This window comes from Pyrgilauda ruficollis, unplaced genomic scaffold (genome assembly GCF_017590135.1).
Source record: "Pyrgilauda ruficollis isolate IOZ18807 unplaced genomic scaffold, ASM1759013v1 scaffold135, whole genome shotgun sequence".
Lineage (NCBI taxonomy): Eukaryota > Metazoa > Chordata > Aves > Passeriformes > Passeridae > Pyrgilauda > Pyrgilauda ruficollis.
The window spans coordinates 1,101,411-1,219,341 of NW_024511988.1; the positions used below are offsets into that span (position 1 = coordinate 1,101,411).

General features: G+C 49.4%; 1 protein-coding gene across 3 annotated transcripts; it reads right to left on the reverse strand.

Annotated features, from left to right (window-relative positions):
* Nucleotides 1–380: 380 nt before the first annotated feature.
* DAAM1 (dishevelled associated activator of morphogenesis 1) lies at nucleotides 381–91,578 on the reverse strand. 3 transcript variants are annotated; one of them, XM_041459396.1, is made up of 27 exons: nucleotides 91,364–91,578; nucleotides 81,966–82,077; nucleotides 72,776–72,874; nucleotides 53,517–53,740; nucleotides 40,186–40,275; nucleotides 31,370–31,441; nucleotides 30,062–30,156; nucleotides 27,999–28,332; nucleotides 26,817–26,927; nucleotides 26,585–26,688; nucleotides 26,091–26,157; nucleotides 25,643–25,760; nucleotides 25,396–25,534; nucleotides 24,978–25,036; nucleotides 24,456–24,643; nucleotides 23,824–24,129; nucleotides 23,613–23,720; nucleotides 18,034–18,137; nucleotides 12,836–12,920; nucleotides 11,943–12,049; nucleotides 10,010–10,098; nucleotides 9,611–9,779; nucleotides 8,784–8,891; nucleotides 6,273–6,333; nucleotides 5,520–5,651; nucleotides 3,825–3,995; nucleotides 381–3,231 (listed from the first exon to the last, which is right to left on the reverse strand). In XM_041459396.1, exons 4-27 carry the CDS (start codon nucleotides 53,697–53,699, stop codon nucleotides 3,022–3,024), a joined length of 3,210 nt encoding a protein of 1,069 aa, XP_041315330.1. In that variant the 5' UTR covers nucleotides 53,700–53,740; nucleotides 72,776–72,874; nucleotides 81,966–82,077; nucleotides 91,364–91,578; the 3' UTR covers nucleotides 381–3,021. The 3 variants fall into 3 exon arrangements, with proteins under 3 accessions (XP_041315330.1, XP_041315329.1, XP_041315331.1); XM_041459395.1 differs by lacking the exon at nucleotides 81,966–82,077; XM_041459397.1 differs by lacking the exons at nucleotides 81,966–82,077; nucleotides 91,364–91,578 and adding an exon at nucleotides 73,055–73,135.
* Nucleotides 91,579–117,931: the final 26,353 nt, after the last annotated feature.

The window sequence follows — 117,931 nt, forward strand, 5'->3', positions numbered from 1 at the left end:
AAAAGCCCCAGTGGGCTTTTGGAAAAATTCCCACCAAGGTGGGAACAGGCATCAGCAACAACAAAACAAGGAGAACCGAACAGGTTCACCAACTGGGAGGCATCTCAGAACCCACATGTGGGTGACAATGAGGATGCTGCAATCCTGGAGGGTGGAAAAACCCAACTGCCTTAAACCCAGCAGGGTGGAAAAACCCCAGCCTCCTAAAACCCAGCACTCAGGGAAAGGGTGAAGGGGTTATCACCTGACCCCAGAAATGCCTGCAAACACACCCAAAAACCAGCAACCCTCAGAGAGCCTCTTTTTCAACACCTGCCTCAATTCCTAATTATCCGATTTTTTCCCCCTAAAAATAACTCACGCCTCTGCCATGTACACTCACTGAAATCGTTTTGCTTTATTGCATATTGCCATCTTAGAAAATGTACAGTCTCATAACATTACACAGCATTTCCCACTAGCTAGAACTACTAACATCCTTGCACCTAACAGACTACCTTAGTCACTACGAAGCTAATAAGGTCCAAGACATAAACTTTCTTTTACAAATTATTATGGATTTTTTTTGTTGTTTTGTTTTTGGCATTATTAAAAAAAAAAAAATCATCTTTAAAATACACACCCAAGAGAAAAGAGTGGCTACTTACACCAGCACCAATCTAAAAGTAGTTTTCAACAATGGCACATGGAATTACCTGCACACAGCCTTTGTATTTATTTATAGAGATATAATATTTTTTTCCTTTTTCTATTTTTTTTTGAAAGAAAACAAAGACATGGCAAAGTCAGCCTGATAATCAGGCTGTTGTAAAACAATTAAAAAAAAAAAAACCCAAGAGGTTTGGAAGGGCAAGAGGAAATCTGTCAGGAAAGGTCCTGATGTGGCACTGGGGTTGCAGAGGCAGGAGCCGGGGTGGGTGCTGGCACCCAGGGACCCCAGGAGGAGACTGCCCTTTCTGACCCCACCACCTGCCCAGTTAAACACGTGTGACCAACCATTCCTTAAACCATCAGAAGCCAAACTTTTTCTTTTTAACCTTTTTTTTTTTTTTCCTTCTTATTTTATATATTTTCAATTCCCCCCATAGTCCATTCCCTCAATTGTATCAGCCCCATTTTTATCAGCCATAAATAAAAAATATAAATAGAGGCACTTTAGTTAAGGAATAGTATTATCATTACCTTTTGTCTTTATTTCCCCCTCCTTCTTAAAGCAAAGTGCTTAACTCCACCTTTGAACATAATCTGCAGGTTTTGCAGCTGCTTGGCTATGAGGTGCTGGACCTTGTTTTTGCGCTTACCTGCTTTATTTATTACTGCTTTAAATGCTACTCAGAAAGTATTTTTTTTCTTTTTTTCTTTTTTTTTTTTTAAATCTACAGTGCGTTAAACGTCGCAATGAAGAAAAGAACAAAATGGTAAAACCACAGCTCTTGACAACTCTGCTTCGAGAGAGATTTCACAGCTTTCACTCAGCACACAGACCCCGTGGCCTTCAGGTGCTTAGAACCATATTTTTTTTATACAAATTAGTTTAAACAGCACTTTTGCTATACAGTACATATAGTTAACTGACATCCCATACCCACCAGTAATACCGATTATCTGACAAAAAAAAAAAAAGAACAACCAACCTTATTTCAAATAGTGTTAATATCTAGTGCAACAGGGACAAACTCATCTCTCCACAGGAAAAAGAACAAACAAACAAAAAAAAAAGATCACAAAAGTATTGGTGGTATAAAAAGGTTTTGTTTTGCTTTCTTATAAAACATACCACAAATAAATAAAAGTAAAAAGTAACAGTCCTCTATATACTCAGCATAATTTAAGAATAGAAATGTTAATATGTTAATGGTGGTTATTTTTTATTCTCCAATTCTTAATTTTCTAAACCCTTAAATTATTACTCCCTGAGAGCTCTGAATTACTTTTATTATTGGTTTTTTTTGTCTTTTCTTTTTTTTTGGACTGACATTTGACAGGTAGTTCTGCTTACAAATTTGCAATGACAATGAACAGCAAACCAGTCAAAAAAGGACCTGGCTAAGAGACGAGTGTTTCTTGGCATTGCTGCTTCTGTGTGTCCGAGAAAGAAAAAGGAAAAGAAGGCAGGTGAAAGCTGCTGGGTTTTACCCCAACCCCTTTGTATTTCAGAGACCTTTGGTCCTGACCCACCTTGACAGAGGATACAGTTTGTCCCATTGAACAGAAAGCAAGAACAAAAGTTACAACGCAAAAGTTTATGCTCTTCGTCTCCTCCGAGAACCGAACCTTTCCCACCGTCTTGGGCCAGAAAACGTTGCAAAAGTATAAATACATCAGTGTGGCGTTACAGCGAGAAGCACTTTGGGGTAAAGTTTGTCCTTTAGCAAGGTGGCAGCAGGAGGAAAAAGAGCATTTCCCAAGGATGACGGGAAGAGCATCGCCGGGAGCAGCCGCGGCGCCGAGCTCGGGAACCAGCGCGAACGCACAGATCTGCGAGTTTCTCAGAATAATCACAACAATGAGAAAAAACAAACAAACAAACAATGGATTAAAGTTCAGTCAACTTTGCTTTTTTTTTTTTTTCCTTTTCTTCTTTAAACCGCTCGGCTTGTGTGCAAGGTGTCCCCTGCAAATGGCCCTGGGGAGGGTTCTGAGCAGGAGAGCAGCAGGAGGCAGCTTCCCCGCTGTCTGTGGGACCATGGGGACAACCGGCGGCTTGGGGTTGAGTCCTCTCTTGCTCCACGGACGCGGCATTGTGCTTGTGCATGGGGAGAACTACTTTTTGGAGTGGGGAGGAGGCATTGCTGGCACTGAGCTGCCCACGCACCTCCCTCCACACCCCCAGACCCGACTATATACACAGTATCTACAAACACACACTCGCCCGCGGGGACAGAGAGCGTGCCACTGTTGCGCTTGGAATCGCAAGGCAGTGTCATGGAAACAAACAAAAAGAACCAAACAAAAAACCATAGCCACTTCAGAAAGACTGACCCACGTGTCTTTTGCTGGGCTTTGCTGTCAGTTTGTTTCTCAGAAGTTGAGCTTGGTGACGGGCCTCTCGCGGCCGCTCTCCGCCAGCTGGTTGGTGATGCGCTTGCGGTTGCGCTTCAGCTTGGTGAGGTCCTTGTCGAACACCTCGCCCGAGCGCAGGGCCGACACCAGGTCGTCGAACTCGCCGCTCTCCTCCCCCGTCTCCTTCGCCTTCCTCGCCTTGCGCTCCCGCTCCCGCTGCTCCTTCAGCTGCACGTCGTGGTGCCGGGGGAAAGAAGGCATCTCAGTCTCACACAGGTGGTTGTGCCCAACACATGCATGGTGATCCCCAAACTCATGGGACAGGGGTTGTTTCCCACCCCAGTGCTTAGCACATGAGAGCTGGTAAGGGTTATTGAAAGACCACAACCCTGGAAGTGCTCCAAGGCCAGGATGGACAGGGCTTGGAGCAACTTTGTCTAGGGGAAGGTGTCCAAGCCCACAGTGAGGGGGTTGGAACTAGAACTAGGTCACTTCCAGTCCAAACCATTCTATGATTCTGAGATTCTGGGATAAAACCCATAGGCTGAGGGTCACAGTCCTGTGGCTGCTGCTCGTTGGTCACAGCAGCCAACAGACAGCACCAGCTCTGCTGCACATTTCAGCTGCAAGACCTCCCCAAACCAAGGTCATTAACCAAGTAATCAAAAGTGAAAAGCCATTGGGTCTAAGACCACAGAAGTTCCCTTTCCAGTCTTCAGTGCTGCCCATGCCACCCTGACCACCACGGGGACACCACGACATGGCTGCCACTCCCAGATGCTCTGGAGGTGCTGCCAGACTTGTTGTTGGTGTGTGCTCACCTGTGCTTCCATGCGTGCCCGGCGCTCCTCCTCCTCCTTCCTCTTCCTCATGTTCTCGTTCTCCTGCTTGGCCTCAGTCACAGCTTGAAGGAATTGGTCAAAGATGCCAAAGAATTCGTCAGGCTGCATTTTGTCTGTGTCTTCTCCAAAGTGCTTCACGGCCTTGGAAAACTGGAAGAGAGAAGACAGAGGTGCATCAGTGTTGGATAAATCCACTGGACTGGTGAAACTTTCAACCTGATGGAGCAGAGTGAAACACTTCCAGGAACCATAGCACACAGCAGGGCTTTGCCTCATCAAGCCTTGATCTAAAGCTGAAATAAATCACCTGATGTGTTACCTGTTGCCCTGCAAGACCTGGATCACTATCAAGCCCCCTCTCCCCATCTTGCCTCTGGCTCTGCTGAGCCTCCCCTGCCCCAGCTCCACTTTATTAACTAAGCAGCAATAAAAACAAGGAAGCAAAATATTGTGGGACTGAAGACATAAAACTAATAGTAAACACGGCAGGGGAAGGGAAACTTGCACTTTTAAGTTTTTCTTTGAAGTATTTTTGGGGTATTATTTATCATTGCCACATGCTCTGCTATTGAAACCAAATGTGTTGGTGAAACTTCTAAAAGAGATTTCTGCCCAGGCTCAGGCACAGCCCTGGGCAGGGAAACAGGGAGTTTTCCTGCCTCTTGTGCTGTTTGCACACCATTAATGTGAGGGAGTCGAATGAGGCCGTAGCAGAGGTCAGGACAGGACATCCACAATCTGCCAACATGTCCCAGTCCCCAAGCAGCCCCCGAGCTGTCCTTGGGACTGACACTCTTTGTTCTCACTTCCAGTCTGAAGGAGACTCTTTGTGCAGAGCAAGTTTGTTAAAACTGCGAAGGCACATTCTGGAGATAAGCACGCTTAAAAGAAAAGAAAAACAAAATCAAAGCACCAACAGATTTATTAGTTGCTTTGATATTGCAGGGTAGACCAAGAGGAACATTTTTAAAGCCTGCCTGTATGATTTAGTTTTATTTGCAGGGGTGCCCCTGGCTCTTCAAAAGACATTTAGTGCATTTTTATTTCTTTGTTTACTTAAGAGACTTAACACTTCAAGATGCAGGGAGGAATCTGAGAAGTGCCACTATATAAGTCAATATAATTGAGGTTAATCTTGGTGATTTTAATCAAGATATTACAATTCTCTGCCATGTTACATGAGATTCGGGTGGGGGAGGGAAGGCTGAAAATGCTCTCCTCATGTGATATAAAGTCTATAAACCAGGGATGTTTCTGCTTTCCTAAGAGAAAACAAGAACAACAACTTCAATCTGGACATGCATTTAAAAAGCAAAGAGCTGGAGCACTCCACATAGCCCTTCCAACAACCATGGAAAATTGCTTCAGAGTGGACTTCCACAGATGCTGGGGACCACAACCAGACCTTCTCCTCCAGATCCAGCCAAGTCAGCAGAAGATGATGCAGTTTGCAGAGCATTTGTCACCAGTGCTAACTTACTGCAGAGAATATCTCTGCCAGGTTACCATCAGCAGGCCACAGGGGTGGCCTGGCTAGCCATGGCCTCAGGGAGGTCCATGATAATGCCCAAGCATGGGTCAGAAGGACAGTGCCAGCTGGACAATGGGTACAACCAGGAAGAAGGAGGTGAGGCTGAAAAGCTGCTCAGATCTCAGGGACATTGGTGGCCTTACCAGCTCTTTTGCTTCTGTCAGGAGATCTTCGACATCCGAGAAGCTGAAGCTGGCCAATGTGATGAACTGGCTGACCACAGACACAAACTTGTCACCAGCCTGCTGAACCTGAGACTTCTGGAAGTCCAATTCCTTTGGGGGGAAAAAAGGTAAATCTGGTCAGGCCCTGGCTGATGAGGGACACAAATACCATTGGCCTCTGGTAGTGTCATTGGGAGTGTGCCTGAATCAGTGCCAGGGGTTCTGCTGGCACCACCACTGCTGCTCCCCCTGCCATGCATGACATCCTGGACTACACTGCCTGGAGTAAGCTTTTGAGCCAAATCCTGCAGGAAAGTTTATGGAAGCAGGATAATTCAGCAAGACAGTGAGTCCTTTGGGATACCTCCACCATTTCATCACCACTCCAGCTGTGCTGCAGAAGTGCTCCCCAAGCCTCAGTGTTTTTACAGCCAAGGGGAGACTCCTCTGCACGTCACAGGTCCTCCTTGGGCATCATCACTAGGCTTACTCAGCCTCCTTTGATGTGTTAGACATAAACCATGAGTGTGCCTAATCACACATGGTAACTTCAGAGCCAAAACAGCCCTGAGAGGACAGGCACATGTGCAGGGCAGGAAGGAAAGACAAACAGATCTCCAGGATGTGAGATAAAAGCAGCTTCACTGGGAGCTCCCTGGCCTGCCTCCCCAAGGAGGGATGCAGTGCTGCTCAGAGCCAGGCTGGACCATTTTTGATTTAAATAATACTTACAGTCTCCACTGCTCTCAGGCCGCTTCTCAGAGTGTTGATTTCTTTTTCCAGCTCGGTCATGCTGTTGGAAATAGCAGGATGTTAATTTTCAGCTTTTCCCAGCAAAATCTACAGTTCTCTGACCAACTTGACCATGGTTTTCCCACTGAAAAGACCCCAACCCTGCCCACATTGCCTCCTTTTTGCAGATCAGCATGTCTCAAGCAGCCAATCAGGCTGACAGCCTCTTTGCTAGGACTATCTCAAAGTGGCTGCAGCTGCTTGTTTCAAAGCAAAGTGCTTTTCTGTATTTTTTCATCAAGGGGACTGTGCAGGTTTAGCAAGCTCAGCAGCCTCCACCCCTCTCCAAATGAAAGGATGGCTCAGGAGAGTGCCTTGCTGGGCATAGATTTCTCTTCAGGTCCAGGAGTAGATGGGATCATTGTCCCAGTGCACAGAGGAGAGTTATTCAGGGTACCACGGCTGGGTGAACACCAGGCAAAGCATCCTTCTGAGGAGCAGTGAGGCTTTCACAAAGGGAGACAGCCCAAATATAGAGAAATAAAAATAAATCACCACGTCTGGCGCTGCCTTTGTTTACACAAGGCTCAAGCCCCTGATGAGCTTCAAATTCAAGTGCTTATGGGTTTCTACCACTACTATGTCAGGGGAAGCTTTCTCACAAAGCCTCGGTGACCACAGGCTTGATGCCTTTCCAGGGGTGTCTGTGCGAGGGCTGGGGTCCCTGGAAATGCTGATGCTGGGTCATGGGGCAAGCATTCCTGGCAGGTTTAGTCTGGGAAAATGCAGTTTTGGGAGCCCTGTGCTCCGGCAGTTCATTACTAGTGGTGGGATTGACAGAGGCAGCAATTTCTGCTTCACAGCTGCAGGACTGGGGGGAATTCAGGGTTTTCCAGAGCTTTAGAAACTTTTTGGTTTCGCCCTAGATTGGACCAAACCCAAATGTTACATATGGTGTCCAGTTTAGAGCGAAATGATAAAAGTTTAGGGGGGTAAAGAAGCCCTCTGTGTAGGCGTTTTCTTTCCCATACGTGTGTCTGTGCAACAGCTGCAGGTCAGGAGCATGGGAAAGCCAGAGTCTGCACCAGCATGGAGCATGTCCTGCTCAGCCCTGCCCTCAGCTGATGTCTACAAACTGAGCACCACACACCCACAGAACCATGGAATATCCTGAGTAGGAAGGGACTGACAAGGATCTCCAACTCCTGGCCCTGCACAGGACAGCCCCAAGAATCCCACCCTGTGCCTGAGAGCATTGTCCAAATGCTTCTGGAGCTCTGTCAGGTTTGGTGCTGTGTCCACTGCCCTGGGGGAGCCTGTTCCAGTGCCCAACCACCCCCTGGCAGAAGAATACTCTTCCCTGCACCCCAAGATTTGTCCTGTCACTGTGCTCAACTTCAATGGCTAGTGATTATTTTACCTTTTATACATGAGGATCCTTGTTTTGTCCAGTACACATCTTCCCCCCACCACTGCTACAAGAGAGCTTTGAAGCTTGGAAGACCCTTAAGCCGCTGTAAACTCCACGTATACTTCACAGCATCATGGAATGGTTTAGGTTGGAAGGGACCTCAAAGCCCACCCAGTTCCAACCCTGCTGCCAGGAGACATATTCCACTATCCCAGGTTGCTCCAAGCCCCATCCAAGCTGGCCTGGAACACTTTCAGGGAGGGGGCATCCACAGCTTCTCTGGGTAACCTGTTCTAGCTGCATCCTCTCTAAAGGGGTGCAGTTTCTGCCTCTTTTCATGTCCACAGCTAACACAAATGGCTGCAGAAATTTGTGATCTTTGCTGCTCGCATCCCTGAAGCATCAAAGCCCATAAGCTCCAGCTGGAGTTTAAAACCAAAACAGAGCCTCACTGATTTCAGAGGTACTTCAGCACATACTTGAGGGCTTTGGAGGGCAACAGCAGATTCCTCCTGGACTTAAAGGTTCAGGTTTGTTTAAGGGCTTTGCTGAACTGGGGCAGCCTGTTCCCAACAGGTCACTGGGCAGGGTTAAAAAGCTGGCTGCAAACCCCAAAAACTCCATGTTGGTAGAACAAGAGGCAGCAAGGACCTGGATGCAGGTGAGTCCCTCCCACAGCTGCCTGGTCCTGCCTGTGCTGCAGGCAGAGCCTCCCTGGCACATGAAGATAAACAGCTGCCCTTTATCTGCAGCCACACCGCAACCGCTTCCTCCCGGATTACTTAATGTACCATTAGAAATTAATTAAATGCTTTTGCGGTGAGATAACAACAGGAAGCGGCTGCTCCAAGCAGCTCTCCTCCCCCAAGCTCAGAAGTTTAGAGCCTTCACTGCAAGGGCTTTGATTTAAAGCTGCCAGGTGATGTTTGCTTCTGAGTCCTGGGCTGCTCTGGGCCAGCGTGGCCATGGCATGGGATACAGCCCAGCAGCCAGGATCTGGCCAGGAGGGCGAGCTGGGGTGAGTGACATGGACAAGCAGGCTGAAATGAGGGGAGAGGCGCTCCCAGGGCTGCCTAAGTGCCACCTCAACCTCTGCTTACTTGACTTTGGCTGCCTGTGGGATGTCTCGCAGCTCCTCGTGCAGGCTGAGGACTTTGGGATATTTCTTTTCCACGACAGTGATGAGATAGTGCAGCAGGGTGATGTTCCTAGGAGAGAGGAGCAGAGAGGTCAGTGTGGCAGCATCTTGGTGGGGCTCATTGTTCAGTCAAAACCCTTGGTAAAACCACAGTAATGACCTATTTGAGGATTTCTGCAAGGATGCTGCTTGATGCCTCTCTGGGGACATGGGGTCTGTCCCATGCACTGCTACAGGGCAAGGAAGGGTTTTCCACAGGAGGAACCCAGGAGAGGTGACTTGAGCATCACTGCTCCTGTCCTCCACTGTCTTTACTGATGGATGAGACCAGGCAGGTTTGAGACCTGACCCAGCTCCTCTTGCTCTGTGAACAGAGCTCAGCAGGGCAGAGCAAACCAGGCAATGGCTGCATCAGCATGGGAAAGTGGCAGAGGGAGTTCTTGTGGAGAAAAGTCCCTGGAAATCTTTTCTGTGGCTCTTGGGATCTTCAAAGGGGTTAAAAAGCATTTGGAAGATGATCATCCTAATCAGCCTTGGCTGCAGTTTAGCCAGCCCAGGAAGGAAAAGCCCCATCAATCACTGTGCTGATCTGCAGCTTGGCTTCCCTTGAAAGCTGTCCTGCTCAAAAAAATGCACACTCACATCACTGGGTGTGCCAAATTGGGCAGCAGGAGGAGGGGACTGCTCCCACCTACCCATGTCCCAAAGGTAATGCTAATGACCCCTACATCCCCCCAACACCCCTGGGGCCTGCGGATGCTACCAAGGATAAGGGCAGGGGCTGCTCACTTGTCAATGCTGGACTTGGTGTCTGCAATCTTGTTGAGACTGGAGATCTTAAACCCAAAGGCGTTGCCTCTCTGGCCCTTGTTCATGTAGTTCCCAAAGGCCAGGACCACCTCCAGGAGCTGCTGGAGACTGCTGCTCTGCAGCACTGCCTTGGAGCCAGCACGGATGGCTGAAAGCAGAGAGGGGTAGGACATTACCCCCTGCCACAACAGCCCACCAGCAACCTCTTCAGTACCCCCAAAGAGTGACCACCAACCCCTTCCCTTCCCTTCCCTTCCCTTCCCTTCCCTTCCCTTCCCTTCCCTTCCCTTCCCAGGCTCATCCTGACACAAAGGATGCTCTTCCTGGGAGTGATCCCTGTGCTGGCACAAAGTCCCTTAAGCAGGTCTTGTCACTTGCCTTCCACTTTGGGTTTGACCTCTGCAACTCTCTCTGCAAACTTCTTCTTGAAGTAGAGGGACTGCAGCCTTTGCTGATAATGGTTTATCCTGGAAAACAAAGAGGAAGAGCAGGCTGAGCTTTGCTTGCTCCAGGCAGAGCTCTGTTGCTCCACTGCTCACAGCTGTGCTCACAAAGCACACTTGAGCCAGGTGATTAAAAAATAATGATCCCTTTTCTCCCTGAAACTGTGCTGGGATGGGAAAAAATGACAACTGAAGCTACAGCTGTCCTGGGGTGGATCCCCGTGGGTTCTTAAGCACATGCTTAAGCCTATCCCCTTAACTCAGCAGGTTCAACAAGTGGATCTTTACACCCCATTAATATGAACAAACAGTTCTTTCACAACCACTCCTAACTAAAGGTGCTGATGAGGTCTGGGCTCCCTATGGCTTTGTGATGAGCTGCAGTGGAGAGAGGCTCACCTATCACCAGAACTAATGAAACTGGATCATCAGATTGATGGACTGGGCTGGAAAGCCCCTTTCCTGGGCAAGTCAGTGATGGCTCTGCTCATGTCAGTTGTGCTTATGCTAACCAAGATCTCACTTGTATGCACATGGCAGTCTGATTTGAGTCACTAGGACCAATGACCCACGGGAGACATGCTCACACACAGAGCCATGAGCTACACTGTTGTACTAATCAGAGGTGACAAAGACATCACACTCAGTTACAGACCACAAGGCAAAATTAAAAAGCCGTGCTGGAAATCAAGGAAAACATTTGCATCAGCACATTGTCCTTTCCAAAGGATGAAGGCATGGGAGCAACACTTGGGTGAGAGTCTGTGAAGAAGAAAGGTGACCTGTGAAAGAAAAGCTAATTCTGAGCATCACTGAGCCCCGAGGGCTCAGGTCTGAGCTCCACAGCTCCATCCTGCCTGCCTCTGACACTCAGTGAGCACACAGCCCATCACTGTGGTGCTCATCAGTGCATTGCTCAGGGAGGACAGGAGCATTTCTATTTTTGATCTCCCAGTGCAATCTCCAATTTTAAAACTCGCTGACCTTGCCAACAAGTGACTGGCTTGAAGTTCAGCTAAGAAATTCAAAGAGCTCAATGCTCAGTGCAATTCAAATAAGGAGCTTCAAATAAGATTTTAACCCGGCAACTCAGGAGTATGTGCATACAATAGATAAGGTTATTCATCCCTGAAGACTCCTAAGTCTTAAATGATTGCTACCAGGAGCAGGAAGAAATTACATTTCCTTTCAGTCTCACATAGTCTCCTGAGCCCTGGAGATGAGTCAGTCCTGAGGTGAGAAGTGGGACTCATCTACACAGCAGGGCAAAATGTATATACACCAGGCTTGAATATTCATTAGGATGAAAGGAAAAGGAGCTTTGTGTTATCATTCTAACAGCACTTCCCACCTGGGCCATGAATGAATCCCACCAGCCACAGTGAATCATAGGATGGTTTGGGTTGGAAAGGACTGAAAGATCATTTAGTTGCAACCTCCCACCAGCCACAGTGAATCATAGGATGGTTTGGGTTGAAAGATCATTTATTTGCAACTCCTCTGCCCTGTAGGGACACTTTCCACCTGACCAGGTTAGATGACAACATCTCAGAATCATCAAGGTCAGCAGAGACCTTCAGGATTATCTAGTCTAACCATCAACCCAGAACCACCACAAAATCCATCTCTCCATCCCTCTCCCCTGCTCTGTCCAGTTGCTGCTTGTATGGGAGCACAACCCTGATTTTAGGACCAGAACATCACAAATTATCTTCATTATTTGGAGCACCTTGCTTGTCCTCCTGTCTGCTTGGCCCACTCATTTCTTGATGTGAAAAACAGTAAGAAGGGCTTATTTCCCAAGCAGGCTCCGTGGAACAGCCAGCCCATGCAGCCACTGGCCAAAATGTGTCCCCTGAGGCACCAACCTGCTCATTTCGAAGAGGAAGCGGTCAGCCTTGGCCATGCGGTCCAGCTCGTGCTTGTGCTCTTCCAGCAGGTCAATGTCTCCCTTTTCAGGAACAAACTTCAGGAGCTGAACAGGAAAAAGCACAGCAGTGGGCCTGAGATCCATGCACAGTTTTTCAGGAGCTAAAGAGTGATTTCCTGGAGTCTAACACGTTTTCACCACGTACAGACAGTGACCCCAAGGCATCTGTGAAATAAGTGTTATTGCTGTCCCTGTGACCTTCCTCACATTACTCCATCACGTCAGTGTCTCCTGCCTCTGCCCTGCCATCACTCAGCTTTTACAACAAATGAATTAAGTCTGCTCCAAGGAGGTTTCAACATCAGCTCTGCCAGAGGAGATGTCAGTCAGAGACTCCCATTTGCTGCAACTCTACTTATTAGCAGATGGAAATTTTGTGAAATGAATCCTCCCACATCTCTGCTCAAAGTGCAATTACCAGCTCAGCTTTAAGGACAGGTGAATAATATGTCTCCAAAGGGATTCAGAGGGGGTGAAAATGGGATTCCCCTTTTGAGGACTGCAAAAACACTGTCAAACCTTTCAAAAATAAACCACTTCTGAGCATAAACTTCAAGCTGCAGCCACAAAAAGGCAAAATGGCCCCACCTCGGGGTTTAGGGCAGACCCAGGTACAGGAATGGCACATGGGGACCATGCTGCTCCCAGCACTGATGCCACAACCAAGCTGCTTTCCTGCTGCTCCAGCCCACCTGGGTGGTTTTTCCACATGGGGCTGGTAAATAATTTGTGGCCCAGCACACTCAAAGCTGCACTTTTGGTCCCAAGCACTTTGCACAGCGTTGTCTCAGCATGAGGCAGCCACAAAGGAGCACGAGACACGTTGCCCACCTGTTCCAGCATGTCTTTTGGGAGGTCCTCCTGCTCGTCCATCGTCAAAATTGCTCGTTTGATCTCATCATTTGAGAGTTTCAGCCTGGGAGGTGGAGGGAAAGGAGAGTTATTCCCAACCCAGCAGTCAGGGAAGGCTCAGCAGAGTTTCCTTACACACCTGTGCAACATGAACAGCTGAACCCCCAGGCAGCAGCAGCATCACAAACAGCTCTATCCAGCATGTTATGAAGGAGGATGTGTGAGAAATGAGGTAGGACCGTGCTCTGCCAAGGCTCAGCACAGCACAGAGCAGCCCTGGCCCTGCTGCAAACAGGGGGTCAAATCCCCCCAAACCAATTCCCTCTCCCCACACTGCAGCTGCCATTCCCTATTTCCCTGTTTAACAGTACTTTATGTAAGGACTGGAAGCAGTACATTAGATATCCAACTTTCAGATGTAACTCTTGCCCATAGCAATGCTGCTCCTGCAGTTCCAGCAGCCCCAAAGGCCACAGGGCCAGTGAGGTTACATTCCCACTGGCAACAGAGCCCAACCCAGCCTCAGGAGTGCTGCTCAGCACTGCCCCTGAACCCACTGCCACAACCCTTAAGGAAGATCTGGCAAATTTCCACTGCTGTTCTTGGATTCAAACACTGTCTCTCCCACTTTTCCTGATCACCTTTGGCTGGAGTCTTCCTCTAGGAAAAAATTAGAAAGAAATCCAAAATTTGGATAAGTGGATGTTCAGCATCCCAGGAAACCCATCAGTTTGGTTTTCTTTGGAAGGGTGGGGATTCAATGCTCTTGGAAGTGTAAGATGCTGGAAACCAGCCTCTTCTCCACCTTCTTCTTCCTCTACTTCACTTAACAGGAATTGAAGATGCAGCCTCAAACTGGAGATTTGCAAAACCACAGACCACTGTGTCACAGTGAGCACCACCAGGCTGGGCTTTCCTGGCAGGGATCTTTCTGCCAGCAGCCCACACTGAGCTGAGGCAACAGAGAGATGGAAAGACGCCCTTGGCTCCTCCTGGGCTACAGCAGCCATTAATTACACTTTAATTTGACTGCAAGGAACCGCTCCCTGCAAGGACTTTGATTGCAAAACCACACGTATTTTTCTTATTCTTTGCATTGTGGTCTATAAAATAATCTAAATTACATAAAGGGAAAGCCCAGAAACTCCTGAAACTCCATTCACATCCTCTCTCTCTCCTGGCGTGAAGTCATGGTTAAAGCCATTGCAACAGATCCAGCTTAAAAAATGTAATTCCCTGTACTTGCATGCAGGGAAAAACCACAGAGTTGAAAAGACCTGTTTGAGGAACCCCATGGCCCCAGTATCAGTGATCAGTGCTGCCAAGTGATGCTGAAACACTGGATGTGGCTCAAAGGAATGAGCTGAAACCAGAAACACACCCTACAGCAGGATGTGAGACCTTGGAAGTCAACCTGATCAGCAGATCAAGAAGAAGATTGGGAGCTGACTTGATCACTCTTGAGTAATTAAACAAGGAGGGTGTTTTTCACCCCCACATCTCTTCAGGGAACAGACTGAGACTGTGGAGTTGGCTTTTGGAAGCTAAAGATGATACAGGAAGGCTTCTGGTCTCTGAGGCCAGGGTAGCGAGGGCTTGGTTTAGCTTGGAATATTTTGCTCAAGACTGGAAGTGAAGGATTAGCTTTATTGAGACAGCTGCATCTCACAGACCTGGTAAGTAAATCTTCATTCCTTATGAGCCCATGTTTCTCATCCTGCACTCTGTGACCTCCTCCCCTAGAGAGAGTCTGTTAATTAAGGAATGAATTAAAATCTACCTCAGCCAGGGGAGGAAGCTCAAAGATTGCACTGAGCAGAGGCCAAGACAATTGTTGGGGTCATCATACAAGGAAGAAATCCAGAATCCTTAGAAAATATCCCCTCTGCTGCTTCCAGTAACAAGCAGTCACATCCTGGGGTCACCCTACCTGTCCCTTACAATGGCAGTGGCCAGGATGGGACATGATCCGAGGTGGGATATGAGAACTCCTTTTACACCCAAGCAGGAACAAGAATGCTCAGACACCAACACCGGTCTCCAGCCTGATAAAAAGCAGACATTGGCTAGATATGGGTATTTGGGGATTCCTGGGAGGCAAAAATTGTTTCTGGGAGAAGAGGGTGAGGCAGGCAGCTACTCCTCATCCACAGCAAACACCTAAAGCACAGAAAAGTACCATGATCATCTCCAGGAGGGTGGGAGAAAATGAGGGTGACTTTTTTAAGCCCTTACTCATTGAAAGCACAGTCAACAATAAAAATGCATTTAAAAAGAAAGAGGTTGGGAAAAAAAAAAACCCCAATTTTTCTCAGGAATCATCACAAGCCAGCGCCAAGAACAAGAGCCTGCCCCTGCATCAGCAGAGAGCAAGCGCGGGGCGCCAGAAGAAAACAGCTTCTCAGACAATTTGATGGGAAAGGGGCCAGTGAAAGCTAGAAGCTTATCTATAACCACAATAATTATCATTGTTGGCAGCAGCTGTCGAACGCGAGCCGTCTGAGAGGAACGGGGTCACAGGACTTGCTGTCACAGGGATTTAGAGGCAGCAGCCCGGCGATGCGAGGTGACAGCTCGCCAGCCCGGGCTGCTCGGCGTGGCTTTTGTCACACCCCGTGGAGGATGGAATAAGTGTGAAGGGGAAAAACAAATTCCGCCGGGAAAGGGACGCGCCCTCCCTGAAAAGACACATTCATTTGAGGGGGAAAAAAATGCCTCATGTCGCCTTGCTGGGAGAGAGGAATCAAACGAGCCATTCACTGCCAGCACAGCCGGAAAACGATGGAGAGAGGGGTGGATTTGCATCTGGCAGAAAGCAGGACTAAAAATACACACCCATACACGGGGAACAAAAGCAAGGACGTGGTGGGTTCACAGAGGGAGACACGGTGAGGCACTGACATCAGCAAAGTGTTCTCCAAAATACAGAAGGAAAAAGCAAGTGTTAAAAATATTCTTGTGCTGCATTACAAGCTAGAGGAAAATCCAGTGATCTCACTGCGTAGTAATTTCTCCCAAAGCAAGGGAAACAGGCAAAAAAATAAATCTACAGAGAGAGATAAAGTATCTCACTGGCCGTAATCTTTCCACGCTGCGAGCCAGACAATGCCTGGTGAGCTCACAAATGTCTGGGCTAAATCAGGGGCCAAGCCTGCAGGTCCTTTCACATGTGAAAGTCTGCTCAGCCCCGTGGTGGCCATGCAAGCCAGGTGGGACAGCAGCAGCCCAGCTGCCAGACCAGTCCCTTTGGAACACTTGGGACCAGCGACCCACTGCTCTGGCCAGCTCTGAGATGGGCAGCACAAAAGGGTTTGCCCAGTGACACACGGAGTCTGCTGGAGATGCAGGAGCTGGACCTGAGAATACTAAAAGGATGCTTGGGCTTTATCCCTACCCCACCTCTGATACACCTGACATCAAATCACCCAAAGGGATTTTTGGGAGAGAAGCTCAATTGTGGTCTGGGGAGTACCATGGGATGAACTCCAAAGCACTTCCAAAGCAGCATCTGGGACAAGTCACTGCAGCTTCAAAGCCACTCATCCCTGCATGAGGATGGGCCTGGGAAAAGCCATACAGAGGCCTGAGGACCACCTTGCAGGGCAAGTCTGATCCTGCTTCTCCCTTAGGAACTGGCCCACAGGGAAAGGCAGGCAGGCAGCAACCTCCATCCTGCCTTTTTTGTGGGATTAGTTCCTGGCAATTCATTTCTAGCCATTGCTTTCTTGGAAGAGAAAGGTTTGCTGGTGAGATTAAATTGAGACCTTCACTCAGTAGGATGCGCAAGATGCCTTTGAAGTTGAGTGCTTGGGTCTCTCCCCTTCCCACTGAAGGACCTATTTGTGTGCTTAACTTCCAAATATACACTTAAACCTCTGGCTGAATCACACCTAAACCCACTCCACGCTCAGCCTACGTATGCCAGGAGCAGCTCAGCCAGTGCCCCAAATCCCATCGTTTTACTTGCTAATAGCTGCCTGCCACAGACATGCTCATTTGCCTGCTGCTTTAAACTCTGCTTTCATCATCACCCTTTTTTATTTGGACTGCTAGGAAGCACAAAAATCCCCAGAAGCAGCCTAGAGTAGAGCCAGCCAAAACCAGGGCAGTTTTACCCCCAAATGCTGTGGCACTCATCACTCTCACCGCCCACAGGCTGCCAGCCACCTCTGAGAAAAGCACCAGGGGCTGAGTTACCCACCCAGATGGGTTTTTTTTTTGCAGACATCAGCCTCTCCAAGCTTTCTAGGGAAGGAAATCAGCTGGGCTGCCCATTCCTACTTGGAAGAACCAGACAGAACCCACAGTCTGGGAAAATACCAAACTCTGCTGCAAACCCAACCTGCCAGCCATGCTGCTACATCCTGGCCAGTCCTGGGTGGCACAGAAGCTTCTGTGCCTCCAGAAGCAGAGTGAATATTTTTAAATTTTACTGATGGTGGATTTATTTTTTGCTGGGTGAGTCAGAAACAAGTGAGATTTTCTGCTGGTTTTTGGCTAGTTTTTTACAAGTAGCTACACTGATGGCTCATCCTTTCCTTGACCACCACAACCTGGTTTCCCTTTTCTCAGTGAATTCAGTCTTATTGGTGTCGTTTATCTTGCCAAAACAATTTTTATAATTTTGGCAGCTGTTTGGAGATCAGATTAAATTGCTGGTAGCAGTGCTGAGCCTGCCTGGTGAGGAGTATGAGGGAGGCTGTCAGACCAGCAGGGCAGCTGTAAGAGGGCAACATCCCCTTTCCAAAATTCAGATGTGGGCAGCAAGGTCCTGGCCGAATTACTGCTGCTCCCTGAACCCTGCTGACACCCAGCACTTCCCCAGCCCAGACAGACCCTCTTCAACCACCAGCAAAGAGCAAACAAAACCCAGGCTGAGAAAGATAAGAAGAGAAATCAACCCCCTTCCACCCCCTGTGAAAGCTCACTGGGTATCCCAGCCCCCTGAGGGCTTTCCAGGGACACCAAATTGCCACATACACACTTAATGGCACTGCCCCCCCTCCAGGTCACCCCACCATGAGGGTGTAAAGCTATAGCTGGGTTCAGGTGTCACTGGCTCTCCTGCTGCACTGGCTCCTGTCATCAACCCCCTGCTCCAGGGATGAGGAGCACACTCAGGGCAGGGTATTAAGCATCCCCCCACTCCCCAGAGGGCAACAAGGCATTAACCATACCTGGAGAGGAGGATGTTGCAATTCTGAGCTCTCCGGCCGTCTATGACAGAAAGCTCCTTGACTTTGTGCCGGGAGCTCAACGTGTCATCGATGGCATCTTCCTTCTACGAGAAAATAATAAGAAGAAAAGCCTGGAGAAGAGCCATGGAGCAGCAAGGACATTCAGTACTCTCAGCACAGAGCAGTGTGATACACAGTGGGCCCCCATTAATCAGGAGTGTCACCACAGGTTATGGGTGAAACCTCTCGCCTGTAACCGAAACACAGTAAGTCATTTCATAAACCAGAGCTGGCTTTGAAGCCTCTGGTTAGAAATGTAAATATTTTCTCAGACAGGGAAGATTTAAAAATCTGCAAACACACGGGCGCTGCTGAATAAATAAAGGCTGGCTTTCTCAGCATACATACTTGTGATACTTCATTAAACCCTCGCACAGAGGATTTCATTATGGGCTGCTGCACACACTCAGCATCACTCTTGTTCCTCACCCCTGCTCCAAACATCTGTGATCACCCTTCATGCATCAGTCCTCCCAAGCCAGCTAACCAACACATGCTATCAGACTTGCAAAAGCAACCAGCAGCTTTTTCAGTGAAACCCTCCCAAAAGAAGGGATTTGAAAGCAGGAATTGCATGGAATAAGCACCTGTATCTCCTAAGTGGCTTAAACACGTTACCTTCAGATGAGTAACAATATTGTGGTTTTGGGCAAATGGGCAGATCTACCTAACAGCAGCTTTGCAGGGCTGCCCGAGGAGTTCATGTTGCCCCAGGTTTTAATTTACCATATTGCATATTTTAGTAAGGTTAATCAATTAAAAGCTGGCTATTCAATCCTTCTGGAAGGAACACAATCTGGAGCTGCAAGGTCCTGAACATTACAGATCCACACTAAACATCCATGAGGTAGGAGACCTGGCACGTGGCCACTGCAAGGGCCGAGACTGAGCACTGAAATCACCATTTTTTTACTCATTTTCTTGTTTCAACAAAGAAAACATGCAGATATGAGAAGTGGGAAGAGAGGCAGGTGATGGAAAATGAGCCCCAAGTCACCCAGCACCAGCTGCCCCTCTCATGTGCCTTGCCAGCTCTGACCAAGCAGAGAGCTTCAACCCGTGGGTTTATTTCCATCTTTTGAAAACAAAAACTGCTCAGGGGTAGGAGCTTCTCTGTGTTCAGCTGGAGTTAAAAATCCAACCCCTGGACTCAGACATTGGCTTTCACCTCAGGCCAGACAGCAGAGAGGGTGGGTTCTGCCTTACCAACCTCCCCAGCATCAACTTTCAAGCTGCTCCTCCTGGTGATCTTTGTGCCTCTCTGATCCAACCCCGTCTGTCACACATTAACCCCCCTCAGAAGCAGCCCCGTGTCCCTGTCCCCAGCCCCACACTCACCCTGCCCACATCACACTCCTGCAGGTGCTCACTTACCTGTCTGGAGCTACCATTCACAAAGAAGTCCTACAGCCATAGCAGAAGCATGGAAAAAGGCAGTAAAAAACACATGCAGTTCAGTGACCACAGCAAAACCAGGGGGAACTGAGGCACAGAGAAGGGAAATGTGCAATATGGGGGGGTTTGGCAGCATGGGGAGGCACCTGGGAGTGGCAGTGCCAAAACAGGGAGGATGCAGGTGAAAATGTGGGTTGTGGGATGTGCAGAAGAGGAGAGCTGATGGAGAGGAGGCTCCATGAACGGGACACTGTGCACAGGGGTGAGGAGGGGACACGGGATGAGGTGGGAGGATGCTGGCCAAGCCCTGCTACTGGCCCAAAGGCACAGCACTGCTCAGCCTGCCATGCCTGGAGGAAAATTGCTGGTTCTTGCACATCTGAGGGACTGAAATGCCAATGTGACTGCCAGGAAAAACAGGGCTTGTAAGTGGAAATAACGAGAGGCGCATCCCACAGCAAATCTGGCCGCAGCAAAACTTCACCATTTGCCACAGCAACACGCTTCCCCTCGAGTTCTCATCCTCCTCCTCCTCCCTGCTTCTCCAGGGCTTGGCAGCCTGGCCAAGTGCCACCCCAATGCCCAGCAGCAGCATGCCCCTCCCCAGACCTGGCTGTCCTGCTGGGCTCTCCCCAGCAGAATGGAATCAGGTGCAGTAAAGCCAGCACCACACACATGTGCACACACACACACACACGGGTTTTCCTTCCCCATTCCCCTGGCTGAGCTCTGCTGATCAAGAGTCTTGTGGCTAAAAGTCTCTGGTTCAGTTAAGGCTAAGGATCAGTGTTTCACTGATCAATCTCTACCCAGCAGTCTACTTTGTGGGACAGGCACAAAGCACACCCACAACCTGCAATGGGTATCTTTATCTTCATTTAACTGGTCCCTAATTAGGAGCTTTTCCTTCCATTTCAACCCTCAGACCTGCCCCACGATGCTCAGACTTGCTCCAGGCTGCTGGAGAGGGAGGACATGGTGGCTTTCTTTGCAGTGCCCTGCTCCAGGAGAGGGAGGGCTCCTCATCCATTAAGGTAGAGAAAAGGTTCACTACAAAAACCCTTCTCTGCCTCAAACCAGCCTTGTCCCTGCCCCTCTCCCTCACAGGAACTGTGATCCAGCCACGGTGCAAGGAGAAGCAGCTTTAAATGGGCTGTCACCATCTCCACAAACAATTCCCAGCCCTGGCCCCTATGCAGGTCACTCTTCCTTGCATGGAGGAGCTGGAGGCTTTACTTCCTTCATCCTTTTTTGGGAGATGAATTCTTTCCCAGCTCACTGCTAAGCCCCTGGTTCAACAACACATATTTTTTCCACTTGGCCCTGACTCTTTTACATCACTCACCGCAGCAGGACCTGCCAGAACTGGCCTGGCTGTGTCACTGCTACTTATCAACATCACTCCCAGCCTCTACCCCCATGAAGACTCTCAAGACATCCTGACAGAGGCACAAACCCTTGTGTAGTTTAAGCCCTGATGGTCCTGGACTTGCCTTTCTCCATCACTACAGGCACACCCTCACACAGCTGCTGCCAGTTCTCATGCCACAGCCAAAATCTCCTGTTGGCTTTTCTGTAAATGCTGGTATTCTGTACAGCTGCAGGGCTGAGACCTTCTCTGGGGACAGGGACATCTGCAGAGCCTCAGCTGGGAGGCTACAGGCTCTCCTAAGAACTTCATGCCTTGTGAGGCAGGGATGCTCCCAGGCTGAGCCCCAGGAAGCCCAGAGGGTTCCTGTCCTCCCCACATGGAAAGGGCCCTTCCCAAAAGCTGCAGAGCTCACTTAATAGCCTGCATTTACATCCCAGCCTGTGATGTGGGAAAAACATTTAAAGAGATGTTTAAAATTAAGTACATGGTTAAGCCTCGGGTCTGTGCAGCACTTAGGGATTCCCAGGCGCTCTGGCAACAAAACCAGACAAATCCCAGCCAAGGCAGCCCCACAGCAGCCACCCTGGGGAGGGTCAGAGAGCTCTGTGCACTGCACACACCTCTGCCTGCTGTCCCCAAGTCCTGCTGGGGCACAGGCCACAGGGATGCACCCCCTGACCATGCTTTTTCAGAGCCCTGCTTTGTCTGGGGGCATGGGCAGACAGGCAGCCCCTGATGCCCCCATGTCCTGTGGATAATGTGACTCAGGACAAGTGAGAGGCATGACCACTGAGCAAGTGGCCCAGGACAGGGAACAGGGAGGGAGAACCCTGCTCCTCCCTTGCTTCTTCGTGACAGAAACCAAGTTTTGCTAGAGCTTGAAAATGCTGTGAGTTATGAAACCATTATTAGTTCATTGTGCCTCAGGGACAGGCTGTTCACTCCCCCAGCCCCCCACCATGTACACAGAGCCCCATGGTTTGCATGTGTTACAGAACCACAGAATGGCTTGGGCTGAAGGGACTTTAAAGATCCTCTAGACCAGCCCGCCTGCCATGGGCAGGGAACATTCCACTCAACCAGGCTGCTCAGAGCCCCATCCAGCCTGGAGCACTTCCACTTCTGGTCTCATGGAGCACATCTAACCCCACACACCGGTGCCTGCACTGCTGCTGGCTGCAGGGCCATGCACCCCCTCTCCATCCTGGGACTAATGCTGGGAGCACCCTGGGGACTTCCAGCTAGACAACCACATCCCTCAGGCCCTGGGAGATGTGTCCCATGGCTCCACTCACACAAAATGAACCGTAAGGGACTTGTGCATCATGTCCCCAAGGGCAGCTCCAGCCCCAGCAGCATCTCACAGGTGGGATTTTGCCTTGTCTTTCCCACCTGCCTTTCAGATGCTCTCACAGCATCTCCTGCCAGTCCCAGCTAGCCCCTGGCTCCTCCATTCAGCTCCCTTCTGGTCCTCATCCCATCTGGGGTGTAAGCTCATGTCACAGCTCTCCTTGCACCATCTCCCTGTTCCTCCTGGCCCCAAACCTAACCAGCCACTTCACCCAGCAGGACCTCAGCCAAGCCAAATTATTTTTAAATTCCTGCCTGGCAATAATCCGCATCACACCAGGTGACTCATGGGCTGGGGCAGGCAAGCCCGAGGGCAAACCGTCCTGCTGACACTCAGGTTTCTATTCTTGCTGCTCTTCTATTTCCATTTCTTGTCCTCAGACATGCCCTCCAGTAGGCATGAGTCAAGCTCAAAAAATGCCAGGAGAAAGAGACATTGCTGTGGTCACCTATTCCCAAAACACTGGGGCAGGCAGCACGTACTTCTGGTGAGTTGCTCTTGATATTTGCCCTGCTCTAATCCACCCTGGTCTTTCCCTCAATTAGCCTCTGGAACAGATTAAACTCTCACACTGCCTAATGAGCTTATGGGTCTGGTCCATTCCTTCCTGGCACCATCCTTCTGACTGAGCCTGGCACGAAGGAGACAAGCTGCTCTCTCCTCCCAGGAATACAGCCAGCTGTTCAGCAGGTGAACATCCTTTTTCAGCCTCTCTCCTTGCTTTTTCTCCTGCCTTCTTGCAACACTCATTGCTTTTGCCCATTTTCACCCTGCCTGAGGTAAAAGAAGTGTCTAATTTTCTTCTGTGCTTTGATGCCTTCCAAACTGGGGCTACAGTGCTTGAGCAGGAGATTAAAAAGCAGAGACTTTTGCCTGCAATGACATTATTTTGGTTTGGAATATTTGTTCAAAGCTCACATTTTGCTCTTGGCTCTCTACAAAAATAAAAGAAGTGACCCACCCATGGTAGATGTGGGCAAAACTTAGTCCTTCTTGGCCAGAGAGGGATAGAAATTTTCCACCCAATACAGACACATGGAGAAGTTGCTGTTAAGAGCAATCCAAAAATATTACCCAACTGTGGCCACATCTGGGGGTTATTTTCATAACATTCCCTGTTTCTTTTTTTTGTGTGTGTGTTTTTTTGGTGATCCATCTTCAGGGTGCAAGTGCTCAGGTGTGTGGGCAGGGCAGGTCAGGCACAGTGAGCCATGAACGGCTGCCTCATCACCAAGGCTCTGGCACATGGATGAGAGGACAAAGCAGATGAAGCTGATCTGGCAAACATGGCTTTAGTATGAAATAATGAGGGGAGATGTGTTTTGGGACCACAAGTGAAAGCAGGTGATCCCACCATGGTGGCACCTTGCCCAGGTGTGCCCACCCCGGGCCAGCTGTTACCTGCTGTCTTTGGTAGGCCGAGAATGTCCTTTCCAGGTCTTCGAGGTCCAGGATTTTAAACACTTTTGTGTCATCTATGTTGGTCCACACAGTGCCTGCCAGCTTGTTCTGCAAGACAGAGGGAGCATTGCAGGCTGGGGTCCCCACCCACTGCCCTTATATCACCATCCAGCACAGCCAGTCTCACTGCCCAAATTATTGCCCAGCTTACCTCTGGAAGCTTGGACCAGTTGAAAGACTTGAGGGCGTTCGTCGGCTGAGGGATGCTCTTCTTCTTGAAGGCCAAGCCCGGGGGTGGTCCAAGGGGAGGCATCAGCCCACCCAGGGGTGGGGGGCCAGGGGGAGGTGGGGGACCACCTGGAGGAGGTGGTGGGGGAGGCGGTGGGGGACATACCCCTGGGAGTGGTGGGGGTGGTGGAGGGGGAAGAAGAGAGCCGGGAGTTGGAGAAGGGGAAGGGCCACCAGGTGCTCCTGGTGGCATGGGAGGTCCTCCAGGACTGGCAGCACAGATCGCCCTCTGGGAGAGAAAGAGGAATGGGGACTGGTCATATGGAGCTGGGTGACACTGGGTGACCTAAGAAATACCCCCATGCTGACTTTTACTTAATTTGGTTAAATTTTAGGAAACTAAGGAAGCATTCAAAGTCTTCAACACTCTTGACTGAGGCTCAAGGCAGCTGAGAAGCAAAATCACCCAATTACTAGGGACAGACACCTTGGTGGCTCTTCCAACAAGCCTCTTTCTCAGTCCCCCCATGCAGCTCAGCCTCCTGAAATCACCCCAACAGCACATGCAGGGGGTTAGGGTCTGGGCCCACAGCAGGAGCAGGTTTGAGGTCTCACCCTGCTCATCTCGTGGAGCTGTGCTGTGAGATCTGCCACTTGCTGCTTGACCTGCTTGTGCTCGCTGGACTCCTTCTCCAGCTTCTCCTTCATCTTGTTCAGTGTCTGCATCATCTCCTCCTTCTCCTGGGCCTTGGCGTCACACTCCCGCTCCTTCTTCTCCAGCTTCTGCTGCAGCTCTGTGTGCTCTGGAACAGCCCCAGGAGACCACTTTTGGGTGACAAACTCTCCTTTTTGCCAGCAGCAGCACATGGGGGGGGGGGCTAAACCCCACTCTGCCCTGCAGAGAAGCTGCAGCTGACAAAAGGGAGCCTGTGCTGTGCCTCAATAACCCATCTGGAGCTTCTCCATGAAAAAATATTATTTGTTTTGCCCATTTCCCATGTCAGCCCCATGGCATGATACTATCTCAGCCCTTCAGTAAAGCCTGCAGATACATGTATAAATAAACACATAAATAAATGTGTATGTAACTGTTTAGCCAACGTTAGAGTTGACACTGTGTATTCCTCCATCACTCACCTTTTCTCATTTTCTCTGCTTGCTCTTTCCACTGCTTCACTTCATTTTCATTGACTAACCTAAAAGGAGAGGAGATGTAGCACATGAGACAATCCTACTACAGCAGGTAGGAGACCATCACCAGCAAGGAACATGACTGAGGAAGTGGGATTTAAGGCTCCCAAACTGGTACACCTAATAGCTTTGCTGTGTCCCCTCAGCAGGGTCATGTAAAATTTATCAGGGAACATGCAAAAACTCCTAAATCTCAAATATTACTTGCAAGTGCTGTCTAACAAAAAAGATGGGCTTCATTCTAAGGTGGGGTGAGTCCTGGGAAGCCAGCAGCTCCAGAGATGCTGGCTCATGTCCAGCTGAGGAGCAGGAACATCACTGTGTGACAGTGGCCAGTAAGGAACAGTGACCCTCGAGCACTCACATTCGTACAACATTTTTAATGTTGAAGTTTTCCAGGGGAGTGGCGTCGGGGTCCTGCCCTTTGTCACTCTGGATGACAATCTGCTGCACGATCCTGTCGAGCAGCAGCCAGTACTGGACAGTGTTGCCGCTTCTTTTATCTGCAGGGAAGGAAGGGGAGAGACTGACGTGAGCACAGGGGAGGTTGTGACGCTGCTGGGCAGGAGGGCTGGGCTGCCATGGGTTTCCTGGCCTCTGCTGGGACTCACAAGGCATCTGGAGACAGTGGTGCAGGATGGACATAAAGTGCGGGTACGCCTCGCTGTGCGTCAGCCTCTTCCTCGTCAGCTCGAACATCTGAGTTGCACTTTTGGTGTCAATGTGGACCTGTGGGCAGGAGCCAGGCAAGGTCAGGCCACAACAGCATCTCCTGTTTCCTGAGGCTCAGCTCCACACCCCATGAGCCACCCCCACCCCAAAACTGACAGACAAACCGGCCCCACTGTCCTGCGAGGGGCAAACAGAGTCGCTGGGCAGGCAAAGGACAAAAGGGTAAAGCAGGCTCTAGGACAGATGTTGCAAAAGAGAAGGGCAACAGGAAAGATTTCCAAGCTCCACATTTTATCCAGAAGACCACTCTTTGTTCCTTGGACCACTCTTTTAAAACTAACTGTGACACTGAGTGCCAGTGTCTGTATCAGCAACATTCATACTCACCAGCTCAAACCTTTTGGCAAACTCCAATTCATCTTCATTTCTAAGCATTTCGAAGAAATCTAAGTGCCTGAGGAAAGAAAGGAGAAAAAAAAACCAATCCAGAACAACCTGTTAAAAGCAGATACAAGTGTGACAATTAGTGAATTACAGGCAGCTGGCTTGTCAGTGGACCAGACACGGGGAGGGCTTGAAACACCAACTGGACCTTCAGCCCCAACTTCCTAGACACTACAGGATGCGCAAGGAGCCTTCTGGGATGAGAAGAAATGGATGAGGGCTGACAGCATCCCCTGAACCCCTGATGGCACATCCTTCCCAATCAACCCTACATTAGAATGCAGCAAAACCATGTTGGAATTTTTTTTCTCCCTCTCTGGAGACAGCAAGGAATTTCTGTAGGAAGTGTGACTCTAGAGCCATGTGATTTCCCCAAAGGCCAACACCCGAAGCAAGGGCAGCAGACAAAAATCACAAGTGTGGGGGTCACTGCTCACCGGTCAAGGGTTGAATTTTCATGTTGTCTTAGTTTGTCAATGACGGGCTGGATGCCAAGCATGAGGAATTCATACCTCAGATGGAGTCTGAAATCCAGGCTTTCCTGCAAGGGACAGTTGTGGGCTCAGCACAGCAAAGTGGACATCCTCAGAGAGTTCACTGAAACAAACACCCCAAGCACACCCCCAAGCACACCCCAAGGCCTCCCTGTCCCAGAGCCCTGGTGCTCACCACGCCTGCCCCCTGACTCAGGACGGCGTTGATGAAGGACATGATGGCTGTCTTGAGGCTCACTTCATCTCGGTACCGGCCCGTGCTCTTGTCCAAGTCGTTGATCAGCGTCTGCCAAACACATGGTGTCACTTCAGTGCCCTGTGACAGCCCCAGTGCTGCCCAAACAGCCAGGGAACACGGGCAGGAACAACTCCTCGTGATGCACCGCCAGCTGCTGGCCACCCCAGCACCCATTTGGGCCAGCACCAGCCCATCCAGGAATGCTGCAGAGTGCTGATCCCAGTGACCCTGCACAAGCAAGCCTTTTTTTTGGTGGCTGTCACCTTAAATAACTGTTTCCTCCCTCCTCGTTCAGCTGCAGATCACATCAGACACAGTTCTGGGGTAATTCTGGATTTTTTAATTTGAAAACAGCCATAACAAAACATTTGCAAGCTGCCACTTAGACATTCAGGAGGAGAAAGGGATAGGAATGCTGAATTTCAAGGGATGAGGGGTGAGTGGAGACCCACTGTTGGGGTTTGGAATGGAGGAAATCCAGGGAAGTGATGCTAAACTTTTCATTCCCAACGATGAGGATGATTTTAGAAATAAATAATGAAAATTTTTACCTTTAAACAACTAATCTTCAAAACAATACCCCATAAATCAACATAACCCATCAACAAACTGTAAGAAAACTTGTAGAAGAGAGGAGGGATTTCACGATAACAGGGTTCCCCAAATAGCTGTTATCAGTGAAGAAATCAGAAACCACAAAAGGACTTTTTTTTTCCCTTTCATTAAAAAAATCTGCATAACATGAACAAAAAAAACTTCTCTCCCTGAGTAATCTGAAAAAAGCCCTATTTTAGAAATAATAAACGAACTAGAAAATTTAGATTTGGTTTCTTTACATTATCAATAAGAAAAAGAAGTTTGTGAGGAAAAGTGCTCTGAAGAGTTTATTTTAATTTCTACTACCTTTTTCCTGTTAATTAATATTAATAATTTTATCTTTATACCCTTATAAACCCACTTTACCTTTCTCCTAATCCTATCTCACAACAAGAAGTAAATACACTAACAATTAACCAACACCAAACCCACCATACTCTTTAATACATTAACCACAAAAAAAATCTCAAAATGAGTAAAAAAATCTCAAATTACCAAACCAAAACCACCACACCCACCTACCTGAAAACGAGTCCTTTCACTGGCATATTTCTGGTAGTGCAGCATGGCCTCCAGTACCTTCTTGTGGCCCCCGGGAACCAGGCACACGGCGCCCATGATTTCCAGCACTGCCACCTTTGTCTTAATATTCTCCGTGCTCAGACTCTGAGCAATTACATTAATGCTCTCCAGGTGGGCCAGGACGTGGGCCCGGCCCAGGGAGTTGTTCATTAGTGCTTTTATACATCCAATGAGCGAGGTATGTATTCGAGACTCTGCTGTCTCATAGTCCATGCTTTTGAGGAAGTTGAGGATACATGATAAGCCATCCAGGTCGATGAACCGGGTCACAAACCTGCCAGAAAAGGGGGTTTTCACTTTAAAATAAAATGCTGAAAGTCTGCCTTTTACCCTCAGAGTCTGCTGATGTACACCTAGAACCTTCCTGTATACTTCTTCGTGGATACCAGAAAGCCTGAAGGACTCCTGTGGCCCAGACACAGGGAGGGGGTTGTAAAAATCCATTTAATTGGTGTCTGGTTGCCTGTGCTACCTGCACAAGGTTCTTCAGAGTGAGGATATTTCAAAGAGAACCAACTAACCCAGCCATCAACACAAGTCTTGGGATGGAGGTTGGAAGTTTGCAATCACACTGCAAAAAATACCAACCCGAGTCTTGAGACCAGTTTTGAGCTGGAAGAAGATCCCAAGCCCTGAAGTCACCTCCTCATCAGCTGCAGACACCTCGATGTCAGCCTTTCTGCCTTCTGCTACCTCTCCTGCCTCACCATCCACACCCTTCTCCTCCCTCAGGCACAGCTCCCCAATTTTAAGGGATTTCTGATTTTTACAGTGACTCACAACACCACTGAACAGAAAGCAGACAGCGAACACAGGGCAGTGCCCCAGGCAGGCTCACTATAGCAGGCAGACACAACACTGCACACTGCTGAGGCATTTTAGGGCCCCCATGCCCAGTGCCATCCAGGCTGGGTGTCCTCTGCTTTGGCAAAAGGCACGGGCTGGAAAGCAAACGAGCCAGGAACATCCCAGCACTGGGATGGTTTTAATTCCAAACAAGCCATGCTGATGGGCAGCAACAAAAGGGGTAATTGCAGGCTTGTGGAAAACTGCTTTCTCTGCTTCAAAGCTCGCTCTTCTTCCAGCCAAAGTCAATAGGAAAGTTGGTGTTCATTTCCCTGGGTGCAGAAGTAGGTCCAACAGGTAAAATTTTCAACAGAGCCTGCTGCATCCCTCAAAAAAACACTCAAACACCACTTTTAAGGATTTTATAAAGTTTCATGGCTGACCACCAGCCCTGCTCATTGCAGGGGCCAGCACCCACAAGGTCCAGGTGTCACAGAAATCAGCTGCTCACCCTGGACCCTGGGAATTTCTTACCACCAAGCACAGGTGGAAGAGGGAAAGGTATTTGCAAGCAATGGTAAATTTGTTTCTTCCATAACCAAAACAGGTCATGCATTTCCTAATGGAACATATTCCCATCAGAAGATGTCAACCTGAGGCACTTTAAGTGCTGGAAAAGTGTGCATGCAGACTCCAGAGAAAACAAAATTAGGAAAAGCTACAGACATTCAGAAAGCATCCCAGCCTTCATTTATCCTCCCATCAAAAATTGTTTTCCATTTCATAAAAGCCTGAAGATTTATGTGACTTTATTCCCTTATAAAGTGCAACAGGAGTTGAAGTTGAAACAAAAGTCCTAGCTGACCAATAAAAATTGTTGTTTCTTGGAAAAAAAAAAATCAATCTTCAAGGAATTTTTACATTCTGTTCAGGACAAAGGAAAATCTGGAAAACTAAAAAGGTTGCCTGATTTGCCTGAATAAACAGGAGGTCCTGGTGGCTCTTGGTCACTAAAAGGACCAAGAAAAAGGAACAAAATGTGACACAAAAAAAGCAGTTGATGAAACAAAAAAAAGGCAGTTAGTGCCTCAGAGTCCTCGCCTCCCTCACCCTGTACAGCTCCCATTTATATTCTTATTTAACCCCCTGCTCTGCCAGAGAACTCAAATCCAAATCCACAACCACAGCAGTAAAGCCAGGAAAGGGAAGGGAATTGCCTCATTGGTTTTGTCCTCAGTGCAGTCTTCAAACTTTCGATTGTTTTATTTCTCTCCTCCTCATCTTCCTTTTCCAAGGCGATCAGTGATTTTCTCTGTGCAAGGAGGAAGGCAGAGGTCAGAAGGGGAATCTCCCTGTGTGCCCAAGGAGTGGCAGTGCCCACCACCCACTGTGCCAAGTCATGGGGATACTAAACCCACCCTGGAAGTCTGGATTCCTTATGGCAATTGCAGAACTTGGGAAAAGGAGCAGTGAGGAAAACCACTCCATGGTCTGCAGGGAGACAGCCTAGATTTGGGGACAGGGGGATGGAGGGCACTGTCTCCAAGCCCCCACACAACTCCTGCTCTGCTCTGCACTGGTGTGGCCTCACCTTGAGTCCTGGGGGCAGTTTTGGGCACCACAATATACAAAAAAAAAAAAAAAAAATCCAAAAAAGACATTAGGCTATTGGAGATCATTCAGAGCAGGCCATGGGAATGGTGAACAGCCAACCCTGTCATTCCCAAGTCCCCCAGTGCAACCCTGGATTGTGCATCTCAGCTGGGGACAGTGGCTATGTGCATGCATCTCCCACACTGGATTTTGCTCTCCAGCTGGGGCTGGGATTTGACTCCTGCACCAGGGCTGCCTCTCCCTGGGCATGCATGAGGCACAGCTACAGCTAAAGCAGCTCCCTGAGTGATTCCTGCACCACCCAACAGTGCTGGGCCCCCAGAGGTGTCAGGGTGAGCCCTGCCAGCCCTAGCTGAGGCTAATCCAAAGCAGAAAGGGTCCCAGCAGATATGAGGAGCTGTGCTGACCCCTCCATTTAACCCAGCTCCTCTTCAGCAGCACGTCAGGGAGATCAAAGCCACCCTGCAGGCATCTGGCAGGCTTTGATCACAAGCTCTGCTCAGCCTCAGGGCTCTGCCTGGCTGGCAGCCCATGGCCAGCACTGGGTGTTCCTGCCTTCCCAGAGGGAAGCAGCCCACTCCCTCCTGGCTCACAGCCCCTGCTCATCCCTCTGCCCCATCCCTGGGAGTGCTCGAAGCCAGGCTGGATGCAGCTTGGAGGAACCTGGTCTGGTGGAAGGGGGTTGGAACTGGATGTCCTTTAAGGTCCCTTCCCACCCCAACCCCATCCGTGGTTCTGTGATTGCACAGACCACCCCAGGTGCTGTAGGAACATCTCCATTTTGCAGCTGTACCTGTTGGTCCAACAGGTGACACTGTCACCCTCTCAGGCACAATGCTGGCAGACTGTCCCCACCCTGCTGCTGCCCCACACGGGGTTCAGAGGCACCAGGGCTCTGGGGGAATACTCACAGCAGCCATTGAATTCAGCTGATCGATGTAGAACTCTGGCCAGCTGGTGGCTCCTTTATTTTCTTCCTGGTCCTGGGTAGGAGATAAAAAAAGTGAAACAAAGCCAGATTAGTAAAAAATAGTATTAACATCCCCTGCCCTTCATGACCAGCCATTTCCAAAGCACTCCTGAGCTCTTGCATTACTTTATATTGTGTGACTTTCTATATTCTGAGCTTACCCCTGACTCCAGCTATGCAAACATTACCTGATTTATTGAACTGCCATAAATACAATTACACCACCTGTCTATGACCAAACACTGCCCCACTGATACTGCATCAGTCTTGTGATTATCAGCTTCAGGGCAACCAGACTGAAATTTTACATCCAAATCTCTCGTTTCAACTCTACAGTGCCCTTGAAGCTTTGGCTGCACAGCCTTGAATATGCTCAGGGGGGAAAATGTTTACAAGCAATGAAGAATGTTTAAATGTGACATGATCTAGGCTGCACTCCTGGAGCAGAACCATGACTTATCAACATATCAACATCCTAAGAGAGACTCCAAGCACAACAGTTCCTCTGGAGACTTCATAAGTCACTGGGAGGGAACATGCATCTCTCAAAGTCCCCTCTTAAAGGATGTCACCCCTGGGCCCATGACCTGCGACACTGAGAGATGCAGAACCTCATGTGGCCATCCTGGTCCACGGTGCTCTGCAATTGTCAGGGTCTGTGAGGGGTTTTCAGGTTCTACCTTGTTCTTGTAGGACACGACTGAAGGACCTCTGAGCCCAGCTCAGGTAACTAATGCTGCACATTCCCAGGGGCTGCATGGAGTAAGCAGGCAGGATTTGAGAGAATACTTCATAATTAACCTTTTGCCCCCACCTTTGTTTTCCTAAAGACATATATATCAAAAGAAGAGGATTTCACAGCAGAAATGCCACACAGGACTAGGCTGGAGCCAACAAATACTACACAAACCCCAAACATCTTCCATCAGTAACCATCTTCTGACCACAGCCTGACTGGCTGCATGGCTCTGCCCCTTCCCTAACTTTCAGAGATGTTTGTAAACCTCATCCCACACCACAAACACCTGCAATGGTGGGAGCTGGACAACCTCCTCTCTGCCCCCACGTCTGTGCTCGCAGACAACCGCGGCCGCTTTCAGCAGGCCCGAGGAGCAGAGTCCCAAATATTTACCGTGGCTCAAGAGGCTTACGTGGAAAACTTTTGTGCATCCAAACTTCCCAAGCTGCAGCGTGCCAAGATGAGGACAAGCAGAGTCAAGGACAGGTAATTTGGATGACACTCAGTTGGCCCCTGGGCAGAACAGCCTGTGCCTCCAGACCTGACCCTTCCTTTCGCTGTGCCTGGCTCCAAGGTACGGACAATACAAGTCTGAGAGCACCAAGAGGCCTGGAAACCTTTTCTTTAACACTTTTCCTGACCCCACAGTCCCTCAGAGGTGCCAAGCAGCTGGGCTGAGGCTCAGGCCACCTGTCTGCTCGGTGTCACTTCTGTCTGACACGGCCACCGCGGCTTTCAGCTCCTCAGCCGAGCCCTGGCACTCGTGCCAGCCTCCTCTCCGAGCTGCCTGTGCCCTGCCAGGGGAGAGCTCTGCACAAAGCTTGTGGGAATTCTGATTTTCCCAGCTTTCCTGCCCCACTTCAGACTCCAGCATGCAAATGCACTCCAGGGGACAACAGAGTCCCCTGAGCATGGTCCTGTCACCTCCTGGAGGTGTTAGAGAAGGTCTTTCCCATTGCCTCTTTTATAAGGAGCATCTCTTTCCCACCAGAAGCACCAGCTGGGAAGGGTGGCAAGATCCCCACCATGGCACAGCAGCAAGAGGTGTCCAGATGTGCCCAGCCAAGAGACCTGTGCAGGGAGTGAGATCCATGCTGAGGAATGGCAGAGAAAGCAGCAGGGCTGGCTCATCCCACATCCCAGGACCTTCCCACGTGCTGTGAACACCTGTGAGGCAGGCAGGGATGTGGACCTGCTGCTCATTTAGGGTTGAAAAGAAGCGGTGGAGCAAATAAAGGTCTCCAGGGGGTGGAGGGGAGGCTGAACAACAAAATTGGCTAAACTGCTCATTTATAATTAACGTGCTGCATTATAAATATTTCCCTTTGCTCGGCTCCCTCGGGCTCTTGCATTTCCTCCCTGAAACCCCCAATTTAGAGAGTGCTCTCAATTAAGTGCGGCAGAAACTCATTAATTCCGATGAGCAGCTGGGCAGGCTCCTCGGAAAGCAGCTTCCCAGGCAAAGGGGGACTGCACAATAAAGCAGGCAAAGATCAGGGCACGGCCTTCCCTCCCCTCAGCTCGCTGCAGGACATGGCTCAGTGGTAATTACTGGGGCTAATGGTCTACAGCACATTGATAAGTGTCCTTTGGTGTACTCCTGGTGGTAAAGAAATCTCCTGACAAAGCGACAGCCCGGAGGGAAGTGAGTCACAAGGCTCTGCTCAGCGCCAGGAGGAGGGAGGAAACTCTCCAGCATCAGGGTTTGAAAGGTTGAGGGTGTAAAATGGCTTCCCAGCATGCAGGGTGGGTTTTGGGCATGTGGGTTTTGCAGCCTGCCTTTGGGGAGGGATGCTCAGACACAGAGCTGAGCACCTCCAACGTGAGCGTCTCTAGGATGTTCCACTGCATCACTGAACATCTCCCAAATCCTTATTCTCTGGGCTGAGTCTGCAGTGTGTGCTCTCAAGCAGCAAAGAAGTGAGGGCTGATCTGAACCCTGCTGGAACCCAGACTGAGCTGCTCTGTTAGAGACACACTGATGGCTTTAATTGCACATCAACATCCCTCACTGTCCTCCAGGCCCCAGTCTGCCACCACATGTGCTCAGCTGCAAAAACAAAGACATGCCAAAGTTGCACAGACAAGGGCAGCACTTGCTCCATCCCTGCTTTGTTCCACCTGTGCCCCTCACCTGTTTCTTCTTTCCAGGGACCTGGCATGAACACAAATCCCATCAGCTGCAGCCCTGGTGTCACCATGTTGCCCTCTCATGTCACAGCCTCTGCTGTCCCTTAGCCCTGAGTTCTGTGCATGGAGCTGATGGATGCTGTTCTGTTCCAGGGTGGCAGTGGCTGCTATGATGTGAATCCCATAAATGAGCTCCATCCCCTCCTCAGCACTGCAGGGAAAGCAGTGCCCAGTCATTAGCAGGAGCTTTCCCAAGTGAAGGTCACCAATCTGCCAGCTCCAGCCATCCCTTTGCTCTTCCCAGAGAGATTTCACACTCCCCAGCCCTGTCATGTCTTGGTTATGAGCCTGACACTTCCACAGCCTTTGTGCCTCCCCCTTGGAGCATCAGCAGCTCCCACTGCCAGAATTCCTTCTCTTCTCAATGACCACTAGACAGAGAAGGTGGGGGCTCAGCCACTGGTGGCTCAAAGCAATTTCAAGGCTGGTCTCAACCTATTTTCAGCGGGAGGGAGCATCCCCACAAGCTCCTGCTGCTCTGACCTGCAGGAATGCAGCTGCTGGGAGCAGTGCAAGCTCCCAGCATGTCCCCATGGTGGTGGAGAAAGACACTGTGATGCTCCTCAGTGCTCTGTCACACCTGCTTTGCTTCCTGAACAAGCTTCTGGCAACATCTTACAGATCCTCAGTCTGCAGGTGATGTCACACCTGATCCAGCAGCCTGCTTCCCTATACTCAGAGCCCATCATGGTGCTTTGGGATAACTGGATCTGGAGCTGCTTTGGGATGACTGATTGTGGCTGGCTGAGTTCCCCACCCACCTGGTGTCCAACACACCAAGCTACATCCTCCAAGGCTGGAAGGAAAGGGCTGGCTCACAGCAGCCAGCTCCTTGCAAGCCCCAGAGAGCCTTTCAGTGACAACAGCCATGGCTTTTCTCCAAGGCAGCAAGTGACAGGACAAACGGAAATGGCCTCAGGTTGTGCCAGGGGAGGCTTGGATTGGATGTCTGGAATAATTTCTTCACTGAAAATGTAGTCAGGCACTGGAACAGGCTGCCCAGGGGGTGGTGGAATCATCATCCCTGAAGTGTTCAAAAAAGTGGGAAAGTGGCTCTTGGGCCATGGTTTAAGGGTGAACATGGCAGCACTGGGTTAATGGCTGGATTCAGTGATCTCAGAGGTCTTTCAACCTTAACAATTCCATGATTCTGGTGGGTCACCTGCAAGGCTGGTCTGCCCCAGGAGTACTCCCCAGGAAAGTCACAGGAAAGGATTAAAAAAACCCTCTTCAACTGGCACCAGCGGCAAAACCAGAAACACCCCCTTCATTTTTACACATTGTCCTGACATAACTTCTACTTTGCACAGTGCTCCCCACCCCTCCTTGCAAGGGAAAGCTGGCAGCAGTGGCAGCTCACTGCACTTTGGCAACCCCTCCCTCCCTGACTGCTCTGGATGATCCACCTGGATGCTGTCTGCAAGGTCACAGAGGAAGCACACTGTGGCATGGATGGCTTTTAAAGCCAAGGTGTCTTCAGCCTGTATGAGATGTTTAAATCCAGCCCAGCTCCACTAACATAGCCCAGCCTTTGCCAGACGTGTGCTGGTGGAGGTTTGGGCCCACCAAGGCTCCCTCATCCCTCCAGGTATTCCTGAAACAGCACCTAAATGATTCAACAAAGCTGCTTCCCCATGGAGCCATGCAGCAAAGGGCTGGAATTTCATCAGACTCTCCCCAGGCTGGGATCTCAGGGTCAGAAGCAGCCCAGCCCAGCCTGCTCTGGTTTTCCATGTGCTAACACTTGCTATACCCTCTCCTCCACAAACACACACGTGCCCTCATACACTTTTCCCAGGGTTTAAAAATTATGCTCCCCACAAGCAAATATAGCATGACCAGATGCCTTTCGTAGTCAGCTGGTTCATTGTTTAAAAAGCTTTGCTACAAAATCCAAAAAGATTGCTAACAGATGCATTTTTTGGCCCGTGAGCGAGAAAAACCTTGCTTAAACAAAAGTGTGTTGTGATTGGAACTAAAAGGGGAATTACCTTGAAAGATAAAAACTATAAACATTTCCCAGTGAAAAACATCCCCAGCCATGCAAAGAGGCAGTTTCTCTCGGTCAGCCTGAGCAAATGACACCTGAGATGGTATTTCAACCTGCTGCTGCAATAACAGCAGGTATATCTGGAGGTTCAGAGGTCATGAAATCCTTCTCATCCATCCCAGGTGACCCTGGAGCATGGCAAAAAGCCAAGCTATTTTATCCTCCCCTCCCCTGTATGCCATCTTTGTCAGCTTTTGCTCTTAGTTCTGCTACTGCAGCAAAAATACAGGGGATTGATGTTTTTTAAATGAAAGAAATGGAAGGCAAGCCCCACAAAGGAGCTGCAGGACTGAGCAGGACAAGTGGAAGGAGCTGGAAAGCAAAGCTCTCTAGAGGGAGTGGGTGGAAGTAGCAGTTGGAGGGGAAAAAGGCTGTCTGCCTGGGAAATACAGGATTATTGGAGACACATAACTCATTTATTACATATTTCCCCTGAAAAATCACCACTGCTGCCTTTTCCTAGTGCAAAAAGATGCTGGTTTCTATCTGACCCCTGAGGAAACTTTAGATACAAGCTTTGCTTCACAGTGCTCAGAGTGATGCACCCAGGGTTAGTGATGCCACTGGGTTTTCAATACAAGCTTACAGAGCTCAGCATCACTTGGCATCCCTGCAGGTCATTCCTCCTCTACTCCAACTTTAGAAATGCTCAGCTGCACCCAAAGGGAGAGGGGCAGAGCCAGACCCTGCATTCACATCAGCTGTTTTTCACTACCCATCCCTCCCTCCTGTTTATTTATTCTGAGCTTCTGCCCCAACACCCTGTACCCACCTATATTTTGAGGCTCATAAAAGCCACCCTTTGAGCTGCTTTAACAGCTTGACATGACCTACATGGGCTGTCAGGAGCCAAATCTCCTGTGGTTAAACAGGTCCTGCAGACTGAGCACGAAGGGTTAATCATTAACTCCCCTATTAACTCCCTCTGGAGCGTGGCCTCTGGAAAAAGGCCATCCTGAGTCACACTCTTCCACTGAGGCAAACCCACAGCCAAAGAAACAGCAAATCTGGAAACCCTCCTGCTTCCTCCCTGCACTTCCGAGCAATATCCTCTCCTGGAGAGCGGGACCAGCAGGGAGTGAAATATTTTGGGATGAGCTATGGAACGAGTCATGGTCCAGAAATACCACTTCTAAAAGCAGATTTCATCCCACTGTCGATGCATCTCTGCCTTTGCATTTCCCTGCTTTACCCCAGCCATAGCCCCTCTGACAACTTCACAGAATAATCTTTAAATCTCTCTCCTGACCCCAGCACTGCACAGCTGCTGGATTTACTGCAGACTTCAGGTCCTCCTCAGGCTGCTGCTGACAGAACTGGCCAGCCCCATCACGGGATGCTTTTTGTCTCTCAGTCCCCTGAGTGACACAGGGTGATGCAGGAGGGGTGGGATCATGAGGAGTTCCTGCAGCGCAACCCCCAAGGACGGGATCAAGCCCACTGTCTCCACGGATGGAGAATCAGGGAGGACAAAGCCTCCACCCTGCCAAGCCAGTCCTCTGGGCTGGGATAAAACCAGCTGCTAGCAGGGCAGAGAAAGCAGGATATAGGGCTGCAGGCCAGGGGGAAATATTCCAGGGAAAGAAACATGCCTGGGGGACAGCTGGATTTTCCCTATTTCCTCTCAACAGGCACTGCCAAGGCCAGGTGCTGTCAGGTCTCCTTCCAGGACAACCCAGCAAAAATGTCTCATTTTTGGTTCCCTTGTACAAAATCTTGCCTGTCATGGGAATACATAAAACAGCAACATCTGGGATGTGCTCTGGAGAGCTGAGTGTGGTGGATGACACAGACAGCAAAGCAGAAGCACCAGCCAAAACTGGCAGCAGAGTAAAGAGCAAAACTGCTCAGGGGACAATTCTGGATTGTTGGGAAGTCAGGCAGCTGCCTGAGACTGATGTCCACCTTTGCCAGCTCCCTGGGACCCTCCAGGTGAAACTGGGTGTTAAAAGTATCTTGAGCAACAACTTGCTGTTAAACACAGGCTTTGGGCACACCCTGCACTTCCCAAATCACTGCCACTCCAGGGAGGTAAGACCACTGTCCTAGCCCCAGCTCTGCTGCCCTGCCCAAAAAGCAGACACTGCTCTCAGCTGGAGAAGTCCAGCCCCTCTCCTCAATGCCAGCCTACCATGTAGGTGATCTGGCCTCATAAATACACAGGAGCACAAGTAAGATTTACCCTGAGCTGCCAGAATATCCACCAGCGATTCGGCTGCTCACCAGTCATCACCACACAGGGCAGGACAGCCTAGAGCCTGCTGTGCACAGACATGCTCTCCAGCCCATGTAACTCCTGATTTCCTCCAAGGCTGGAGCCTTCATTGATATGGTCTCACTCATTTTTAATTAAAAAGCAGGAGAAAAGCATTTGTCTCCACCAGCACATCTCCACCAGAGCAAGCAGTGGCACATGTGCTCTGCAGCTCAATGTGATGGCATCACAAGTAGGGAAGGAGTGGCTGGGAACAGCCAGAGGAATGAGGACCAGAGGAGTCCAGCAGCCAGGATCCAGCCTCAGATGGATGCCTGCTCCCAGAACCTCAGAGGATGCCACAGGCACCATTCTGTGGCTCCTTCCTCCTCTGAGCAAGGAGTTTCACAGCACAGCCTGTAAAAACCCATGAGAGCAAGGAGATCCTGGAAAGGGAAAGAGCCACCATCAGCTCCATCTAAACCCTTCCTCAGGAGATTAGATAGCACATAATCTGCACTCACAATAATAATTACATGGCTTTGCTTGATTTAACTCTCCCATTATCCAGACACACCAGGGCCAGGCTCTGCTTATCCACCAGGGAGTGACAAGCAGCATCCCCTGCCCATTCTCCTGTTGATCCTGACCAGTGCCTGCAATTTGTTCACATCCCTTCTCCCCTCCCATTTAAACCTCGGGCATGGCAGGCCTCTGTTTAACAATAATACAGGGATTTCAGGGGTATTTATGAGAGGCTTAAAACTTAATCCTACATGAGCAAGGTAAGCCTGCTCTTGGCCTAAAATGCAGATGGAAAATCTGGTGCCATTGCTACAGCAGGAGAAAAGAGACATTTACAGCAGTGAGCACCCTTTGAGTGGGGCAGTGACTGCCAGCACTGCCCAGCCACCCCCTGCAGCCAGGTGAGGGGCACAGTGGCAAATTAGGGAATGGAATCAAAGAACCCTAGAATGGTTTGGGTTGGCAGGAACCTTAAGGATCAGCTAGTTCCAATGCCCCTGCTGTCAGCAGGGGCACCTGCCACCAGACCAGGTTGCTCCAAGCCCCACCCAACCTGGCTTGAAAAAATTCCAGGGACGGGGCATCCACAATTTCCCTGGGCAACCTGCGCCAGTGCTTCAACACCTTCACTGTAAAAACCTTTTTCCCTTAATCTAACCTAAATAAACTTCCAGTTTGCAATCATTACCCCTTGTCCTACTGCAACAGCCCCTATTATGAGGTTTGTCCTCATCTGTTTTATGAGTCCCCTTTAGATACTGGGAGGGGCTCTAGGACATGGTGAGCAGTCCCTCACCCCTGCAAGGCCAGCCTCAGTGCCCACAGAGTTCCATGTGCTGGAAGGGATGAGCATGGAGGTGGGGACACTCATGTGGGTTGTGGGGACACTCTCTCCAGTCTGAATGGGCTGGGAACCAAACACCTTGTTTTTCCAGGTCACTCCAGGAACAGACCCATTTCTGTGACACCACCTGCCATCCCAAGAGCTGTGTCATTCCCCCCAACTCCTCCCCATCCTGCATGAGAGGGAAGAGGCTCAGCACCCAACAAGTCTCTTACTTTCTTCTTGCTGCAGTAGATCTGCCACTTCTTCTCTGCTGGCAGTGCAAACATGGCCTCTCTGTGCTTGTCTGTGAGGTCAAGCTCATCCTGGAAAGGAGAAAAGAAACACAAAACATGCACCATGAGTACACAAACAGGTGATGGCAACTCATCCCAGACAAGCCAACTCATCCCAGACACAGCCCCCCAGACAAGCAGTGTAAATCAATGTGGGGTCACACCACGGCACATCAGTGACCCCACAGCATCACCTCGTGACTCTCAATTTGTCAGGGCAATGATGCAAATTCTCATCCTGCTCTTGCTGACCTCTCCTGTCTCTGGGCTGCAAACTCTTCCCTGCCTTGTCCCTCCCAGATATCTCCTTCACTGCTTTTAAAGGCTGTAAGTGTTTTGGAAAGGACACCCATGAAGCCATCACGGCTGCCCACAAGACTCACACTGACAGCTTCAGGTGAGCAATCTCATCTAAGACACACACAGCAAAGAAAAATCCAAACAGGACCTTTCTTTTTTATCATCACTACTTCACTGGAGCACCTCACTCCGAGTGGTCCAGCCCATTTCCATTGCTGACACCCTCATATCATCAAAAACTATAGTGTTTGGCTTTTGCTTTGTTTTCCTACAGCTAAAAATAGAAAGCTCTTTTCCTAATACCTACAGTTCATAAAGAGGTACATCCTCTCCATCAAAAGTGGATCACGTACTGCCTGGCAGAGATAAAGCTGTTTACTGACTGAAGCCTTTATTGGTTTATCTGATGTTTTAAAGTACACATCCATTTTCAGCTTGGAAGCTCGGTTAGCAGCGTGCCCTCCGCCGGGATGCCCGAGTATTATCAAAGCCTCATCGCTTCCTGGTGCTAGATGTAGGTCAAAGCTTTTATGAGGGAACTAAATAAAACATTCAGGCAGGGCTGGGAGGCTCGTTGCTAAAGCCAACATCGATCTTAGAACCATAGGTACCTCTTAAAATCACCACCTGGTGATAATCCTCGTGCTGGAGGGGTTTGGGGGCGGCAGTGAGAGGCTGCAGAAGGTCACAGGAAAGCCCTGCCATGGCTTCAAGCCAACTCATCCCACCCACACTGTGGATTTAAGTAAGAGGATCCCCGTTAAAAATTACACATTTAATTCCAGCAACCAAAAAACCCCATATGGAGAACTGTTAAAGCTTCCCTGCCTGAACAATAACACTTATCAACTACAACTGGCAGCTTCTGTACCCCAATCAAAGCCCCATTTGGGGAAGGCTGAGCAAGATGCCTCAGGCAAAAGATGGGCTCCTGCATCAGCAAGCCCACAGACCACCAAGAAATTCAGCTGATATAATTCAAGCTCATACTGCACCCAGTAGCCAAGGAAGGGAGCTTTCAGCTATCTTGTAATAGGGGCCCTCCAGCACAACAACCAGTGACAGAGGGCTGCTAGCAGTCCCAGACACCTCAGAAAGGCTCATCTGTGCACTGCAGGTATTGATTTCTCTTCTTGTCAAAACCTCAAAAGGAAAGGCGTTGCAGAGTTTTTTCTATTACGCATTCATTGAGGAGGCTTTGCCTCTTCCCTGACTTTTTTACCCCAAATCTTCAAACCACCATGCTGCACAGAGCTGATGCTGGTGCAGTTCTGGAAGCAGACTTGGACACCTTTACAACAGAAAAATCCATGCTGCCACAACAGAGACTGGGGAAAAAGAGAGGACTGAGAAAACCTGAGCCCTGTGCAAGCCACATCTCATCCTCCTGCACCCAGGGAGGAGAACCTGGGCTAGGGACTACTCCAACAAGTGCCAAGCTCAAACATTCCCATGTCCTTACAGTTGGGGAGGTCAGAGATTCCTATCAAGCAATCAACCTCCACCCCAGCCTTCGGCAAGCCTTGTCACCCTTCCATGCCTCTAAATCAAAACTGCACTTCCCCGTTGTCTCCTCAGGCTATGAGCCAGTCAAACATCCAAGCTCTGCTTCAGCCTCAGTTAACAGAAATCACAGAATGGTTTGGGTTGGGACAGACCTTAAATATTCCAACATTCTCCACCTTTTAAACCAGGTTGCTCAGAGTCCCATACAACCTGGCCTTGAACATTTTTTTTGAAAGTCTAAAGGTGACCAACAGGATGACACCCACACAGGGACCAAGCTGAAATTCAGCTAACTGGAAAAGTAAATCTGGGAGTGTGGGGGAGGAGAAGGGTCTCTTGATGAATATTTACCTCTGTGGTGAGGGTTTGAGAGAGCACAGGAAACTGCTTCCACTGTGACCCCTTTCTGGCCATGTGAATCTGATAATCAGGTCTGAAAGCACCAGCCACATACATCTGCACTTAGGTCCTTAGAAAAATATTTACTGAAACTTTCAAAATGCCCATACCCTAAAAAGACAACCTGTGCAAATGTGAAGATTTATTAACAAGAAAAAAAAAAAAAACCTAAACCAAGCTGAAACCTAAGCAGGAGCAAGAAAGGACAAAACAGAAGAACATATTAGGTAGGTGCTGGCACATGACAATGTGCAAACACATCCAAAAAAGGTGCAGAAATGCTTTTAAGTCTCACACAGCACATTTCATCGTGCCTCAGCTCTAACACGTTCACTCATCACAGCCCTGCATCACTCAACAACACCTACCTAATGATATCTTGCAGGATGCTTGGGAGAGGTGTTTAAATAAATACTATGTGGCACCCAGTGAATATGAAAATCCTCATAATCAAAGAGTGACTAACGACTGCTATTCGGAGCCGTAACAGTGACTCAGCTGTGAAGAGTCAGGTCTTTGCTGCTTTTTACGTGTATGGGGATTCCTGCAGACACCTCCAGCCCCTTGCTCAGGCTCACTGATGTGCATTTCAGTGCAGGCTGCTCAGAAACTGCCCTTTCCAGCTCCAAAAGATCAAGAAAAGACAGGAAAAACACCTGTTTTCTGGGGGCTCATAGCCCACTGTAGAAATGCAGCTCCCACAAAGCCTTTAACAATCGACTGGAGTCCCACAGCAGCAGAGAAGCCATGCAGAAACTCACACCCATATGGGCCTTCAATTAGTAATCACGAGCTTGATAATTAGGTGATTCTAACTGGAAATTCATTTTATGGGCCATTTGCAATCCACACACTCCCACTACAGAGCGTGATGCTGGCAGCTGTTGAAGAGTGAGAAGACAACCAGTGGGTCGGTGTCCATCACCCTCACAGCCCTCACCCCTCTCAGCTCTGCCCCTTCCACCTGGCTGCCTCCCATGTCAGGATCTGCCAACTTCACTATTTTTAATACTTTTTTGGAATCAGGTCAGTGGCATAAAAAATAACAGCCTCGTTTTACCACCAAAGGAAGTCTCTGCCCAGAGTGTTTTTACTGGAAAGAGATATGCTACTCTTAAATATTTATTCTGTACAGCTAAACTATTCACCTTTACATCAGGAAACAGGTTTCCACATTAAATCTTCATTTGAATATGGTTTTAAAAAAACCTCATAGGGAAGCTTTGATTCTCAGTGTGTATTTTGCTATTTCCAGGAGGTACAACACTTCCATGCTGTGTGCTCTGCTGACAGCTCTGCATTCCAGCCAAGCAAACCTCAGGCTCTCTCTCTGAGCACAGCAAGAGCTCCAGCGAAGGTGAGATCTCACAGCATTCTCCTGAAGTTACCTAGGAAACGTGTGGCTCAGCTCAGCACATGGTGAGCACAACCCTGTGAGCCAAACAAGCGGTCCATGCTCTCCCTTGGAGGACACACAGCAGCACTCAGGGACAGACATTCCCATGGCCTGCACCTCCCCAAGCTGGCAGCTCGATGGTGTGAGGGGCCCTGTGGTCAATCAACCCCCTGGGCCATTGCCCTGGGCCATGTACAGATGGCTTTTTGAGTATCTCCAAGGAGGAAGATGCCACCACCTCTCTGGTTGGTAGCCACTGCCATCTCCTACCACCTCCTGAAGGCAAAGCCAGATCAAGCCAAAAAAACACTGGAAAAAATGTTCAACCCTCCCAGCAGGAAAAGCATCAAGTCCAGCCTCAGACTCACAGCACAGACAAACTCCTGTCCCTGCCACTTCACTCATGCCATGTTTTAATGAGCATCTTCCACAGACTGAGAGCCACAGGCATTAGTGGGGGCAACAGGAGGGAGACAGCAGGATGCTGCAAATCTCCTGACTTCAGGAATCACCTCCAGGATGGGTTCCTGGAGCTGGGTGAGCCCAAATGCTGCCCTACCCATGTCCATAAGACCACAGTGTGACCAGCATGGGTTCTTCCCCTACATCCCACAGGTCCTTCATGCCATCAAACATTCTGCATGAAGCATCTGGGGAGTAGAGATTAAAGAGATTAAATAAGGAACAACTTCCTATAGTGGGGTCTGCAACTCCAAAATATCCTTAGAGGATGTAAGAAAAGAAGATGAAAAACCTTTAAATCCAATATACCTTTCTGGTTGATAACTTGTGTAAGTTTAGTACATGGAGGAGACATGGGGTCACCCACTGCCACAACTGATATAATGATTATTTTAAATTTGCTGGTTTGTGCTGGGTTTGTAGAAACATACATATATATGTTTATAGAGGGACAGAAAAGCTTGTTTTGGGCAGCTAAAAGATCAGCTAGTTTCAATGCATTCCCTGTGAGCAGGGATGCCATCCACTAGACCAAGCTGCTCCAAGTCACATCTCACCTGGCTTTAAAACTTCCAGGGATGAGGCATCCACAACTTCTCTCTCTGGATTTACTTATACATACAGGTGTGCATAAATAACTAAATAAATATATACACACATATATACAGAAAGATGTCACTGGATCAATAAATGACCAACATAATAAACAGTAAATGAATTTACTCCTGGTGGATGGATGAACAGAGTTTAGAAATTTCTGCAAGCGAGGCTATAGCATGTAAAGATGAGATCTCTTGGATCATCAAATGAAGCATGAGAGAGATTCAAGAATGTTCAAAAAATATGGAAAAAAATAGAAGGAAAAAACAAAGTGTGAACTTTTTGGCAATGTTTGGCATTAGGGGTCCAGCATGGGAATTAAAAAGTCAATAAATAATGGCCTGTTGAAGCCTGCACCGCCTTCCTTTCTCAGGGGTCATATTCTTTTTCACTCTCTTCCAGGCATTCTTCTCTAAGTTCATCAATTTGATTTATCCCAGAACGCTCTGGTGTCAGGGGAAATGGCAATCAGCATTTTTCCCCCCATTCCTCATCTCTTGTTTTTCCGCTGCCCGTGCGGCCGGAGCAGCAGCTGCTGCTTCCAGTGCTGGCCCTGCTGCCTTCAGCAAACCCCTGCCCCAGAACACACCCTACTCAGCTCCTTATTTTCCTTTTAAGCTGTTTTCTTGGAAAGAAAAAAGACATATTAATCCTTACTAACCAGTGGCTGTTACAAACAACCCCCTGTCTCCACACCCACCCTGCGCCGCAGGAGGAGCTCCTCCAGCTGCAGCTTTATTTAGGCAACTACAATTCTCAGTGTATGCAGATTTATCACAGGGGTTTTTTTTAAAGTCTTTTGGTTTTATTATCACTAATAAAAATGCCTCCTCCTCAGCACACTTCTTTTCAGCTACAGTACCCTGAGAGCTTAGAAACAACTCCTCAGACAAGCCAACCCCTGCTAATATTATCACTGTGTATTTTTAATTTCTCCATGACAACTAGCAGCTGCAATTACAGCACATGAACAAAAATCAACTATTCATGTTTTTAATGAATAAGCATAACAGATAAAAAATTATTATTCATTTTGTCTTTATGAATTTCCTGAATAAAGGAAATTGCTTACAGCCAAGCAAATGAGTAGCAGCAACAATGAATAACAGAAGCACTCGGAAGTGCTCATGCCTAGTTAACCTCTTCTCACAATGAATTTTTCTTCCTAGTCTCAGAAAGACCCCAATCCACCCTGCTCAGTTATTGACCTGAACACACTGGACAGACACAAATGAAATATATATTCCTTCCTCCTCCTGTAGGAAAGATTATGGCCATCAATAGCTGATTTAGCCCTTCAATAAACTCCAGCTGCAGTTGATTCATGTTCCCATCAGTTCAGACACCTAACTGAGGCAGACAGCATGTAATGCTTTAATATTTTAATTCAATAATTATTTTAATAGGCTAAAGATTTCAAAGCTGCTCATATTTCAATATTGGTGTATTTAAAAGAGATATTCACTAAATTTCTCCTTTTTTGTTATCTATTTCAATATTGGTGTATTTAAAAGAGATATTCACTAAATTTCTCCTTTTTTGCTATCATATATATATATATATATACATACACACTTCTTTTTAATGTTATTTATTTAGCTCAGCCTCCTGTGACCTTTTCACCGACCTCATCTGGAAAACCTTTCTCCCATTTTAATTAACCCAGGGTACTTTTCCAGCCTGAGTTATTGATCTGCACAGTTTCACCCTGCAGAGCACTCTCAGATCCAGAAGCCCTGCAGGTGCATCACCAGTGTGCTTTTTCCAAACAATTGTACATACACCCTGAAAAAAACAACAAAAATATGTCTCAGCCTATTATCTACTACTGTGACAGTTCAAATGGATCCAATCCAATCAACCAGAGCTGGGGATGGCTGTCCTTTGGTGGGTGCACCTCTTACCATAATAAAGCATAGAGCTGGCAAATAAGCAAGGTTACAGATGTGGACCTCTCAGCTCTTTACAGAACTCAAGCAGCACCTCCCTTTTCAGTCAGATTTTACACTGCTGCTGCTCCTGGCATCCCAGGGAGCTGCTCAAGCTGGAAATCAAGCCAACAGGCCAAGAGTGGCTCCAGATGTCCCCTGCCTGACAGGGATGCTCAGGTAGGAACACTGTGGATGGTTGATCTGGGGGTAAACCCTGCCAAGGTTTCCCAGATAATGCTCTGGGAAGGGTTTCAAAAGGGGCTGGATGGAATTAGAGGCTACAAAGCCCCACATCAGCTTGATCCTGGAAGTTTCCCAAGAGATACCTTGGGAACTAAAGAATGCAGCCACAGGAAGCAGAAGCCAGCTGTAGCATGATGCTGATGGAGCAACAGAGGATGGAAAAGGATGGGACAAGTCCTCATCCCTCACAGGCCTGGCTTTAGTCACACCTGAAATCCTAGCAGCATTTTTAAGAACTTACTCAGGTGCAAAGCAGAGTCACCCTAAGAGAAGGATACTTCTGACCAAGGCTGGAAGAGACTTGGAACAGCCTGGTGTGGTGGAAGGTGTCCCTGTCCATGGCAGGGGGCTGGAATGAGATGATCTTTTAGGTCCCTTCCAACCCAAACCACTCTGTGACTTCTATGATTTCAGGGTTGCACACCCAGCAGATGTCACCTGTAAGCAGGCTCAGACTGGCTTACAGATGTTGGGTGTGGTGGGGAAAGGGAAGCTGATCCTTGTAAATAATGGTATTGACTTGGACACTGGAGTTCATGGGAATTGGGATCGCTGGGCACTCAGGCAGGACCCTCCCTGCAGGGCTGCAAAAGCCTCAGCTGCCAAAAGCTGACCTTGGTGATGTTCCCACGCTGAGGAACACCCAGACTCTGCCAACAACAGATACTACAGCAGCACGGACAGCTTCCACTTGTATCTGCAAATGGATACACGGCAGGCACAGGCTATTCCCGGCAGGAATGCTTCCAGCTGAGCATGGTGATAGAGCACAACTCATCTGCTGTCCATCCTGCTCATAACTCCATCAACACCACCCAACCACTGAGCAGTGAGGAAGAAGACTGCTGCTGGAGCAGATTCCCTGTCCAAAGAGGCTGGTACCCTCCATGGTGACCTGTGCCAGAAATACTCGCAGCAAGTGCAAGCCAAAAACCTAAATGCCTCAATTAAGGTCACTGATGCATTACCAAACGAGCTGCCAGGCATCTCCCAGGGATGTGGCCTCCGCTTTTACGAAGTGCAAAGTGGAAAGCATTCCCACTAGCATTTCTATAGGTAGACTATATTATTTTTCCACATCACTTGGACTTCTGGAAACAAAGGGGTTCCTTATGTGCTCTCTGCCTTCAGCTGACATTCACATCGTGCTGTAACATAGCTCCTTTGTAGAATCTGGGGTTGGGAACAGCACTTTTTTTGGGCAAGCCCCATGCTGGTTTGTAGCAGTAACAGATACTGCAATTACAGGGCTGTTTCTGCTGAAATACAGAGTTCCTTGGTGGTTTGGTTCGTTCAGGTTCAGGGAACACACGTAGGCAGAAAACCCTTATTTTCTAACCAAGTAGGTGTGTGACTTCTCTATCAGATGCTTGCCTACCAAAAGGTACATTTAGAGATTAGCTGGGAGGGTGTTAACAACACGAGGTGATGAAAACAAGCACCGTGAGCGCTGGGCTGGGATGGGAGCCCGGCAGGTCCAGACTGCTCACATCAGAAAAACAAAAACTGGGCAGCCTGGTAAAGTGTCCATATGGCACACGGATCCCCGCAGAGTGAATTTAAAAGCAGATGTTACCTATCACTTGGTCTGCCTTCTTAAAAGTGATTCACAAGCCAAGGGAGCTTGGTTTTGGGAGACAGCAGTGGGATGGGGTCAGGAGCTCCATGCTCAGCATCTGGCTCTGGATGGACTCTGCAGAAAGGGGTGGCTTGCCCAGGACACAAGGGCTACTGCAACTGTAATTTTTTCTAGACACCAACCACATGCTTTTCTTTGCAGATATAGGGGAAATGGCTTTGGTCACCATTCAGTGGTTCTCAAAATCCTGAAGTCCTTAATGCTGGAAGGACCAGGCAGCAAAACACAACAGCTGACCTGCAAGCATGAAATGCAAAGCTTGGCTTTGCAGCTGATCCCTCAGCTGCTACTTAAAAGCCGTGTTGTTTTGCAAAACCCAAAACCTCATACTTTTTCCTTATTGGATTAGAAACCGGGGGAAAAGCACATTGCTGAAGTTCCTGAGTACAATGGAGATTGCTAGCAATGAGTTCCCAACGCCGAGCTGTTATTGACACACAGCAGTGCTCACACTGACCACACCACCATTTCTGCTCACGTTTATATGCTCCCTGCTCAAGCATTATATAAAAGAGCCATCATCCCAGCATGCCAAGAGGAAGGGGAGGCACAGCTCCAAGGGACAGTTATGCATGGAGAATCCTGCCCCAGCACTGCATATCATGAGCCACAGACCTATCGACCACCACGAAGCATTTCAAAGGCAACAGATTTAATGTCTGTGCCAGGGAATGCTATCTCCTCACCATCTCCTGATAGCATCCAGAGAGCAGCTCGGATGAAATGCATTAGTTGCCCCAAGTACAGCAGAAACAAATGCTGTGATAAATCTTATAAGCTGCCAGAGACCTTTTTATTGTTCCTCAGGCTCACAAGTTTCCACTAGTTCATAAAGCAGCAGGGAGGGGATACAGCCGCCTTCCATGTGAGGGGAAGGCATAAAGCCCAGGCAGCATCAGTGGGCAAAGGTCTGCACCCATCCTGAGTTTGGGGGGCTGGGCACACTGCACATCCACAAGCCTGCTGGTGTCACCTCCCCAAATCCCAAAAAACTTGTCAAGTGCTGGAGTCTGGGCAGAGGTACCCAGGGAAGGTTACATGCTCTGGTTTCACAGGCTAATAACAGGCTGCTGCACATCACAGGCAGGATGCAGGGCAGGATGGAGGTTGCTCTAATTTCTTCTGCATCACTAACTCAGAAGTGAAAAGGCTGTGAAGCCCCATTGGGAGCAGTAAATGGAATCTCCTCAAAGCCTGGGCAAGACAAGCGTTGAGGAATGTCTGGGGCAGCATCTCCTCTGAACCCATCCCTCCACCAGCAGGGATGCAGGCTGGGAGCAGGGTGTGGGATCAGGGAGAGGCAGAATCTTGTGCTTCAGGGGCAAGCAAAGTCACACCAGACTCAGCAGCTCCTCTGAACATCTAAGCTATGTCAGTAGCCACCAGAGCATCACTCATTCTGCAGGGATGGAGATGCCACTGTAACGAGAGCCAGAGAGAGGTCCTAGGTCATGCTGGGGCTCCTCCCATCCCCTCCAAACCAAGCCATCCCAGCCCCCTGCCTAGTGCACACCACCACACACACAGTGTTTCATTACAAGCCTCGGAGTGACAAGGAGTGTTAAGCAGATATAAAGGACATCAGTCATTCACCCATCTGGTGGAAAGTCTAGTTGCTGGGTGGAAAATAGAGAGGATTGTTATGGCAAGATCTACCATATGGCACCATTATGTGGAGCTTTGCAAGTGCTTTCTCTGAGTGTACAAGCAAGATTTCAGCCTTTGAAGAAATGCTGTATTGTTAGCCTGGACACGCAGGAGCCTCTTGAAAGAAGCTGCGGCAGATGGCACAGCTTTGTTCTCTTGGTTCGCAGGCAGGTCGTGCAACCCCAGATTTCCTCCTCTCTGGGGCACAGTGATCAGTGATCCTTCTGATGTGTCCTATGGGAGGCTCCTGAAAAATCCCTAAATCCAATGGATGCTGCCTGGCAGGTGCCACACCTCTGCAGGAGCCTGAGGAAGCAAACACTGCCTACCCGAGCTGGCAGGACACAGCGGTGCTGATGCACGGAAAGCTGCACAAAATCATAAAGCATTGTCCCAGCCAGAGGAGCTGCAAATCAGTAAATCCTGCTGAAATCCTCTGCTTTTGTTTGTGCCTCTCTGCCAGCACCTGCTCCTCCCTGGGTGGCTGAGCCTGGCCGGAGCCCCGGCAGGACAGGGGACAAAGAAAAGCCTTTCAGACAGGGCCGGTGCCCGCTTGAGCGACATCCCAACAATGCTCCAACAAAACCCATTCACACCACGCTGGGGAGAGGCAGAGAAAGGGAAAAGGTTCCTCTGGGAGGAAGCAGTGATCAGTCATTGACCACAACAACAACAACAACATCTGCATCTGCCCTGATCCAGGAAAAAGCCCCTGCCTGCTGCATACGGCTGGCTGGGACAGGGAGCATCATCCCTGAAGTCTGGGATGAAGAGCAGGCATTTCTTATTGCTGAAATTTGTGCCCAGGTGAAAAAAAAAAATCCTATTTCCCTGTAGTTCCTAATGCAACTAAGTGAAAAACACTTGCACAGACACAGAATAAACCCTAACCATTTATCTGTTCTATTTACCTATCCCAATTAAAATCCCAAGTGTCCATCTAACACAAAACAGGCCAAAAAAACAGACACTGGGAGAGCAGCCCAAGCCTTTAACTGACCTTGGAGTCACAGCTGCTCCACATCCCTCTGCAGCTCAGGCCCTCATCCTCTGCTGCTGGCATGGGACAATCACCAGTTTCTCACACTATGGATGTTTCCTGCCTCAGATCAACAAGGCACACTTAAAAACACACAAAGCTCATGGAATATTTTGCAGGATGGCTCCAAAAAGAAAGGGACTTTGCCCTTTGATGTAAGCAGCAGGCCGGGATCTGTGGAGCAGGGATCCCACTCTGTTGTTTGTCTGTGGGAGGATTGTCCATGCCTACTGCTGCAGTGTCCCCAAAGACACTCCCCATCCCAGGCCTGAAATCCTCCATCCCTCCCACTCTGATCCCTGATGCAAACAAGTGAAGTAAAAAAGTCAGGATAAAGATGCAAGGGAAGAGTTGGCAAAGGACCAACTCCAGCTGGCAAAGCCTCCAGATCCCCTCCAATCCCTTTAACTTCCCTCAACCCAATGGGCTGAGACAGCCAAGGACTTTGGAGGGAGCCTCAGTCCCACAGAGCAGGCACAAGCCATCCCACCCAGGAGGGCCAAGCACGATGGCATGGGGCTCCTGCAGGCGTGAAGACCAGCCCAGCACCTCTGAGTGCTTTCTCTGTCTCCCTTCCAAATGTTACACAGTGGGTTTGTACAGGAACAGTGGGATACTTTCCAAACCATTTAACTAATGCTGAAATTTAACACCCGACACCAACAGGTTACAGAGAGCAAGAAGGAGCCCTTGTAAGGACCGAGGGGGGATTTGCAACTGCACTCCCCTGAATGGGGATCTGCCTTCTTGTCCCCACAGGGCAGAGCCGGGCTTCCCCCTCCCTCCCACCCAGTACTGGATCTGCCTGATGGGTTTTTTGGGGAGCCAGGGGGTTGCAGCTGCTTGTGCAGGAGCACGGTGGGCACCCGCTGTCCCCCTCCCTGCATGGCTTCAGTCCCCAGGGAGTTCCTGCTGCCAGCACGCCCTGGAGCAGCAGCTGCCTCTGGGCCTTTTTCTCACCCTTGGCTGGGGAAAAATAACTAAAAATCTCCACAGCATGGAGAAGGGTTGGGGAGCAGAAGGGCCACACCAGGGTGTGCCCCAGGCTGGACTGGCTCCTGCCTTGCTGCACACACAGAGGTTCCCTGGGGCACTGCCACTGCATGAAGCACCTGGAGGAGTTTGGAAGATATGTTTTGAAAATCCTGGGATGACATGAGGTGCACAGGCTTGGTGAGGCTCCAGCAAATGAGCCTCCAGAGATGCCTCCTTCAGCCCAACAAGGCTCTGGCTGGGGCATGGGAAAAGTGATCCATGGGAAAGCATTTCCTCAGGAAAACTTGATTTGGCCAAGTTATCAGTAGAGAATAAATTGGGACAGAGACAGCCACTTCTCCTAAACAAACCCAACCTGAGCAGGAGAGTTCTGCTGCAGGGATACTTCATCCCCACTGTGCTGTGTTGGTGTCCTGGTCTGCCACACCCTTGGAGAAGGATGCCTTGGCAAAACCAGCTTTTATAATACAACCTGGAGCTTTCCTCTACCAAGAGGCCTGGCTCAACAGGTCCATGCTGCCTGGCATCTAATGGGATGTGCTGTACCTTGAGGTGTGACCAGTGTCACAATTCCCAGCTCCCTCTACACATCCAAGCACTGCAGGAAAACCTCATTTCACTGCTGAATGAACTCAAAGTAGAACACCATCCAAAATACCACACCAAAATGTTTTTGCTTAGAGGAAATTAAAGCTTTTTTTGGCTGTCAATTTTTTTCTTAATCCATGTTTTTCCAAGTTTTGGAATCAAGGGTTCCAAGAAACAATATCCTGACTTTCCAAACCTCAGTGCAGCCCACACCTGACAATTTCTGTGAAGCTGAGTGCCCAGCAAGTAAAGTCACTTTGCACCTATGGGGAACATGCTGTTTTACCAGCTTGGACCCAACCCCCTGCTATAAGAAATTAAGAGTTTCTAATGAGAGAGACCACCCAAAAATAGCAGGACTTCAGGGAGTAGCAGAGCTCAGGGTTCAGCAACAGCAGCCTCCCTTCATGCCAAAGTTTGCCTGGAAACTCAAACCCAAGGCTGGGGAGACTACAAAGAGGGGGTTGAGGGGAAAGAGGGAGAAACCCCAAAACTAACACTGAAATTAAGAAGTATCCTACTTACCACCAGCTCGGTGAACATGGCATCCAGCTCCTCCACGGGCGGCATGGGCAGCGAGGGCTCCATGGTCTGCAGGGCGAAGCTGCTGTCATTGCGCAGCCGGTACGTGATCTCGGGGTGGTCGCTGCTGCGGAAGCAGCAGAAGATGAAGGAGATCCCCCGGCCGCTCCTCTTCCTCGGGGCCATGGCCACAGTCCTCTGTGTCCCTCCCTCCTGGGCACTAGATCCTGCGGGGAAGAGAAGAGAGGAGGCTGGAGCAGCCGCCCCGCAGCGCTGCGCTCCCGTCCCGCGGTGGGAGGAGGAACCGAGCCACCCACGCGCTCGGCACGGAGGGGAAGAGCAGAGACAGTTTTCATGCCAAATATTTCTGCTCAGATTTGACGTTTACAGTCCTGGCAACCTTGACGACCACGCAAATTAAAAAGATGCATTTGCTTTGCCTCGTGCCAGAGCTGGCAGCCGCAGGGGTCACGCCACTGTCCCCGTGGGATGAGGAGTCTTGGGCTCCACCACTGTTGCCAATCCCAGCAAATCTGCACCAATCTCCCCATGCCACGGCAGCCAGGCCAGCCCCCTCATATCCACACCTCACATCCCTTCATGCCAGGGGTATGGAAAATTCAGGGAACTGCTGTCACAACGGCTGGATGTGCTTGGGACCACCAGGTCCCCACCATGGGTGATTCAGTCCTTGAAGGCCTCATGTGGCTCAGCGTGCCCCGAGCTACAGACAGCAGCAGAGCTGAAAAAATATCCTGCATGCTTCCCCCAACTCTTAAACGTGTCCCTAAACATCCACCAGCAACCCCCTGTACGGCGGCTCTTTTTCATGGAACGTTTTGCTTGGCTTTAATTAGATAAACCTTACTTACAGCTCCAGTAAATATTTACAAGAGGCGATTTCAGCTGATAAAAATCACACGGTGCCAGTAGCTCAGATTTTCCTAAGCAGTGCTGACGTCGGGCATCGCTCACCCCGGTGGCTGCTTGGGTTTTGCTGATTTCTGAAACTCTGGATGGGAGCAAAGCTCAGGGCAGGAACCGTGTGCCCTGCCTGCCTAATGACAGCAAGGATCAGGCAAAAGCTGCCCCAAAATTGGGACTCTTAAGTCAGCAACACAAGAGGAGAGTCACCTATGAGGAATGAGGAGTGTGGAGAAACACTCTAATGAGAAAAATCAACCAGCAAAGTAGGGAATTTTTGAAAGCCTAAACATTTGTCTTACAAAGTTACACACCCACATATTTTATCTCTGCGAAACAAGACATTGAGATGTTAAGAAACTGGACAAACAGCCAAGGTTGAAATATGGATGACTCAGATTTATTAACAAAGCTATGAAGAGATTCGGGGAAAAAAAGGTCAGCATTTGGAAAGGAGTGTCTGATCTCCCTGGAGCCTGCCATTCCCTCCAACTATGGATTTATACAGCAGAATAAACAGCTGCTGTGCCCTGTGGAGAGCCAGGGCTTGGGTCAGACCCAAGGTCAGACCCTGCACCACCACAGCATGGCAAACACTACCCTCTAAAAGCAGGGAGATTGCAGAAAATTCAAGCTCTACCCACAGTCCTTTAACAGAGGATTTGACCCTTGAAATGATCTTGATGGCACGTTTCTAGCACATGGTGTAATCATCTGCTGAACCGCGAACGATGGGAAACAGCTATTGGATCTTCACGCAGGATAACCCCAGGCTGTGCAATTGCTCTGTGCCCAGCCTGGAGAGTCCCCCCACCCCTTCCTGAAGGGCCCCAAATCTCATTTCACATTTTTACATCTTGGATTTAGAAATATGCAGCCGCTGGAGGAATTTCAGCTGCCATGAAAGCTCTCTCATCACGGCTCCCCGGCAGCCAGCACCGCAGCAAATCCATTAGCTGCCTGCTGGCATCCCCTTGGTGTCAGCAGGGTTTGGGGACCTGCTGCAGAGCTTGTCTCCTAAAGAAGGGAGGGAAACAAAAAGCCAAAGGCACACGGATTTCTGTCCACACTGCAGGTTTGGGTTTTAAAGGGCCACGAGGAGCAGGGTGCAAAGGGAGATGCTGGTGGCTGCTCAGCGCTTTGTGCCCAGCACAGGAGCTCTGTTCCAACCTACATTGGGTTCTCATTTTGCCAACTTTGGTCACTTAGTCATTCCAAGTCCGTGGGTACAGCCACACCAGTCTCAAAGCAGCATCTGATCTTGATCCTGCTCCAGGAGCTGGTGTGGAGCAAACAGACCCAACTCTTCCACAGGGCATTTTCCATCCCTTTTCAACACCATGTCAGCCTCGTCCTTGAAACCTGCTGCTACATACAAGCTCTGACTTGGGCTTACAAAAATGTGTGGAAAGCTTTTATCAGAACAACACCTGCTCTTCAGAGATACGCACTCCTGACAATGTTTTATGAGGAGTCTGAATGACAGACCAAAAGCCAAGGTTTTATTTTGGGGTTTAAAGCAGACAGCCATGCAGCAACCAAGACAAGGTACTTTTGAGCTGCTTCCAGCTCTGGAGCTGCTGAGGTTCCTCATTTTCATCTATAAACAATTTAAAAAACCAAACCACCCTATAATGTAGACTGAGTGGGCTGTAGGTTATTAGCAACCAAGGCTAAAGAAAGGTTAGGGAGAGAATATGTTAGCTACCAGGCAAATAGCATTAAACCTTCAGAAGGCTGATGAATATTCATTGACATGATGGATCAAAATCAAAACACAGCTCCCTGGCAGGTCGTTGGGAGCTGCAGACAGCACAGCTTGCATCGTCAGAACAAAGTCCAGCTACACAGCCTCCTCCTCCCCTGCAAATCCTGCAGAAATTGGTTATTCAAGAAGAAAAAGCAGCAGCCCCGGGCAATCTGGAGGCTTGTGTTAAGGAGAACAGAAGGGACAAGTTCTACGCCGCATCATATGTTAAGTGTCCTGCTCCCACCTCCTGCTTGTACCTTTGACTGCTAATTAGATCAATAAATTTAAGTCAGATTGTGATCTGATGGTGCCTTCTGGCCTCTACTATTGAGCGGACCAGAATAAATTAAGCTTAATTGCCCCTGTATGAACACGGCCAGGGATGATAGGTTGGGAAGGGTCACTGAGGGAACTTGTAGCCAAGCCCAAATCTCAAGGCAGGACTGATGGGGCCGAATCACCCCCAAACAACTGTTTTCACAGAAACAAGGGTGAAAATGTCTGTGTGATGGGCTCAAACTGGAAACCCAGACTGAAGAGAAGGAGGAGAAAGAGCTCATGTGTGTGACCAGGATGGACAGGACGGATGGAGGCCACCCTGCTCAGTGATACCCAGAGACAGGAGTTTAGTTCTTCCCAGCCCTAAAAAGAAAAGCATCAAGCGTGCATCGCCCTGAGCAGTGTTCAAATTAAATCAGTCATTAGGAGAAAATTGGACCCTGGTGTCGCTTCCGCCTTTGCTTTAAGGAAAGGAGAGCAGCAATTACCACTTGCATATTCACCAGCCTCCTCAGCAAGCTAAATTAAACTTCGTGGAGCAACGAGCTGCCAAAGCCTGTCTGTGACCGATGCCCCAACCAGCTGGTTGGGAGCCAGCACCGGTATTGCAGCATTGCGGTCTGCAGCCTAAAAATACCCAACAAGGGCACAAACACATGCAAAGGAGAGCGCACGCTCCCCTTCACACCCGCCTCCTCCAAACCCACCCAGGAGCCAGGAGCTAAATCTTCAAACATGAATATTAGCTGGTTGTTTTCCTGGCTCCCCTCCCAAAATGAGGATGCAAGATGCTGAGTGAGCTCTGTCTCTGAATGTGGAGCTTTATTCCAGGGCGCTGCACAAGGAGGGAGTGGTTTTGGTGTAACAGCGCTCACTGACCGTCTCTGCCGTGTCCTCACCTATTTCAGCATCTTGGGCCATGCCAAACTTTGACTGCCTTTACTCTGCAAGAGCTTCAGCACAGCCTGGGATGCTCCCAAACGATGGAAATATTCCAACTCTCATCCATCACTGCGAAGTGAGTCCTTGGCTGGTGATGGTTGGGCGGCACTTGGCTCCAGCAAGGACTTTAGGAAGACACCATCATTGTCACCAAGTGTTAGAGCCAGGTGTCCTGCACCCTTTTCTCAGCTCTTAGAAAGCAGGAATTTGGCATTCCACACAGTGCACCCTATAGTTGTCCCACCCCACCACTGAGCAATGCTCATCCTCCCCTGGGGTTTCTCCCCACGAATTCAACACCCAGAGCAGGGCACAGTGCAAGATACCTTGCACCATTTCTCTAAAGAAACAATTCCAGACAATTTTTCCTCCTGTGAAAGTCACATCCAGACCTCCACAGCAATAAAAACTGGATGCTCTCACGGCATTTTTCACATCAGTTGTACATTTGCAGCATTCCCTGAGAAGCACTAAAGCCTTCCCAGGCACGTTTTGATTTTTCACCTTACACACTCAAGACAATCAGCACCTTCCTTGGCTCCACTCAGTAGCCCAACCTCTTCTTGGGTTTGGTTCTGATTGTGAGCCCACCAAAGTGTGTTCATGGTACTCTGCCCATCCAAAAGGCAGCAGCACATCCCTCTCAAGAGAGAGAAGTGCTCCTCCATTTCAAATTTGCAGCAACCGTGCAAATGAAAATGTGCAATAGTGCATGAAAACACTTTTTACTGAGGGGGGAGGTCTAAATATTATTCAGTTTTAAAAATATAAGGTTTGACATTGAGCTCTTGCATGGATGAAATGCTCAGAAATAGGATTGTCTTCCCCTGAGCAGGAATCACCTCCCCTCCAAGACAGAAGCTTAAAGGATCTGAGCCCATTACCAGCACCTCCACTGTGCTGAGCATGGTGCTGGTATCCCCAGCACAGCTGCTCCTGTTTAAAGCAACCAGAATGATTTTTTTGGCCACAAACTCTCATGCTGGTTTCCAAAACTCCCTTTCTCTAGTGTAGAGCTGTTTTCAGGCACAGGCTGTACAGGGGAGCAATGTTTGTGTTTGGTGGAAATCAGTGCATGTCATCAGGAAGGGGCAAAAAGCCCAACACATTCAGCTAAAAGGCTTTAAACCATTGATTGCCTTTTCTCCACCCATCTACTCAGAACAGCAGCCCAAAAGGGATGGGAATAGGGCCCTTTCCATGATGCAGCTGCCAGGAGGAACCTGACTCATCACTAGTGCATCACAAGAGCTGTGATTCTCAGCACATGCAAAATCTCAAAGGCTCGGGTTTCATGGATTTATAAATACGCCTGCCAAATCCTGAATTACCCCCAATCCTCTTTCCTCATCCCAGAAATCCTATTATACTCTATGAACCCAACAAAATGAGTGTTTTTTATCTCCATACCTTGCCTGGGTACGTGGTACCTGAAGGCCACCAGCACACTGCCCCCGATGCCATGAGGAGGTGGCTGCAGCCACAGGCTCTCTGCTCACTCCAGCAAAGCCCCATCTGCCAGCATCATCAAAAACCCAGCGCTTGCCTAAAATGTGTCACCTCCTCTTTCTATTTTTTCCTTTTATTGTGCCATTTGTCACATCCTGAAGCATACATCTGGGCCTGCTGTCTCGCAAGAAAACATTTCACTCAGCTCAAGGGCAGATGAGCTTCGGGGGCTTGATGGCCACATCCAGGGTGCAGCAAGAAGAATTAGACCAATTTTTTTACAAAGCCAGTGAGGGAAAGGCATAGCTTCATGAATTTGTAACACTCCAGAAAAGCCCTCCTTTTTCCACTTTAAACTTACACTTATCAAAAGTGCTGGGAGAGAATTTTTGTTTGTGTCTGCACGGGGCTCCCACCTGGAGGTGTTGATGCTATTCAGGGAAAAGAGCAACAACCTCCACGGTGCTGTGAGAGTGCCATGGCCTGGCTTGCCTGTCACCTCTCCAGCACACGAGAGAGGTCCCTGCCAAGGGAAGCACACACTGCTGACTCTGTAATCCACTTTCCAGGGGAAGAGCGTGGAGCACAGCAGGGTGAGACGGGATCTGCCTTAACGCTCTCCAGCTGAAATCAATCCTCGGAGCAGCGCTGCTCGCTTTGGCAAGCCAGCCAAAATCTGGAGCAGGGGATGGCTGATGGTGGGCTGCAGGATATTCATGCCAGGCCATGGAGACAAGCTTGGATCCAAGGAGAAGCTGAGGGCTTGCAGCATCCATCAGGAGCTGGTCCAGGGAGCCCAACGCAGCCCTTGATCCCCTGTGGTGCACGGCTGGGTGCACACATTAATCCAACCAGGAAAGATGCTGCTGCAGCAAAACTTTGTTTTGTTTTTGAGGATTAAAAACCAAACCTTGCTGGAAGTTTCCCAGCCATCTAGATGGTGGGCAGCACAGTAACACTGGAGGTCACAAGTTCTCCACTAAAAGGGTAAATTCCATCAGTGACAAGCTGAGATCTTCCAACCCACTACAGACCAGTTCTTACAGGAGCTCCAGCAAATCAGCTCAGGCAAATACCATTTATTTCAGGAACAAGGACAACAACATGGGAGCCACAGACAAGACCCAGTTTGCAAACCTATATAAATATATATATTTCTTTATATTCACCAGGGTGAATGAATGACCCAATTTTACAGACACACACATCCCATTTTCCCAGAAACCAGGTGGATTCGTGATCCTCTTTTCACAGAATCAAACCAAGAAAAGTGGGGTGGGCTGGCACCGGTGAGAGAAAGAAACACTTTTCAAGTCACATATTGCTCCCTTAAATGTACTCTGTGATTTGCATCCTGAAACCCAGGCACAACACTTATCCAAGCCCAAGAGACTTTCCAGGAAGGCAGAGGGAAGCAGAGCTGGCTCTCCAGGAAGGATGCTGGGGCATTCCCCTGACCTCCCTGTGTCCCAGCTCAGTTCTAAAAGGCAGCACAGAAAAAAAAACCAAAAAACCCAGCAGAAAGGAAAGCAGAAAGGCTCCCCTCACCCCGCTCTTGTTTTGGGGCAGCAGCTGTCAGTGCTGCATTGTGCTGGGGCTCAGAGGGGCAGACACAGCCCTTTCAGAGCCCAGGTTACGTGCAGGGAGGGATTAGCACCCACCCGAGGCTCTCCTGAAAGCCTGAAGCCTTGCAGGGAAGAGCCTCCCAGAATTTCTCCTGTGCCATTTGAACTGGTCTCTCAGGCAGCCTCTGGGAGTGTCTGGGCTGGGTGATGCCCAGCCTTGTCCAGGCAGCCCCCAAGGACAAAACCATGTAAGAGAGAGAGGGATGCAAGACTCCCTGGGCAGCTCAGGGGGCTCCAACAGCCTCACTGAGCATCCCAGGGTGAGCATCCTCTTCCATCCTGGCTCCATCCCTGTCACCCAGCACAAGCACAAGCACCAATCCAGCCTCACTCCCTTTCCACTGCTGGTTTTGGCCCCAGCTGGGAGAAAACTGCTCATTCAAAGCACACCACACCTCCAGAAGGTGCTAATACCAGCTCCAAAGCCCAGCCCAGATATCACAAGTTCTGACTACTCCCTTTGACGATGCAAATGCTGTTAATACAAACTCAGCAGCCTGGCAAGGAGAGAGGAGCTGCATTTCCCACTGGAGGAGGATATTTGTTTGCCAATTAGCCTTTTCCTGGAGAACAACAGTTCAATCAACAATCTTCCTTTATTTTAATGCTTCCCTGCTCCTCCAATGAATATTTGGGCAGTGCCTGTGATTTATTGTATGCAAACCCTCACTGCTGAGCTTTCCATTTCGCTGCTCCCCGTATTTCAGCAGTAATCCCTGGGGAGAGACTGGCTGAAGGCAGGCAGGTTTTCTTCCTCTTTTAAAGCCTCTTAATTTGGCTGCACAAAGTGGAGTTTCCAAGTTTCTCAGCAGCAGATGCTTCCAGTCCATCAGCACAGCAACATCTGCCATGGGGCCACCATCAGGACAAGGCAACAAGGAGCTACTGGCTAAGTCCCAGAGGGCTTTTTTTGGGTGGTGTTTGGAGATTTTTAGCAATACCCATGCTTTAGGTGAGGCTACTGGAACCACAGGTGTTCAGGCATTTTGTGGTGTGGAGCAAGCTGTTTTCTTTCTCTCTCAAAATGGAAACTGGATGAAGGCTGCTGTAAACAGGAGTCCTTCCCAGCAGGGACCCTGATGGCTAAATATCATTAAACTTCAAGATACCATTAAACCCATAGTACTGAAGTTGCCCAGAGCAAACAAAACACACTTGTCAGATCTCTCAGCTGGCCTACCCATCTGCAATGCTGATTTTCTTTTAAAGGTTTTTAAATTCTGATGTTAATCCAGAGTGATTTTCCCCCCTGAAGTACAAACCCGGGGTTGAGAATTCCTTGATAAATATGTCTAATGGCAGAAAAGGCCCCCTGGCCACTTTCCTTCCAGTATGACACTAATACCTCCCTGTGCTCCAGGAGATGAACACCAAAAAACAATGCACATGAGCTCACATCAGGCACAACGTGATCCCAACAGCTCCCACCCAGCCTGGGAATTAACAGCAACTTTTATCACATTTCACTGAAATACTGTTTGCATTTAAACAAAAGAAAAAAAAAATCAGGCGAGCACAGCAAGTGATTAATTGGATGGCTTGGTCATACTTATTTTATGTGGCTACAACACAATGTAGCTTATGGCAAAAGCCCTGCTTTGACCAGGATGGATCTGCACCATCCCCAGCCACAGGGCAGCAGGACTCGATTTTCCAGGACAGCTGCTCAAATCCACCACCTGCAACTCAGAGGACCTGTCTTAATGGGGGCACGTGGTTTTAATTGCCTAATTATCCAGCTTCTGACAGAGGGAAGGGAGCCTTCCACACATGGCTGCTGGGGATGGACCAAAGGAAGGCTCCTCTTCTCCTGCTGGAGCATCCAGAGGGGAATGTCAGTCCAGTGGAGGTCCCAAGGGGATGCATTTAAAAATCAATAGAGGCTATTTTAATGCCTAATCCAGGAAAGTATCAGCATCAGCAGTGTCAATACAAACCGAATTTAAACACACTGAGTACATGCACAGGATTGTTAGTTTTTCCTCTGTGCATTGATTTAACCAAATCTGGTTTTCCCCAGAGAGTCTGGAGTTCAAACAAGGCATCCACAGCATCTCTAGTGCTTCAGGCAGCCTGCCTGCCTTCATCTCTATATACTGCTCAAAAAATGAGCCTCTCCACCCCACCTGAGCAAACATTTCAGCGAGGAAACCCCCTGGAGGAGCAATATCACAGCAACAATGGTCACATCCCTGCCAGGGCTACATATGGGAGTGGATTTCTCTTCTTTGCAGGTTTTCACACTGCACCCAGCACAAATTGCAACACAAGCTTCCCACCCCTGTAGATATCTATACAATCATCTCCCTTTCAATTTAAAAAAATAAAAAGCCTAGCAATTGCAAATAACCACTTTGAAAAAGTGACCCAAGGGGCTCCTGAGAGGCTCAGACACCCTGAGAGAACATAACTATGTTTGATTTTTTTTAAATTTAATCGCATCTGCAGCAGGAGGCAGACTGGGTGTTGATATGTCTGGGACTCACCACACTTCAGACTTGCCCACGAGCACAGATGCACCTTCCCCAAGGCCACTGCAGGCATGGTGTGGGCTCAGAGAGCCACAGGGGGGGCTCAGAGAGCCACAGTGTCACCCACTCCTGCTGGCACCAAATTCTGACACCCAGCCACTGCTCTCTGCAGAGATGCTCCCACACCTCCCCTTCACCCCTCTCGCCTTCCCCAAACCAGTGCTGCCCCTCCCCACGCTGGTTGTGGCTGGAATGCTTGGTTTTCTTTGGGTTTGTGCTGGAAACTGTTTTGCTAATTCGGAGATGTTTGAGTTACTGCTCTGCAGGGCTGGCACAGAGTCAAGGTCTGCCCTGCTCCTCACCTCACACCACCCGAGAGGAGGCTGGGGGTGCACAAGGAGCTGGGAGGGGACACAGCCAGGACAGCTGTCCCCAGCTGGCCAAAGGGTATTCCAGAGTCATGCTCAGCACGTAAAACTTGGAGTGATGGCATTTTTACCTCTCCCCATCAACACCAGTCTGGTTCACCCACAATGCAAACCCATGGAGAGCTTCACACTTTAAAGAGGTGAGTCCTGGGCATGGTGGGTCTGGCAGAGCTCTTCACAGCTGGGGAAGGCTTCAGGTGCTCTGGTGACCAGTGACTTGTGGCATTCCCTCAAAGCTCCCCTCCTTTCACAGCTTCAGGGCAATGCATTTGACTGACACCAGGTCTGCCCGGCTCTGCAGTGGGAGAATACATCCCCAACACCCTGAAACACTCTCCCATTCCTTCAGCAGCTCTTGAAACAGCTCTATCAGCAAAAGTGGCAATGGAGTTGGCTGTAGAGGACACTCAGGGGGGCAGCTTTGCCTTCACCAGAATGTCAGGTCTTCCAGCACAGCCCAGACAACACCATGGATAACAAAGTGGGACCCAGAAAGTCTAACCAGGACTGAAACCCATGACTCCATCTCAAACCCTCTCCTAGAACAAACAGCCTGCAGGCTCACTGCCCAGACACTGCCCTAAACATTGAAAAACATTTTCCCCTCCTTTGTCTGACCTCTGCATCCCATTGCCCCAAACTAACATTGCAGTCTGGATGGCCCAAAGACATGGTAATGACATAATGCAAAGAGAGACTGACCCTCAGATCATCCACAATCTTCTGACTGTCCACAGGGGAAGGAAATTAAATGGCTTTTGGATAATAAATCTTTGCGGTATTTTCCAGCACAAGACCTGTAACATTGAAGTGAAAGCTTGAAGAAGCTGCAAATTGGATTTAGACACCTGAAAATTCCAGTTTCACTCCACTACTGCCAGAGTTGTCACAGAAAGAGAGAAAGCACCCTGAAATAATTGCCTCTCCAGGCAAAAAACTTTCCAAATGCCCTTAATGCAGATTTGTAGAGCTGGCAAGAGCTGCCCATCCATCCCCATGGACTGCAACATGAGCCTTGAGAGCAGGCAGAGAGGAGAAAAAGCATCTTCCAGGCTATCACAGGCATTTTTTTTCCCAGCTGAGTGCCTGGTGAGAAGAGCAACCCATGCATCAACAGGAAGGAGCACTTGACACATGCCAGCACTTTCTAAATTCACTTTCAGGAGATTTACCAACACGTCCTATGGAAAAGGAGAAAAGGAATGTGTGCTATGCAAATCCAGCCTCAGACTGCTCCCTGCCTAATCTAGCTTTAGATTCAAATGCTTATTACCATGGCATCTAATCGGGTCATGTGTAATAGACAGGTTTCCTTTGGGCTCCCAGGACTTCAGCTGTGCTCTTACTAAGGCACTGAATGGAGACAGAAAAAAGGAAACAAAGAGGGGGAAAAAAAACCCCAACACTGCAAAGAATTCCGGTTTTGGTGGAAACCAGGCCTGGAAAGAAGCATTGACACCTACCAGTAAAAGCCAGGCTGATATGCAAACATTTGGCAGCTCACCAAGAACATACTGAATGTCAAATCCTGTTTGCACCCCATCATATTCCTGCAGGGAAGTGGTGGTAGCTGGTCTTTTCTTTCAGGGTCTCTCCCTTCCCCCTGAGACAAGGTGATGAAATGATCTCACACCCACGGAGGACCCACCTATCAGCAGCACCAAGCCCAGCTGGTCACACCAAAACCCCCAGACTACCTTAGAGATGCCCTGAGCACCCACACCAGCACCTCCAGAGCCTGGGTAACTTGTGCCAACCAGGAGCTGAGTTTAGGGAGGAAGGGGGTACATCACTGCATTAGGGTCTGCAGCAGGACACAGTGACCATGGGAATGTCATTCCCAGAGGCAACCATCACCCCGTTTGCTGGCACACAGCTCTGGCCACAGTAACCTCTGGCCTAATCAGCACCAGGCCAAATGCTTCATTTAACTTCTGAGTTTGTGAAATTTGCTCTGCTCAAACCAGTCCTGGCATCTCCAGGACACAACCCACAACCTCTTACCTCCACCATGCAGCTGCAGCTCAGCCCAGAGCACCAGAAACAACCCAGAGGCAGGGAGGGACACAGGATTCCCCACGCAGGCTTCTCCTCTCCATCTGCTGCTCACCTGCCAGACTGTGCTTTCCTCAGATACAGCATGGTGAGGTTTCCAACAGCATGGTCCAGCTCCCACCTCCAGGATGCTGAATCCCAGCAGCATGGCCTCCCCTGCCTCCACAGTGCCAAACTGCACGTGGACTGGCAACCAGCTCCAGCAAAAAGTCAAGACACCCAAATGCTGCTACCAATTCCTGAAGACCCTACAAGACAGTGCTGACCCTGTTATGCTAGCAAAACTACATTTGGTGGGGTGAGCAGCACTAGGAACACCAACATGAATGGAAAGATTTCCTCCTGTGAATCTCAGCAACATAAGCCACTTTTAGAGTGAGGCTGCAGGATGAACTTACATTTATTAGACATCAGAGAATTCACAGAGGTGAACATCCCCCCTGGCAACACCTACATGTCTGCACAGAGAGCTGCAGCGTGGGCTCTCTGCTGTCTCATAACATGGCAAATCCAACTAAAGCACTCTTTATGGCTTGGATGTTCATAACATTTATGTGTATTCCCTGGCGTCTAGTACAGGCTGAGGTTTCATTGCATCCCTTAATAAAAAACCTCTGTAACACCCTTCTCAACTTGATGGCTGTTTTGACCAAAATTGCTGCAGCCCCACAAATCTGAGATGAAAAACCAATCTGAAAGAAAGGACAAAACCAGGCAGTGGACTTAATGAATTGTCAGTGGTGGAAGGAGGAGCAGATGGACAGACCGACTTTAAAGCTTTTCTTCATTAGGAAATTTAACTAAAATCATGGGTTAGCTTTCAACAATGCATGTTATTACTGAGCAGAGTGAGGCAGCTGATATTCTGCCACTCAGGCACATGTTTCTCTGTGCTGCATCATTTACTGAATTAATAATCAAATGCTTTGAAAAGAGAAGAAAAAAAACCCCAGAGAAACTGGAGGCTGCAGCTCTCAGTGTTCTCAGCCTGCTCAAAGACCAAGCCAGGTTCACCAGTGCCTGCACTGCTGCCTGCCTGTGCTGGTGTCTGGCCAGGCTCTCCCTCCAGCACCTCCCCAGCTCACAGCTGCACCTGGAACTGGTCTGGGGGACTTTTTCCTTACTCCTGTAGCCAAAACAACCAGCAGGGATGGTTAAACCAGGTGGAAAGACCCCTGTTTCCATGCAGCCTGGCCTGGGGCACAGAAGGAAGAAACTTTGTGAGACTCCCTGCCCGAGGACACAGACGGAGGATTTTATGGAGGAGCCCTTCCCAGCACCAAAGGAGCCATGCAAACAGTATTTACCAGGTTACAGGTTCTAAATACCCCAGCAAAGTCATGCTCACTTGTGAAGCAAGAAAGAAAAATTCACATTCCTGTATTTACAGCCACTGCCACTTCTACAGCAGTATCCAGGACAGGGTCATTCCCAGTGATGACAGTGAGGAAGTCCTAGTGAAGAGATCCATGGCAGAGACTCATGGATAGCTCACACACAAGTGAAAAAATACTTCCAAGCCTCAGAAGCCGCATTGCTGGAGCTGTGGATAACACTCAGGCAGAGAGCATGGTTTGCTTGTGATAAGCCAGGATGACAACCCAGTGGAAATGTAAAAATAATTTAATGAATAAGTATATTTAGATTTATAATCCCACAGCAGCTTTATTTATAGAGATGCCAATCACTTTTACACAGATATAAAATTGGCTGGCAGAATGCCTTAGACTATATCCAGAAACCCATCTGTAACAAATCTAAGCTGTGATATCCCTGCATACACTTGGCCAAACAATAACGCTGATGCCAGTCATCTTCACTTTAAATGTGCAGATGGGCCAAGGGGGGCTCGCCAAGCCTTCCCCACAGCCAAAAATGGATGAATTCCCCTATCACCTACTGTTAACTGGTTGGGGAAAGGACCAGATGAAGGAAAACCAGTCACCATCTGGGCTGTGTGGATTGCAACACCAGCTAAATGCTGGCTGGAGAACAAGCCTGCATGCAGCTGGCTACAGGTGAACTCTTTCAGAGCCTTCCATCACTGAAGTGGGGAGCTGTAAGCAAGGTGAAAAACCCCATGGAGCTCTGTAGCACCTTTAAAAGGTGGGGGCATTAAAGTGGGGCTCTTGGGTATGTTGGTTTTTTTTATTTTTTATTCATTGTTCAAGACACAAAGCTGAGGCAGAGGAAGATGCAGGAGAAATTAACTGGAAGTCATCACTTGGCTCAATGTCAAAGCAGATGAGGATTTCTAGTCATCCTTGCCCAGGATCTTACAACTTTATCCAAGCCTGCAGATGTCAAGGGGAGAGGCTGCTGTGGATTTCCACAGGGCTGGTGACCACCTGGAGAACTGAAAAGTCACAACTAATTCACAAGAAACAAAGAAAAACCTGCTCTTGATCCCAGTGGGACTTCTGGGGACTGGTTGTCTCAGGAATGGGGCAAAACAGGGATGGCTCCATGTCAAATACAGACTGTGGGTAACTGCAATTCATCCATAAGGGTTTCAGAATATTGGCGAATGCCAAGGTGGAAAAGGTTACTCTGGAATATTACTTTGAATAGCTCTGGGAACAAACCCAGCATTAATTTTCAACAATTATTCAGCAAATGATTTGAATAAACTGAGGAAGGCTCGTGCACACATACTGACAGCATTATTTGGTAGATTTTTGCTTCTGCTCCTGAGATAATTTATGACAAAACAACTTCCAGTAAAGATGATCACTTTCCAGACCAATGAACGTATTCAACTGCACTTGGGGACAAGGCAACCTCTCAAGATCCCTTCCAACACAATTTTAGTACCATTTTACACCACAAACTATTTTCACACTGGCATTTGCTCTGATTTATCCCTGGAAATAAGTTTGTCCAAAAGAAAAACTGATGGAAAGAAAAAAAACAGAAACCCAACAGCACTTTTCTCGCTCAAGGACAAAGCAAAATAAAACAACCAAGCACAGAGCTAAGGCATCCTCGATCCAAATGTTTTCCAAAACATTTCCAAATGTTTCTCAAAGCTCCCAGATGAAGCTTTCATAACTAGGCTGCAACCCCTCCAAAGCCTGGGGCATTAAGCATGGCATCATGTTGTGTTGCAGCAGGGACACCAAGGAAATGGCTGGTGGTGACTTTGCCAATGACACATGTGCCAAAACACAGAGAAAACACAGTGTTTCAAGGAAAAACTGCCTCGGCTTCCTCCACAGGGCATATTGACAGAGGAGCTTGATTGATGCTTCCAGGGCTTCCAGGATCAGTCAGTCCCTCTCTGCTGAGCACTGGTGAGGCCACACCTCAAGTGCTGGGTCCAGTTCTGGGCCCCTCACAACAAGAGGGACATTAAGGTGTCCAGGGAAGGGAAGGGAGCTGGAGAGGGTCTAGAGAACAACTCTGATGAGGATCAGCTGTGGGGGCTCAGCCTGGAGAAAAGGAGGCTCAGGGGGGACCTTGTGACTCTACAACTCCCTGGCAGCAGGGGACAGCCAGGTGGGGCTCAGGCTCTGCTCCCAGGGAACAGGGACAGGACAAAAGGACACGGCCTCAAACTGCGTCAGGAGAGGTTCAGGTTGGACATCAGGAAGAATTTCTTCACTGAAAGGGCTGTTAATCATTAGGACAGAGTGCCCAGGGCGGTGCTGGAGTCACTATCCCTAGAGGTGTTCAAGGAACAACCGCACGTGGCACTCAGTGCTGTGGTTTGGTTGACAAGGTGGTGTTTGATCAAAGACTGGACTCATTGATCTTTTCAACTGGACTTTTCCAACTGTAATGATTCTATAAATACATGTGGCCAGATGGCCTCACCTTCTCGGCAGGCTTTTGAGTTTATTCCAAGCAAAATAGGAAGATCCTTCCCTGCCTCTCTTTTTGAATTACAAACAAAGAATTCAATAAAATAGTTTTTAAAAAAGTTTGAAACCTACTTATGGAATGGTATGGAGAGAAAACTGTACATTTTCTACACTCAAGCTAAAAATTCTGAAGTTCTGTCCACACACCATCAAATGTTTATGGTTATTACACAGAGAAAACAGAGACAGTTGTGGGAGATTCTGGCCTGAGCAGCTGACCACACGCACAGCAGCCAAAGGATGAGCACTGAGGTGTCAGCAGGGCTCAGCTGCAGGAACTGACCACTCTGGGGAGGGGGGACTGGCACACAGCTGCTCCCCATCCTCAGCCTCCTCATCCCACTGCTGACACAACTTCCATCAGGAACAGCGGCGCCTGTAAAGCAGGGTCTGAGTCCTTCAAAGCCCAAAGCTCATCTCCACCTCTTTCAGCATGCTCCTGGACACAATCACAGCCCCTCCTACCAACTGTACATGGGCTTTGGATTAGATCTTTTGTAGAGTAGGGAAAAAAAAAAAAAAGAGCCTTTCTTGAGGATGATAAAGTCTAGACACTACAATATATTTTCCAGCTGATGCAGCAAACCTAAAAAGCCCTCCCTTGATCTCGGACTGTCACGATCAAAGCCATTATCCCATTCGGAGCCCTTCTGAAACTTTAGCTTCCAAATGTGCAAGTTATTTTTAAAATCTAAACCAGGCCAACCCTCTTGTTTGGAGTTTTATGAGGAAAATGGGGTGTGCTCCTCCCAAACCTTCCCCCACCACGTCTGGAAGTGGATGGTGGGCACATGGTGGAGGACCAGAGCAGGGAGGGAGCCCCATGTCTGGGGACACGATCTCCTTGCATGGGGGGACACAGCTGAAGCCCCAAGGTAGCTCTGGTGTGGGGAATATTCCCCATCCTTGACTGAGAGTTTTTTGGAGACCAAACATTGTCTGCATTCCCATCCTCAGGATTTGCGTCTGCCTTTGGCACCCTCCATCACTGAGTGTGTTACTCTGGAGACAAAGAAAAGGAAACAGCTTGAGATACTTTAATTTTCTACAGAAATTAAATAAAAATAAGCACTATGAATTTCCTTTACCAAGAAGCAGGATGATCAAGTGCACAAATAACATCCAGCTCTGCACCAAGGCAGAACCAGGGAAATAAGGTACCCAAAATCATTCTCCAGTCTCTTGGTGCAGTTTTTCAGCTGGCTGAAGGGAAAGAAAAAATACACAGTCCTGCAAAAGAACAGGAAAGCCAAAGGAGCATCAACCTCTGCCTTAAGTGGGATGCTCAAGGAGAGATGGTGGAAGACCACCCCAGATCAGCTGGTGCTGGGTGATGAGCCCCAGAGCTCCTGGCATGCTGTAGCCTCTGCAGGAGAGGGAACCTGTGGTCAGTCCCAGTGACCAAAGCTCACAGTGTCCAGACTGGAAAAAAACAAAGGATGGATGGTCTGGAATGATGAGGGGCTTGGAAAGAACTTTGAAAGGCTTTTTGAAAGCAGGTGACCACCAAGCTTTCCCTTCCACATCCTAAGGTAGACTTTTGGGGATACTCTTCAAATAGAGATGGGGACAGGAGGTGGCTCACACTGCAGAAAGAAGAGAGCAACACAGAGCATTCACATGCTCCAAAGCTATTTAAAAGCCAAATGAGGCTCCCCAGTGAGCACTTAATTTAACTAAGCAACTTCTAAAGCACCAGGCAAATGAACCACATCATCTCCTCTTCCTCCCAGCATCCATCTGGTCTCCACCACTCTGTCACCTCCCTTCCCCTCCATGTTTTCACTCTCCTCCACTCTCAGCAGCTCTGCTCCTCCTCCCCACCTCTCCCTGTGCCCAAACCAAGCAGATCTGTGGAAGGCCCAGTGAAGCAGGCAGGCACACACCAGTAGGATGGGGATTAGAGACCTGCCACCCCCTCCAGCACCCCTCACTGTGGCTGGAGGGACCGTGCCAGGCAGGAGTACTGGCTGTGCTGCACATCACACATTCCAGTGCTTCAGGAGGTGTTGTCTGAACCACCACCAGCTTTCCAGCTGGGCAAACATCAAGGAAAAAATCAGGTTGACAGGCTTCCTTACAAGTATTTCCATCAAGTAGGATTTTCCCACCTCCACGCACACCGGAGCAGAAAAAGAAAAGGCCACCGGCAACACGCTGCTGGTTGTGACAGCCACATCAGCCCCAGAGGGGACAGGGGATTTGCCACGGGATTTGTCTCTCCAAATTGTTACTCTGGAGCTGGGACAGGATGTGGGATCATGCCCAGCTTCAGCTCTGCCACAGCAGAGTCCAACACATGCCCCATCACTTGTCTTTACTCTTCCCAGCAAACGCAGAGAGAAGATGGACTTCAACCTCAATCTTCACACAAGCAATTTTCCCTGAAGCTACCAAAACCCTGCAGATCTCTTTGGTCCCACCTTATCCCCTCCAGACCCCTTCCCTTTCATGAGCTTCTCCCAGGGAAGGAGAATAAAGCCCAGCTGCACACCAGTATCTCCAAGAAGGGCTAACACAAAGCTACCAACCTCAAAAATTTATGCTCCCTCTCACACAGGAAAGCAGAGAAACTGATGGCAAAGGCTGCCTCTGGATTTAAAAGTATTTAAACCCATCAGGGAAGCAGCATGCACCCTGAACCCTCGCGCCCCTCCCAGGATTTGCACATTGGACAAGATAAATGAGGCAGCAAAGGCAGCTGATAAGCCAGCACCTCAGAACCCAACCCCTGCCACGCCAGCTCAGGAAGAAAGAGAAGCCAAATGGAAGAAAGCAAATTGCCCAGGCCCACACTGCCATCAGAACAGGGCCACTCATCTGCTCTCGGTGACAAACACTGAAGGGAAAACATCACAATTCACTCTGGTTCCAGGCAAACCAGGGCTGGTTCAGCACCTCACTGCTCTCCCTGCCAGGCTTCCCAGCCATCCCACCCTCCTCTGCAGTGACTTCCTGAGTCTTTCTCATCTCCTGTGCTAGAGATTGGAATTGTGTGCATTAACAGTCCCCCTTCCCAAACCAAACACGGCAAACACAGGCTGAAAGCCAGCTAATTCCCAATCCTGCCAAACTTACAGTGGTAACTTATTTCCAGACAGAGCTGTGATTTTTATAAGGGATACCACTGGGTTAAGGAGTCAAAGCCACGACTGTATGAGTGAAAGCAAAAGCCTTTCATTCCTGTAAGGTCTTTTTTCCCCACCCTGCTCCTGAAATGTCAGGGAGCAACGCAGCCCTTGCCAGTTCAGCGGGGTGAAGGCTTGGCTGAGAGCAGCCTCATTAAACCGGCTGGGTGTTCAGCACCAATCCAAACACTCAGTCCTCTGATCCCCACATGACAGGCTGGGAACCACAGGCAACTCACAATTAAACCCGTGACAATCAGGGAAAATCCGTACAAACCCCCAAGCTGAGCCCCCCAACACCACCCCCACCCTCCCTGCTTTCACTTATTTATTTATTTGTTTACTTACATAAGCCTCATGGCAGGTAACTTGGAGGAAATCGGATGCTTTGTTGATTAAGCGACACTTAGGCAGCCCTCCGGAAGATAAATACACCCTTTGGTAACCCTGCAACAGAAACAGAAGGTACAAACAGACAGTAACTAATTATTCTGATTAAATCTTGGAAGACCTGAAATACCCGACTGCAGCAGAACAAAGCCAGCGTGCGCAGGGGCTGCTGCTCGTAAAAAAATAAATAAATAAATAAGTCACACCCTTTTTTTGAAAGAATTCACCCAAATAAACCTTAAGTGCTTCTGTGCCGTGTTTGTTTGTGTGTTTTGTTTCTGAAGGTCTAGGCAGCTGATGGGAAATCTCTGCCATACCCTGGAGGGATCCCGTCGCCTTCAGCTAAAATTAGACTTCAAGGGAAGGGGGAAGGCGGCGTCTCCAACCCAGCACGCACTCCAGGAGCGGCGCGTGGGGGTTCTTCCTCCTTTCCCACCGAAACCAAACACAGAGGGGTTTGGGGATGAAAAGAAGGTAAGGAAAATAAACAAATAAGGTGCACTCCGAAGGGGAAAGGCGGGGACAGGAGGTCTACCCCGCTGCTAGGCTGGGAGGGATCTGAGCCGGGGATGGGATGTGGGCAGGTGGGGAGGCAGGATGCAGTGGGATGCTCAATGCAGCAGTGAGAGGAGCTTGCAAAGCCCACCAGCAGCCCACCAGCGTGGATATGGAGTAAGGCACCTGCTTTATTGGTGTCCAAGAAACATGCCAGGAGCCTGTTAGAACCAATGCTCCAGACCAAGACAAGGGGATGTGCTCAGCAGACATTCCCGTGCTCTCCTTGCCTTGGAGGAAAACCAGAATTCCCCTCCACCCCTTCCCTCTGCCCTCCCCCCACCACACTAAATGCCAGTGGAGCTCAGGGGAATATTTAATCTCAAACCTCAGTAATCAATCAGTTCACCCTCATGCATGAGAAAGAGGCGCAGCGGTAAGCACCAAATCCCATTTCCATCCAGCAATCCGACGGTTTAATTACGTACATAACACTTCCCTTTTAACATAAATCCTGAAGAGATCCAGGCAGCCCCCAGGCTATGGGTGGGGAAGGACATGGTAATGGGGAAGAATATGGGGAAGGGGTGGAAGAAAGGGAGGAGAAGCCACTATGGCAATTATTTAAAATGACAACTTTCTATGGCTGCTCCACTTGGCTGGTGGCACAGCCATTGTTTGACCTTGTGTTGGCTGTCCCAGAGGATGTGCAACAAGCCCAACATCCAGCCCTGCCACCAGATGCTGCATCTGCTTCTTTCCAACACACCAGCAAGCATGTGGGAAAGAGGGCATGGAAAATGCAAGATGGGCACACATGGAATGGACTGCCCAGGCTGTGACACAAATAACAGCAACGGAGCCTCTCCACTGGTGCTGCCAGACTTACTCCAAAGCCTGCTCACTTCAAAAGGAGCCTTCCTAGCAGGGTCTGAGCAGGTTTGGGATCACTCACTGCCAACACCTGTTATTCCAAGTGCAAGAATGGCTGGACTAGCAGAACCATCACACAGCTGCCAGTGCAACAGATAGGCAGCTGTGAAATATATCCCTTCTTTGTCCAACCAGACCAGTCCCAAGGGGCACAGCTCACAAACAGCCATGTTGAAATATATATACATATTGTTTTTAAATATAAACACATGCACAGACTTTTCTAATATATAGGAACAAAAGAGGGGACACCCCGCTGAAACCCCATGTGCAGCTCCAGGGCTCTCACAGTGATGGAGGAAATGAGAAGCAGAGACCAGGCACACACCCGCTTGCCACGGCGTGTTTTGGCTCTGGGAACGTTTCTGGATTCTCCAACTTGAGCTCTGACCTCCAAGAGATATAAAATGGTTTCGGAGCCACTCTGGAGGAGAAGTGGAGGGGTCCCTGGGGGCTCAGCCGGGCAGGTGGAGCAGGATGAGAGGAGGGATCCAGGTGCTCACAGGGACAGCTGAGCCAGTCCATGCCCCACCAGTTCAGGCCTTCAGAACACCCACTGTGCACAGGAAGAGGCCAGGAACAACCCCAAACCCCCAGTGCACAGCAGAAAGCAAGGTCCCCTCATCCATCCATGAGCACAGTTCCAGCCTCACCAGACCACAGTGCTCAGACAAAGCCAGGGAAACAAGCTCAGGAATGGGGGGCTGGGGTTGCCTTTGACTTCTCTATATGTAGCAGAGCTGTGTTTCTGAGCCCTCTTTTTCCAGGCAGATCCAGTGGCAGGCTTTGTAAACACGTGTGCATTGCTTCCAAGGGGCTCATAAAAGCAGCTTTTGGAAGGGGAGGTGGTGCAGAGCAACGGGAATTTTTCAACTCCTCTTGAGAAGAAGGATCACTCAGAGACATGGAAGGAAAACCTACCTGTAACCCAGATTTCTGCACTGTGGTCTCTTCGAAGGCCAATAATCCCACCCCTCCCTGGTTTTTTTTTTGGCTTCAATTTCCCCAAGATCTGTAACATCAGGAAATGCTTGGCACAACGGACTAAGCCCTCAAATTCCACACACAGGGAAACTATTGCTCTTACACCCTGCCTGAACTCTTCATTCCACACCAGGAGGTGCACAACTAACAGGGATCAGGCACCATCAGATGCTGGCAGCATGTTCCCAGAGGATCCAGCTGTATCCTCATACTCTCCCAAAGAGCAGAACTTCGCAGTGCAATTCAGGACAGAGATACTCTGTGCAGTATCTAGAGCAAATTAAACCTTCCAGGCACAGCAGCAAGCATGGATTTATTGATTCATGGAAAACGTCCTTATAAATCACTTCATTCAGATCAACGGGACAAGACAAAACGAGGACTCTCCTCGGCAGTGAGAGGTTGCACTGCAGTTGTTTCAGTCACACATTCCAGCAGAAATCACTTTTTCAGAGCTGACATTTCTTACAGGGCTTTTGGGGGGGCTGGCACAGGGCAACAGAGTGGCCAGTGCAGATCTCTGTCACATCTCACCTGGTCCCCACCTCTCTGCCCCACAGCAGGCAGAGCAAGCAGATGATTTTTGCAAGCAAACAGGGAAAAAACCACTGCTTGACATCATTTTCACAGCTGCAGAACTCCATCCACACCTGCTTGCCGGCTCACACAGGGCTACAGCCACCAGGTGGGATGGGACACAGAGGCTGCTGCCCCACAACAGCTTCCCAAACACTGCCCCAGCCACCCCTCTGGGGTCTGCTCACTGTGGAACAGGGAGGGGCGACTGTCACCCTGGTGAGATGTGGCACAGATCCATTAGGATCTCTTCTGTATTCTCCTCCTCCAACCCTGTGAAGCTACATTTAGGAGTGTTTGCTCTGGAAGTGATTTCTCCTGGAGTATGGGGCTCCCAAACACTGCAGCTTGTTGATCTTATCTGCTTCTCTTGCTACTGATGGCTTAACATGGTTTCATCAAGCTCAAACTCCCTTCAGGGCTACCTGTGGTCTGCATTCAGGATGCTGAGCCAAGGCTAAGGCCACTTTCTGCAAGTGTTTGTTCCAGTGGCCAAATGCAGCTCAAATATAAATAAATATCCAGATGTCCCCGTGCCTTGTTCAGGATTGCATGCACCTGGCTTTGGCTTCCAGGCATGGGCTGAAGAGCTGCTGGATGCCATTTTATAGCTTCTTGATGAAAAGGCAAGAGGAGCATTCCCATTCCCCAGCACAAAACATTTCCCCAGCTCTTGTGCACGTGCAGCATTTCCCTGCACACCCATCAGCCAAACCAGGGTCAGGCACTGCCCTTCCACCACGGGTTCAGCAGCAGCCCTGCTCCCAGACTGCCCCTTTTGCTAATCACAGCTCAAAAAAAGCAGCAACAGACAGAACCAGAGGACACAGTCTCAAGCTGCACCAAGGGAAATACAGGTTGGATATCAGGAAAAAATTTTTTTACGGAAAGAGTGATAAAGTTCTGGAATTGTCTGCCCAGGGAGGTGGTGCAGTCACCGTCCCTGGGTGTGTTTAACAAAGCCTGGATGTGGCACTGGGTGCCAGGGTTTAGCTGAGCTGTTGGGGCTGGGTTAGACTCAATGATCTTGAAAGTCTCTTCCAACCCAGTGATTCTGTGAAAATATTATTCCACAGCTCCAAATCACTGCCTGTGCTCCCTGTCTCCTTCATATTACCTCCCAGCTTTGACAATCAGCACCAACCCGAGGCCCCCTTCAGAGCAGCACCAGCCCAGACGCTGAGTCACACTGTTGGATGCCTCCAGGATGGCACCCACCGAGGGCTTCCAGGAATGCCTCTGCCTCCTGTGAACTCCCCCGCTGGAAACATTAAAACTACAATTATCTCAGCAGATTAATAACGAGCACAGCATCTCTGGCAGCAGTCTGAGGCAGGGACTCCCAGCAGCAATGAGTTCAAGTCACCAGGGCACTCAGGCACACGCAGCTGTGTTTGTGGTCCCCGCTGATCTCAGGCACCTCCGCCCTGCCACGCTGCCTCACCCCTTCCCCCAAACACACCCCGTTTCCCTCGGCACTGATCAGTGTTTGGATAAATAAACGTGTCTCATCACATCTATTCACTTAACCCACCGCTGAGGGGCTGCCATTCCCACGTGCACTGGCTTTGGGAGAGCCATTAGCATTTCATTCTGCAATCTCAGGTGTGATGTGGTCCCTTGGCTCCTCCCAGCCCCAGGGCACAGCTCCTGGCTCCCCAGCATCCTCCTGGCTTATGGACCTTGCAAAGGCAGGGAGGTGAGAGCTCACCTTTCTGAGGCTCCACCATGGAGCACTGCTCTGCTCCAGAGACACCAGGAAAGGAAGGACAAACTGCCTTGTCCCCGGAGAGCAATTCTCTGCTTCTCTGAACTAACAGACTCAGGCACTGCCACAGAAGACAAGGAGCTGATCTGTCAAGGGTGAAGCTGATTTCCCCTGCTTTTATCTAAAATTTGGGGCAGGCACCAATATCTTCTCTGTGGTTGCCTGTGATAGAACCTGAGGGAACGGGATGAAGTTGTGTCAGGGGAGGTTTAGGCTGAATATTAAGGAAAGGTTCTTCCCCCAGAGGGTGGTTGGGCACTGCAACAGGCTCCCCAGGGCAGTGATTACAGCATCAAACCTAACAGAGTTCAAGGAACATTTGGACAACACTCTGAGGCACATGGTGTGAGTCTTGAGATGTCCTGTGCAGGGCGAGAGTTTGGACTCAGTGATCCTTAAGGGTCCCTTCCAGCTCAGGATATTCTATGCTTCCATGATAATTTACCTCCCCTCTCCATCTGTAAGCCAAATCAGAGATAAAGCAGGTCAGTGGCTCATTATTTTAGGAACCATGATGAGACATATATATATTGTTGTTTGGTTTTTTTTTTAATTAAAGGGAAACTCATTTACTTAAACACTTCAATCGGCTTAATTATCCCAATCCAGGAGTTTGCTGGTGCAGTTTTTGTTTTGTTTCTTTTTAAATAACAGAAGTAATCATCCCAGGGAGGGCAAACATCCATTTCCCATGGAAGTCATCCAGGCTTTCCCTGGCATCCTGGAAGGGAGCAGCAGCAGAGTGTGAAGGGCTGGCACAGAGGTGGATAAGAGGGTTAAATCCAGCTGCTCAGAGATAAGCTGGTTACACACCAGGGCAGCAAATGGGGGAATACAGGTTTGCCAGCCTCCAGCAAATACCTGCACAAGGCACTTGCACGGCTGACACTGGGTATTTAACTCAGAAGTTGCCAATATTAGAGACCCTGAAGCCACATTTCACTGAAGCTCTCCTGCTGATTAACTGCTTTCCTGGCTCCTCTGAAGCCAGCAACAGTGAGGGCTGAAACAATTAAGTGACTCCTGGCTTCGAGGCCAGCATGGCAGGGAGGATGCAGCAGCACATTTTACCTGTTGTTGTGGCTTTCTGGTCTTTCAAGGACCCTTGTGAGGCCACACTCAGAAGAGTCTGAGATGCTGCCACACAGAAGAGTTTGAGATGCTGTCACACAGCACAAACCTCAGGAGATAAAGCAACCAAAGACCCACCCAGCAGCTCTGGCAAAGCACCCACACAGACAGAACAGGGTGCAAAGAGGCATCCCCCCACACACAGCTTGTGTGTTGTGTGCCTAATCCCAGGCACACATTCCCAGGTGGCACCTTTGGACTCAAACATTAAATTTCACCACTGGCCTTTAACTTCCCTTTTGCCTTCCAAGACTAAAACTTCTCCCAATTGCTGCTCAAGCTGACTAACAGCTTTTTATTTTCCTTTGCATCCAGAAATACAGAACTGCTGCTCCTGGGTATTATGCAAAGATGGAGAGGGACCTTTTCTCTGTCCGGAAGCCACCAGCCATGCCCAGGCAGGTGCAGCTCAGCCACTAAACTTCAAAACCTGTCAGACAATGGAAAGTTTATGGCTATGCTGGAATTCCTTGTGCTTCCAAAACCTGCATCACATGAACCTCTGGAGCTGCAACCCTCCAGAGATGCCCATCAAGCATCCCACACTTTGGCCCTGGTCCAGATAGAGGTAAGCAGGAGAGAGTTTCAGACATGGGATGCCCAATCCCACTCTTCTCCTGGCTCTGTCCAGAGGCAGCCAGCTGCATCCTGTGTTAGTGTGATTTCCATAATCAAAAAGGGAGTTAGCCTCCATAACCACAACCCAAAGGGTGTATTTAGCTCAACGGGAAGACAAAGGAGACATGTCCACCGCAGATTAAATTAGCTGAGCCTTCTTACGCCAGGAGCGCCCGTCTACCATCCATGGCAGCTCCCACAGATTTATTCCCAGCTCCACATTTTAGTGGTCCCCCATGGAGGAACAGACCTGCTCCACAAAAGCTCTGAAAAGCAAAGAGGTGGAAGAATGGGTCCAACAGGTTTCCAAAGCCTTGGGCAGGACACAGTCTCTTGGAAGGGTTTGTGTCATCTGTCTATACCCTGGAGCCATGGCATAGGATGAGGTGCAGGAACCCACATGGGGCTGCAATTCCTTCAGCCCAGAGTGAGGAAGAGGATGACAGGGAACAATGGGGGGCCCTCTGAAACCACCCCAGAGCCCAGCTCCAGTGTGTCCCCTACACCCCAGCACAGCACAAGAGGACGAGGACCTTTCCTTCAGATCTGCCTCCCCGGAAAAGGTTCATTTCTCCTGCCTCATTTCCATGCATATAATTTCATCCCCCACCTCCTTTGCTGCACTCTCACGCAACTCAAAGACGCAGCCAAAGACGTGGTTATTTTTACATTTTCCTCCCAGGAGATGGTATCTCCACGGGGCACGGCTGCCATGCCTCATCAGATCACTGCACCAAACCACCTCAGCCCCACGACAGCAGGATGAAGTCGGGAGGACACCCTGCCACAGGTATTCTTCTGTCTCACTGGCATCAAAACTCAGCAGCTTTTCAGTCAAGAGCATCCCAAAAAAGCAAAACAGCACCAAGTCCTGGAGGTTGTTCCAGCTCCTCTCTCCCTAACTCCCACCCAAGCACTGAAACCATCTTCCAGTCATCCCAGTTCCAGATTTTTCTGAGGCTTTTGCAATTGTCATAGAACCCTGGAAGGCACTTGCTTCATCCACATCCAGATCTTTGTGGATTCAGGATTCCCAAATTTCCCCAGCTCAGAAAGTGACTGGGTTTGGCCATGCCATGATGTCAAGGTCCATGACATGACCTCCTTGATGTGGCACATGGGCTTCAGCACAGCATTCCATGTCTTTAGACTTAGTGGGCACTTTTACACTGGGAGAAGAAAAAAAAAGCAGCACTTCCATGAATAACCCAAGCGCTTTTGCAATTTAGGGAGTGGGGAAATGGAGAGCAAAATTCCAGGCATGCAGGGAAAAGCTGGTTTGTGCTTTTTGTGCTCTCCTGTCCCTAGGAGAGTTCCAAGCGGGGCAGAAGGGGTCTGCTGCACGTTGCAGCACATCTGCAGCAGCTACACCCTGCAAGTTCACCCAGTGTTTTCCTCTTCCCCTTTCCCTGAGATCACTCTTGCCATCATTTGTCCCTGACAGCCAGGCCAGGCATGCAGGGAAGAAGGCATCACCTGTGCATGGCTTATCTGCAGCTACTTTACAAAAAAAAGTGATCATAATGAACGTTCGCACCTAGAAGAAATCCTAGTGCCCTTCCCCCTCCTACACCTCCCAAAGCAGAGCACAGCTCCAGCTGCTCTGCAACCTTATCTTGATGCAGAAACAGTCTGGGACAGAGATAGAAGGGCTCCCTGAAGGCACAGCTTATTAAAGGCATCTTTCCTTAATCAGTTCTCTTCAAAAACACCGCACTGAAGCGCCGTTCCCGGACTGGTTTTCATCACAGCAGCAGCAAACACCCCCAGCCTGGCGAGGTCGTTTGTCCCCCTGGAAAGCCAAAGGGTTTTTCCAGGCTAAAAAGCAACCCAAGACCAGACAGATATGCCCAAGCCAAGGCACTCTGGGGGACCTGCAGCTGAGGGTCACAAGGAGCTCCCAAACACACCCTTGCTCTCGCCCCAGGGATGTCACAGCAATGGGGGCCAGCACAGTAATGAAGTTCACGGGATGCTCCCTCTCCACCCAGCAGCTTTTCCCACCAATCCCACTCCTGCTACCGCAGGGGATTGCACACTTGCAGTCAAACGCTGCTAATCCCAGGTTTCAAGAACCAGAGCTACAAAACAACCACACAAAGAGGCAGCAGCAGCTCGCACGCATCCCGGGAACCTCCCTGCAGCCAACGCCTCTCTGTTTATCCAACACGCGATCTCCACTCGTTCTGCTATTTCCATCCCACCCTGCTATTAATGGATGCAGAAGGCGGTTGGGTGAGGCCTGCGACAAAAATCTCATTTAGAGATCAAGACAAGCTTAATTGGTTTCTAGCCAGACCTGCACAAAGATGGGTTACTCCACAAATACAGTTGCTAATCTGCCCATTATACTCCCTAAGCCCCCACCCACAAAGAAAAAGAAAATAAAGCAAAGATGCACAAAGGAATGCAGGATTTTGAGAGTGTTACTTCCAGCTAAGAACACATCACGAGTGGTAAATTCTACAAGAACAAGCCCTTTGCTTTTCTTTGAAGGATAACCAAGCAGTAAACAAAATAACAACCAAAAGACCTAACATAGATTAAATCTGCATTTTCCACAGGCAATCCCCAGCTATTCTTGAAGAGCATTTCCAGCAGCTATTGTTTCTGTGGGCAGGCAGAAGCAGGGGAAAAGCTTACACGGCCAAGGAGACGTCATGTCACAAGTGACAGAGTAGAAAGGATGGGGAACCTCGTGATTAAAAAGCACAGGACTGAAACCCTGGAGAGCTGAATTCACTTCCGAACTTGGCTGTAAAAAAAAAAAAAAAAAAAATTAAATTCGCGAATTTCCTGTGTGATCACATCCTAGATGATTTATTCAAAACCTGGTGTTGAAAAGCCAAGGGAGGGGGAAGGAAGCAGGAGGAGGAAGGGGAAGACACGGCCCTGTGGGCTTTTAATAAGCTTGGGGTTAGAGCAGCACTGGCAAGCAGTGAACATTCATCTCTGTTGGGCACTGCATGACCTGCAGCTGGTGCTGGGAAAGCAGTGAATATCCCACAAGCTCAGGTGAGAGCCTGCCTTGCTGCTGTGCCCAGGTGTGTGCCAGGGGCTCACATCCCACAGGCTTCTGTAACGCTGGACTCCCGACAGAAACACAGCCATGTGCAAAATGGAAAGGTTAGGGACGGTTTCCCCTCCTGGAGCTACACGAGAATTTAGAACCAAGAACATAAAGCTGTGCCCCGAGTGCAGCGTGTTATAAATCAGACACAGCGCAGCTGCAGCGCTGCAGAGCAGCCGCAGCTGCAGCAGCAGCACAGGTAGAGGCAGGTGATGAAAGGGTCCTTTGGTTACACCCTTCTCCCCTCGTGCAGCAGCCCAGGACTCCCAGCTCCAGCGGGGAAGGGCTGTTTATTTTCCTGAAAGCCAGCCAGCTCTGCTAGGCGGGAAGAACTGCACCCACGGGAGAGCTGAGCTGCGGCTCCTCCGGCAGCACAGAGCCAAAACCAAGGCCAGCACCACAAAGGATGGGGATCCTGTGCTTGGGAGCTTTACAGCAACATCCCCTGAGCTCCAGAGCACCTTGGCAGGGCATTTTGGAGCAGGTGAGTTCAGAATACTGCAGAGACAGAGAGGGGTTTTTCCAAGACCTTCAGCCACGATGGGTGAGCACAAACCCAAGGATTGGTGCAAACAGCAGCCCAGTCTCTGGCGTTGGACAAGAGCTTCCAGGCATGGAGATGTGGGCTTGGTGCTGTCCCAAAATGCTGCTGTGGGAAACTCAGGGTGAACAGATTCAAACTCTTCCTTTCAGCAGTGAGACAAGCTGTAATTAGCAGCACTGAGTCCGACCCAGGGGCTGGATAAGGACATTCCCGTGACATATCTGACAAGGCGACTGTTGGATATGTTTTCCTTGGCTTTTTTCCTCCCTGGAAAAATGAGCACCCATTTTTCACAGGTCTTTTTTCCCCCACTCCTTGTTGCCTGGAGTCAGTTTCCCAGAGTAAGGGCATACATATCAGAGCACACTGTAACAGCCCATTACCACAGCTGGAGCTCAGGTCTTGCCATCCCCAGGGGATGGGTCCCTCCTTAATTATCCCACACCTCATGGCATACTGGGGATGCCAGACCCCAAAGACACAGTCTCAGTTTGACTTTCATCAAAATGAAAAACACAGTCCAAACCACAAGGCAAAAGTAAAATAAAAACATGAACATGAGGCAACTGAGCTACAGCTGCAAGACATATCATCACCACGGTCTCACACATCTCTCACCTAGTTCAGCCTCATCCCCAGAGCAAAACCAACAAAGCTTCCTGTGATGCAACTACAAGCAATCCTTTGGAAGTCAATTCAGAGAATTTTAAGGTTAAAGTCCCTCTTTACTGTCTTTTTCTCACGATGAAAGCTGTCACGCTATAGAATGGCTTGAAAAGCTGGATGTAAGGTAAATCCTAATGTCCCAGCTAAGGGAATGGCACAATTTCATGACTAGGTAACCCAAATCACAGCCTGTCACACATCACTGCAGTCTGAACACAACTATGACCACCACTGCATCAATTAAGAACTGACAAATTTTGCTGAACCTGCTAAGTGGAATAGCAGGATGCAATTCATAAGTAAATGGGGGGAAAAAATGAGCATAAAGGATCAATCCAGCCCCAGCCCCAAAAGCAGAACTGACTGTAGGGATTACAATATTTAGCATGCTCCAAAAATTTTCCTCGACATCTTTTTGCTCCATGTGATGTACAGGGATTTCTCATGCCTCCAGAGCCACCAGCTACTTCACATGCAATTTGCCAGCAGCACTCTCCATGAAAAATAGATGGAGCTCATAAATGGATCCGAGTAGTCCCCAAAAAGGTTCCAGTCTCTTTGCAGGGTGTCTTCAAAATGCTGGGACAAGGAGATGGCACGCTGAGGTCTGAAAACCAATCTCCCAGACCCAGAGAGCTTTGGTAAGCACATGGCTTGCGTAAAGTTTCTGTCAGAACACCCATTTGAAGCGCTGGCATTGTAAACAAGGTTGCTCCAGAGGCACCTGGGATTAGCACTGCTCAAACAGTCCTTGGCATGACTTACCAGAGAGCCCAGGAACAAATTTGCAAGTTCAGCTTTTCTCCTGCCTGACGCTCGCCCGGCACCTCGGAACAACACCAGAGCTCCGACAGCCTTAACCCTGCTGTCTCCTACATGGAGTTGAGACACAGGGATGGGCATGGCAGAAGCTCTGTGCTTAATCACAGGACTTTGTGGAAGAAGAAAACCCAAGGAGGCAGCACCGTGGGGCTGCTTTTTTCCTGTGCTGCAGGATGAGATCCAACAGCAGGCTGTCCACACGAGTGTCCCTCTGCAGAAGCACGGCAGCTGAAAGCAATGCATGGGATATGCAAGGAGAATGGTGCCAAGCCAGACAGGGCAGCTGAAAAACACCAGGCACCCTAAAGGCTTGCCCTGATATCAAGGCACAGAGCAGCCTCTCGTCCCTGCACTGCGCACACAAGCCAAGACACTCCTCGTGCCTCGGGGGCACAGGGAAGGAAACCTCAGCCAGTGAAGCGTCCTTTGCATGCGATTCCTGTGGAAGCCAGGCACGACAAGGGCACCCACCTTCCGTGACACATCTCCCCCACCCTCAGCTCCGGCAAGAAGGTGCTGTGGTTTCCAGGAGCAGCAGCAGCATGAAACAACAGGAACATGAAGGGTGACTGGAGTCACGGCAGGGAAAGCTTTGCACAAACAGATTTACAGTCGCTTCCATCCACACAAGCATCCTTGAAGGAAACAGCTGCACCGGACCACAGCTGACACAGACTCTCCAGGATGGGACATGAGTTCACAGCTCCTCTAAGCACCATTCATTAAGTTGATGCTGAGGCCAAGCAAAGAACAAACACTCAAAAAAAAAAAAAAAAAAGCCACACATCATGTCTAGGTAAAAGTCAGATGGATGTGCAGCTCCAGAAAGCCACCTCAGAAAGGTTTGGAAAAAAGAAAAACACTCAGGAGCAGCAGCAGGGCAGACCCACCACGGACTGAACTCCATGTCATAGAACACATCACAGACAGAAAACATGCCCCTGAGCTGCCTCCATGGTCATGGCACAGCAAACAATTAATCTTGCTGCTTTGGGGTGGGGGAAATGGTCTCTGGACTGTTCCTCCATCCTTCTCCTCCTCCCTGCTGGGGCTGGGAGGAAAACCTGCCAACAGAGTTTGCCTGTAACAGGCACCAAGCTGCTAGAAATCACCTGAGCAACATAAAACATCTTTCCACACCTCCCTGTAACACTCTGCACTCTCCTTCTCACACCTCAGACCTGAGTGACTGCAGATCCCACTCCTGAACAATGCCACTCTGCATCCCCCATTTTCATACTCCAGTTTGTTTTTTTTTTTTTATTTTAATGGCAAGTCTGTCCTCTCTTCCCAGCCCAAGTGGTGCAAAGCTGGCTCCCAGGTGCAGAGCACAGCCCCAGCTCCCCTGCCCTGCAGCCTCAGCGTATGGACAGTTGTGTTCCTGCCCAAAAACTGCCCAAAAAGTGTGAGGACTTTGCTGCTCGGTGACAGTCTGCCCTCAAATGCTCGACCCTACAACCTCTGAGGATGCTCTGCTCACTAGAAGGGAAGACAAGCTGATCCTCACTCCTGCAAAGCATTGGAGGAACCCACACCCTGCAGAGCCTTCCCCAAAAGCTGCCAAGCTCTGTAGCTCAGTTTTGCATATTGGTACAGAGCTCAGCTGCTGGTGTTTCACACACCACCCCCCAGAGTCTGCCTCTGAATGGCACAATTTTGAATTGCTTCCTCCTGCCATAGTGCCCCAAGGCAGCATCTGCCAGCAGCCCTGCCCATCACCACGGGAAACAGGATGAAAGCCCCATGAGAAAGAGGAGCAGCAGGGAGCAAGAACACCAGGAGATCCCACTGCGCTCTCCTCTGCTCTCCTAGGGATGGGCACAGGTCAGGTGGATTAATTGGGTCCTTCCCCTCTCTTTATCTCACCGATCTCTGGCTGTTGCCAAGTTGTTTTGAGCTTTGGCATGGCTGCTTTCCACCCAGGGCCTGCACAAAAGGCGATGAGGAGCCTCAGTGCAGAATTCCTGGCAACAGTCCAAACCCAGAGGTCGGTAATTGGGTCACTGGGTTCAGCTTCCGAAAACCATTCCTTCAGGAGGTGTGGTAAACGCAGGCACAGTCAGCAGACGGAGCTGGACAGTCCTGCAGCTCCTCCACCACACCTTATTTCATTACCCTCTCATAAAGCACTGGGTGACACAGGGACAGAGCAGCCTGGACAGGGAGAGCCCCGACTTCCACGCAAGCTGCGTGCAAGGGGGAGACATGATTCAGGTAAGCAGCACGTAGCTGAAAGCACATCGCTATGCAGTGCTCAGCCCCAGGAATGCAGAAGGGAAACATGAAGCCACTTGTCTGGCACGGCAAATAACCCTTCAATCATCCGCCAGGCCCTGCCGGGAGCTCTGGGTTGGGAAAGAGAGGATGTCTCCAGCCAGAAACGCATCAGCTCCTACCAACCGCGCCACGAGGCGCTGCTGCGCTTCCTCCGCGTCTGCAAGCGAGCTCCAAACACAAAAAATTAAAATGCAAGCAAGTGGCATGTACTGCAGGAAGGGAAAAGGTTTGAAGAGCAGCCAACATTAGCGCCCATCAGCGCTGGCACGGTGAGCAGCTGGCTGGTGGGTAAGAACACGCCTGTCCAACACCGCCCTTCCAGTGGGTCCCGGCAATGTTTTGAACACGGTTTCTCAAGGCAGCTCAGGATGAGAAGAACATGGAGAAACCTTCTGAGTCATGGTCACATTGACTCACCAGTGAGTGTCTCTAGGCTGGGCCACCCCATCCAGTTTGGCTGACTCAGGAAGGGACCATGAGCAACCTCGTCTCCCAGGTGCTCCAGGCAGCACAAACCTCCTCCCTTTAACACATTTACCATGAACTCACCCCAAAAGCCTGGCAGTGAACATAGGAGGGAGCACAAACAGGGCAGGGTAATCAGGGACTCATGTGAGGGCACAGAGGTTGCTCCAGACCTGGGAACAGCATGGGACAGATGCCCTTGGGAATGACCCCACCCAACCCCACCATGAGGAAAACACAGGCCAGATGTTCAGACAACTTCAGGCATTAATTTGGTTAATTTGCTATAATTCAGGTGGCTGGTGTTCAGGCCACACCAATCACAAAACAAACTGCTGTCAGCTGAGATCCTGAAACTCTTCAGTCAACTAACCACGTCCTTACAGTGTGCCAGGGCCGTTTCTCTCATTTCCATCTCCTTTGGTTTTCTTCTCAGTGGCCACAAAGATCTGAAAGCTTTATGAGTCACTGAGCTGAGATTTTCTGTGCTACCCCAGAACTCCTGGTTCCTCAGTGAATTCCAGAATGTTATGATATGCCATAAGGACAGAAGATACCAAGTGCAAATGGTCTCCTGAGAGGGCAGGAGGGTTAAGTAGGCACCAGCACAGCTTTTCTCCCAATTAAGGAAGAAAGAAAAGAAGAATCAAAGGCAAACAGCAAATTACAACATGTATCTGGCAAGGGGCTGTGGAGCCTCTAATTTTTGCATTAAATAGAAAGTTGGAAATCGCAGAATCACAGAATGGTTTGGGTTGGAATGGACCCTAAAGACCATCTTGTTCCAACCCCCTTCGCCTAGTTTAGGTTGCTCAAAGAATATGTCATGAAGGGAGAGGGAACTAAGGCAACACTCAGAAGAGCTTCTGCTGGAATATTTAATGACTTTCCAACCCTTAACTAGCTGTTTCTCTCATCCCCTAGTACAGTAAATACATAGAGCGAGTAAATCTATGTGACTTAGCATCAAAATTAACCAACACACAAGCCAGGATCAGGCACTCAGTATTTCTGCCCCAATTTACAGCCCTTTGCTCAGATCAGCTCCTTTTTTTTCCAGCATGGCACTGACATCTGTTGTGTTGCATGAGTGAAAAGTACATATATGATTAAGAGAGGGGGGGAAAAGAGAGAGGGGGGGAAAAAATCAATGTGGACATGACTTGAATTTTACGGCATTTGGCTGCCACGACTTGCAAATAAACAGCTGTCCCAGCAGGTCCATGCAAGCTTAACAGCACAGCAGTAAAACACAAGGTTTTTCTTCCCCTTTAAAAGGGTTTTACTTATAGAAAAAAAAGTATATTTTTATAAGAAAATAAATTGCAGGTTGAAGAATCATAGTTAGGTCACACTCAATTCCAGCAGAACAAGCACATCCTGCTTCACATGGCCTCACCAGTCACTCCACAGCAGTGGCAGCTTTCTGAAGCCAAGTTAAGATATTTAATTACCAGCATCAAGTCAGAAACCAAAGCGTCGAACAAAATCCTCATTTGTGAGCGAAGCCTGCAGAAATGTCGTTGAGCAGGCTTTGGCAATCTCCAAAGCTGACAGCTGGATGCCCTGGCTTATCGACTGCTAGAGCACACGCGGAAAAAAGCTCTGAATAGTTGCAGTGCCGAGCAAGCCTTCAAGGCAGCCCTGCCAGCCTCTTAAAAAGGCTCACAGAAATAGGCAGGCTTCATTTATTAATACTCCAGAGATAAAAGTGGCCGTGTAGGAGCAGCTCAGTGGGTGTCTGTGCAGGAGGAGGATGGGCAGACCACCAACTCTGGGTGGTGCATCTGTCAGGATCCCCACGCAACCCGTTCATAAATGCACCAGTGTGCAACCTGGGCACACGGTGGGCTGCTCCAAGTGCATCAGCTTTTAGGGATGGGCCCAGCAGGGATGGTCAGTGCATGGAAACTTCAAAGCAGGAAGATAGAGCGAGAGGAGCCACGCTGCTGGCTGGCTGGCTGACAAACAGAATTTGTGGGAAGCCCAGCTGCCCAACAGCTCCATGTCCCCACTGCCTTGGGTTCCTCAGCTGTGACATGACAGCGCGGGAAAAAGTGGAGGAAGGAACCAAAACAAAGCAGAGAAGTAAAGGGAGATAAACACGATCCAGTTAGACCAGCTGTCCCCAGGTCTTGCCTGTCCTTACCGGAGGAGCCGGCCCGCCGTGGCTGTCCTTTCCTGCTCCCTCCTGCACCCCTGCCACCAACAAAGGGTCAGATAAGGAGCCAGCTCAGGTCAAGACCGGTTTGACTCCGTTTCAAGCCCAGGGGAGCGGATTCAGCACTGATTTTACACCTCACCCATCCTGTTTGCCTCCCTGGGGCAGAGGCCAGTACACGGAGCAGGGTGCACGCCTGGCTGGCCGGACCCAAAAATCCCAGGGCCGTGTCAGGGCACCACCGGCAGAGCCACACACCAGCTGAGCGCTGGCCAGAGCCAGGAAGTGTCACTGCTTCCTCCTGTCCCGGTGTCACACAGCATTGGGCGGTCAGAGATCGTGGACTTTGGCTTTTGCTTCCTGCTCGTGACAGAGCAGAGGCAGGTCCCGGCATATGGCCATGGGGAGAGCAGGGTGAGTCACTCATTAATCGAGGAACAGCAAGGTGGATGTCAGACCCGTGGGGTTTGGGGGAAATGCACGCCAAAACAAACTCCAGTGCTCGTGGAAAAAGGTCCAGATGCTGTAGGACACCTCTGCTCCTAATGGGACTCAAAGAGGGGCAGGCAGGGAATGCTGACAGCTTTGGAATACATTGTTTTTGGCAAGGGAGGATAACGAGGTTGCACCATGGTTGACCACTGAGGCATTAATACACACCAGCAATTGATTTTGTACACAATATTAGAATCAACCTCTAGAGAGGGGAAAAAAAGGAAACCACTGGCTTCTCCCTCTCCATGCTGCCAGGAGAAGCTGCCTGGCTGTACAATGCCAGGCATCTGCAGTGCTCAGGCCTGGTCAAAACCACCAGGGTAGCCTGTGCCACGGGCCGCCCTCTCCCCAGCACCTGGAAAAGGGGACTTGGCTGCACCCTGTGATCTTCCACCTGCCTCAGATTTCCACAGGGAGCCCCTCGCCCCCAGTTTGGCAGCACAGCCCTGTCGGTTCACGCGGCTTTTGTCAGGAGGCACATTATTGTCACATTATCATCTGTCTTTGCCTTAAATTAACCTTGATCACTTAAAGATGAAGACTGTTTCACACCAGCACCGATGCAAGAGGCAGCGTGGTGTGAAAGCCATGAGCATTGAGACCCCAGGGACCAAACCCCACTGTTCACGCTGAAGACTTTGTGCCAAGCAAAAGACCAGGATCCGACCACAGCCACAAGCAATGGCAGAGGGTGCCAACCCTCAAGGCTCACACAGCAAGGGCATTGCCCCTCCTCCAGGCAGACCCCTGACCAAAATCCTCCCTTCCAGAATTTCTGGGCGGGTGCAGCCACCAACCTCCCCACCTGGTGCCTGAGCCACACACCTGCTTGCAGCCAAGCCATAGCCCAACGCCGGCACTTGCCAAAATCCTACTCCCACCCCAGCTCCCACATCAAAGCATCGGCTGGACAAGAGCACGCCTGCAGCAAAACGTGTGACACCAGCACCAGAGGCTTGGCACATACAGACGATGGGGCAGCCCCAAACTGCTGTGCCTGTGGGGAGGCACTCAGGAGGCTGAGATCCCCCAAGGCCGGCGGGAGCCTCATCAGGGGGGTCACATCGGTGGTGTGGGAGTCGCCGCAGGGGTGGGAGCCGCCGTGCCAGCCGGCGCCGGGGCTGCAGCAGCCTCCGGAGGCGTTGCCATGGAGAAGGCAGCGCAGCAGCAGCATCCCGCATCCCACGCCCCCGCGTGGGCGACCCCTGCCCGGCGCCCACGGGGCTGGGCACCGCCCGGGACACGCGGGGGCCGGGGGACACGCCGTGCTCCGGGGCACCAGCAGCGGGGCGGGCGCCGCGGGCCCCGGGCGCTCCCCCCGGGGCAAGAGCTCCACGCAGCGCCCGGGGCGGGGTGGGACGCGGGCTCGCCTCTCTCCCCTCGGCGGGGAAAAGGCAGAAAAGCGCCGCTGCCCGCCCCGCTGCCGGCTCCCCCGAACCCCTCCCCAGCACGGCCGCGGGCTAGGGGAGAAGCGCAACACACTCCGCCGAAAGCCCCCCAAACCGAAAGGGGAGGAGCGCCGAGGGGCTCGGAGGACTCACCGCAGCGCGGCCGCCGTTCCTGCCGGGGCGGAGGGCTCGCTGCCCGCGGTCCGCCCGCCGTTCCTGCCGGGGCGGAGGGCTCGCTGCCCGCGGTCCGCCCGCCGTTCCTGCCGGGGCGGAGGGCTCGCTGCCCGCGGTCCGCCCGCCGTTCCTGCCGGGGCGGAGGGCTCGCTGCCCGCGGTCCGCCCGCCGTTCCTGCCGGGGCGGAGGGCTCGCTGCCCGCGGCCCGCCCGCCCGCCGCCGGGCCTTGCCGTGACGCGCGGGGCGGGGGCTCCGCCGGCCGCCGTGCCCTGCTGGGGGTGCTGCACCGGCGGCGCTGCCGGAGGCTCTGCCGGGGGTACCGCGCCAAGGGAACCGTGCTGGGCATGCTGCGAAGGCTGCACGGCGCCGGGGGCACCGCACCAAGAGCACCGCACCAAGGGCACCGCACCGGGACGCTGCCGGCCCCGCGCTGCCCGTGCTGCGGAGGAGGCGGAGGGCAGGCGGGAGGGTCCCGCTCCCGCTGTCGCGGCGAAGATAAAGTTTCAGCCGGCTGGCGACATGGACGACACGGACACGCAGGATCTGTGTCGCAGCTGCCTGGAAGAGGCCTCCCAAGATGCGGCAGTCTCCGCTTGGATTTAAGAAATCAATTTTCCAGGGGTTCCCATTTCACGTGAATCAGAGCAGCAATTGGATACACGGTTGGATTCCCACATGTAGGGGAATAACCTCGCTGCATGAGATGGCAGAAGGAGCAGTTAGTGTTCTTGGTGCAAATCAAAACTCAGATCAAATTAATAGCGTGGAACATTTTACCTTAAGTAAACTTTTTTTTTTTTTTTTTTTTGGTGAAGAGGTCAAGCTATTTACATCTTAAATATTTTTTTCTTTCTGGGCTACAACTATATGGGAAGGTCTGAAAGGCAGGAAGTGATTTACTGTGATTGTGTTTCATATGGAGTCTGCACAAAAATTGATACAGGGACAAAGGAAAAGCCACTGTTGGGAAAGTAAAGAAAGAGTATCCATAGATACCAAAATGTGGAGTAAAATTTACAGAATCACAGAAGGGCTTGGGTTGGAAGGGACCTTCAAGATCATTTTGTTCCAACCCTCCTGTCATGTGCAGAGACACGTTCCACTAGACCAGGTTCTCATTGGCCTTTTCCATCTGTGCCTTAGCTTTCCTCACCCCATCCCTAAACATCAAAATCGTACCCCTGTACTCTTCCTAGGTCACCTGTCCCTGCTTCCATTGGCTGAGCATTTGCTTCTCACTCCTCAGTTTGAGGAGCAGGTCTCTGCTCAGCCATGCTGGTCTCCAGCCTGTCTTGCTTGAATTCTTGCTTGAATTCTTGCTTGAATTCTTGGGTGTTGAAGCAAATGGGAGGCAACAATCACAGAGGCAGTTTTGGGATAAAAGGTGTCAAGGGCAGGTTTTCTGGAGCAGCAAACCCAATGATGGTCCTGTGAAACCGGTGGGACAAGAGGATAAACATCTGTACCAGGGCACAGGTTTTGGCAGGAGAAATTGTAACTCACAAAATCTACCGTAGTCCTTGATGGAGCCAAATATGTGGTGGAAAAACAGAGATCTAATGGATATAAGAGATATTGATTTCCTAAAGGCTCTGACAAAAATCCTTCATCAAAACATATTGAGAGGAGTAAGGAGCCATGAAAAGAACCTCAGTGGTTTATAGGTAGAAACCACAAAGGCCAGACTGGAGTGGTCAGTCTGCACTGGAGCTATGAGATGGGGAGTTTCACAGAGATCTGAGCAGGGCTCTGTGCTCAGCATCTTCATCAGTGATGTAGCAGTGGGGGTGGGTGGGGGCATTGTGATGGCTTCTGGTGACACTGAGCTTGGAAACTGCTTGGAAAGGCCAATGGCACCAAACTGCAGCGGGGCCTCGGGGTGCTCAGTGACAAGATGACAGATTAAATTCTCTGGAGACAAATGTAAGTGATGAGCCTCACAGGGAGCACTCCTAACATCATGCACATGCAGGCTCTGAACTGACTGCAACCCCTCAGGAAAAGGATCCCAGGTTGTAACAAGGAATTTGATGAAAGCATCAGCTCATTGCTGAGCAGCAGTCAAGAAAGCAAATAGATGGATAGGAGTTAATGAGGTAAGAGGAAAAAGTGCTGTACAAATTCCTGGTTTACTCTCCCCTTGAATACTGTGAGCAGCTCTGGCCTCTGTTCTCACCAAAGAACTAGTGATCAAAGATAGGGAGCATTTTTCACTGAGGGAAAGGGTTAGGCCAGGACTATTCAATCCAGTATTTCTATACAAGCCTCAGGCTCAGGAAGTCCTGGAGCTGCGGCAGCCTGCTGCAGGCTTGGAGAGTTTATGGGAAAATATCCCTGGACACTTCTCATACCCCTGGCTTATCATACACCATTGGCTATGAGAGGATGCTGGGCAGAATGGTCCCTGCCTCCATCCCAGCACAGCTTTTCTTTTGCTCTTCCATTCATCTTTTTCTTCTCCATAAAATGCCTTCCCAGGACCCCCCTTCCCATTCTTCTCCTCCTCAAGGACTTTCATTAATCCTGTAGTGATGGTTTGATCTGGAAGCTCCCAACCTGGGTAAGTATCAGCTTAATGGTTGGCATCTGGAATTGCATCTTCCTCATTGAAACTGCTCAGCCATTTTCTTGTAACTGCCTCCTCAGAGCTTGTTTGGACGCTGCTTATCAAGCCCCATTGTGTTGCTTTCCTGCTTGTTTTTCCAACAGCCGCCTATTAAATTAAGCTCCTGTATTCAGACAGGAAAACCCAATAAGCAGCTGCCCAGAGCCTTTCTGGATAAGTAGGACACATGCAATAGTCATCGTGTAAGACTGATGAGCATCTGGCCCCGAGAAGGGGAGAGCATGGGTACCAAGCCTGCTTGGAAAATAATCCCTGTAATGCCTTGTAACTGGAGGGGGTTGGCAGGGTTTGCTCATTGGATGAAAAACTAAACCAGGACTTTCTCAGAGCTGAGGAAAAGAAAATGGGTTTCTTGTTCTAAATCTGTAAGAACAGACTTGGTAGTGTTCATCTTTAGATGCTCACTAGACCCTAATAAATGTTCTCTGAGACCAATCCATGTCAGATCAATACTGTCTTATCCCTGGGGAAGAATTTTTATATGTTCCAGTGAAACCTAAAAGGACACTCTTGATTCAGCTGACAGTAATGGAATATGGAACCCATCCCCTTACAAAAATTAAGTAAAATTGATTTTGGAGGAAGAAAAGCCCTCTCGAGGTTATAGTCTTTCACGTTGCACAGATGATATGCTCAGCAGAAAAACAGGCCACAGCTTTTATTTAATTGTTGTTCTGCTCTAAACCAAAGACTTGCACCAAAAGAACAAAACCACCATCTGAGCCCCTACCACCATCCCAGACCATTGGAGCTTGTGGGAATATTTCCATCACAGCAATCAGGGCTGGGTTTGGCTCAAAGGTAGGAGACAGCATTATGCTTTTTGTTCTTTGATATGAGCTTTTTAGAGTACGCAGAGGACCTTCAGTGGTTCTGTATCTGGGCTGGGATGCTCTGTGTGAAAACAAACCACACCCTAAACCAATGTTATCTCCAACAGCACCGAGCCCAATCTCACCCCAGGGTTCACATCAGCTCCCTGCAGCTGGCAGGGGGAGGCAAAGCTTCAGCGTAGCATTTCATAGCCCCACAAGGGAAAATAAACGCATTCCCAAGGCAGGACTCAAAGGGCTGGGAGCATTAGCAAAGACTCAGTGGATTTAGGCCCTGATTCTGCAAAGTCCTTAAGCTTGTAAGGAATTTGTAATTTGCTTGTAAGCAAATTCCCATCCGCTTCAGTGGCATTTAATCACACGCACATAAGTGCTCTATGGCGTACCAGGGAGTTGTACCTTGGTGGAGGTGGGGCTATCAGGAGCCCAAGCAACCAAATTCTTCTCCAGTGTGTTCAGAGAAAGGTAAAATCATGGAATCATATTATAGAATCATAGAGTGGTTTGGGTAGGAAGGGATCTTAACAATAATCTAGTTCCAACACCCCTGTCATGGGCAAGGACTCTTTCCACTAGACCAGGGTGCCCCACCCAGCTGGTCTTTCTAAGAAATAAAAAATATAAGAAATAATTGGAGAGCAGATTGTGAGACTTATTGTCAACAGTTACAACAAGGTCTTGCTCCAGCCCTGCCCTGTCTAAACCCACTCTGCTGGGAGATGCTGGGAGAGCACAGCCTCTCCTGGCTGCTTCACCTGAAAGAACACCATGCCCTGTGGGAAACAGATGACTCAGATGAGTGGCAAAGAGATATAAAGCACTTGTAAGTGTGCTGGGATGTAGGAAGCTTTAAATTATCTCAGTGGCTTGGTCAGGGCCCTTCACCACACCCCTCTCTGTGGTCCTGTCATTGCCTTCCTCTCCTCTCCACTGGTCCCTGCTGCTGCCAGAATCTCCTTGTGCTTCCCTTGCCATCCATCCTCCTGCCTGTCTCCTGTGAGATGCTCCATGTGTGGCCATGCCCTGGTTTGGATCGTCTTGCTGCTACCTAGCATGTCTTTGGCAGACTCCTGACACTCAGCTCCTGATTGCTCATAAAGCCAAGGGTCAATCTTCCTCCCTGGACTGTCCTGCCAGTGCCAGGCTTCACCCACAGCCTTGTGCTAGCCTCAGATGCTGGGTCTGGGGGAACATGTGTTGTTCAGGGTGGCTGGAGGGCTCTGTCTCTTCCCCCTAGACTCCCCAGCACAGCTAGAAAACAAGGCATTCCTGATTAGGGATCTGTAACTTTGCCCAGGTCTTTTTTCTCCTCTGTTCCTAGAGATGACTTGCACTGAATTGCTGTAAAAGGTACCAAACAAACAACAACAACAAAAAACATCAGAGCAAATTCTCAATGGATGAAAGTTCAGTGCCCTCTTTTCTTCCTCACATCCTTGGTTATTTATCTCCTGAGAGCAGGAAAGGAGGTGAGATGAGGGGTAGCATCCAGGGAAAAGGTGAGGCAGGAGGAAGAGGAGTGAAGGGGTAGGAGAGGGGTGTAAATCAGTGTCTCTCTCTCAAGGCCAGAGACTGCTGCAGATTTCCACCAGCTGTTGCTGGGGCTGTCAGAGAAGGGTTTAACAGGGATGTGTGCACACACAGCATACAGGGAGAGCTGTTTTTATTTGTTCACATCTAGCAGGGGTTGAATTTATTGCCTTTGCAGAGGGGCCAGCAAAAAGCCAGAGCATCACTTAAATCCCATTTAAAACCTCAGATTAAGGCTTTGCAGGAAGAGAAAACAGGGAGGTGGAAACAGCCTGGCCAGATCTGGATCCATTTCTTGGGGGAGTGGGCTACAAATCCACATGGCTACAACAGCCAGGGGGACAAGTGAGGCTGTTGTTTTATCAGTGAAACATCTTTTGCTCCAGAGCTGTAGCAGCCACAGTGAGGAAGTGCAAAGTCACCTTACACTCATGGTGAGCTTCCAGCCTCTTATTGGAGCATAAAACAGTTAACCCCCAGGTCACCAGGTAGGTCCCAATTCTGCCATCCATAAAGGAAAGAAGCTTATCCAAAGGAATTAGGAGCCCTCATCAAGGGCCTACCTGCATTTGGCATATCTTAATCCTCATGATTTTTGACATGATTCAATATTCTGTACCTATCTCACTTTTGCAAGATGCCTGAGCCAATTCTTGGCAGAATTTGTCCAAAGTGACTCCGCCAAGGTCATTCTTAGAGTCTGTGGTCTGGGAATGGCTCACAGATACCCCAAGTCCTGGCTGAGCACAATAAATCACAAAACGCTCTCCATCTTGCTCACTATTTTGGTCCCCCTGATTTGTCCTGCATCATTAAATTTTTACAGTGCCTGACTCCAGATGACTTAAAGTTTGTGCCTCCTGTCTCCAGTAACTGCAGAGCTAAGACGTTTTGTTCCTCCCAGCACAAGGGCTGGAATGTGAAGACTCAGCGACCAGCACAGGCAGGAATATTTCTCCCATCCTGACAGCTGTGTAACTGGACATACATGCTCCTGGTATCTTTCAGAGCATCAGTGTGGCTTTTACACGTCCTGGTGCTGCATTTTTTTCTAATCAGCAGAATTCAGGACAGATCTGTTACAGGACTTGAACAACGATGTTGCAGTCAGCAGAGCAGCAGGGTCCTGTTGCACCCCTGCCAAGAGGTCACATCCTGCATGGATGGAGTGAGCACAGGACTGCTCCAGCCTCCCTGCTCCATCCCTGGGCACTCCTGGGGTGACATCAGCACCATGAGATCATCTCCCTTGACTGGCTCGATTTTCTTACAGGTTTTCCCTGGAGGGCTTCTGGTTACTCTCCGGTTGCAGTTTCTCTGCTGCGGGGACTTCCGCAGGCTCGTGTTCCCTTTTCCATGGTGCCCAGATGTTGCTCCACCCCAGGGTCTCCATGCAGCTGTGGCTCCATCAGCTGTCAGAGCCATTGTGCTGGGAATGTTTGTGATGGGGAGGTATTGTAGCCACCTCTGGCTGATCCAGGCTGTACCCACAGCAGTAGCCCTACTGGAAAGTTTTCCTGGCTTGGCATGGGGTTGGGCTCTGCAGGGAAGATCTTCTCTTTACTCTGCTCAGCCTTTTCTCTGCCCAAGCACACAAACCTCTCCTCCTCCATCTGCCTTGCAGGAATTTTAGGTCCATGCACAAGACTCTGGCTGATATCCTGGCAGGAAGTCCTCAGTATCTAAAAGCTGCCCATGGCTGGTGATGTTCAGAGTTCTCACACTCAGGTTGGAGCCCTGGGAGAGCAGCACCTCCCTGGCACAGGAGGAGCCCCTGGGGGTGCAGGAATGAGCACCTGGGGGCATTAGGAGGTGTGGCAGTAACAGCAGCCTCCGTGTATCACTGTGGTGGATGGAACCCTGAAAATGCCCTCACTGCCTTGGATTACTGGTGACAAAAGGGTGTTGCTAAACTGGCAGAGAGGGAAATCACAGTCACAAGAACAGCAACAGGGACCTCCCCAGTTGAAACGTCCTTAGTCACAGCTGGATTACCAACCCCATCCTTATATTTTCCATGGGGGCGGCATGAGTAAGAGCTGACTCCTAGGGATGTCTGTTGCCTCCAGAAACCCTTAAGGAGAGAAATGTTGATGGGACTATCAGGCTTGGCTTTTCATCCCCTTATGTGGGATGTTGAGTGGTTGTGCAAGGACTGGGATGGTGACTCAGGTACAGGACAGGGCCAGCCTGGGGGGCCAGGATGTTGAGGACTGCCCCAAGCATCCCCCAAGGCAGTGTCACTGGGAAAGGATGGGGATGCACAGTTCAGCCTTTTCCACAGTATCTGCAAAACCTCAGTCCCTCCAGAGATTATATTTGGGTCACAGACCTGCCTTGGAGAAGATCCCCCAGCCCCTGCAGCAAACCTGCTCTGTCCATGGCTCTCCCTGTTTTGACCAATGTTGGGAGTAAGATCAGATCTTGGGAGTGTGTCAATATCTCCCAGATGCTGGTTTATGTATAAGGGACAGTGCAAATGATGAGCATGGGGTTCAAACACATGCCAAGTCCCACAGGTCTCCTGCAGCTCCCAGCCATGGGTATCCTGGGAGCCTCAAGACCCTGACTCAGCCTCCCCACAGCCAGCTGGGCTGTTGGGGTGCAGGAGAGGGAGATGGCAGCCCCCAGCTCCCTCCAGGACCAGGGGCTGCACCCAGACCCCAGCGTGATCCCCCTCTCTGGAGACCTGGGAAAGGAAGGAATGAGGAAGGACTTTCCCACTTGGGCAAAGCTGATGGGAATAAAACCTTGCTCCCTCAGCCCCGAGTGCTGAGGCGGTGGGAATCTGAGCTCAGCCCCTAGGCGACTTAATGGGCTTTAAAAAAACCCCTTTGTATTGCATCCATTCTTCTTCCCAAAGCTTGCTGGCCCCGCTCCAAGGGGAAACCTTTGATTCTACAAATACACCACAATTATCATCCTGAGGAGTCTCAGCTATCAGGCTCCCCGCCTCCCAAAGATCAGCAGGATGCCAGAGAGGTGCTTAAATCACTTCATCCTAAGAAAGCCTTGGACTGTAACAGCTTCCCCGTTGCTCGGAAAACGCCACCCCTCTCCCAAAAGCTTGGCTCCATTTTTCTCCCAGTGATGCCGTCGCTAGTGGAGGCAGGGCAGGCAGTGCTGCAGAAACCAGGCCACTGGGCTTCCCAGTGATTTCATCAGTCCTGGGACCCAGCTCGTGGAGATTTATGAGCTCACAAGAATCTCGCCTTGGAGTTATCTCCCCCTCCCCGTTTTTTATGGCTCTGCAGAAAGGGATTCAGCGATAGAGCCCTGCTGGGTGCCCTAACAAGCTCGCTCTGTTTGACAGTTGCAAATATTTTTCTCCAACACTGCACAGGTCCATGTGCTCAGGCTGCTCGCCAGCGTCGCCACCACCCAGCACCGGGAAGCTCAACTTGGTGTGGGGGAGACACAAACCAAAAGCTTGCCAAGCACTGCATCCACTCCCTGACTCCTATCCCTTGCTCACGACTCCCCTAAGCTCTCCTCCAGGTAGGTTTTTATTATTTTAAATTGTTGTGTGTTTTTCTGTTTTGGTTTGTTTTTTTTTTTTTCCTTTTTTCCCAGAAGTATCTTTATTTTTTTCAGGTAATACAAATCCTGCCCTTCTGCAATGCTCTCCAGTGTCATGCTGGGGTTTTTGAAGGGGCTATGTGCTGCACTTCCAGCAGGAATCCAGCACTTCTCTCCTTGCAGAAATCCCCCTTTAAAGCACGTCATCAGTACTCTTCTGCAGCTGTTTTTCTTAGTAGTCTAAATAAAGCTTTCAAGTTACGACTCCTTGATGTGAAGCCAGATTCAGAGGCTGTCAGTTCCTTTGTGTATCCTCAACTCGTCTGGGGGTGTTTTATTTTGGGACGGCTTCTTGCTGCAAAGCTGTCCATTTAGCAGCCTGCTCCTGCCACATTCTGCTCCTTGCAAATGACAATGTAAGCTCCAAAGAGTCCAGCCCCTGCAAACCCTTTGCACTGTGCCTGCCTTTCTGCGAGGATAAAGGATTTTACAAGAAGGAATTTGCTCAGGCCATGGGCTCACCACCACAGCAGCCCCAGGGAAAGGTGTTTCACTGAGGCTGAATAGCCAAGGCCAGTGTCCTTCCCAAGCTGCAGTTGCAGCCCCCACAACTGTGGGATAGAGATGGAGTCCCTTCCTCATGGGAATCAGTTATATGGGGAAGGCTGATCCCCTTTGGTGACACACAGCCATCCTGTGGGTCTGGCAGAGGCTGTGTGACATGGCATTGTCTTTGGGGATGGCATCCCCATCCTGCTCCAGGGCCATGTGCCACTTCCTTGGTCACACTGCTGTGGCCAAGCCAGCCAGTTCCCTGGGCCACTCTGGGATGAAGGTGAAGGGAGGCTGAGCCAGCTCTGCCACCAGGAGGAATGTGGACCAATAGCCAGCTTAGGGACCCACACAGGTAACTCCAGGAATCTATAGGCAAGCAACAGGGTGAGGCCAAAAATCCGCTCCTATCCTTTACCAAAACCACTGCCACTTACTTAGGATGCTCCAGGCATGATTCAGCACTCATTATCTTCATTGAGCTGGAGATTAGGCTGCAATATTCCCAGATAATAGCTTTATTAGCTCTGTATTATTCTTTCAACATAATAATGTTATAATATTTACACTGAGTCAAGAACACTCAAAGCTTTCACTGAAACAGTAACACCCGTTCGTCAGAAAACATTTTACACTGTGCTTTTCACAGGAGCAAAGATCCTGTGTAGAGGGAGCTACCCCAGAACAAAAGAATCCTTGCCAGTGAGGTCTTTTTGGCTCAAGGAAGCTCTAGGTATTTTGGGTGCCCCACCAGATGCTAATAGTGTGGAAAGGTAATTTTCTAGAATTTCAGCACAGGCAATGGACTGTTGTGTCCCGTTACCTGCTGTGCTGGCTCTGCCAGGGCTGCTCCTGGCCCAGGGATAGCTGACACTCATGGCATGACTCACCAGGGCTTTTTTCTTGAGCTCCCATGACCTGTCTCCCTCCAGCCATCCATCCTGTCCCTGCACAGGCTGGCACCAACCCTCTTTTGGCTTGGACAAGATTGCATTCTCCCTCCTTGTCCCCTGAAAAAGGAATTAGATTGATTTAATGATAAATACTTGGGGTCTTGGCTTCAGCCTTGCTCATCAGCCAAGACAGCACATGGGCCACTGCAAAGCTGTGGTAGCCCAGAGAACCGTCCTGGGTACAAGGAGTTGGCCCCAGGAAGAGCTGCCTGGGAGTTCCTGCACTATGTGCTGGCGATGTAACCAAGTCCAGATTTTCCTCTGACTTGGTGTCGCTGCAGAGGATGACTGTGGGGGATGACAGCAGCTGAGTATCCATTCACCTTTGCCCTATCCTTAATGACCTTGTCATGGAAAACAGGAGCTGACAACCTGACCTTCCAGACAACCAGCTCCTCCCTGGGATGCAAAGGACCTTTTCTGGCATAGGGTAGTTGACTTTCTCCATTTCTTTCCAAGTGACTCTCTTTGCAATCAGAGCTGCTGACCACCCTATTAGCACACTGCTCAGTCTGGATTAAAGGGACCCACATGATGCTGGGGTTTTTTTTGGCCCACATTCTCCTTATGAGCTCTTGGTACCCATTGCTTCCAGAGCTGAGCACAGCCCCACATGACACTTGACACACTCCCTGGGGAGGATGCTGAAGGAATGTCATATCACCCACCTGAATCCAGCAGAGGTGAACATGCACATTCTTGATAGCCCCAGAGGGCCCTGCTCTCCCCACTTCGCTCCTGGAAGAAGGATTCCCATTTGGGGAGTGACTGCTTGTGATGTACCCACCACACAGATGGTGTGGCTCCCCAACAAACCTGGCAGATGCTTTGATGTGTATTTCTTTGCTATTTGAAACAGTCTCTCCTGGAAGGGCTTGAACTGGAGGCAGTGTATAAAAGCTGCCATTGTTTTTATTGGGCTACCATCCATGTGTTTTTAACACACATGACCTGAGTGATTCTGCTGGCGGGAAGTGGATGTGAAGGACCTCCTTTGGATGAGCTCAGAAATCATCTCCACCTCCAGCACTCCTTTTAGAGATGTTTAACATCATCCATCTTTCAAGCCTCTCACAGCACAGCCACATCTCTGGGGTTTGGTATAAACACTCAAGTTCAGAGTCAGTGAGACAGAGCGGGGCAGGAGGTGCAGTTACGAGATGTCCTGCGTCAGACATGGTGCAATTTGTAGCTGCTTGGAAACGCCCTGGCAGAGAAACAGGGGACCTGGGAGACGCACCTCTCCATTCCCAGCCCAGCCCAGGGGCAGCCTGCCAGCCTCAGAGCACAGGCACGAAGCCCTAATGGAGCTACAACACAAACTGCTCATTTGCTTGCTGTTTGTACTCCACATTAACCAGAGCTGTCTGGAAGAAGCTCTGGATAATATTTGCTTGTGATTTCCTCTTCAAATTCCCAGCTCCAACTTTCTGGAGCTGCTAGGAATATACTGCACTGGCACTGCCTCTAACTGAAGCTCTTGTCAGCCAAGAAGGGATGAATTTGTCTCTTCTTTTTAAGGGGGGGTCTCCATTCCTCTCCCCACCTGTGGTACACCTACATCCCACCTTGGGCTCTTCTACTGAACAGCCACTTCCACCACCAGCCCAGCTCCATCTGCTCCACCTCTCTCCCATACCCATCCCTTTCCTTTGGGACATACCTTCCCTGGGTGCAGATGTCCAGCACCAAGTCCTGGTGCCCTCTATAGCCCCAGCAGCTCCTGGGACTTGGACAGCTAGTAGATGTCTTGCCCAAGTCCAAGGAGTGGATCAGTGTCAGAGGAGAGATGTGGACATCCCTCCCTGTGCTGTGCGTCCCTGCCAGCCCCGCTGTGTGTGAAAAGCGCACAAACCGGACATTCAACTTACCAAGTCTTTGCACAAGGCCGGCCACGGCCAGGCCTGCCAGGGAATTATCAGATTCTCTTGTGGCTCTGCAGAGAAGCCAGGATTCTAAGGGAAGGGTTACTGATTGCATTTTGGCCCTGGGGAGCTGTGTTGGACAAACTGCTGTATAATCACTGCACAGTCCAGCCTGCAGAACAGCACTGTAATATTTTTCTCTTATCATCGTGCAGCTTTGGAAGCTCTTATTTGATCTCCTTTATCCATGTGAATGTGTTCAAGAATGCAGCAGCCTCTGCCTACAGAATAGTTCCTATTGTTCCCTTTGTTCATATGTCTGGGCTGTTCCTCAGCCTCCTCTCTCCCTTCCTGCGAAGAGACACACTCTGCATGGTCAAAAAGTATCTTTACAACTTGATGTTAGATATTAAGCCAGCCAGGAGAAAGGCAGAGGGCATATTTTCCTGAATATTACACCTTTTTGTGATGCAGAGGTGAGCGTGGTGAAAGGTAGCCTGAGCTCACATAGTGAATTAGCTGCTTTTAACTTCATCCAGGATCTACTCACCCATGCCCAACCTGCAAGCTGCTCTGAATTAATGCTGAAAATGGATGGCATTGGATTGGGCATATTTGGTTTATCTGTCTGTTCTTCTTGAAGGGCTGACCCTCTTAGTTTGCATAAATCCACAGTAACACAGTAAATCAGCCTGGAAGAGAAACAAAGAATCTGAAGGCCATGAGAAATACAGATCCGCATTTCAATTTTTTATCCTGCTTTTTTTTTTCTGATACAAAAGCTTATACATGCCTTCATGCTGAAAACCGGCCGGAATTGACTTAGATATTAAAAGTGTTTAACTTGGAGACTTCTTTTTGTGAGTGTGGAACTGAATTCAGTGCTTTTCAAAAGCAGGCTTCCAGCTTTGCAAAAATGTCTCTCCGATTTCTAGATCAGCCCTTTCTACTTCTCCTTTCAGACAGGTCTGCAGCAGGTTATCCTAACATGATCTGCACAATCTTTAAACCCCATCGAGTGCACAGCTTCAAAATAAACCTCAAACAAACCTCAGGTCCATCTGAAAACCCATCTCCTCTCCATCCTCCTTGTAGAGAACCTGTAGGAAAATGTCAAATTAAACAAATGAGAACTTTGGCACAGCTGAGTAAGATCAGGCCAAGTTAGTCATCAGTTACAGCTGGAGGTTCTTAATCTGTTGGTGACTTCCAAGGAAATTATTTTTTGTATTCTGTTTACAAAATAAAGAGAATTGGGATTTTTGGTTGAGCCTGGAGGCTGATGCATCACCAGCCATGGTAAAGCACAGATGACACGGAGCTTGCTCGCACACTGAGGAAGGTGTGCTCCTTAATGAAGCCTGAGTCATTACTTCCATTAGGAGCAGGATAGAAGGATGGCACCAGAGCCACTGGCTGTCACGGGGCAGGGGCCAGAACCTGCTGAGAGCCTGATCCTGCACTGCCTGTGGCACACATGAGCGGTGAGACAAACTGGAAATCACTGGCTCAAGGCTGGATGTCTGCTTGGGCTTTCCTACCTGCCTCAATGGGAATTCCTTTAGAAATCCTTGCTGGGAATTCCACCTTAGACTGGACTTATGCGAGCAGGAGGCCAAATAGTTATTTCATATTTTTTTTAGGTCTTGTTACTTTTTTGGGTACTGAATGAAGCCAGGGAAATCACTTACTGCTGCTCAAGTCTCATGGATGTGCAGTGCTGTTAATCTCAGACTTCATAAATTGTAAATTAAGGTTCCCAAAATCATGAGAGTCATATTTGGTTTTGTTTGTTTGTTTTTTGTTTTTTTTTTTTTTTTTTTTAAGTAGGAGAAGTTGTCTCTTTTTATTGAGGTTTTGTGCTTTCAGAACATGATGTGGGATTTTCCCCCCCCACATGCAGCAGCAGAAACAACCCCAAAAATTAAAACCTCTATCACAATTTCCTGACTCCAGAAACAGGAATTTAGAAAATTTTCTGGTATTCTGTGTGCAGAGAGATGCCCCTTCATAAAGACCCAACTGAGACCTTTGGACATGGGCAGCATAGGTAGGGGCAGACATTTTGGTTCACAGGGTCTAAATTCTTTCTAGCCTGATCTCTGAGCAGTGGACTTTGAACCTGCCATTGCTGAGCACTCATTATTTGATCTGCAGACTGAGGAGGAAAAAAAACCCCAAAAAGCAGCTGATTTGCAATGTGGCCCTCTCCTCTGCCTTGTGGCAAAACCCCTTCCCAGAGTATGGAAAACAGTAAAACCCTCCTGCCCAGCACTTCTATTTTCAAGCAATGTCAAGGTGAAAAGCCCCCCACGTGAACCCTGAGTGCGTCTTTCCTCTGCTCGGCTCACAAAACAGGAGCAAAGAACAAACCTCCTTTCCTGTCCCTCCTACCTCCCTGAATCCCTTCTCATTAAGGAAAGAAAAGGTCAATATTGGTGGTGTTGAAATGAAGCACAAGGACCGAACTGCCTCCTGTTCCTGGTGCAGGGTGCTGAAAGAGCCAAGCGTGAAACAACATTTTCCAGAGCCTCCATCAGCTCAGGGGGCTGTTTTGGTCTGCCAGTGTGCAAGGAAGCTGATCTCAGGAAGCAGTTTGCAACCAGCCCCTTAGGAGACTAAGCGGGGAAAAAAGCACCTGTGAAGAGGTCATAGCTTGGCCTCTTCTGAAAGAAGTTTGAAAAGTCCCTGGCAATTTGGGAAATTCAAGGGTTGGACATGCCCTACCAGGAGGGTGCTGAGGAAACCTTGCCACACCAGAGAGCACTTGGTGAGGCTTCCCATCTGGGCCCAAGCCACTGTCACCCCTCCTCTTAGCATCTGTTTGCCAACACATCCATGCAGCAAAGCCCACACCTGAGGCTGTGTTGTCCTCATCATGAGCACAAATTCTCAAAAGTGGCATGGAGAGATGATGTTTCCCACCTGTCACGGTTTGAGGCTGGCACAATGCCAGTGCTTCCATGAAAATACACTTTCTCTAGTGGCTCCTGTGAGATGTGATCAGGAACAGAGCAAAGCAGGCTCCAACTTAGGAATAAAGGAAACAAACTTTATTAACTACAATATCTAAAAAGGAACAGACACAAAACTAAGAATGAAAACCCTCCAAATACATTCCTCCTCCTCCCCCACCATTTTCTCCACAGCATGAAATAACACCTTAGATTTCCACCCCGTCACCATTTTTCAAATAATCAACTTTGAATCCATCATCACCCCTCAAATAATCAACTGGCCGGGCACCTTCTCATGCCACATCCCCCACTTCTCCTTCTGGCCAGCCGCGCTGCCAGTCCATGATATGGAATTTCAAGGCAGCACAGGCACAGGCTCTCTCTGTCTCCCGGGGGTCCTGATGCTTCTCAGGGCTCCTCCACCCTTCCATCTTGCCAGGCCTTCACCCCCTCCCCTGCCCAAGGCTCCGGCCTGCCTCACCTGCCGCATGGCTTCCCCTCCTCCACCCAGCCCCAGCTGGGCAGGGGAGCTCTGACCTCCTTCCCTGACCGGGACCAAGAGAGTTCTCCTGGGAGTTCTTGCTTTTAACCCTCTGTGTTCTCAGAGGCGGTCCGTACCTTCAGTGGCCAAACCAGGTGCCAATATTCAAATCCAAGCACTGATTGGTTTGACCACAACCTCCCAAAAAAATTCACTTCCTTCTTAACCTACGACACCACCCCACCAATTTACCCACCTATCTTATCTCTTTGCAGCTGTCTTCTGCCTCCCCACAGCTTCCTCTCCATGGCCTGGTAGATGCTGTCCTGGCCAAGCATGGATTTGGTCAGTCATAACCATCTTGCTTCACTTTCAATCCCAACACCTTCATGTTTCCTCCTGTGCTGCCTTTTACTCTTCCCATTCATACCTCATCACTCTCTTTGAGTCCTGCCTGGTGATGGTTGCAGAGATCAAAGCTGGGACTGGCACCCAAGGCTTTGAGGCTGTACCCTCATGGGGAGTAGACACCTGTATTGTGTTTTCCTGTCTGTTCATCTCCATCCACTGTTATCTCTGCTCTTAAATCTTCTGGCACTCTGAGTGCAGAGAGATGCCCCTTTGGTCTGTATTTATCTATCACTTAGGATGCTGTTGTGGGTGCATTATGAGAGACATTGCCTAAGCCTGGGTGAAAAACAGGGGCCAAAGCCCCTTGGCACCAGCATCATGGTGATCTATATGCTGCCAACTGAGCAGGGATGGAAGGCTTAAATGTCCCACTGCTTTGCAACAAGTACTGTCCTGTGAAAAATAGGAGTATTCTTCCTTTTTATTGCCCTGATTTGGTATCAAACTAAATGTTTAAAAAGCTTGACTTTTTTCCAGGGATGGAACATTTGATTTTCAACCTACCTAACTCTTGCAATCTTAAATCTGTTTTAGAAGGAACCTTTTTTTAACCTTTTTTTTTTTCTTTTTCTGTGCAAACAGACATAATTTCTACACCACCCAATTACTTCTTTCTTGTGTACCAACAACACAAGGCATTTACCTTGGCAGACCAGGTAAAACAGTGCCCTGAGGGAAGCTGAATAGGCCCTGGTGATGAGTTACAGTGTCTAACACTTCAGAAGAACAATCACAATGATTTATGACCGCTGACATGACAGAGATTTTGTCTGGTAGTGAGGAGTGATGGCTGATGTCCCTCTAAATGCTTATCATTTCTGGCAGCTTAATTGAATCCCGTTAACAGATGCAACAAAACTGAGAAACATTTCTCCTCCTAGGAGTCCTCGTGAGACCAAAGCAAAGATGATGTTGGCATTACTTTCCTGTTTTCAGGAATCCTTCTTTGAAGTCAGAGGGTGCAGAAATGATCTTTCTAAAAAGAAAATGCTGCCAAAGTAGTATTTTATCTTCATATTTGATTTTAGGACACCTTGGCAGGGGAACAACCTCCCATGATGGGTGGTAAGAAGGGACCCTTGGAGAATTGCTGCAGTTTTCCCCTGTGGAGTGAGGCATCCCTCATTCAGCATGCAGAGGACTTGGGCTTATGTCCAACTTGGAGCCTTGCCCTCCTCTTGGGGGTTTTGAAGCCTTTCAGACCAGTTGAGCAAAACCTCAGATAACTGTGACAGCCAGGGCATCCAGCCCAGGCCTGCGAGGTGTTCTGGGAACAGCTCTGCAACACAAGAGCTCTGGCAGATGCAAGGGAGGAATCCAAGCATTCTGACAGGCCTGCAGGCAGCTGGGAGTGCTGCAGGAGATCCCACTTTGCCTGGGTGGCTGCAGTGCTGCAAAGGGGCAGCGTTTGCTCAGCACCCAAGAAAGCAGCAAACCCAAGGTCACTGGAGGTAGGTGGAGGGAGAAAGATCCATACTTCAAAGCTGCTGTGTGCAGGAGAAGGCTAAAATGTGGGAGATAGGTTTCAATAACGTTTATCCATAGCAGCAACGGACACCTGTGGCCTGGAAGGACTTTTAGGAAAGATAAAGTTGTGCATACAGCATGTCCTCTTATAGCAGCTGTGCCGTGCTAGTCTCTCATCCGATTTCATGCACCAGGGTGTTATCTTTTTCTTGGGAAAGCCATGGAACTGGGTAGAATTTAAATTATACCCCAGAGAAGCTAACTCACTTCTCTGACAGAGGTCATAATGAGGGAGTTGGATTCCAGTTATAGCTCAGCACAGCAGATGTAGCTGGTTTTGCAGATGATAAAAATACAGCCTTGTCTCAGGAATGCTGCAGAAGTAAGGCATGCGGGTGGCTGGCTTGTGTTTTTTTCAGAGCTGTTGTTTAACTCTGGCTGTACTGTGCAACAGTTGTTCCCATTGGGAAATCAATATTTACAGAGTAAACAGCAATGAGACACGGGCTGGGTGCCATCCAAGCACACAGCAGGACCTGCTCTGGTAAATGCCCACACTTCAAACTGTAAAAAATGTTACTCCTCTCTCTTTTGGGGTAGGAGTAGTTTTCATTACCAGTGATGAATACTGTTTTATTTTTACTTTGCTCTGTATGCTTTCCAAGGCCAGCTTGCAAAAAAGGAGGCAGCCATTGGAACATGGAAAGCTACATTATATACTCTCCTATATCAAACACAGCTCACTTATTCCAATCAGAATTTAGTGCTCAGTGCACAGAATTAGCCACCCACCCCAAAGGAAAGCAATTTATCTGAGAAAGCAATCATAACTAACACTTCAAATCCTGAATTTCCAATTAGAGCTCCTGCTTGCTCTCATCTGTATGTCATAGAATCATAGAATTGTTTGGGTTGGAAGGGACCTTCAAGACCATTTTGTTGAACCCCCCCCTGCCATGAGCAGGGACACCTTCCATTAGACCTGGAGGCTCAGAGCCCCATCCAGCCTGGCCTGGGACACTGCCAGGGATAGAAGTGTTACAGGGGACTCCTCAGGGATCCTGCAACTGCAGTGCCTACAGAGATCTTTCCCTGGAGGACAAACACCAGTGACCTGCCTTCAAGGAGCACTGAGGCTCAGCTGGGACTAACAGAAACCTGGCAATGTGAACTTGGTGCATTGCTGTTCCCCAAGGCACTGCCAATGGAGGAATGCACTACAGGCAGAGTGGCACTGCCACTCTCACTTTACCTGGATACTACAATGAGTCCATGTCCTCTTGGATTTGCAGAAACTGGCTCTGTAATACTGCCTGGCACTGTATTCCCTCCTGTTTGCAGAAGCACAGCTGTAAGGAAAATTTTCTGTCTCTAATCTCTATTTACACAGGATGGTGATAAAGAAATTCCTCCACAATCATTTAATCTCTCTTTGGGCTGACACCACCATCTTTGCTCAGCCCAGCTCCAGAGCAGCAACCCATGCAAACAGGACACAGTGATTTGTGGGCTAGGGAAGGACAGTCATGTGCAAACAATCTCAGTACCAAAGTACCCCTCAATTTTGAACCTCTCACTGCAAGAAAGATATAAAGGGCTGGAGAGTGTCCAGGGAAGGGCAATGGAGCTGGAGGAGGGTCTGGAGAACAAGTCTGATGAGGAGCAGCTGAGGGAGCTGGAGGGATTCAGCCTGGAGAAAAGGAGCTCAAGGGGGACCTTCTCATTCTCCACAACTCCCTGACAGGAGGGTTGAGGCAGGTGGGGTGAGTATCTTCTCCCAGATAACAAGTAACAAAGGAAATGGCCTCAAGTTGTATAGCAGGAGGTTTAGACTGGATATTAGGTGAAATTTCTTCACTGAAAGGATAGTCAGGCATTGAAACATGCTGTCCAGGGCACGATTGATTCACCATCCCTGGAGGTGTTCATAAGGTGTTTGGGTGTGGCACTTTGGGACATGGTTTAGTGGTGGGCTTAGCAGTGCTGGGGTAACAGTTGGACTCAATGATCTCAGATGTATTTTCCAACCTAAACAATAATGTGATTCTAAGTTTTTTGCTGAGCACTATGAGTGAAAAATGAGATGAGTATCCCACCAGGCAGGACGATACTGAGAGGAAGGACAGCCCCATCTTCTGGAAGCTGAGGTGATTGAAGCTCTTGACCAATTTTGGCAAGAGATTCCTAGAATCTCTGGGTTTCTGCTGTAAATTCAGCTGGCTGTCTGCAGCAGCGAGGTGCCACTGGCATACGTGCTGTCCCCACCATGAGCTGGCCTGCTCGTGTCAGTAAGTTCTGAGCAAGCTCTGCATGAACTCACTGCCTGGCCCTAAAGGATTGGCAAAACAGGAAACTCTTTCAAAGGTGTCTAAGGACTTGATGTTGACGTTTGAATTTCCCTTTCATATTGCTGCAGCATTTTTGTCCAGGCACTTTATCCCTGCAGCGCAAAGCTGTCATTTATTTGTAGTCAGAGATATTGTGCTTTTGAAATGAAAGCAAAGGCAGACAGAAAATAAAAGTATTCCAAGCCACTTTAGTGCATTAGACAACTGTTAATTAGGAGAAGCTGAGTCTTTCCAGCCCTTGGAGCGAAGCATATCTTGATTACAAATAATTCAGAAAAAGGCAAAGCTGTTCTGCTTAGTGAGATTTTTGGTTATATATGGTTTGAGGAAAACACAGAATGTACTCATCAGTGGAAACAGAGTTATAACACAGTGAGAATAACTTTAAGGATCTGATGAGGTCCAAGACCAATGCAGAATGTGTGGCCACAGCTGGGAAATCAGCATCCTTGCTCAGCCAGGCACACAAGCAAGAAAATGGGCTGAGAAAACATGGCATGGTTATTGAGGGAGCTGCTCTGGTCACAGTCCTACCTGTGGAATGGGTTCTGTCTGCTCACAGCCTGTGATCACAGTAGCAAGCAGGGTGTATCTCACCATCTTCCCATGAGCTTCTGGAAACCAGCTCCCAAAGCAGCAATTGGCAGTGATGGTTATCAAAAAAACACTCTTAAAGCTGGCCACATTGTCCTGCCAATTTCTGGCCAATTGTGCACGTGGAAGAACTATGGAAAAAAATCCACCAAGAATCTGAATATAACCTCTTAGGTGAAACTCTGTCCCACTTGTTATCCAGCTCAGCAAATGTTAATGCCCTGCCCCTGAATTCAAATTCCCATCAGAGCCATTTTCCCCAGACAATGGCATTCTTTACCCTGGTAAACACAGAAAGTGGGCATTTTCTCAGAGGAAATTAATTTGGCTGTTTAGAAAACCCCTCCACACACACACACACACACACACACAAAAAAAAAAAAATTGGGAAACAAAACCTTTTCAATAATCTGGGAAAAGATTATCACACAAAACCTTTTCTGCTAAAGGGAAACACTTTCCCCAAGCCATTGAGATGCTAAGGGACAACACATTAATATTATCTTAAATGAAGAAAATTAGATGTCCTTGCATTTAATTTTACCAGTACACATACGTTCCATTGAAGTTCTGACTTTATTTCAAAAGAGTGATTCATTCATTTAGCTTTTGGTTCATTTTAAACTTATTTTAGGAATCATAATAAATCTCACTTTGAAAGTGTAGAATAATTAATTTCTCAACTACATTTTTGCTTTTAAGTGTCTGTTGGCTGTTAATAAAATAAGTCCTTTTACATTTTCTTCAAAGTTACAAAACACAAACACACGTGGATGCTTTGGGCCAAAGGAGGGGGCTGAAAACCTGTCTGGCAGTGGGAATTTAGCTGAAAGGAGGAGGGGAGCTGCTGTCTTACCACTCTAGGGAAAAGTTCTGCATTTCTTCAGCCAAAACTGCTGCGTGTGGAGGCAATGGGAAAGTTGGGAGTGGGTCTGCAGAGATCCTGGTTTAGAGGGTGGAATCTTGGGCAATGAACATTACATTTTGTTAGAAAACCACTAGTGCTTTCACAGCCCAGATTTCATAAACCTAATGTCTGTCTGACTGAGAGTTAAGTGCCTTACAGCCCTGCACTCAGTGTTTGCTTCGTGGTGAATGCTGTAGTAGGCTCTGTGTCCAGCTCAGAGCTGCTTTTGGAGTGTGTCTGGAAACACTCGTGCCTGTGAGACATGGAGAAACACGTAGGGTCAGAGGAGCAAATTGCCAGCTGGCAGAGCTGGGCAGCCACCCTCGGAAGCCACAGGGTCAGGCTGGCTGAGGATGAGCCTCAAGTGCTCAAGAGTGAGTTTTACAAAGACCACAGTCACAGCAGAACACTAAACTCAGGTGCTGCTGCTCTGGACCACTGCAGTAGTGTAAAGGTCCTTCTACCCTCAGAGAAGGATTTCACCAGGAACACTGATGCTACAAAGCAATTTCCATCCCAAGCCAACAGCTGTGTTGCCATCCGGGAGGAGAAGGGAGAAAAAAATTGAAGCAAGCTGGAATTGAGCAAGGGATATGTCACAAAAGGAGTCCTCTCTGGAAGAGATAGTTCTCAAAACCAAAAATCTTTCTTTTGCTAAATTATTTCATATTTCTATTAGGGAGAGTCCCATTTAGCTGTTGCACTTCAGTCACTTAGCTATAAACCAGAAAACACCACTGAACGTTACATATTTCCTTTTTTAAGGAGCTTAAGTTAATTTGACAGTATTTCCTCAAGTGACCTCCCATAGCCATCTCACAAAGTCCAACTCCCTTCCTAGGGGCAAGACGCTTTGGAAGACTACATGTCCTGAAGTGTCCCACTGCAAAACTTGGGTGGGAACAAAATTTGGCCATGTGGGAACTGCCTGATATTAGCAGTACTGAGGGAAAGGTTAGGGCTGTGAAATCAGTTCCTGGCAGAGAAGGGTGATGCTTTTTCACTGTACTTCCCATGATCCAGTGGGACAAAATGGGTTGTCGGTAGGCAGAAGAATTCCAGGTTGCCTGGAAGGATTTCCATGTGAGGAGAACCTTTGTGCCAAATACATCAGCCAAGGAAATACATCCCCTTCCAAGCAGAAGGAAAAGTCAGAATTTTCCCTGTAGAAATTGGAAGGTTTGGAGTAAAAGTCAGTGCTGGAATGACCCCAGATGTCCGTGTGAATTTTACTGACCTGCAAGGCCAGAATGTGAAGAAGGGATCTCAGCAATTGAGAAATGCCCTCTTGCTCTGGGGCCTTCCATGGCACGGACAGCACAAGTGGGAGCCCTTCCGTGGCCTTTGCCTTCAGCAAGGCCCCATTTTGGGCAAAACCTGAATTCCTTGTGAAAGCAGCTCAGATTTACACTGCCCAGCATGAAGGGTGTCAGAGGACAGACAAACTCAATAAGTTGCAAGTGCAATCCAGCTTAGGCCACAGCTTTCTGCCCTTGTATCTCTGGATCCTTGGACGGGAACGCTGTGTGGCTTGTGGTGACTTTCAGCAGCTCTCCTGCTACCAGCCCTGGCCGCCCCACGGTTGCTTGGTCTCAGCACAGGCTGGAGCAGGAAGAAATGATCTCCTGGCTTTGGTGGCTTTGGAGACCCCTGAGAGAAGTATAGATGATAAGTGTGCAGAGAAGGCACAATCAGCACTGAACAGCTGCTTCTCTCAGCCATCAATCACAGAAAATTCAAACGTTACTGTTTGGGTTTGGGGCCTTTGTTGTGTTTTGTTTGGAGCTTTTTCCTCCACGGGAAAACCTGTGGCATTTGCCATATTGTACACCTGGATTGGAGTGGTCTACTGCCAGTGCTGCCTAGATGGCACTCAAAATTGTGCCTTTGCCCCCCTCTTTCCCCTGTTACGATGTGCCAGTTGAAGGGATTGATGGGTAACAGCGTTTCTCTTTTCTCACCTTGTGCTCAGGAGCTGGGAGAGCCGCCCACCCCCCTCCCCTGTCCCAGCTTGACTCTGCAAGGGTTCTGCAGTAGGGTAAGGTGGCATGTTGCCAGTGGCTGAGCTGCCAGCACTGGTGCTAGCCAAGGTGGAAGGCTCATCTGTATGGCTGAGCAAGCTCACAATTGCCAGCATCTGGGCTGTGTCCCACGTCCCACTCCACATTGGTCCTACTATCAAGTCGGAGGGCACAAGCATGACTCTGATAAGTCCACCTGGAAACCATGTCCGCGTGTGCCACCTCCAGACATTGCTGAAGCGCCTCAAGCAATGACAATTCCAGCAATTCCATGGGCGGCCGGTGCCAGTGCATGACAACACCTTCAGAGAAGAAATTTTTCCCTAATACCCAATCTAAGCCGCCCCTGGCAGAACTTGAGGCCGTTTCCTCTTGTCCTCTCCCTTGTTTCCTGGGAGCAGAGGCTGACCTGCACCAGCCCCACCCTCCTGTCTGGGATCTGCAGAGAGTGAGAAGGTTCCTCTCTGGGCCTGGCTGTGACTGCAGCCGTGTGTCCCCCGCTCTCACTGTGCCCGGCCCTGGCGGCCCTGCTGCCCTGCTCCCGGAGCCCTGTCCCCGGGCAGAGCCGTTCCCTGGCCGGGCACGGCCCCATGGGCTGCTCCCTGCTGCGGCCTGGGCCGGCCCCAGAGCAGGGTCCCCCTGCGGGCGGCCCCGGGCTGGCCGTGCGTCCCCGGCCGGCTGTGCCCGGGACGCTGCCTCAGCCGTGAGGGCCGCAGAGCTGCGGGAGCCCACGGCTCTCTGCCGGCCGCACTGCAGAGCTCCCAGCTCCAGCTGGCAGGGCCTCAGTGCCCGCCCTGTGCCCTCCCACACGGACGGACAGGCCAGGCCCCGCTTGCTGCCCTCATGGCGGCACTGCTGGCCCCGGCGCTCTCCAGGGGCTTCTCCAGGGGCACCTTCCCGTGGCCTTTGAGTCCCTGCCCGGGAGCCGGCAGAGACCTGCAGAGGGGCTGTTGGCAAGGGCCTGGAGGGACAGCGCCAGGGCCAGTGGCTTCCCCCTGACATGGGAAGGGCGGCCTTGGGCTGGAGATGGGCAAGGGATTCTGGCCTCGGAGGCTGCTGAGGCCTGGCCCACGCTGCCCACAGAAGCTGTGGCTGCCCCATCCCTGGCAGTGCTCCAGGCCAGCTTGGATGGGCCTTGGAGCAACGTGGCCTGGCGGAAGGTGTCCCTGCCCTTGGCAGCAGGGCTGGAAAAAGACAATTTCTAAAGGCCCTTCCGAGCCATTCTGGGATTCTGTGATCACAGGGTCTGAGGGCAGCTCAGCTTAATTTCTGTATAGAGCCAGATCAGCACTCTCAGTTTGATTTCAATGAATGTGTTCATGAGCCCAGATTCACAGTGTGTGACATTTACCACTACTATAGGTCTGGCTGAGATCAATAAAGTCTTGAACACTCCAGATTCTGCAAAATTGCATTTTATTGAAACAAGAGGAAAGCAGATTCCAGCTTGCCACTCATAAATGCCCTAAATCTAGAGCATGAATATGGGTCACAACAGATAGCAACACTAGATATGGCTTTACATGTATATAAAAATAATATCATACCTTTAATATATTCTAGGCATGCAGTATATAATATATATAATACAGTTATATTCAAATATAATTTATACCACATGAATATATCATATGTAGTTTATATATGTTATAAATATATCTATTTTATGGAAAACCTTCCAGACCTAAATGTACTAAAAACAAAAATATGTGTCACAACAGATAGTGACGCTAAATATGCGCTCTACTGTTACTATTTAAACGTAATTACACATTCAACTCTTTCAAGTTACTTTTTAGCCTGACACCATAACTACATAGTTTGTATACTTGATATTATTTATATTAGTATATTTTTTTTGTTTTATGGTAATTTACTAGTATATATAATTTACAAATATTATACTCTCTAATAGGTATACACAATATATATATCTATGAAATAAAAATCTTGATTCCTCTATATACAAAAGTTCAGGTCAGCCCCAACACAGGTGGTCCAATGCCGCCATAAAGGTGTCCCTTCCAGGAACAAGGAGAGGCTCCATCCATTGACAGATCCTGGGCTAGCAGTGCCGATTATTTCCGCTTGGTCCTTCAAACGGGACAAAGAAAAAGAGAAAGAGTGTCCCAGATTGTCACTTCTTTCATACTCCAATTTTTGCCCCTTCTCAAAGGTTGGGAACAACAGCATGTTGTAGGTGGGGTTTGGAGACTTTGGCCCTGCATGTATGGCACGTGTTCTCTTCATGTGCATTCTGAGGATGGGGGAAATTCATGCAGGGCTTTATGTGGATCTGGTTGAATTCTTCTGGAAAATTAAATTGTACAAGGAGGTAGGGCACACCCGCCCATGGCCCTCCACCTGCTGAGGCAGCAGGAGAGGCTGTGGGAACTTATGCCAAAGCCTTTGCAGGCATCCTCTTCTCCTTAAAGCACCAAATTTTTACTACAAGGTGGTTCTCTCCTGCCAGCTGCGAGCAGCACAAGCACAGCTCTGTGCAGGAGAATCTCTTTCAATCATCAGGTTTAAGCATTGCTATAAGCCGACGTTGCAGATCCAAGTACTCGCCTATCCCCTGGGAGTGGGCAACTGGATCCATCGCCAGGCGATGGAAAAGGTTGGGTGGCTCTGCTGTTTGAACATCTGGGGGCAAACTGATGTCCTCAGGAAGCCTCTGGTTGCCCACAATGAAGTGGTTGAGGCATTTGACTTCCAGGGATAAGAGCAGTCTCTCGCTGATATCCATCAGTCTCCTCAGGAAATGTCTCCTTCGCCACTGTGACACAGGAATGGTGTTCAGGAGGTGCATGACAATGGTCTTCATTGTATAGGTGCAGGTCCTGTACAGGCCACTGGATGTGCTCCACTAACATCCTTCCTATGTTCTCTTGGACACGATCATCTACTTCATTTCCACCATCTTCATTTGCATTCACATTTTCTTCTTCAGGCTCCTCTCTCCTCACGCTCCTTTTGCACCCCACAATCCATAGGACCAAGACAAGGACCAGTAGCAGAGCAACAGATAAGAGCTGCAAGTACTTCCTCACTCCACTCTGCTCCGTGGCCAGCTGCTCCATCTCCCACTCCAGCCAAAGCCTTTCCAGTTCCTGCTGCTCCGCATGCACCTTCCTGTGCAGACGTCTTTCCTCATCCAAACCATCACCCACGGGCTGTGGATACTGGATAAGGATTTGCAAGAGCAAGAAAAGGAATACTATGGAATTCATGGTCTGCAGGAAGATAGAGAGGAGATAGTGAGTGGTGCTGTGAGGGAGGCAGCTAGCAGTGGGTGCAGCAGGGATGGGAATCCGCAGGGATCTGAGGGCTGGAAGGACAGGGCCCCACACAGCTGGCAGGTAGCAAGGCCTGTGCTGCTGTTCCAGCAACAGGCAGGCAGCAGCAGCATCACCACCACCACCACCTTGGCCTGCCCAAGACTCTCCCATGAGTGGCTGTCCCTGCATGCAGAGGGAGAAC

Excerpts from the sequence above, each read along its gene's own strand:
- DAAM1 (XM_041459395.1), bottom strand. The coding sequence starts at position 53,699 with ATGGCCCCGAGGAAGAGGAGCGGCCGGGGGATCTCCTTCATCTTCTGC. Across the intron at positions 28,333-30,061 it reads CTGAGGACAAAACCAATGAG|GTTTGTGACCCGGTTCATCG; the intron begins GCAATTCCCTTC and ends CTTTTCTGGCAG. Across the intron at positions 9,780-10,009 it reads GGTCAAACCCAAAGTGGAAG|CCATCCGTGCTGGCTCCAAG; the intron begins GCAAGTGACAAG and ends CTCTGCTTTCAG.